We start from the raw sequence: 144,179 nt of genomic DNA on the forward strand, positions 1-144,179 counted from the left end.
AAGCTAAACGTCGTATCTGGCAATGCGCCGAAACAACGTTTAGCTTAAGGCCGGATCCGGATCAATGCCTTTCAATGGGCATTAATTTCGGATCCGGCCTTGCGGCAAGTCTTCAGTTTTTTTGGCCGGAGCAAAAAGCACAGCATGCTGCGGTATTTTCTCCGGCCAAAAAACGTTTCGTTCCGGAACTGAAGACATCCTGATGCATCCTGAACGGATTTCACTCCATTCAGAATGCATTAGGATAATCCTGATCAGGATTCTTCCGGCATAGAGCCCCGACGACGGAACTCTATGCCGGAAGACAATAACGCAGGTGTGAAAGAGCCCTTAATGTTCAGTCTTGCCATAGGTGATCTATATAATTTTTTTTATAATATCTATATATCTGTGTACAAACCCCATCCTACCCAAGACCTTCCACAGGAATTTCCACTCCACCCTGTCCAAGGCCTTAGAGGCATCCAAAGACAGGATGGAGCGAGCAACCTTCCCAAAAGACTGAATATTTATAAACAACCGATGCAGATAATAATGGGTACCTTTATTTGAAATAAACCCGTTCTGATCTGGGTGTATAATTGAGGAAACAACCTTAGAAATCCTTGTAGTCAGAATCCTCAAGAGAAGCTTCATGTCAGTATTTAATAAAGATATAGGTCTATATGAGCCCAAGTCCAAAGGGTCCTTATCTTTTTCCAGTATTAACATTATTATAGCTTCTGTCATTGATTCCGGAAAAGTCCCATCTTTTAGTGAGTCAGTGAATACCCTCAGTAGACTAGGGAAAATAACATCCCTATATCTACGATAGAACTCATATGGAAGTCCATCTGACACAGGGGAAGAATTACCAGAGCATGCTTTAATTGCAGCCTCTACTTCTTGTAGGCAAAAATCTACCTCAAGCAATTCTCTGTGAATGTCTGTAAGAACTGAACAAAAAAATGGCATCCAAATAGGAGTCCATCATTTCATCAGTAATATTACTGTCTGCTTTATACTGTATAACTCTGAGAAATAGTTCAGAAAAATCCCCTTTATACCCTCTTAATCCTTAACTATTCTACCATCTATCAGATGAATATTATTTATCAGTTTTTTTTTATTGATTAGAAATCACCCTCGACAAGAGTTTTCCTGAAAAACCTGATTCAGTAAAGTATTTTTGACCCTTAAAAAATATCCTCTGCTGGGCCTTGTCAAGTAAAAAATCGGAGTATGCTTGACTTGCATTCTGCATGGCTATCCTATTTTCTTCTGTCTTATTCCTAGAAAAATTACCCATAGCTGATGTTGCTGCTTCTTTCAAAGCCTTCTCCTTGATACTGCACCCTTTCCTTAAATTAGAGATGTTACTGACAAAAATGCCCCTCATAAAAGTCTTAAGTGCATTCCAAACTACTTATATAATTAACCTCCCAAAAACAAACAATTTCCTGTTGTATTAATTCATGACTATCCATTATCGATATCCAATAATGTTTTAATCTAAATAGGGGTCTTACAATATCTTTATCATAAGCCAAGCATAGCTCAAGGGAGTGGGGTGCATGGTCTGAGAGAGACCTGTTCTCATATTTCATCCGTTTTACATAGCTCATATATTTTTCATTTATTAAGGCCAGGTCTATCCTGGACATAGATTTTCCAGAATTGCTTACACAAAATAAATTCTTCTCCCTCGCCTTAAGTATCCCCAAATGTCCCCAAAGCTAGATTCCTGACAGAATCGTGCCTAGGGCGATCCCTGGGCCAATGTATGGCAGAGTCCCCCTATTGAAATTCTATTTTTAGTGGGATTAATAACACAATTAAAATCCCCAGTAACCAAGGTGAGACATTCAGGCCACTGGTCCATAAAAGTAAGGAGAGAATTAAGTACATGTAAAGAAAAGGGAGGGGGAATATAGACAAAGACCAGGATACATTATCTTCTGGCAAGTTTACCATATAAGAAAACATATCTCCCCTGCTTGTCAACAGAGGATGCCTCACAGACATAATCAATCGCCCTATGAATGAAGACTGTTACTCCTCTGGATTAGCTAGTAAAGGTAGAGTGATAGGTCTGGGCAGCCCATCCTCTGTTGATATGCTGGGAGATCTCCTCAGTAGGATGAGTCTCGACCAAGCAGAAAATGGCTGGAAGATGTCTCTGTACCAAATCAAAGACCGCTTTAAGGCAGGCACAGCACTATGAAGTGCCTTTTGCGCTGGGGCATTAGAAGAATTTTGGTTTATCTAACTTTTTTAGTCCAACCAGACTGTCTGTTACTCTGTAATTCTTCTAGCGCTGTTCTATAGAAACAGTAGGTTTAAAGAGCACACCAAATGCTTGAAATAACTTCTTTATTGACTTCAACTTTTCTTCATACATAACACTGCCGCCTCCGCAGCAGATAGTCCATGTACAAAACACGTGTTGAATAAAGTATCACTAAATGGCGGTATGCATAAGATGGTGGTTCAACTGTTCAATCTTGTCATTCAACATAAAATGGTGAATATATTTCTCTCTTCAGTATCTGTACTCTCACTTTAAGTTATTTAAGCACTTTATGATCTCTCTGAGAGGTATATCTGAGGTCTAACTAATAGTTATACTTGCTCAACTTGGTTTGCAGTTTGAAGGATGCAATTGCTTATGATCTGGTGAAATTCTATCTGACATTAAGTCAATCAAAAGAGTCCCAGACCATAAAAAAAATTCCAATAGCCCGAACCCCCCTTCCCTAACCTATGAGACGCATCACAAACCCCCCGATACCCTCCCACAAACCCTACCCCCAAACTTCCTGATCCGCCACATCACTGCCGCAGATCTCTTAACAAAGACCACCTCCCTCCATCTCCCCCAACCAGCACCATCACAGAGAAAAAAATAACGAAGCTGACTAGATATTGTGCCGGTCAAGCCATTCTATCACATATTCCAGAGTATCAAAAAAAATAAGAGTTCCACCGTTGAATATTATTTGCAATTTAGCTGGTTAGAGAAAGGAGTAATTGATATCCTATTCTTGCAAACGTTTTTTAGCTGCCAGGAAACTGCATCTTCTTTCCTGGATCTCCTTGGAGAAGTCTGGAAAAAAGGACAATTTACTTCCATTATGTAGAATAGGAGGACGCTCTCTCACTCTTCTCAAAATCATCTCTCTATCTAGGGAGGCAAGTATCTTCACAAGAAGTTATCGTGGCTGCCTACCTGGTATTGGTTTATCCCCTGGAACCTGGTGCGCCCTTTCCACCATAAATAATGGAGAAAAGTGTTCCCCTCAGAACTTATCCTGAATTACAGTCTGTAACATTTCAGAAAGATTTTTTTATTCATTGCCTTCTAGAGATTAGCGAATTTTTCCAAAATTCAAATTGTCCGGTTCGCCAAATTTGTCCTGTTCGCTTCGATCCGAATTGCTTTAAAAAACAGCTATTTCCAGGCTGCAGAGAGCCTTTATAGGGGTGTAGACAGGACTGGTGCAAGGATTTTTGCCACCCTAGACGAAAGCTAATTTTGCCGCCCCCCCTTGACTCAGCCCATTGACCACACCCTTTTATCTGCCCCTTTTTTGTCGGCCACCTATTTAATGATTGTTGCATACAACATTTTACTTGACCAGCTAATTCTAGTTTTCTAGATATTCTTGGTGGTCATCTGGGCCATTTTGGCCTCAAAACATTACATGACCCCCTACACTACATTACATTATTGACAACTGTAAGTTTTTACCTTGACTGGTGGTGGCCTAGGTGTGTTTATCAGCAGGTCTGCTCCAGTCACTGTTATGGGGGACCTGTGGATGGCACTGTTATGGGGGACCTGTGGATGGCACTGTTATGGAGGATCTGTGGATGGCACTGTTATGGGGAATCTGTAGATGGCACTGTTATGAAGGATCTTTGGATGACACTGTTATGAAGGGGGATCTGTGGATGACACTTATGGGGGGGATCTGTGGATGACACATACCGTATATAGCATCTTATGCTAATGTGTCATCCACAGATCCACCCCATGACAGTGTCATCAACAGATCCCCCATAACAGTGCCATCCACAGATCCCCCTCCCTGCCGCTCACAGGAGTATACATTTATAAACTGTAATATGTATCCTGCAGTCACTCACTGACTTCACGCGCCTGCGCCACCTTGTGGGAGGAGCAGGCGCACTCCCTGTTACAGGAGCTGAGTGTAAGGTAGTAAAGAGATGAGCGCTGATTTGAAGTTAAAGTTACTGCAGGGTGTCAGATTACAGTTTATAAATGTATACACCTGTGAGCGGTGGGGCCAGTGTAGAGTAGCGCAGGAGAGTCAGAGCGGAGAGCGCTGTGACTTCCATTGCAGCCAGAGCAGCGCCCCCATCAAGAGTGCGCTTTGTGGTGGTCTACCTTGCTTATGGGTGGCGCCGGCCCTGGGTGTAGAACACTGTGCCTTGCAGTAACACGCATTGTGAGTCTGCTGTGGTAGTGAAACAATACTGTGAGTCAGTATGACAAGCACATGACAGGCATCGCTCTTAGAATCACTGCACACTTCACTTATTTGGGCAGTCACTGGGCTAACACTGACCAAATAACTCAAGTATGAACTTAGCCTTACAGGTCGATGTTAGCGTCAAGAAGAAGAGCACTCCTTTTACACCGTCGCCAGCTGGTTCCACATAGATATCTACAGAACCTGTACTATTTAACACTTATACAAGTAGAGCCCCCTGACAGAGTGGAGAGGGTGTCAGCAGTAAGTTTGTGTCGACATCACTGATTTATTTGCCCTTCCTCTGATTTGTCAGAACAATAACCCACAAAAAATAGATCCTGTGTGTGGAGCATCCGCCTTCACTCTGTCAGCATTTGCTCAATAATCCATCAGTGTTGCTAATGCCAAAAAAAAACTGAAGTGGAACTAAAACAGAGATGACACGTGAATGGAATATTTACATGTCTTCTGTGTTTTGTACCCTCTCCTGCTTTTGGCTACCAATCATAAGCCAATTCTGATGGGACCATACAGGCCTTACAGCTGCTACACAGACAGGATCCGTTGTGCGTCAGATTTTTCCTTCCTTCTGACAGTTCAGAAGAAAGGTCATATAAATCATTATGTCAGCCAGGCCGAAAGGCAAAATAATGGCCCAGTCATGTAGTGGGGAGGGTGGGAACAGCATGAGAAGTCCACAGAGTGGCCCTATGACAAGGTGGTGAGGTGGAAGTAGCATGAAGAGGCCACAGAATGGCACAATGACAGAGTCTGGAGGTGGCGACAGTAACAGCATCAGAAGGATACCACAGAGTGGCCAGGTGACATGGTGTGGAGATGGCAGCAGCATGAGGAGACCACAGAGTGGTAAGGTGACATAGTTTGGATGTGGTGGCAGCATCTGGAGATCAGAGTGGCAAGGTGACATAATGTGGAGATGGCAGAAGCATGAGGAGACCACAAAGGGGCAAGGTGACATAGTGTGGAGATGGCGGCGGCAGCAGCAGCAGCAGCGTGAGACCACAGAGGGGCAAGGTGACATAGTGTAGAGATGGAAGCAGCATAAGGAGACCATAGAGTGGCAAGGTAACATTGTTTGGAGGTGGTGGCAGCATCCGGAGACCACAGAGTGGCAAGGTGACATAGTGTGGAGATGGCAGCAGCAGCAGCATCAGGAGACCAGAGAGTGGCAAGTTGACATGGCGTGGAGATGGCAGCAGCAGCAGCATCAGGAGGATACCACAGAGTGGCAAGGTGACATTCTGAAGAGTTGGCAGCAGCATGAGGAGACCACAGAGTGGCAAGGTGACATAGCTTGGAGATGGTAGCAGCTGCACCAGGAGACCACAAAGTGACCCGGTAACAAAGTGGGGCGGTGGGTGGCAATACCAGTACCCGCTGAAGAAGGTGGGTGAAATAAGGAGCACTTGGCATCAGATGTGTGGCATCAGGCGGGTTGCAGCATCAGAGTAGTAGCTGAGGCAGGTTGCCAGAAGAAACCGGTCTCTTTTATCAAAGTGTTGTTCTGGCACCATGGATGATCTAGTCTGATTGCATCAGGAATTAATGGTTGGAAATCCTGGCTGATCCACGCCTGATTGATCTTGACAAAGGTCAGTCTCTCCACATTTTGGGTGGACAGGCGAATTCTCCTTGGGGTAACTATGGCACTAAAAACCCACTCTGATGCCACACTACTGTCCAGGCAGGACAGCTTTTCCAGGGTAAACTCGGCCAGTTGCGGCCACAAATCCAGTTTGGCTACCAGTAGTCCAGCAGATCTTCAAGGTTGGGTGGCAGGGTGCTGTTCAAGTATGACACCACCTGCTGGTTCAGGTCCTGCTCCAGGTCTACCTGCTGCTTCTGGTGAGTAGTTTCTTCACTATGCGGTTAAAGAAAGCTACTTATCAGTGACTGTAGAATCAGTCTGCTGCTGATGGAGCTGGTACTGCTCCTGCCACCCCACCCTCCCCAGCAGCAATGGCAGTGGAACGTGAGCGCAGAGGGCCCCCCTCCCCCGGTCAGACCTGCGAGAGGATGGACAATGGCGCAGATAGTTAGCGGCCAACTGACTACATAGGATGTCTCTGTAGTAGTTCAGTTTGTCCTCCCTCTCGGTGGGTGTAGAAAAGGCCCCAATTATGGACCGGTAGCGAGGGTCCAACAAGGTGGAGAGCCAGAAGTCATGCCTCTGCTGAATGGTGACAATTCGGCTGTCACTATGCAAGCAAGTGAGCATACATCGTGCCATTTGTGCAAGTGACTCGGACAGACTCCCTCCTCCATCTCCACTGAATACTGCCACGGTGTGTCCGGGGCCTCTGTCTCGTCTTCCTCATCGCCCTGTAGCTCCCCTGGCTGCTCCTGCTCCTCCTCTTCTGTCAGCTGAGTAGAGAAACCACACATTTGGGTACACATTGCCTGTCCTTCTCCCCCTCCTCTTCCAGTTCAGACCCCACAGGACTCATGTGACTGTGAGATCGAGGCACCACGTCTCCTGTCCCCTGACCAGCCATATATACCAGAATCTGTTCCAGTAAATGAAGCAGTGGAATGATGTTCATTTCGTAGTCTTGGCGACTGACAAATAACGTGGCCTCCTCAAAGGGCCTGAGCAAACGGCAGGTGTTACGCATGAGCTGCGACTGGCTTACATCGAAGTTACACAGTGGAGTACTCCTATCCGCTTGCATCATAAAGAAATAATTGATGGCCTTTCTCTGTTTGTATAGTCTGTCCAACATATGGAGGCTGTAATTCCAACGGGTGGAAACTTCGCATATCAGCCTATGTTTGGAGATGCCGTTCTGCCACTGCAGCTCAAGGAGGGTGTGCTTTGCAGTGTACGAGTAGCTAAAGTGCATGCAAAGTTTCCTGTCCATTTTTAGGATTTCTTGCAGATGGGTGGAAGACTTCAGAAACCGCATGACAACCAGATTGAACACGTGTGCCATGCAGGGCGCATGGCTCAGCCTTCCTTGACTCAGCTCCGAAACCATGTTCTTCTCATTGTCAGTCAGCATGGTTCTGATTTTAAGTTGACGCGGAGAAAGCCAGGATTCAATTTCTTGATGCATCACACGGAGCGGTTCCTCCCCTGTGTGACACCGGTGAGGTGGTGGATCCTTGACTGTCTGAAACCGGGTGCGTGCCACTGGGTGTTGCAGTGGTAGCTGCAGCAGGCTGGACCACCACATCAAAGCCACGGTTCTCCCAGGCCACTGCATGGCGACGGTGCATATGTTTAAGCAGGGCCGTAGTGCCAACATTGGCACCCTGGCCACGCTTCAACTTCTGCCCACATATTCTACATGTGGCCACAGGGAAGGGCTGGCAGCCTTAGTCCTGGGGGGCAAATCCAGTCAAGTGGCCCATTTTTAGTCCTGCCCATTATTAAAAGCCCTTCCTACATATAATAGGCCACTCCCAACAAACACTGTACAGCTGAAATTCTATTGTTGAGGCCTGTATCTACACATCATACGGAGAGGGGAGCTCCTCCGCTCTCCTCCCTCCCCAGATCCTGCTCAATGCCAGTTCCCCCCACCATCTGCCACCAGCTCGTGGCCTGCTGCCCCCTTTCGTCATCCTCACCCAACTCTGAATCCTCCTTCTGCAAATAGCAAGGGGAGGAGCCGGAGCATCTCCTCTCCTACATAGCGCCCCATACCTCTTACATCCAGTGATGTCACCTTTGTTGTAGGACGTTCTCTTTCCTCATCTTCTCCATTCAGACCAGACCACCATGATGATTTTTCAGCCATCTCCCGTCTCTGCAGAGATTGACAAACAGACATTAGTTTCCCACATTTCCATCTTCACATCTTCTGAATACCCTTTCTGTAATATGACAGTACATGAAATACCCCCGCTTAGTGCCCACAGTTGAGCTAATGTCCCCATATTGTATGCCAGTATAAAATACCCCTATATAGTGCCCCAGTAAATGCCCTTATAGTGCTCTTCTCCACTTTCCCCATAGTGTCCCCCATAATTCATCATAAAAAAAATGCCCCTTCTTAGTGCCCCCAGCAGGTGCTCCTATAGTGCTCCTCTCCCCCATAATGTGCCAGTAAAAAATGCCCCTTCTTAGTGCCACCAGATGCCCCAATAGTGCTCCTCTCTCCCATGGTGCCCCCCGATAATGTACCAGTAAGAAATGCCCCAATAGTGCCCCCCCAAATGGGCAAGAAATAAATGCCCCCAGAATGCTACCCCCAAAAAAATGGGGCTGTAAGAAATGCCAGCTTCCCTTATAGTGCAAGCTCCCCTCGCAAAGAAAAAAACAAAAAAACACTAATACTTACCTCCATCAGCAGCAATGCGATGCAGGCCTCCTCCGGCCTGTGTACCCCGCTGTGTGCTGCCCGGCTCAGGCGGCGCGATGATAATGACGTCATTGCGCCGCCTGAGCTGGCCTCATTAGTGCCTGCGGCCTATCAGAAGAACAGGGAAGGGAGACGCCTCTCTGCCCTGACGCAGCACAGTCATCTGTATCGCTGTCCTGAGGACGGCGATACAGATAAATATGGAGATGACCGCTTCCACAAATGAAGCGCTCACCTGCTACTGCCCGCTACCACCACTGCCACTGCATCCAGGGCCGCGCCGCCTGTGGTGATCGGCGGTACAGCCCTGAGGAATAAAAAAATACTAATAATTTATTTGTTAAAGACGGCCCAGCGACCGTTTTTATAGGGTGGCCTGGGTGGCAATTGACCAATCAAGAACCGCTGGCTTACTGGTCAAGACACGACCGCTGGATGACAACGGGAGCTCAGGCCTCTCGCTGCGACTCCTGCTGCCATGCCCCCATACTCTGCTGCGACCTCTGCTTGCGCCCGAAACATTCAGGCCTCTGCCACTCCTCTGTGCATGGCCTGGCCCTTCTCTGCCTGACATACTTGTAGCTGAAACACACAAATTAAACGAAAATTAAAACACCCCCACTAAACGAAAAGGAGCAGCGCAATCCGGTGACAAAGCGGCACTGCCCTAGTAGACGGCGGGACCTGCTGTCTGACAATGCCATCCATGGCACTGGGTCCCACCAACCCACCAACACAGCACCACAAAAACAAAGGCCACTGATATTGACCTCGTCCCTTATCTGTCTGAATTACCCCAAGCTGCGTTGAGATATTATGTATTAGTTCACTTTTTTTTTTACCGCAGCCAGGATTTCTTTTAATGGGGTAGATTCCATATTGGATGAATCATTAAGATCTTCCCTCTCCGCCCCTTCCTTCTAGGGGTCATCATCCAATATTTCTTCCCCACGAAGTCCAGTATTTTTTTTAACATTAAGATCAACCATCCCATTTTGTCCTGCACTTAAAATTTTGGCCATATCGAATGGTTTCTGCCCCATTTTCTGAGCTGAATAATCCGTCGAGAGCCTATTTTGCTTGGGAGCCATTTCTTTCTTTTTCTTTTTCTTTTTTTATGATAATTATTTTTTTCTTTTCCTTCATCCCCTCCTTCCCCTTCCTTTTTCTTTTAAAAGGGATCCTTTCTATTTTCCCCCTTTTCTCTCCTGTCTCTTCTGGCCCAAGTTATCAATGTCTTAAGAGCTTTCCACAGCCTAATTAATCGTAATAAAATTTTAAAAAATTCTCCTTTCCTCCTTTCTTCTCCTTTCACGTTCTTCTTTTTTTTTTTTCCCCATTTTCCCCCCTCGATTTTAGTTATATCATGGTTCTCCGTATAATTCAAAGAACAAGTGGGGGAGGGAACGGACTGGGGAGGAAAAAAAAAAAAGAGGCCAAAAACCAAAGGTAAAAAGAAAAAATACGGTAGTCCCGGTATGAACAATTCCCCAAAGTCTTTACACATCGAGCAAACTAAAAACTAAGTTCAGCAAATCAGCAACAGTTCATTCAGTTCAGCCCCAACACAGTTTCAGTAGCAGGATCCGAAATGTCACCAGGGCCATCTTTAACGCGGGGCAAAAGGGGCAGCTGACCTGGGCCCAGTTGCTCCTGGGGAGCCCAAGGCAGCTGCCTCTTTTTCGGCCCACAAGACGGGGCTAATACTAATGAGCAGCTGCCATTATGGAAGCGCTCATTAGTACCGGAGGAACGGGAAGCGGTAAAGGCTTTGTACTCACTGCTTCCTGGTACTCGGCTGTCGGCTGTGCAGGGCTGTGCACAGCGTGAGGTGCTCTGTGACATCACGCTGTGCGCAGCCTTCACAGCACAACCGACAACAAGAGGATGCATATCGCACTAGAGGAAAGTAACAGGGGCGTCCAGGTAAGTGTTTTTATTTTATTTTATATTTATGAGGCTGATGGACACTTCTGGGGGCTGATAAGAAGCTACTGGGGGCTGATAAGAGGCTACTGGGGGCTGCTATAAGGCTACTGGGGGCTGCTATGAGGCTGTGGTGGAGGGTGTGATTGCATGCTAGGGTGTGGGAAGGCAAGATCCAGGGGGCCCAAGTAAATTCTTGCCCAGGGTCCAATCAATATTAAAGACGGCCCTGAATGTCACAATCAGAGTGGACTGTAGAATGATAACGACATATATATATACAGTATCTCATAGCCGGCAACAAGAGCAGGAAGGAAGGCATACAGATCTTATAAAATTTGGCTTAGGCCTCTTGCACGCGAAAGTATGCGTCCCATGGGTGTATTGTGGACCGCATTTGTTGATCCGCGATACACGGGCACCGTTCCGTTTGCATTTCGCATCACAGGTGCGGACCCATTTACTTCAATGGGTCCGCAAATCTGGAGATGCGGAATGGTGCGCAACGGAAGCACCCAACGGAACCCTACGGAAGCACTACGGAGTGATTCCATGGGGTTTCTTCCCGTACTTCCGTTCCGCAAAAAGATAGAACATGTCCTATCTTTTTGCGGACCGGCTGAATCGCGGACCCATTCACTTTAATGCGGCTGCCCCATGGTGGGTGTTTCTGCATTGCGGGCCGCAGCAGGGCCGCGGGGTGCACACGTTCGTGTGCAAGAGGCCTTAATCTTGCAAGCAGGGGGCGGAGAGCAAAAGGCAGGGATAGCGAGGAGGCACAGGGGGGAAGATGCAGCCGATGACAAATAATATCAAACCTTCAGTATTAAGAATTCTTCTCACGAATATTGGCACTTTGAGAATTCCCGAATATTTAGAATATAGTGCTATAATATATATATATATTTTTTTTAAAGTACACATCAGGTGATCATCCCTCCCTTCTTCTAGCTTGTGGGCCAATGAGAAGGCTCTGTTACAGCTTAGCAACATCCCTAGCAACCAATAGGAAAGTTGCCTACCCCTTACTATATAGGAACCTCCCCAGCAGCTATTTTTTAAAGTTTATTGCAGTTATGAAAGAGACAGCAGTGTCATTGGTGTGCTCTGTGCTTGGTTGTAGATTAGACAGTTAACTTATATATATAATTCAGATAGTTAGGGGGAGATAGTCAGTGTAGGTTAGATTGATCTATAGTGTAGCTGATAGGTTCTGCTGTCCATACATACATGCTACAAACATAATGCTGTGATGTCACAAGTTGCACGTATTGCATAAAAATATGCACATAATTAATTGCAGAAAATTCGCAAGGACAAATATATTGGAGCAATCTATCTGCATATCAAGCTATTCTAATGTTCTGCCGAGCCAACCATTTTCTCCAGTCTCAGGAAACTTATACCAGCTTGAAAAATGTAGCATAAGTGACCCACGCCTGTATTTTGCGCGCATTATGCAAATATTACATTGCCGATTTTCGCAATCAAGACTATTATCTCAAATTCGCGAATATATGACGAATATTCTACAAAATATTTGTGAAATATCGCGAATTTGAATATTGCCCCTGCTGCTCATCACTAGTCTGTACTATTGATAGCTTAGGTCTGTATCTGATCGGTGGGGTCTGACATTGGTTACCCCCAACAATCAGTTGTTTGAGAAGGCAGTGGCACCCCTGTGAGTGTGATTGCAGAAACCGGATGAAATCTCGCGCAGGGTGGCATATGACGTCACTACGCTAGTGCGCTGGTCAGTGTGTTCAATCACGGTGGCCGCGACATCCTCTACATGAGTAAATGGATAAGGTGAGTATTTGTTACTTTTTCCTCCCTCATTAACCCCTGAAAGGCCTAAATAGTAGCCTCAATGACGGGGTTAGTGTGATTGCACCCGCTACATACAAAGGAATGCGCTTCGTGACAAAGTAATTAATCACAAATCAAATTTCTTTGTGAAATTCGGCAAAGCAGCTGAATCAATTTTTTTTCATAACTTCGCTCATCTCAAATGCTGGGTGTTGGACCCCCACCGATCCTGATGATAGGTCATCAACATCAAACTCCTGGAGAACGCCTATAACTCATGGTTCAGTTCTACTTATATAAGTCATTTATTTAGATGCAAATGAAGTCTGCATGTGAGGTCCATATGTCCATGTACAATTGTCTCCAGTGGTCTCCAGGTCCATGTTCTGTGCCTCACAGACCTGAATAGTGCATACCCTTTCTCCCCATGGTCTGAGTGGAAAAAAAGAGTTGCACTATTCGCTTCTATGGGTCTGTGTGCAGTGGATTACATACAGGCTTAAAGGGGTTGTCCAAGTTATATTTATTGATGACCTATCCCCAGGATAGGTCATCAATATCAGATCGGCCGGGGTCCGACACCCGGCACCCCCTCCGATCAGCTGTTTGAAGAGGAGACTCGCACGGTGTCAGCGCTGCCTCCTCTTCACTGATTACCTTCTAGCTGTTGCATCTGCAGTGGTGAGCAGGTGTAATTACACCCAAGCCTTCCCATTCATTTCAATAGGAAGGCTTGGGTGTAATTACACCTGCTCACCACTGCAGATGCAACGGCTAGAAGGTAAACAGTGAAGAGGAGGCAGCGCTGACACCGTGCGAGTCTCCTCTTCAAACAGCTGATCGGAGGGGGTGCCGGGTGTCGGACCCCGGCCGATCTGATATTGATGACCTATCCTGGGGATAGGTCATCAATAAATATAACTTGGACAACCCCTTTAAAAGACTTTCGTTTGAAGACACTGCAATTTATATATCTTTTTTTTTTTTCATTTAGAAGATATTTTTAGTCAGTTGGGTAAAGATGACCACCGTTGAACATGCACATTTATACATCACAAGCATGTCAAGAACAGAGTTAATTGTGTGTAGCTGAATTGCTGGCAGATAAACTAGATTGGTATGTTAGATGAGAAAGAGAGATTTTCATCTGTTCCAGCCGAGCACACTAAACACAACATTCTATAGAGTATTCTCAATATACAATTCTAAGCATTCTTCTTACTTAGAAAAGGGAGAAGGGAGGAAAAAAAATTATATATATATATATATATATATATATATATATATAGCTGAGTGTATGTGTGTGTGCATGTACAGTTGTGGCCAAAAGTTTTGAGAATGACACAAATATTAGTTTTCACAAAGTTTGCTGCTAAACTGCTTTTAGATCTTTGTTTCAGTTGTTTCTGTGATGTAGTGAAATATAATTACACGCACTTCATACGTTTTCAAAGGCTTTTATCGACAATTACATGACATTTATGCAGAGTCAGTATTTGCAGTGTTGGCCCTTCTTTTTCAGGACCTCTGCAATTCGACTGGGCATGCTCTCAATCAACTTCTGGGCCAATTCCTGACTGATAGCAACCCATTCTTTCATAATCACTTCTTGGATTTTGTCAGAATTAGTGGGTTTTTGTTTGTCCACCCGCCTCTTGAGGATTGACCACAAGTTCTCAATGGGATTAAGATCTGGAGAGTTTCCAGGCCATGGACCCAAAATGTCAACGCTTTGGTCCCTGAGCCACTTAGTTATCACTTTTGCCTTATGGCACGGTGCTCCATCGTGCTGGAAAATGCATTGTTCTTCACCAAACTGTTGGAAGAAGTTGCTGTTGGAGGGTGTTTTTGTACCATTCTTTATTCATGGCTGTGTTTTTGGGCAAAATTGTGAGTGAGCCCACACATGAATGTTCTCAGGATGCTTTACTGTTGGCATGACACAGGACTGATGGTAGTGCTCACCTTTTCTTCTCCGGACAAGCCTTTTTCCTGATGCCCCAAACAATCGGAAAGAGGCTTCATCTGAGAATATGACTTTGCCCCAGTCCTCAGCAGTCCATTCACCATATTTTCTGTAGAAGATCAATCTGTCCCTGATGTTTTTTTTTGGAGAGATGTGGCTTCTTTGCTGCCCTTCTTGACACCAGGCCATCTTCCAAAAGTCTTCGCCTCACAGGGCGTGCAAATGCGCTCACACCTGCCTGCTGCCATTCCTGAGCAAGCTCTGCACTGGTGGCACTCCGATCCCACAGCTGAATCCTCTTTAGGAGACAATCCTGGCGCTTGCTGGACTTTCTTGGACGCCCTGAAGCCTTCTTAACAAGAATTGAACCTCTTTCATTGAAGTTCTTGATGATCCTATAAATTGTTGATTGAGATGCAATCTTAGTAGCCACAATATCCTTGCCTGTGAAACCATTTTTATGCAACGCAATGATGGCTGCACGCGTTTCTTTGCAGGTCACCATGGCTATCAATGGAAGAACAATGATTTCAAGCATCACCCTCCTTTTAACAGGTCAAGTCTGCCATTTTAACCCAATCAGCCTGACATAATGATCTCCAGCCTTGTGCTCGTCAACATTCTCACCTGAGTTAACAAGACAATTACTGAAATGATCTCAGCAGGTCCTTTAATGACAGCAATGAAATGCAGTGGAAAGTTTTTTTTGGGATTAAGTTAATTTTCATGGCAAAGAAGGACTGTGCAATTCTTCTGATCACTCTTCATAACATTCTGGAGTATATGCAAATTGCTATTATAAAAACTTAAGCAGCAACTTTTCCAATATTTATGTAATTCTCAAAACTTTTAGCCACGACTGTATGTATGTCCGCTAAAGGAATCCACACCGTATCATTTGCAATCACGAAATTTGGCACACAGGTACATCAGGTGTCCGGGAAGGTTTTAGATGTACCGTTCCCGAGATATTCCCAAAAAATGCATTAGCCAATAGAAGCAGGTTTCCATAACAACCCAGACATTTTTCTTCACTGCTGTAGGTCAGCTTTAAAGGGGCAGGGCGCTGTGGATGACACTGTTAAGGGATCGGAGTGCTGTGGATGACTCAAAGGTTGAAAGGCCTTTAAAATAGCTGCCATAAAGCCATCCTGTCCCAGACTCTTACCTCTTTTAAAAGAGGATTCCAGTTGGTTAAAGTTATCTCCTATCCACAGATTGGTGGGGGTCCTACCAGTGGGATCCTCAGCATCCTCCCTGCAGCCCCGTGCAGCTCTGTGGATAGGGGGTAAGGTTAACCAACAGGAATACCCCTTTAAGTGAACAGATTACATTTAAAAGTTCTCCTTTTGTGAAGAGATTCTAAATCCTCCGTGTCTTTTGGAGTTATTTGAGGCAGGGCTGTTTCTTGGTAATCAGTCATCTTAGCATCCAGATCCAAGGTCTGTATATCCTCTTATTGGCCTCTAACGCTATACAGAACTGAATAGTAATCTTGGAAAATGTTAGCAATGTGATGTGGATTATGAACCTCTTGACCCTGTGAATGTGATTAGGTGCTACCAGAGGAAGTTGAAGCCAAGTCATTGCATGCCCACACTTAGAATGTTCGTAAAGGTACCCACAAAAATGCCCCTTTTGCAACATTGATTTATAGGTGATAATGTCTTTTAATTCTTTAAATTCCGCTTGGGCTAATTGGTGCGGGGCTTTATAAGAGTAGATGCAATTTTTTTTTTTGAATTATGGGCTGGATTTTAAGCGGTATTTCCATCTGCGACATTTATAGCATATTGATAGGATATGCCATAAATGTCCAATTAGTGCAGGTGCCAATTCTAAGACCCACTCTTATCTCAATAAAGGGACCCAAGGTGAATGGAGAGCACACCACGAATGCGCAGCTGTAATGACCCGGAGTGCCATTACCACTCCCGCACCCCGCTACTGACTTCTATGGTCTAATGTAATGCCATCTGTGTATTTATTGCAGGTCCGTCACAATGTGCATATCTATTTCTTGTAACTGTTATGTCCAGATGCAATGTACCTGGTTCACCAGAGCTGGCAAACATGGCAGTGCTACTTTTACAGAGAATGTAACCCTCCTCTCCATTCTAAACTCCCTCTCTAAAGAGAGGAGGAGACTAGTTAGTTAGAGTGAGTTGAAAGACACCCCCTGCCAAGGGAGGAAGCAGATCCAGGTCCTTGCTGGATGTGTCCTGCCTAAGCAAGTTAGAGCACCTTCAGCTCTGCTGGATATGGAGGCCACAGCTTGGAGCCTCATCAGCCAGGAGAAAAAGTTCCCTGGATTAATCTAGAGTCAGACTACAGAGAGAGAAGTTGCAGCCTAAAGCAGAAATCCAAGATTCCATTTAAGCCTGTCAGCACAGCAGAGTCAGAGAGCAACAGATGTAGCAAAGTCGAAGTTGTTTGCCTGCCAGAGCTAATGCTAACGCCTGCTGGAACCAAGATAAAGTCTGTAAACCGTTCGGAGAAACATTTATCCAAAGTAAAGCTGCTATTGAACTTTACACAAGGTCTGGACTCAGTTTATTACTTTTCTTTTGCGCCTAACGGGGCTGGCCTCACAAACACCAGGGACCCTGCTGCCAAGGCACCTTAACAAAACCCCATTCCACTCAGGGCACCTGTCACAAGGGTATCGAGAACCACGCCTGACTCCGTTATACCCGGGGTCAGGAAGTCGCAGCGGTTGGCTGCACGCTCTATTTAAGATAGGGCTGTTTTCCTTATGGTAGCTTTCTGGGTTTGCTTTGCAAACCCTTTTGGCTCACTCAGGGATCCGTAGCTCCTTCTCCTCAGCTGTTCCTTGTCCAGCACTCCCAAACCTCCTTATATTCCTCTCTCACACTTCTCTGGTTGCCAGAGATAGAGCTTCCTGCCTGGACATCTACTCTGACCCACTGGAGCTGTGTTGCTGCGTCCTCTGATTGTTGTTTCAGAACGCTACCCTCCGGATCCCTGTTGGACCTTTGTGGACTGCTGTGGTCGCCCACCTGGGTGTATGTGTTTGTCTGTATTTGTCTGTCCTCTCCCTGGTGTTTCCCTCTTAGCACAGTGGTGCGGACTAGCGATCCCACCGGCCCGTTCACTATCTAGGGCTCATTTCAGGGAAAGCCAGGGTTTAGGCACGTGATCGCCGCACGGGTGAGGAACCCGTCTAGGGACGTCAGGGCAGTCAGGTGCCAGCCGCAAAGTGAGTTAGGGGTCACCACCTTTCCCTCTCCCTTGGGCAGGGCTTTCCCTGTGTTCCTCCCTGTGCGTGACGTCGGTCATTACAGCACCTCTGGCGGGATTCCCTGGACAAACAGAGTGCCCCGAAGGAACTGGTGCTGTTCTTCCCATCACTGCACGCAGGCCCAGGGACGCTAACTGTGGGTAAATCAACTACTACTCCCATCGGCCCAGCGTGCCTCACATGTTGCCCCTGCGGACCCGGTCGCTGCACAGCCACCCCTCCATTCTAGTCGATAGAAATAAAAGCTCCGTTTTTTTGTTTGCAAGTTTTGATACATGATCCCATTGTGTCTCTCTCCATTCAATTTGGTACATTTTTTACTGTTATTCCAGGATCATGTACCTTTCAGTCTGACTGTGGATCATGTAAAGCATCTGATGAAGCAACAATGACAAATTCTATATTTTACAAGCTGCTCAACTTTTTCTGTAATGATCACGTTTCATCTAGCCTTGTCTTTTTTTCCCCTTTGGAAAATGTAAACTGACTGAACTGTGGCTGATTTTCTGGATATTCTTAGTTTGCTACTTTTTACCCATTATTCTCTATGCCTTTGAAAAAATATAGTAAAGTATTAGAGTAGTAGACCTTAGGCTACTTTCACAGCGTTAATATTTTCTGGTATTGTGATCCGTCATAGGGTCTCAATACCGGAAAAAAAATGCTTTGTTCCCATTCATTGTCAATGGCGACAAAACATAACTGAACAGAGCGGAATGCTCCAAAATGCATTCCATTCCGTTCTCATACTGGAGAGAAACCGCAGCATGTTGCAGTTTGCTTTCTGTCCTGGGATGCGGAGCAAAACGGATCCGTCATCACTCACAATGCAAGTCAATTGGGACAAGTCAATCCGTTTTATCTGACACAATCGAAAACGGATCTGTCCCCCATTAACTTTCACTGGAGTTCATGACTAGAGTTGAGCGAACACCTGGATGTTCGGGTTCGAGAAGTTCGGCCGAACATCCCGGAAATGTTCGGGTTCGGGATCCGAACCCGATCCGAACTTCGTCCCGAACCCGAACCCCATTGAAGTCAATGGGGACCCGAACTTTTCGGCACTAAAAAGGCTGTAAAACAGCCCAGGAAAGAGCTAGAGGGCTGCAAAAGGCAGCAACATGTAGGTAAATCCCCTGCAAACAAATGTGGATAGGGAAATGAATTAAAATAAAAATTAAATAAATAAAAATTAACCAAAATCAATTGGAGAGAGGTTCCATAGCAGAGAATCTGGCTTCCCGTCACCCACCACTGGAACAGTCCATTCTCAGATATTTAGGCCCCGGCACCCAGGCAGAGGAGAGAGGTCCCGTAACAGAGAATCTGTCTTCATGTCAGCAGAGAATTAGTCTGCATGTCATAGCAGAGAATGAGGCTTCACGTCAGCCACCACTGCAACAGTCCATTGGCATATATTTAGGCCCAGCACACACACAGGCAGAGGAGAGAGGTCCCGTAACAGAGAATCTGGCTTCATGTCAGCAGAGAATCAGTCTGCATGTCATAGCAGAGAATGAGGCTTCACGTCACCCACCACTGCAACAGTCCATTGGCATATATTTAGGCCTAGCACACAGGCAGAGCAGAGAGGTCCCGTAACAGACAATCTGGCTTCATGTCAGCAGAGAATCAGTCTGCATGTCATAGCAGAGAATGAGGCTTCACGTCAGCCACCACTGCAACAGTCCATTGGCATATATTTAGGCCTAGCACACAGGCAGAGCAGAGAGGTCCCGTAACAGACAATCTGGCTTCATGTCAGCAGAGAATCAGTCTGCATGTCATAGCAGAGAATCAGGCTTCACGTCAGCCACCACTGCAACAGTCCATTGTCATAAATTTAGGCCCAGCACCCAGGCAGAGGAGAGAGGTCCCGTAACAGACAATCTGGCTTCATGTCAGCAGAGAATTAGTCTGCATGTCATAGCAGAGAATCAGGCTTCATGTCAGCCACCACTGCAACAGTCCATTGGCATATATTTAGGCCCAGCACCCAGGCAGAGGAGGGAGGTCCCGTAACAGAGAATCTGTCTTCATGTCAGCAGAGAATCAGTCTGCATGTCATAGCAGAGAATGAGGCTTCACGTCACCCACCACTGCAACAGTCCATTGGCATATATTTAGGCCTAGCACACAGGCAGAGCAGAGAGGTCCCGTAACAGACAATCTGGCTTCATGTCAGCAGAGAATCAGTCTGCATGTCATAGCAGAGAATCAGGCTTCACGTCAGCCACCACTGCAACAGTCCATTGGCATATATTTAGGCCTAGCACACAGGCAGAGCAGAGAGGTCCCGTAACAGACAATCTGGCTTCATGTCAGCAGAGAATCAGTCTGCATGTCATAGCAGAGAATGAGGCTTCACGTCAGCCACCACTGCAACAGTCCATTGGCATATATTTAGGCCTAGCACACAGGCAGAGCAGAGAGGTCCCGTAACAGACAATCTGGCTTCATGTCAGCAGAGAATCAGTCTGCATGTCATAGCAGAGAATGAGGCTTCACGTCAGCCACCACTGCAACAGTCCATTGGCATATATTTAGGCCTAGCACACAGGCAGAGCAGAGAGGTCCCGTAACAGACAATCTGGCTTCATGTCAGCAGAGAATCAGTCTGCATGTCATAGCAGAGAATCAGGCTTCACGTCAGCCACCACTGCAACAGTCCATTGTCATAAATTTAGGCCCAGCACCCAGGCAGAGGAGAGAGGTCCCGTAACAGACAATCTGGCTTCATGTCAGCAGAGAATTAGTCTGCATGTCATAGCAGAGAATCAGGCTTCATGTCAGCCACCACTGCAACAGTCCATTGGCATATATTTAGGCCCAGCACCCAGGCAGAGGAGGGAGGTCCCGTAACAGAGAATCTGTCTTCATGTCAGCAGAGAATCAGTCTGCATGTCATAGCAGAGAATGAGGCTTCACGTCACCCACCACTGCAACAGTCCATTGGCATATATTTAGGCCTAGCACACAGGCAGAGCAGAGAGGTCCCGTAACAGACAATCTGGCTTCATGTCAGCAGAGAATCAGTCTGCATGTCATAGCAGAGAATCAGGCTTCACGTCAGCCACCACTGCAACAGTCCATTGGCATATATTTAGGCCTAGCACACAGGCAGAGCAGAGAGGTCCCGTAACAGACAATCTGGCTTCATGTCAGCAGAGAATCAGTCTGCATGTCATAGCAGAGAATGAGGCTTCACGTCAGCCACCACTGCAACAGTCCATTGGCATATATTTAGGCCTAGCACACAGGCAGAGCAGAGAGGTCCCGTAACAGACAATCTGGCTTCATGTCAGCAGAGAATCAGTCTGCATGTCATAGCAGAGAATCAGGCTTCACGTCAGCCACCACTGCAACAGTCCATTGGCATATATTTAGGCCCAGCACACACACAGGCAGAGGAGAGAGGTCCCGTAACAGACAATCTGGCTTCATGTCAGCAGAGAATCAGTCTGCATGTCATAGCAGAGAATCAGGCTTCACGTCAGCCACCACTGCAACAGTCCATTGGCATATATTTAGGCCCAGCACACACCCAGGCAGAGGAGAGAGGTCCCGTAACAGAGAATCTGGCTTCATGTCAGCAGAGAATCAGTCTGCATGTCATAGCAGAGAATGAGGCTTCACGTCACCCACCACTGCAACAGTCCATTGGCATATATTTAGGCCTAGCACACAGGCAGAGCAGAGAGGTCCCGTAACAGACAATCTGGCTTCATGTCAGCAGAGAATCAGTCTGCATGTCATAGCAGAGAATGAGGCTTCACGTCAGCCACCACTGCAACAGTCCATTGGCATATATTTAGGCCTAGCACACAGGCAGAGCAGAGAGGTCCCGTAACAGACAATCTGGCTTCATGTCAGCAGAGAATCAGTCTGCATGTCATAGCAGAGAATCAGGCTTCACGTCAGCCACCACTGCAACAGTCCATTGTCATAAATTTAGGCCCAGCACCCAGGCAGAGGAGAGAGGTCCCGTAACAGACAATCTGGCTTCATGTCAGCAGAGAATTAGTCTGCATGTCATAGCAGAGAATCAGGCTTCATGTCAGCCACCACTGCAACAGTCCATTGGCATATATTTAGGCCTAGCACACAGGCAGAGGAGAGGTTCATTCAACTTTGGGTAGCATCGCAATATAATGGTAAAATGAAAATAAAAATAGGATTGAATGAGGAAGTGCCCTGGAGTCCAATAATATATGGTTATGGGGAGGTAGTTAATGTCTAATCTGGACAAGGGACGGACAGGTCCTGTGGGATCCATGCCTGGTTCATTTTTATGAACGTCAGCTTGTCCACATTGGCTGTAGACAGGCGGCTGCGTTTGTCTGTAATGACGCCCCCTGCCGTGCTGAATACACGTTCAGACAAAACGCTGGCTGCCGGGCAGGCCAGCACCTCCAAGGCATAAAAGGCTAGCTCTGGCCACGTGGACAATTTAGAGACCCAGAAGTTGAATGGGGCCGAACCATCAGTCAGTACGTGGAGGGGTGTGCACACGTACTGTTCCACCATGTTAGTGAAATGTTGCCTCCTGCTAACACGTTGCGTATCAGGTGGTGGTGCAGTTAGCTGTGGCGTGTTGACAAAAGTTTTCCACATCTCTGCCATGCTAACCCTGCCCTCAGAGGAGCTGGCCGTGACACAGCTGCCTTGGCGACCTCTTGCTCCTCCTCTGCCTTGGCCTTGGGCTTCCACTTGTTCCCCTGTGACATTTGGGAATGCTCTCAGTAGCGCGTCTACCAACGTGCGCTTGTACTCGCGCATCTTCCTATCACGCTCCAGTGCAGGAAGTAAGGTGGGCACATTGTCTTTGTAGCGTGGATCCAGCAGGGTGGCAACCCAGTAGTCCGCACAGGTTAAAATGTGGGCAACTCTGCTGTCGTTGCGCAGGCACTGCAGCATGTAGTCGCTCATGTGTGCCAGGCTGCCCAGGGATAAGGACAAGCTGTCCTCTGTGGGAGGCGTATCGTCATCGTCCTGCCTTTCCCCCCAGCCACGCACCAGTGATGGACCCGAGCTGCGTTGGGTGCCACCCCGCTGTGACCATGCTTCATCCTCATCCTCCTCCACCTCCTCCTCATCCTCGTCCTCCTCGTCCTCCAGTAGTGGGCCCTGGCTGGCCACATTTGTACCTGGCCTCTGCTGTTGCCAAAAACCTCCCTCTGAGTCACTTCGAAGAGACTGGCCTGAAAGTGCTAAAAATGACCCCTCTTCCTCCTCCTCCTCCTCCTCCTCCTCCTGGGCCACCTCCTCTTCCATCATCGCCCTAAGTGTTTTCTCAAGGAGACATAGAAGTGGTATTGTAACGCTGATAACGGTGTCATCGCCACTGGCCATGTTGGTGGAGTACTCGAAACAGCGCAACAGGGCACACAGGTCTCGCATGGAGGCCCAGTCATTGGTGGTGAAGTGGTGCTGTTCTGTAGTGCGACTGACCCGTGCGTGCTGCAGCTGAAACTCCACTATGGCCTGCTGCTGCTCGCACAGTCTGTCCAGCATGTGCAAGGTGGAGTTCCACCTGGTGGGCACGTCGCATATGAGGCGGTGAGCGGGAAGGCCGAAGTTACGCTGTAGCGCAGACAGGCGAGCTGCAGCAGGATGTGAACGCCGGAAGCGCGAACAGACGGCCCGCACTTTATGCAGCAGCTCTGACATGTCGGGGTAGTTGTGAATGAACTTCTGCACCACCAAATTCAGCACATGCGCCAAGCAAGGGATGTGCGTCAAATTGGCTAGTCCCAGAGCTGCAACGAGATTTCGCCCATTATCACACACCACCAGGCCGGGCTTGAGGCTCACCGGCAGCAACCACTCGTCGGTCTGTTGTTCTATACCCCGCCACAACTCCTGTGCGGTGTGGGGCCTGTCCCCCAAACATATGAGTTTCAGAATGGCCTGCTGACGTTTACCCCGGGCTGTGCTGAAGTTGGTGGTGAAGGTGTGTGGCTGACTGGATGAGCAGGTGGAAGAAGAGGAGGAGGAAGCCGAGAAGGAGGAGGTGGCAACAGGAGGCAAAGAATGTTGCCCTGCGATCCTTGGCGGCGGAAGGACGTGCGCCAAACAGCTCTCCGCCTGGGGCCCAGCTGCCACTACATTTACCCAGTGTGCAGTTAGGGAGATATAGCGTCCCTGGCCGTGCTTACTGGTCCACGTATCTGTGGTTAGGTGGACCTTGCCACAGATGGCGTTGCGCAGTGCACACTTGATTTTATGGGATACTTGGTTGTGCAGGGAAGGCACGGCTCTCTTGGAGAAGTAGTGCCGGCTGGGAACAACATACTGTGGGACAGCAAGCGACATGAGCTGTTTGAAGCTGTCTGTGTCCACCAGCCTAAATGACAGCATTTCATAGGCCAGTAGTTTAGAAATGCTGGCATTCAGGGCCAGGGATCGAGGGTGGCTAGGTGGGAATTTACGCTTTCTATCAAATGTTTGTGAGATGGAGAGCTGAACGCTGGCGTGTGACATGGTTGAGACGCTTGGTGACGGAGGTGGTGGTGGTGGTGTTGGTGGTACATCCCCTGTTTGCTGGGCGGCAGGTGCCAACGTTCCTCCAGAGGCGGAGGAAGAGGCCGAGGCGGCAGCAGCAGAATAGGCCGAGGCGGCAGCAGCAGAAGAGGTAGCAGGGGGAGCCTGAGTGACTTCCTTGGTTTTAAGGTGTTTACTCCACTGCAGTTCATGCTTTGCATGCAGGTGCCTGGTCATGCAGGTTGTGCTCAGGTTCAGAACGTTAATGCCTCGCTTCAGGCTCTGATGGCACAGCGTGCAAACCACTCGGGTCTTGTCGTCAGCACATTGTTTGAAGAAGTGCCATGCCAGGGAACTCCTTGAAGCTGCCTTTGGGGTGCTCGGTCCCAGATGGCGGCGGTCAGTAGCAGGCGGAGTCTCTTGGCGGCGGGTGTTCTGCTTTTGCCCACTGCTCCCTCTTTTGCTACGCTGTTGGCTCGGTCTCACCACTGCCTCTTCCTCCGAACTGTGAAAGTCAGTGGCACGACCTTCATTCCATGTGGGGTCTAGGACCTCATCGTCCCCTGCATCGTCTTCCACCCAGTCTTGATCCCTGACCTCCTGTTCAGTCTGCACACTGCAGAAAGACGCAGCAGTTGGCACCTGTGTTTCGTCATCATCAGAGACATGCTGAGGTGGTATTCCCATGTCCTCATCATCAGGAAACATAAGTGGTTGTGCGTCAGTGCATTCTATGTCTTTCACCGCTGGGGAAGGGCTAGGTGGATGCCCTTGGGAAACCCTGCCAGCGGAGTCTTCAAACAGCATAAGAGACTGCTGCATAACTTGAGGCTGAGACAGTTTCCCTGGTATGCATGGGGGTGATGTGACAGACTGATGGGGTTGGTTTTCAGGCGCCATCTGTGCGCTTTCTGCAGAAGACTGGGTGGGAGATAATGTGAACATGCTGGATCCACTGTCGGCCACCCAATTGACTAATGCCTGTACCTGCTCAGGCCTTACCATCCTTAGAACGGCATTGGGCCCCACCATATATCGCTGTAAATTCTGGCGGCTACTGGGACCTGAGGTAGTTGGTACACTAGGACGTGTGGATGTGGCAGAACGGCCACGTCCTCTCCCAGCACCAGAGGGTCCACTAACACCACCACGACCATGTCCACGTCCGCGTCCCTTACTAGATGTTTTTCTCATTGTTATGGTTCACCACAACAACAAATATATTATTTGGCCCAATGTATTGTATTCAAATTCAGCGGGATATAAATTTGAGGCCTAGTATTTAGGCGCTGGGTGACCGGTATGGATTTAGTGACAGAATTAGACTTGGAAATGCACAGAAGCGTGTGTGTGAAGTTATTCTGAATGACCCTATGTGCACCTTCAATATGATCTACCCTTTTAGGGATAGATTTCAAATAGCTCTGATATAGCAGAAACGACTAAATTATGAAATTGCTAAATTGGGAATTGTATTTCAACCCAGAACAAGAAATGTGCTTGAACGGACACTAAATAACTCGCCCAGCTACAGCACTAGGGACAGATTTAGCGGGATATAAATTTGAGGCCTAGTATTTAGGCGCTGGGTGACAGGTATGGGTTTAGTGACAGAATTAGATTTGGAAATGCACAGTAGCGGGTGTGTGAAGTTATTCTGAATGACCCTATGTGCACCTTGAATATTATATACCCTTTTAGGGATAGATTTCAAATAGCTCTGATATAGCAGAAACCACTAAATTATGAAATTGCTAAATTGGGAATTGTATTTCAACCCAGAACAAGAAATGTGCTTGAACGGACACTAAATAACTCGCCCAGCTACAGCACTAAGGACAGATTTAGCGGGATATAAATTTGAGGCCTAGTATTTAGGCGCTGGGTGACAGGTATGGGTTTAGTGCCAGAATTAGACTTGGAAATACACAGTAGCGGGTGTGTGTGAAGTTATTCTGAATGACCCAATGTGCACCTTGAATATTATATACCCTTTTAGGGATAGATTTCAAATAGCTCTGATATAGCAGAAACCACTAAATTATGAAATTGCTAAATTGGGAATTGTATTTCAACCCAGAACAAGAAATGTGCTTGAACGGACACTAAATAACTCGCCCAGCTACAGCACTAAGGACAGATTTAGCGGGATATAAATTTGAGGCCTAGTATTTAGGCGCTGGGTGACAGGTATGGGTTTAGTGCCAGAATTAGACTTGGAAATACACAGTAGCGGGTGTGTGTGAAGTTATTCTGAATGACCCAATGTGCACCTTGAATATTATATACCCTTTTAGGGATAGATTTCAAATAGCTCTGATATAGCAGAAACCACTAAATTATGAAATTGCTAAATTGGGAATTGTATTTCAACCCAGAACAAGAAATGTGCTTGAACGGACACTAAATAACTCGCCCAGCTACAGCACTAAGGACAGATTTAGCGGGATATAAATTTGAGGCCTAGTATTTAGGCGCTGGGTGACAGGTATGGGTTTAGTGCCAGAATTAGACTTGGAAATACACAGTAGCGGGTGTGTGTGAAGTTATTCTGAATGACCCAATGTGCACCTTGAATATTATATACCCTTTTAGGGATAGATTTCAAATAGCTCTGATATAGCAGAAACCACTAAATTATGAAATTGCTAAATTGGGAATTGTATTTCAACCCAGAACAAGAAATGTGCTTGAACGGACACTAAATAACTCGCCCAGCTACAGCACTAGGGACAGATTTAGCGGGATATAAATTTGAGGCCTAGTATTTAGGCGCTGGGTGACAGGTATGGGTTTAGTGCCAGAATTAGACTTGGAAATACACAGTAGCGGGTGTGTGTGAAGTTATTCTGAATGACCCAATGTGCACCTTGAATATTATATACCCTTTTAGGGATAGATTTCAAATAGCTCTGATATAGCAGAAACCACTAAATTATGAAATTGCTAAATTGGGAATTGTATTTCAACCCAGAACAAGAAATGTGCTTGAACGGACACTAAATAACTCGCCCAGCTACAGCACTAAGGACAGATTCAGCGGGATATAAATTTGAGGCCTAGTATTTAGGCGCTGGGTGACAGGTATGGGTTTAGTGCCAGAATTAGACTTGGAAATACACAGTAGCGGGTGTGTGTGAAGTTATTCTGAATGACCCAATGTGCACCTTGAATATTATATACCCTTTTAGGGATAGATTTCAAATAGCTCTGATATAGCAGAAACCACTAAATTATGAAATTGCTAAATTGGGAATTGTATTTCAACCCAGAACAAGAAATGTGCTTGAACGGACACTAAATAACTCGCCCAGCTACAGCACTAAGGACAGATTTAGCGGGATATAAATTTGAGGCCTAGTATTTAGGCGCTGGGTGACAGGTATGGGTTTAGTGCCAGAATTAGACTTGGAAATACACAGTAGCGGGTGTGTGTGAAGTTATTCTGAATGACCCAATGTGCTCCTTGAATATTATATACCCTTTTAGGGATAGATTTCAAATAGCTCTGATATAGCAGAAACCACTAAATTATGAAATTGCTAAATTGGGAATTGTATTTCAACCCAGAACAAGAAATGTGCTTGAACGGACACTAAATAACTCGCCCAGCTACAGCACTAAGGACAGATTTAGCGGGATATAAATTTGAGGCCTAGTATTTAGGCGCTGGGTGACAGGTATGGGTTTAGTGCCAGAATTAGACTTGGAAATACACAGTAGCGGGTGTGTGTGAAGTTATTCTGAATGACCCAATGTGCACCTTGAATATTATATACCCTTTTAGGGATAGATTTCAAATAGCTCTGATATAGCAGAAACCACTAAATTATGAAATTGCTAAATTGGGAATTGTATTTCAACCCAGAACAAGAAATGTGCTTGAACGGACACTAAATAACTCGCCCAGCTACAGCACTAAGGACAGATTTAGCGGGATATAAATTTGAGGCCTAGTATTTAGGCGCTGGGTGACAGGTATGGGTTTAGTGCCAGAATTAGACTTGGAAATACACAGTAGCGGGTGTGTGTGAAGTTATTCTGAATGACCCAATGTGCACCTTGAATATTATATACCCTTTTAGGGATAGATTTCAAATAGCTCTGATATAGCAGAAACCACTAAATTATGAAATTGCTAAATTGGGAATTGTATTTCAACCCAGAACAAGAAATGTGCTTGAACGGACACTAAATAACTCGCCCAGCTACAGCACTAAGGACAGATTTAGCGGGATATAAATTTGAGGCCTAGTATTTAGGCGCTGGGTGACAGGTATGGGTTTAGTGCCAGAATTAGACTTGGAAATACACAGTAGCGGGTGTGTGTGAAGTTATTCTGAATGACCCAATGTGCACCTTGAATATTATATACCCTTTTAGGGATAGATTTCAAATAGCTCTGATATAGCAGAAACCACTAAATTATGAAATTGCTAAATTGGGAATTGTATTTCAACCCAGAACAAGAAATGTGCTTGAACGGACACTAAATAACTCGCCCAGCTACAGCACTAAGGACAGATTTAGCGGGATATAAATTTGAGGCCTAGTATTTAGGCGCTGGGTGACAGGTATGGGTTTAGTGCCAGAATTAGACTTGGAAATACACAGTAGCGGGTGTGTGTGAAGTTATTCTGAATGACCCAATGTGCACCTTGAATATTATATACCCTTTTAGGGATAGATTTCAAATAGCTCTGATATAGCAGAAACCACTAAATTATGAAATTGCTAAATTGGGAATTGTATTTCAACCCAGAACAAGAAATGTGCTTGAACGGACACTAAATAACTCGCCCAGCTACAGCACTAGGGACAGATTTAGCTGGATATAAATTTGAGGCCTAGTATTTAGGCGCTGGGTGACAGGTATGGGTTTAGTGCCAGAATTAGACTTGGAAATACACAGTAGCGGGTGTGTGTGAAGTTATTCTGAATGACCCAATGTGCACCTTGAATATTATATACCCTTTTAGGGATAGATTTCAAATAGCTCTGATATAGCAGAAACCACTAAATTATGAAATTGCTAAATTGGGAATTGTATTTCAACCCAGAACAAGAAATGTGCTTGAACGGACACTAAATAACTCGCCCAGCTACAGCACTAAGGACAGATTTAGCGGGATATAAATTTGAGGCCTAGTATTTAGGCGCTGGGTGACCGGTATGGATTTAGTGACAGAATTAGACTGGGATATGGCCAAAAAATAAACAGACTATTGCTGGTTAAATGCACTTGGTGTGACAGCTTCACCCTGATGTAGGCTTTAGCCAAAAAACAACCACACCATTGAGGGTTAAATGCACTTGGTGACAGGCGCAGCTTGCCCCTGATTTAGTATATGGCCAAAAAATGAACAGACTATTGCTGGTTAAATGCACTTGGTGTGACAGCTTCACCCTGATGTAGGCTTTAGCCAAAAAACAACCACACCATTGAGGGTTAAATGCACTTGGTCGCAGCTTGTGCTGGCGCACCACAAGACACAAAATGGCCGCCGATCACCCCAGAAAAATGTGACTGACAAACGGTCTGGGCAGCCTAAAAACAGTGAGCCATTGAGGATCAGCAGCTCAATGATCCACAGCTGCAGATCGATCAGTTAATCAAGTCCTTTGGAGGAGTTAATCTGCCTAATCTCGCCCTACTGTCGCAGCCGCAACCTCTCCCTACGCTAATCAGAGCAGAGTGACGGGCGGCGCTATGTGACTCCAGCTTAAATAGAGGCTGGGTCACATGGTGCTCTGGCCAATCACAGCCATGCCAATAGTAGGCATGGCTGTGATGGCCTCTTGGGGCAAGTAGTATGACGCTTGTTGATTGGCTGCTTTGCAGCCTTTCAAAAAGCGCCAAGAAAGCGTCACAAAAGCGCGAAGAAAGCGACGAACACCGAACCCGAACCCGGACTTTTACGAAAATGTCCGGGTTCGGGTCCGTGTCACGGACACCCCAAAATTCGGTACGAACCCGAACTATACAGTTCGAGTTCGCTCATCCCTATTCATGACGGATCCGTCTTGGCTATGTTAAAGATAATACAACTGGATCCATTCATAACAGATGCAGATGGTTGTATTATCAGTAACGGAAGCGTTTTTGCTGAACCCTGCCGGATCCAGCAAATACGCTAGTGTGAAAGTAGCCTTACCTGTAATTGAATTGCAAGTCCTTGTAGCTTCCTGTAGATTACTGAGCAAATTTCCCAAAATTCATTTAGATTTGGTGAAATCGGGTGTCAGATTTTATTCGGTCTGAATAAATGTGGTGCAAATCAAAGTGCCCCAATTGCCCTGAAAAGTCATGTATGACACTGGGGACTAGGACTAAATCCAACTCCTTTCAAGAGACATATATACAGTATCTCACAAAACAGTGTAAATTTGGTGTGCCCTCAAAATTCAACACACAGCCATTAATGTCTAAATCGCTGGCAACAAAAGTGAGTACACCTCTAAGTGAAAATGGCCAAATTGTCTCCAATATGCCATTTTCCCTCCCAGGTGTCATGTGACACGTTACAAGGTGTCAGGTGTGAATGGGGAGCAGGTGTGTTAACTTTGGTGCTATCGCTCTCATTCTGGTCACTGGAAGTTCAGCATCGCACCTCATGGCAAAGAACTCTCTGAGGATCTGAAAAAAAGAATTGTTGCTCTACATAAAGATTGCCTAGGCCAGTGATGGCTAACCTTGGCACTCCAGCTGTGGTAAAACTACAACTCCCAAGATGCCCCGCTTGCTTGGCTGCCCTCAGAACTCTTTAGAAATAAATGGAGCATGCTGGGAGTCGTAGTTTCACCACAGCTGGACTGCCAAGGTTAGCCATCACTGGCCTAGACTATAAGAAGATTTCCGACACCCTGGAACTGAGCTGCAGCATGGTGGCCAAGACCATACAATGGTTTAACAAGACAGGTTCCACTCAGAACAGGCCTTGCCATGGTGAACCAAAGACGTGCTCAACGTCATATCCAGAGGTTATCTTTTCAAAATAGAGATGTGAGTGCTGCCAGCAATGCTGTGAAGGGTAAAGGGGTCAGCTTGTCAGTGCTCAGACCATATGCAGCACACTGCAACAAATTGGTCTGCATGGCTGTCATCCAAGAAGGATGCCTCTTCTAAAGATGATGCAAAAGAAAGCTTGCAAACCGTTTGTTGAAGACAAGCAAACTAAGGACATGGATTACTGGGACCACATCCTGTGGTCTGATGAGACCAAGATAAACTTTTTGGTTCAGATGGTGTCAAGTGTGTGGGGTGGCAACCAGGTAAGGAGTACAAAGACAAGTGTGTCTTGCCTACAGTCAAGTACTGACTACCTTACATTGTATCAAAGTGTCATATCTTAAGTGTTGTCCCATGAAAAGATATAATAAAATATTTACAGAAATCTGAGGGATGTACTCACTTTTGTGAGATACTGTAGCTATAGGTAAATAGATGACAGGGGCAGTAAAAAATCCAGATTTAAAAAATAAAATAAATGGTCCAAAGACAATCCATTTTGGTGAAAAATGCCTTCTTTTCTCACTTTTGATCTGTCTGTGTAAAGTAACGTTAATTCAAGAGATTTGAGAATGAATAAGCTTACACAGGCTAAGTGCACAAATATATTTACTAAGTGTGATTAAATATATATGATAACACAAACAAATCACATAATGAAAAAGTAAATAAACATCACTAGTCTAAATATGGGGTAGGGCTCCAGTCGATCATGCTATAACACATGGCTGTCTACCAAGTTATAACACATAACCTACAGTCCAGGATGTACAAGAGATAGGGCAAATCAATACTTACATCCTACCTAGGATGAAGTGCATGGTGGAATACCCCTTAATTTTGAGTGCAGACCACAGTTATTTCTATCAGCCCCAACTCCAGCGTGTATCACGTATGTCTCTGAGATCACTTAGGAATGTGTTCTTATCAGCACAATGGGGGATGGGTACTAGCTCTAACACACTACATTACAAGGCACATCATTACACAGAATGGTAATAATAAAAGGGAACAGAATGAAAGGGAAAGAACCAATCAGTACTTAAAAAATACCCTTACATTACAGTATGTTGGGATAAATCACAAAAGTTTCAAATTAGTCGAAATTAGAAATCTTTTTGGAAATTCTTAACTAACTCGATTCATGTAGAATCAATTGGCTCATCTCTCACCACTTTACTTGCCCTATTAATCTCTTTTTGCGGTATACAGCCATTCTTGCAGAAATACAGGCCACTTTCGTCTTCTTGCCGTCTGGGTCAACAGGTGCTGGCCTCTGTGTATCATTCAGTCTACAGATGTAGCACATGGTGTAGTAATGCAGTAGGTGACAGGTGTAACACTCAGAGGGTCGGTGCAGGTTTTTCTCCTGTTCGATGCATCTAGCCATAAGAAGCAAGCAGGAAGAAGTATCCTAGCACTGCCTGAAGCTAGCGTTCAGCATGATAGCGCGTTTTAAAGCTACTCCCGTTAAATTCTCTCATGTCTAACTACTTGACTTTTAAAGGTCACATCTTATATATCACTAGAACCATTCTGCACTTACACAGCATTTATATTCCTCCGATGGGAGTAATACAGCCTATTCTATTTATAATAAATCTCACAGAAGAGAATCTTCCATTAACTTGTCATTGATGCCATGTCTGAAATGTTATCGTTGCTAAAGAGGAAAATATAAAGATGAGCTTAGAATATTTTAAGCAAATCTGTGGGCTTGTCTTGCACCTTGTTTTCTGGGCAATCTGCTCAGGAAGGTATGCTGATGACACATAGCAGAGCATTAGCTGAGAAACCAATTATACTATATGCTCTTCCATAAACTACATTAGTTTACTTTAGGGTATGTTCACACACAGATTCTTTTGCAGCTGATTTTCAGTTTTTTTCTGCCTCTAAATCAGTTGCAAAATTTTCTTGAACTCTGCCTCTCATTAATTTCAAAGGCATTTAGTATAATTTTTGGCTACTCCATGATGAATATAACAACAATGAAAATCAGACATCATATAGTACATGACAATCTCTTTGTAACAAAACTAGAACCAGGATCCTGCCTAATGGCGGTTGAGGTGCCCTTGATGTTGCTGTTTTACGGTGAAAGACAGGGTTCTGGTTGTCGTGACGCCAGCACCTTGCGGTGCAAATGTTGTGTGGTATAATGATGAGACCAGTGTTGGTATAACAAATCCACAGTACTTTAGTGAAGCTGGTCAGCAAGTGATCCACACAAGCACTAATCATATGAAATGCAGGCTTTATAGTCGGTTCAATCAAGTAGTTCTTAAAGGTTGTACAGTCATGTGAAAAAATTAGGACACCCTTTGAAAGCATGTGGTTTTTTGTAACATTTTTAATAAAAGGTTATTTCATCTCCGTTTCAACAATACAGAGAGATTAAAGTAATCCAACTAAACAAAGAAAACTGAAGAAAAGTCTTTTCAAGATCTTCTGTAAATGTCATTCTACAAAAATGCCTATTCTAACTGAGGAAAAAGATAGGACACCCTTGCCCCTAATAGCGAGTGTTACCTCCTTTGGCTGAAATAACTGCAGTGAGACGGTTCTTGTAGCCATCTACCAGTCTTCGACATCGGTCTGAGGAAATTTTACCCCACTCCTCAATGCAGAACTTTTTCAGCTGTGAGATGTTTGAGGGGTTTCTTGCACGTACAGCCCTTTTCAAGTCACCCCACAGCATCTCAATGGGATTCAAATCTGGACTTTGACTTGGCCATTCCAGGACTCTCCATTTCTTCTTTTTCAGCCAATCTTTGGTTGATTTACTAGTATGTTTTGGGTCATTGTCATGTTGCATGGTCCAGTTCCGCTTCAGCTTTAATTTTCTAACTGATGGTCTCACATGTTCTTCAAGCACCTTCTGATACACAGTAGAATTAATCGTGGATTCTATGATGGTGAGCTGACCAGGTCCTGCTGCAGCAAAGCAGCCCCAAACCATGACACTTCCACCTCCATGCTTCACAGTTGGTATGAGGTTCTTTTCTTGGAATGCTGTGTTTGGTTTACGCCAAACATGTCCTCTGCTGTTGTGTCCAAATAATTCAATTTTGGACTCATCTGTCCAAAGAACATTATTCCAGAAGTCCTGGTCTTTGTCAACTTTATCTCTGGCAAATGTCAGTCTGGCCTCGATGTTTCTCTTGGAAAGCAAAGGTTTCCTCCTTGCACACCTCCCATGCAAGTTAAACTTGTACAGTCTCTTTCTGATTGTAGAGGCATGTACTTCTACATCAACAGTAGCCAGAGCCTGCTGTAGTTCTCGAGATGACACTTTAGGGTTTTTGGAGACCTCTTTTAGCATCTTGCGGTCTGCTCTTGGGGTGAACTTGCTGGGGCGACCAGTCCTGGGCATGTTGGCAGTTGTTTTGAAAGCCCTCCACTTGTAGACTATCTTCCGGACAGTGGAATGGCTGATTTCAAAATCTTTTGAGATCTTTTTAAATCCCTTCCCAGACTCATAGGCTGCTACAATCTTTTTTCTGAAGTCCTCTGACAGCTCTTTTGCTCTCACCATGGTGCTCACTCTCACTTCAACAGTCAGGAGCACACCAAACTAAATGTCTGAGGTTTAAATAGGGCAAGCCTCATTCAACATGCAGAGTAACGATCTACTAATTATGTGCACCTGGTGTGATATACCTGTGTGAGATCTGAGCCAATTTAAGAGGGAATACATGTGAGGGTGTCCTATCTTTTTCCTCAGTTAGAATAGGCATTTTTGTAGAATGACATTTACAGAAGATCTTGAAAAGACTTTTCTTCAGTTTTCTTTGTTTAGTTGGATTACTTTAATCTCTCTGTATTGTTGAAACGGAGATGAAATAACCTTTTATTAAAAATGTTACAAAAAACCACATGCTTTCAAAGGGTGTCCTAATTTTTTCACATGACTGTATATGGAGGCTAGCTTCTCCTTCTCTCAGTCAGACTGGTCAATCTCTTCTTTTTCCCATCTTAAAGGGATGTACTTTCTCTTTCATCAGATGTGTGTGTGTGTGTGTGTATATATATATATATATATATATATATAGACATATACAGGTGAAACTCAAAAAATATGAATATCGTGTTCATTTATTTCATTAATTTAATTCAGCAAATTAAAAGGAATTGCATTAATGCAGCTTCAATTTAGAATTTTGTGAAAAGGTTCAATATTCTAGGCTCAAAGTGTCACACTCTAGTCAGCTAATTAATCCATACCCCCCTGAGCAAAGGGGACCTCAAAATTGTGACTTTGGGGTTTCATAAGCTGTAACCCATAATCATCCAAATTATAACAAATAAAGGCTTGAAATATCTTGCTTTCCATGTAATGAGTCTCATATGTTAGTTTCACATTTTAAGTTGCATTACTGAAATAAATAAACTTTGCACGATATTCAATTTTTTTTTGTTTCACCTGTGTGTATATATATATATATATATATATCCAGAAAAAGGACGGCACTCCAGCAGGATGAAAGTGATAAACTTCTTTTAATCGACCATACGGTGCAACGTTTCGGCTCAACTGAGCCTTTCTCAAGCAAAGGTACAAATCAGGTGAAGGCAAATATAAAGACTGAATCAAATCATGTGATCTCACCACACCCAGTGGGCGTGTTACAAAAGTGACAATTGCACAAACAATATAATACACAATACAGGTGTCAGATAAGGCAAATTAAAAAATTACATGCATCAGGTATTAGCACATCTGGCTATAAATACATCAATCCAACATACATGTATAAAATTTGCATATGTGAACGGGCGGATCCACAAGACAGACACATAGGAAGTGTGAACAGTCTGTGGATGCGTCCAGTGAGTATATAAAAAAACCAACCGAGGGAGGAGCGAAGGGATGAACCGGAAGATACATATTATCGGCGAGGGGTCCCAACTATGCGATCAATGAGCACTATGCACATAACACTGGACAGGAGCGGCGTGACTTCAATCAGGGGGCGGTGGCAGCTGGAAGACGCCGAAGCATCATCAGGGACAGCCTCCGCTCTTGCGTCATTGCAGCGTCACACGAATCAGCCTTGGTGCGTTGCGGCGCATGCCCAGTATGTATCCAGTCTCGGGACGCCATCTTGGAGACTGGAATATTGCCATTCCCCTGAATTCCGACACCAGACCTGTTATATTCGGATATCGCGACTCAGACTAGTACAGACAGACCTGGGACCAGATCGTCTACATACTATGTATTGACCACAGCCCACCAACATCATAGAAACCACGATGTGGAGGACTGTGTTGATCAAAGCTGTCTGGTTGCGCTCATATCCAAGAGGGCTCTCCTCCGGCAGGTCCCCAGGTGTCTCAGGGAGCAAATCTGTAACGGGGATAGAAAAAATAGCACCTGCACCATAATGGCCCAAAATAATCCCCCAACGCACACCGCGTCCAATGAAAAAATTATATATGTGAAACAACATAGTTTAAAAAAACCTTTCTCAAAAAGAACCGCATAGTTGTTGGCAGTATCACCCTGCCGTGTAGAACAATGCTTCCGCTTCATCCGTAAATTCCATCCCTCAGAATAATGGGTGCAAGTGAACTGTGAAGAGAAGAAAAAAAAGGAGAAATTAAAATGAGTACCTACTCTCAGTGTGTGCACAGAAGACATCGCAACACAACCTGCTAGACACTGGGGGCAAGCCAGCCCTCACACAACCTCCCCAAAGTTGAATTCTACGTTTAATCCATTTGGTCTGAGGCTATTGAGCCTATGGATCCAACCTAGTTCCCTACGTTTAAGTATCCTAGACCTATCCCCGCCACGTCTGGGCTGCGGCACATGGTCGATGATCCAAACTTTCAGATCACCTTCCCTGTGCCCAGCCTCAGAAAAATGCTTAGAGACCGGTAGATCAAGGCGTTTCTTCCGGATACTCAAGCGATGGTTGTTCAGGCGGGTCTTAAGATCTGTCGTCGTCTCACCCACATAGAGTAGATTGCACGGACAGGAAAGTACATAAATAACGTAGCTGGAGTTGCAAGTCAAGTGAAACAGAATATTATGGGGTTCACCCGTGAGGGGATGAATGAATGTTTTTCCCTTCCGGATATACCTGCAATTGACGCACCCCAGGCAGGGGAAACACCCCAAGCCTGGCTGCGTAAGTGCAGTCTGTCTGGATGGCCCCTTGGAGCCAATGTCGGCCTTGACCAACTGGTCACGGAGATTTCTTGAACGACGGTAAGAAAATAGCGGTGGACATTGAAACTCTGGTATCTCCTTGAAACAAGTCCCAAGGAGACCCCAGTGCTTCCTAATGACCTTATTGATAGATGAGCTAAGTTCATTGTAGATAGATACAAAAGGAATCCTAGCTGTTTTCTGTACGGTCTTACGCTGGGACAGCAGAGTATCTCTATCAAAACCACGTGCCCTGACCATGTGTTGTTCCAATAGTTGTTTCGGGTACCCCCTATCACAAAACCTCTTTGCCATGGACTCCAGGGACACGTTGGACTCCTGTTCATCGGAAACGACACGTTTAACCCTCAAAAACTGTGAGAAAGGAAGCGACCGAACCATGCTCCTCGGGTGAGAGCTGTTATAGCACAGGAAGGTATTGGTATCTGTGGGTTTAGTGTACAGTTGAGTGTACAACACACCTTCATTGAACACAACCCTGGTATCCAAGAACTGAACATCCTTTTTGGAATAGACGAGGGTGAACTGTAAATTGGAGTCATGACTGTTCAAAAAAGCATGAAACTCAACCAGTTCCGCCTCGCTACCTGTCCATATGAGGAAGATGTCGTCGATGTATCTCCACCACCTCAGAACATGACTGAAGTGGTGGGACAAATAGACGACATCCTCCTCATAGCACCGCATGAAGATATTCGCATAAGTAGGGGCCACGTGTGACCCCATGGCCACGCCCCGCTGTTGCAAATAATAGACATCCTTAAAAAGAAAATAATTGTGATAAAGGACAATGTTGAGCAAATCAATAATGAAATCAGAGGCATGTGAGGTATAGGATGACCTCGTGAGCATTCTCCTGACCGCCTGGACACCACTCTCATGTACTATAGACGTGTAGAGTGATGTGACATCGAATGATGCCAGTATCAATGTATCCACTTGAGATACATCAGTGTCCCGTAATTTCACCAGGAAATCTGATGTGTCCTGGATGTAGGAAGACCCACCCGTGGAGAAATCTCGCAGTACTTTGTCCAGAAAGATGGCTATGTTGCTGAAGATAGAATCTGACCCCGAGACGATAGGACTCCCCGGGGGATCAATGAGGGTCTTGTGAATCTTGGGTAGCACATAGATCACCGGAGTGACCGGATGTGCCACCTCAAGAAATTCACAAAGACCCCCATCAATAATACCAGCAGCCATAGCATCCTTCAGACAACTGCGTATCACCCCAGCAATCTTGAACCTGGGATCAGAGTCTAAGACTTTATACACATGTGGGTCACCAAGTTGTCGCATGACCTCCTGGACATATTTGTTCGTGTCCATAACTACAACAGCGCCACCCTTGTCTGCAGGTTTCAGGACAAGGGTGGGGTCAGATCTCAGGGTATCAAGAGCCTCTACCTCAGAGCCTCTACCTCTACCTCGCCGCATTAAACTTAAAGTATGGCATCATAACAGGATTAGTGTTGAGAGACCCCAGACCAGTGAATTCACACTGGGATCTCTCAATTTATTTTTGAAGAGCAACTTTATTCCCAACATTAATGAACCTGCAGTTGAGGCGTACATCAGTGCAGTCAGACGGGGGCTTTCTGAACTCAGGTCTTCCGTACAGGGGGATCCTGTCTTCAGACACCCCAATCTGACTCGCACTGAGGTAGAGGCTCTTGATACCCTGAGATCTGACCCCACCCTTGTCCTGAAACCTGCAGACAAGGGTGGCGCTGTTGTAGTTATGGACACGAACAAATATGTCCAGGAGGTCATGCGACAACTTGGTGACCCACATGTGTATAAAGTCTTAGACTCTGATCCCAGGTTCAAGATTGCTGGGGTGATACGCAGTTGTCTGAAGGATGCTATGGCTGCTGGTATTATTGATGGGGGTCTTTGTGAATTTCTTGAGGTGGCACATCCGGTCACTCCGGTGATCTATGTGCTACCCAAGATTCACAAGACCCTCATTGATCCCCCGGGGCGTCCTATCGTCTCGGGGTCAGATTCTATCTTCAGCAACATAGCCATCTTTCTGGACAAAGTACTGCGAGATTTCTCCACGGGTGGGTCTTCCTACATCCAGGACACATCAGATTTCCTGGTGAAATTACGGGACACTGATGTATCTCAAGTGGATACATTGATACTGGCATCATTCGATGTCACATCACTCTACACGTCTATAGTACATGAGAGTGGTGTCCAGGCGGTCAGGAGAATGCTCACGAGGTCATCCTATACCTCACATGCCTCTGATTTCATTATTGATTTGCTCAACATTGTCCTTTATCACAATTATTTTCTTTTTAAGGATGTCTATTATTTGCAACAGCGGGGCGTGGCCATGGGGTCACACGTGGCCCCTACTTATGCGAATATCTTCATGCGGTGCTATGAGGAGGATGTCGTCTATTTGTCCCACCACTTCAGTCATGTTCTGAGGTGGTGGAGATACATCGACGACATCTTCCTCATATGGACAGGTAGCGAGGCGGAACTGGTTGAGTTTCATGCTTTTTTGAACAGTCATGACTCCAATTTACAGTTCACCCTCGTCTATTCCAAAAAGGATGTTCAGTTCTTGGATACCAGGGTTGTGTTCAATGAAGGTGTGTTGTACACTCAACTGTACACTAAACCCACAGATACCAATACCTTCCTGTGCTATAACAGCTCTCACCCGAGGAGCATGGTTCGGTCGCTTCCTTTCTCACAGTTTTTGAGGGTTAAACGTGTCGTTTCCGATGAACAGGAGTCCAACGTGTCCCTGGAGTCCATGGCAAAGAGGTTTTGTGATAGGGGGTACCCGAAACAACTATTGGAACAACACATGGTCAGGGCACGTGGTTTTGATAGAGATACTCTGCTGTCCCAGCGTAAGACCGTACAGAAAACAGCTAGGATTCCTTTTGTATCTATCTACAATGAACTTAGCTCATCTATCAATAAGGTCATTAGGAAGCACTGGGGTCTCCTTGGGACTTGTTTCAAGGAGATACCAGAGTTTCAATGTCCACCGCTATTTTCTTACCGTCGTTCAAGAAATCTCCGTGACCAGTTGGTCAAGGCCGACATTGGCTCCAAGGGGCCATCCAGACAGACTGCACTTACGCAGCCAGGCTTGGGGTGTTTCCCCTGCCTGGGGTGCGTCAATTGCAGGTATATCCGGAAGGGAAAAACATTCATTCATCCCCTCACGGGTGAACCCCATAATATTCTGTTTCACTTGACTTGCAACTCCAGCTACGTTATTTATGTACTTTCCTGTCCGTGCAATCTACTCTATGTGGGTGAGACGACGACAGATCTTAAGACCCGCCTGAACAACCATCGCTTGAGTATCCGGAAGAAACGCCTTGATCTACCGGTCTCTAAGCATTTTTCTGAGGCTGGGCACAGGGAAGGTGATCTGAAAGTTTGGATCATCGACCATGTGCCGCAGCCCAGACGTGGCGGGGATAGGTCTAGGATACTTAAACGTAGGGAACTAGGTTGGATCCATAGGCTCAATAGCCTCAGACCAAATGGATTAAACGTAGAATTCAACTTTGGGGAGGTTGTGTGAGGGCTGGCTTGCCCCCAGTGTCTAGCAGGTTGTGTTGCGATGTCTTCTGTGCACACACTGAGAGTAGGTACTCATTTTAATTTCTCCTTTTTTTTCTTCTCTTCACAGTTCACTTGCACCCATTATTCTGAGGGATGGAATTTACGGATGAAGCGGAAGCATTGTTCTACACGGCAGGGTGATACTGCCAACAACTATGCGGTTCTTTTTGAGAAAGGTTTTTTTAAACTATGTTGTTTCACATATATAATTTTTTCATTGGACGCGGTGTGCGTTGGGGGATTATTTTGGGCCATTATGGTGCAGGTGCTATTTTTTCTATCCCCGTTACAGATTTGCTCCCTGAGACACCTGGGGACCTGCCGGAGGAGAGCCCTCTTGGATATGAGCGCAACCAGACAGCTTTGATCAACACAGTCCTCCACATCGTGGTTTCTATGATGTTGGTGGGCTGTGGTCAATACATAGTATGTAGACGATCTGGTCCCAGGTCTGTCTGTACTAGTCTGAGTCGCGATATCCGAATATAACAGGTCTGGTGTCGGAATTCAGGGGAATGGCAATATTCCAGTCTCCAAGATGGCGTCCCGAGACTGGATACATACTGGGCATGCGCCGCAACGCACCAAGGCTGATTCGTGTGACGCTGCAATGACGCAAGAGCGGAGGCTGTCCCTGATGATGCTTCGGCGTCTTCCAGCTGCCACCGCCCCCTGATTGAAGTCACGCCGCTCCTGTCCAGTGTTATGTGCATAGTGCTCATTGATCGCATAGTTGGGACCCCTCGCCGATAATATGTATCTTCCGGTTCATCCCTTCGCTCCTCCCTCGGTTGGTTTTTTTATATACTCACTGGACGCATCCACAGACTGTTCACACTTCCTATGTGTCTGTCTTGTGGATCCGCCCGTTCACATATGCAAATTTTATACATGTATGTTGGATTGATGTATTTATAGCCAGATGTGCTAATACCTGATGCATGTAATTTTTTAATTTGCCTTATCTGACACCTGTATTGTGTATTATATTGTTTGTGCAATTGTCACTTTTGTAACACGCCCACTGGGTGTGGTGAGATCACATGATTTGATTCAGTCTTTATATTTGCCTTCACCTGATTTGTACCTTTGCTTGAGAAAGGCTCAGTTGAGCCGAAACGTTGCACCGTATGGTCGATTAAAAGAAGTTTATCACTTTCATCCTGCTGGAGTGCCGTCCTTTTTCTGGATATATTGGTTGGGGTGAGAGGTCGATTCCCCAGGAACGTGCACCCGTTTTTCCTAGTGCAGCCAGTGCCGCCATTTTTCCCTTTATATATATATATATATATATATATATATATATGTATATGTATATGATATCCACAGTATCCTTGGAGAAATACATTCTTTGAATAGGGGTCCTCCTGTTCTTTGGTTATGGTGGGCAGCTTGTAGCTTACAGTGTTTCCACCACATGCAGAGGAGGTTATAGCTAGATTAGAGGCGATTACCTTCTTTGCCAAAGACCACAACCCCTTTCTGTCAGCTAAACCTTCTGTGGCTCTTTTTTCCTTCTGAGAGCTGGCACATAGGTTGCTTGTGGGCTGTAGGGGAATGGAATCTCCCTACAGGGGCTGCTTCTTGTTGCTCTGAGGTATTCACTCCACAGCAGACATCCATTAACTCCAGAATCTCCCTCCTAGAGAGGAAGGGTGGAGCCACCCCTGACTAGCCTCATGGGACCTCATACTCCATATACAAACTTATTGGATTTGTAGTATATGTGCATAATATATGAAATACAATGATATTAACACTTTCAACACTGCAGACCGGAAGATCAGGGCCGCGCTCCGGAAATGCGGATGCGGAGAGCACATAGTGTGCTCTCTCCATCCATTCAGTCCCCATAGAGAATGAATGGGTCTGCACCCGTTCCGCACAATTGCACAACAGATGCGGACAACACTTGCGAACGTGTGAATGGAGCAGGGGCGTAGCTAAAGGCTCACGGGCCCTGGTGCAAGAGTTCAGCTTGGGCCCCTATTCCCTTAGTGCTTGTTGGCAAGGGGCAGGGTAGCACATAGCCTTCCTGCTGCCAGAGGCAAACATTGAAAGGGCACCGCCTCATGCCAAATTCTTGACCTAACCCCTTCCCTCTAGCCAGAGGTGTAAATTGACCAGCACACACTTTCTATAATGCAGGTGTCTTATGTGGCACAAGGGTTTTTGGGCCCCCTTAGGCTCCTGGGCCAGGTAGTGACTGCTACCTCTGCACCCCCTATAGCTACGCCCCTGGAATGGAGCCTTACAGGACCTGTCGACTCTTCCGACATGTCTGTTTTAGTCAATTCTTCTATTCTCTATGAAATGACAATTGTTCCGTTACTCTGCTTTAAATGAGTGAATAAACTGAAAACTGGGTGCTACCGGTCATCTTGTGAAAGAGGAGTGTCTCTACAACTATCTGGAAGTGTCAGCACTGATTGGACAAAATCAGACTGTGTAGAGACACACCCCAAACAGGTACCACCCAGTTGTGAATTTCTAGGTGTAAAGCCTTATTCAAACGTCAGTATTTGGTCAGTGTTTGATCAGTGATTTTTATCAGTGATTGCGAGCCAAAACCAGGATTAGAACCTCCACAGACATAAGGTATAAGGGAAAGATCTGCACCTGTTCTGTGTTTAGACTCACATCTGATTTTGTTTCACTATGGGCTCGTTCACACGACCAATGGTGTCCCGTCCCCTTGCTGTGAACCGCAAATTGCGGTCCGCCATGCACTGGCACCTTCCGCGGGGAAGGTGCATGGGGATCGCAGAAACATTTACTTGAATGGGTCCGCGATCCCTTCGTTCCGCAAAAAGATAGAGCATGTTCTATCTTTTTACAGTGCAGAGGCACGGAACGGAACCCCAGAAAGCACTCCGTAGTGATTCCGTTGTGTTCTGTTCCATGCTTCTATTCCGCATCTCCGGATTTGTGGACCCATTGAAATGAATGGGTCCGCATCCGTGATGCGGAATGACAATGGAACGGTGCCCGTGTATTGCGAATCCGCAAATGCGTTTCGCAATACAGGATCGGGATAGCAACGGTCGTGTGAACGAGCCCTATCACTGATGGAAATCATTGAACGAACACTGACTGTGTGAATTAAGCCTCAGGCCACAAATAGTAGAGTGAGTTCAGTGCGAGAAAATGCAGCATGTGGCAGTGTGAGTTCCCACTCTAAACTCTGCTCCTCTGACAGGATCGCACAGCATTATAATGATTTATAAGGCTTTGTGTCCTTGCAAGAGTTGGAATCTATTGAATTACACTGACCAGGGGTGTAGCTATATGGGATGCAGGAGAAGGGGATCACCCAGGAGGAGGACTAAAAGATTTTATTGTCAGAGCCCCCTCAACAGTATTATACAGTGACATTACGTATAGTGTTGAGAGAATAGAAGTATCCGAAGTGGACTTCAATCCGAATTTCAGAATTTCACCGCAAAACCTATAGATTTTCCCAGAAATGGCAGTAAAAAAATACACACTTACCTCATCCATTTGTGCGTAAAGAGCCCACCATGGCCATCTTGATTGAAGACATCATGCGAAATCTTGCATGCTGACGTATGACGTCACCAAGCCGGTCGCACGGTGTCTACAATCAAGGTGAGTATTTTTGATTTTGCGCCAACTGCATACAAAGAAATGTGCTTTGTGACAAGGCAATTATTAAAAATGCTAATTTCTTTGTGAAATTCCGCAAAGCAGCCAACTCGAATTTTCCAACACTTCTAAATAGCTCTAATTATATACAGTGACATGACATACAGTATATACGTGTAGGAAACAGGCAGACCGGCTGCTGGGCATGGGAGAAGGGAGTTCGGAAGAAGTTATGGGGAAGGGGGGGGGGGGGCAAAAATAAAAAAATTGCTGTGGTGCCTAGTAATTTCTAGTTACGCCACAGACATAATGCTGTTAGTGTAACTCAGTAGATTCCAGGTCTAACAGGGACACACAGCATTATAAATCATTACAATGCTATATGATCCTGTCAGAGGAGTAGAGGACAGGAACTCCCACCATACGCTGAAAATATCTCGCTAGACATGAGCGAAGATTTGAAAAATTAGATTCCGCAGCTTCGTTCCAAATTAATTTGTCATGAACCGCTATAAATCAGGTATACCCAGGACACTCCGCCTGAGCGCTCATGCTACGGGCGGGTTGCGGCCGTGCTGTGGTGAAGAACCTGTGCGGCCAATTAGCTCACAGCTGCATTTTATTTTATAATGAGGACCACACTGTATATGTCCTTATTCATTGTTAATGGCCGCTCCACACCTTTAAACAGGGGATAATGCTGGTATGGGGTTTGGCTGGTTAGGTGTGGGGCACAATATGCTGGTATACCCACTTCTCCAACCCTAGCACTCTCCTGCCCTACAGGTGGAAGCCCTTCTTCTGCCATCTGCTTTACCTCCTTTTCCACGTCATCTAATATCGATGAGAATATGTCATCAGGAACATCCAGCTCCTCCTTTCTCTGCATCTTGCTGACTTTTCTAGGACATGGAGACTTTGAAAGCTGATACGGAAGAAGTAAAGACAACAAAATATGAGGGTGGTCATCATTAAGACCGGGCCCCCTAAGGTGTGCAGACTGCATGGTATTGGTTGGCACGCTGGCAGTAGAATAATTAAGTTTTCCATGTTATTGCTATTTAATTACATATCTTAGTTTACAGCTGATGTAGTAATAAGTAAATATAGGAATAAATAAATGTGATGCAGAATAAGTCTCCCTGCACTGTTCCTTCACTTTCCTTTGCACTGTCCCTGCACTCTCCTTGCACTGTCCCTGCACTCTCCTTGCAGTCTCCCTCTCCAATATTCTTCTATTAATCATTTTAGCAACACCGTCCCTAGCACATGAACACTTGCCATGTCTCTCCCTATGCTCAGCTCACAGTACAATGGTGGCGCCCACATGACTTGAGGGTTTTATAGGGCTGTGACATCACAGGGGATGACTATCTGTGGATTGGCTGGCTGGCTGCCATTATGAGTGATCTTACGTTCCGAGTCTCCTCTACACTTACTTTCGCTTTGTAACACGTACAGCCGCCATTTTAGAAATACCTGATTTATTGGCACGAAGTGTGAGGAAATTTAGGTTTATTGCAAATCAAAGTTTTCCTTAACCTTCGGACCAATTTCTTCTTCGAATGCTTCGCTCAACACTATTTCTCACACTGAACTCGCTTGCCTGTGTCTGGTCTAATAGAGGAATAGTACAACACAGAGGCAAGATATTCCAGAAGTTTTATACTATTGTAAATGACATTTACTAAAAAACATGCCACATTAAGTGCAATGGTTCTCTATAGAAAAAAGTTGCAGGCCATCTTGCGACCATCCAAAAATCCATCTGTTCCAGATAATTTGAGATGGTCACAAGGAAACCGATTGTGGTAATGCCGATCTGCTGATTTAGTGGGAATTGTGGGAGACGTCATGGAGCTTAGTCACTTAAGCAATGACCAGAATTTCCATATTTTCCCAGACATAGATCAAACTATGAAACAAAATACTGCAGCAGTCATGTTATTTCTGTTATTATAACCCAATTTCTAAAAAATTTAATAATGTAGACAGCATCATATTAGGAAAAAAGATATGATGGAATAAAGTGTAGCACAGGACCCTCTGTCTATACCATTGTACCATGACATGAAATCTGCACCTGCCACTCTGATTTTTATGCATAATGTGTGATACTATCTGGCCCTGTTTATACTCATGCTGGCCGTGCTGTTTCTATGTCTTCACATTTACTGCTGGGTAAATGGTTTGTGAAATAGAGGTCACTGATCTTTTTGTAAATACATGTTTTTATGACCACAAATGATGCTTTTAACAGTGACAACAACTTAAAGCAGTTGACCTGTGGTGGCCCTAAAAATGATATACAAGTAGGTACATTTTGATATTGCTTGCTTTTCTGTATACAGTGTATATTTTTTTCACTTTTTAGCTCCAGCAGGACACAGCTATGATGAGTAGCTCCAATTGCAAGGAGTTAGAGTTGGTCTAAAATCGTGTACACACCGTATCACGGATGCAGACCCATTCACTCCCTGAGGATACGGAGTGAAGGCACAGAGCAGAAGGTCACGGAAGTACTACTGGCATGCGGTGGCCCAACGTGGTTTTCTTGAGGTTGGGTCTGTAACCTGGTTTTGCTCGAGCTCTTCCCCATAGTGGTGGCGGTCGTCCTTTGCGTTTTTATTTCGATAATCTGGGAGTGGCTCAGGCGATCAATTAATTGTCAGCATTTTCACCGCAAGTGGTTCAGTTCTTGCAATAATTGGTCCTAGAGTGTTTGCCACTGAATGCTTGGGTGGTACCAGTTCACGTGCTGGGGTTCAGAATTGCATTGCTGACGCGCTTTCTCATTTTCAGTGGGAGCGATTTCGGCTGCTGGTGCCGGGGGCGGAAAATGTTGCCCTGACCTGTCCAACTTTCCTTTGAGATCTGTTATAGGAACAGTAGCGGGGCTGATTTGGTTGTCATTGAACCCGGGCATGTGAGACGCTTATTGTCACGGATGATATTGCAGATAGCTGGAAGTTATGGATAACCATCCGACTGGCTTGATCCCAAACTAAGGAGTATAAAGGTGACCCCTGTAAAACCCTAAGAGCTCACCCTGACTGCTAAGCACATACAAGGGTCTCAGAGGTAGACAATTGCATGCCCTCGTATCTAGACTGTGTGACACCTGAAAACCCTATAATAGTGAGGGGACACGACCACCCTGCACTTAATATGGAGGGAGTCAGGGTCACCTAGAATCAAGCCAGCAAAGAAACACAATACAAGAAAGGACTTATCTGAACAAGCAGTAACAGAAGTCTCCAGCAGTGATCACTTCAATCCAGGAAGTAGTATAAACCTCAAAGTGAGGCAGTATGGGAGGGAATATAAAGGGAGGCAATAAGTGTGAATAGGTGACAGCTGGGAGAAGGAAAAGAGATGACAAAGTGAAACCAAAACAAAGAACATCATGCAAGAGGTACAGAAGAACATCTGCCAGACCTTCTCAGAGAGCTGGCGGTGACAGTACCCCTCCCTCTACGAGTGGACTCCGGACACTGAGAGCCCACCTTCTCAGGATGGGACCTATGGAAAGCCCTGATGAGACGAGTGGCCTTAATGTCCACCACTGGAACCCACATCCTCTCCTCAGGACCATAACCCTCCCAATGAACAAGGTACTGGAGAGAACCGCGGATAATGCGAGAATCCACTATCCTAGAGACCTGAAATTCAAGATTACCGTCAACAACAATCGGAGGAGGAGGCAAAGAGGAGGGTACAGTGGGTTGGACATAAGGTTTTAATAGGGACCTGTTAAAAACATTATGGATCTTCCAAGTCTGAGGAAGATCAAGACGAAAGGCAACGGGATTGATGACGGACAAGATCTTGTAAGGCCCAATAAACTTAGGACCCAACTTCCAGGAGGGAACCTTCAGTTTGATATTCTTTGTAGACAACCACACCAGATTACCCATATTCAGGTCCGGACCAGGCACATGTCTCTTATCCGCCACACGCTTATATCTCTCGCTCATCCTCTTCAGATTACCCTGAATCTTTTGCCAAATAAATGACAAAGATGGGGAAAATCTCTCCTCATCAGGTAAACTAGAAGACCCCTCTCCAGAGAATGTCCCAAACTGCAGATGAAACCCATATGCACCAAAAAATGGTGACTTATCAGAGGACTCCTGGCGACAGTTATTTAAAGCAAACTCAGCAAGGGACAAAAAAGAACACCAATCCTCTTGATTCTCTGCCACAAAACAGAGCAGATATGTCTCCAGATTCTGATTGACGCGTTCGGTCTGACCATTCGACTGCGGGTGAAAAGCAGAAGAGAACGACAACCGAACCCCCAAGCGAGAACAGAAGGCCTTCCAGAATCTGGAAACAAATTGCGTGCCCCTATCAGAAACGATGTCTGAAGGAATGCCATGCAATTTGACAATGTGATCAACAAATGCTTGCGCCAGCGTCTTAGCATTGGGTAACCCAGGAAAGGGAATGAAATGCGCCATTTTGCTAAAACGGTCCACTGCTACCAGAATCACAGTCTTCCCCGAGGAACGAGGCAGGTCCATAATGAAGTCCATGGACAGATGCGTCCAAGGACCGGAAGGAATGGGTAACGGGAGGAGAGAACCCTATGGCCGTGAATGAGGAACCTTGACACGAGCGCAGGTCTCGCAGGCTGCCACAAAACCTTCAACCGTCTTACGAAGAGCCGGCCACCAGAATCTCCGAGCAATGAGATCTACTGTGGCTCTACTCCCCAGGTGCCCAGCAAGGACAGTATTGTGGTGCTCCTTAAAAACCTTGTGTCGTAAAGCGAGAGGCACAATCTCCCAGGAGGACAAAGATCAGGAGCCTCTGCCTCCAAATCAGGATAAAGAGCAGAGACGACCACTCCTTCAGCCAAAATGGGACCCGGGTCTTCAAAGTTCCCCCCTCCCGGAAAACAACGTGATAGGGCATCAGCCTTCACATTTTTAACCCCAGGGTGGAACGTGACAACAAAATTAAACCTAGAAAAGAATAAAGACCATCTGGCCTGTCTCGGGTTCAGACGCTTGACTAATTCCAAGTAGGCCAGATTCTTATGGTCGGTAAACACGGCAATATGGTGTCTGGCTCCCTCTAGCCAATGGCGCCATCCCACAAAAGCTAATTTGATGGCCAACAACTCCCTATCTCCCACATCGTAATTTCTCTCTGCGGAGGAGAGTTTCCTTGAGAAAAAGGCACACAGTCGCCATTTGGTAGGAGAGGGAACCTGAGATAAGACCACACCCACACCCACCTCAGAGGCGTCCACCTCAACAATAAAAGGTGGAGAGACATCAGGTTGTACTAAAATGAGAGCGGAAGCAAAACTCTCTTAGATACTAGAAAAGGCCTTAAGCGCATCTACCGACTAGGAGCAAAATCTACCCCCTTTTTAGTCATATCAGTGAGTGGCTTAACAACAGAGGAATAATTCAAAATGAACTTTCTGTAATAATTGGCAAAACCCAAAACCCAATCAAGCACAGTGCGGACCTTCTCAGGGTCCATGCGAAAACCAGAAGCGGAGAGAAAAAACCAAGAAATGTAATCTCCGGAACCGCAAACATTTTCCCAGTTTAGCGTACAATTTATTCTCCCGCAGAATGAGCAAGACCTGACATAGGTGGTCCCTATGAGTTTTGAAATCAGGAGAAAAAATCCAAATGTCATCTAGATACACCAGTACAAAATTCCCCATTAAATGATAAAAAATGCTGTTCACAAAATGTTGGAAGACGGCCGGAGCATTCATCAAACCAAATGGCATAAACAAATTCTCGAAGTGTCAGGGGTATTGAAGGCCGTCTTCCATTCGTCCCCTTCCCTGACCCCGACCCTGACTCGGTTGTATGCCCCTCTTAAATCCAACTTAGGCTACTTTCACACTAGCGTTCGATCGGATCCGTTCTGAACTGATCCGATCATAATAATGCAGACGGAGGCTCCGTTCAGAACGGATCAGTCTGAATTATATTGGCATATAAAAGCTAAGTGTGAAAATAGCCTCGGACGGATCCGTCCAGACTTTCAATGTAAAGTCAATGGGGGACGGATCCGCTTGAAGATTGAGCCATATTGTGGCATCTTCAAACGGATCCGTCCCCATTGACTTACATTGTAAGTCTGGACGGATCCGCACGCCTCCGCACGGCCAGGCGGACACCCGAACGCTGCAAGCAGCGTTCAGCTGTCCGCCTGTCCGTGCGGAGGCGAGCGGAGCGGAGGCTGAACGCCGCCAGACTGATGCAGTCTGAGCGGATCCGCATCCATTCAGACTGCATCAGGGCTGGACGGAAGCAGTTCGGGTCCGCTCGTGAGCCCCTTCAAACGGAGCTCACGAGCGGACAGCCGAACGCTAGTGTGAAAGTAGCCGAAAAAACTTTAGCCCCAACAATCTGGTTAAACAGGTCCGGGATCAGAGGTAGCGGATAAGGGTCACGAATAAGGTCTTAAAGAACCATCTTTTTTCTTAACAAAAAAAAAACCAGCGGCAACAGGTGACTTCGAGGGTCGGATGTGTCCCTTTCTCAGGCTCTCAGAGATATAAGCGACTCTTTCAGGTTGGGAGAGATTGTATAAACAAGATTTTGGCCGCTTGGTGCCTGGGATGAGATTAATAGGGCAATCGTACTCCCGGTGAGCACCACTCTCGGAAAACACATCCGAAAATTCAGAGAGAAAAGATGGTACAGTCTTGGTAGAAACCTCTGAAAGAGACGCCGTGAGGCAATTCTCTCAGCAAAAGTCACTCCAACCATTTATTTGCCTTGCTTGCCAATCAAAGGTGGGGTTATGTTTAGTGAGCCAGGGTAGCCCCAACACTAGAGGAGTTGGTAATCCGCTTAGGACGAAACATGACATATCCTCAACATGAGCATCACCCACAGTCAAAGGGATATTGTGAACTATGCCCTTTAACGATTTTTGAGAAAGTGGAGCGGAATCGATAGCAAAAAGAGGTATATCCTTTTCCAAAGTGCATACCTGGAAACCATGTGTTATAGCAAATTGATTATCAATGAGATTGACAGCTGCTCCACTAGCTACAAAAATCTCACAAACAATGTTCTTGCTATCTAGCGCCACCCTGGCAGGTAGGACAAAATGTGAACTACAAGCAAACGGCAAACCTTCAATTTCCGCATCAACCTTGCCAATAGAAGCAAATGGAAAGTTTTTAGAGGGTTTTTTTCTTTTTGTTTCTTTATTACCCTCAGAAAACTCCCTGAATCTCCTAGAGGGGCAAACATTAGCCAAATGATTTAGTCCCCCACAAAAGAAACAAACCCTCCTCTGAGAGCTGAATCCTCTACTATCAGAGGCAAGCAAACCCAGCTGCATGGCCTCCTGCTCAGAGGGGATTGAGAGAGACTGAGGCCCCTGCACACTGAATGAGACTGCTCAACTGTCCTTAGACTGACTGAATATGACATGAAGGAATGGTCTTTCCTCTTTCTCTAAGACGCCTGTCAATACGGACAGCTAGAGACATGGCAGGTCTCTCATGAAACGCAAATGCATCTTTCAATCCCCCTGAAAGACCATGGCAAAATTGACTTCGGAGTGCAGCATCGTTCCAACCAGTATCAGCTGCCCATCTCCGAAATTCCAAACAATATATCTTTGCGGACTGTTTACCCTGGCATAAAAGACGCAGTTTAGATTCAGCCAGAGCAATACGATCCAGGACATCATGTATGTGCCCCAGGGCTACAAAAAATTCATCCTCCGATCGGAGGGGCCGTGCCCCCACCGGCAGCGAAAAGCCTCTTGGATTATATGGGCCAATCCTTCTATATTGGGGCAGCCATGAAGGCTGCGAAGTATGGCTTGGGGGGAAGAGGTTGTGGAGTGAATCGGGTTATACGTGCGTCCAGCCTGTCTGTAAGAGGGGAATGGGTGTGTGGCATCTTTTATAATTTTTTTCCAGTAGTTGCAGTTCTAATCTGTGATGTATTGGTGTGTTCCTTTTTTCTTTTTCTTTTCTTTGCAGAAAAGCATGCAGTCCTAATTTGGATCATAGGCCACTCGTATGTTTTTTACGGGGCCTTGCAAGCGGCGGTGCAGCAGGATGGTTGCCAGCTAGGTTTTTCAAGGGACGTACGTACCAGTAATGCGATGGCTAGGAAAGAGAGGTATCGTGTGGAGTAGTTTGTGTGGCTAGATAGGCCCCCATATCTATTAGTCTTGCATGTCGGAGGGAATGATTTGGGGGCATGACCTTTCCGCGAGCTTGGGACCTTCATCAAGTAAAGAAAAATATTATTTGTTATACAATCTCCGCCTGGTTCCTTTCATTATCACCTTTTTCACTGCACTGAACCCCAGGAAGCGACAGCCTGAAATAGGACACCATGACACAACAATATCTCATCAGGGCCCCTACCACTATCATCCTCTGCACCGGCTCCTCAGGAGCTTGATGCACAAGTACAACTATAATACATGCTTTCCTTTAGTTGTCGATAATGTGATGGCAAATCATGTTAACAATTTGGATAAGATAGCAGTATCTCTGTAAAGTTACCTATGATGCTGTAAGTTTGTGGGTTTGCAGCCATAATATGGATGCTAAACTGTAGCCACATTACATCCTTCTGAATGAAGCCTTAAAGGGACCCTGTCATCAACTTTATGCTGACCGTACTGAGGACAGTATAAAGTAGTGACAGAAATACTGATTTCAGCGGTGTGTCACTCATGAGCTAAAAGTACGTGGTTGCCGAGAACCAGCAGCGTAATCATTGCAGCCCAGGCCTTGAAAAGAGTCACATCTACCTGAGAAGAGTCCTGGTTATTATAATCTCCTGCTCTCTCCCCCATCTTCTGATGATTGGCAGTTCTCTCCTAGAGAGAAAGGGAGAAAACTAGGTAGAAGACTGTCAGTCATCAGCAGGTGGGGGGAGAGCAGGAATTCATGAATAACCAGGACTCTTCTCAGGTAGATTTGACTCTTTTCAAGGCCTGAGCTGTAATGATTATATTGCTCGTTCTTGGCAACCTCTTACTTTTAGCTGATGAGTGACACACCGCTGACATCAGCATTTCTGTCACTACTTTATACTGCCCTCAGAACGGTCAGCATAAAGTTGATGACTGGTTCCCTTTAGCAGGTCATGCAGAGGAATGTGTGCCGGCCGGGACCCGTGCTGCGGATCTCAAATTGTGGTCCACAATCCATGGGCACCGACCGTAGGAATGCCGTATGCGAACGCAGGACCCATTCACTTGAATAGGGTCTCCTGATCCGCATTCGATGGTCCGCATGCACTACTTTTTGGAGGTGTGGAGCCATGGACAGAAAACCCACAAAAGCACTCCGTAGGGCTTCCGTGGGGTTCTGTGCCTCGGTTCCAAACTGCATCTTTTGGATTGCGGACCCATTCAAATGAATGCATCCACATCGGTGAGGCGGTGCACAAACAGCCAGGTTTCCGTATTTTGTGGACCCGCTGTTTTCGGGCTGCAATACGGGCACGGCTGGGCAACATTGTAGTATTTCAGTTGTCATTCTACCATGAAACTTTTTTATAACTGGCATCTATCAGCAGATTTGCACCTATGAGACTACCTGTACTGTTTCATGTGCACTTGGCAGCTGAAGGCATTTGTGTTGATCTCAAGTTCATATGTGTCCGCATTGCTGAGGAAAATTATGTTTTATTATATGCAAATGAGCCACCGGGGCGTTACCGTTACTCCTAGAGTTCTACTCTCTCTGTAACTGCTGTACCCACTTCAGTTTAATTGACAGGGACAGGTGTGAAGCCGGGCTGCGCGAGCAAGTGGATTAAGGTGAGTTAAATTTTTTATTTTATTTTTTAACCCCTCCAGCCCTATTGTACTATGCATTCTGTATTAAGAATGCTATTACTTTTCCCTTATAACCATGTTATAAGGAAAAATAACAATGATCGGTTTCCCATCCTTATTGTCTCCTAGCAACCGTGCGTGAAAACCGCACAGCATCGGCACTTGCTTGCGGATGCTTGCGATTTTCACGCAGCCCCATTCAGTTCTATGGGGCCTGCGTTGCGTGGAAAACGCCAAAGAGTAGCATGCTGCGATTTTCACGCAACGCACAAGTGATGCGTGAAAATCACCACTCATGTGCACAGCCCCATAGAAATGAATGGGTCTGGATTCAGTGCGGGTGCAATGTGTTTACCTCACGCATCGCACCCGTGCGGAAATCTCACCCGTGTGAAAGGGGCCTAAGACAGGACTTAGACATTGATCATTGGCTGATCTCTTCCTTGTAGCTCACATTATAATGAAGAAAATGTTGCTATCCTGTAGAAGCCAAATCCATGAGTGAATAAAAAATAAAAATAAAGTATCTGTCCTTTAATAATTTTTCCATGATCCTCTTCCGATTTTGACTTTCAAAACTGCATTCAGAAGCCTGACCGTGTGGCCGTACCCTGTAAGTAGCTCATTAGCACATCAGCTTTCCCATTCTTTGCATCAGCTTGCATGTTTGCAAAATAGGAAATAGATTAATGACTTTCTTTATCTCAATATTTAGCTGTGATATCCCTTGTATCTGACTGCTTACTCACCGCACTATCTGGTTGTGGCATATGGCAGCTGGAGTCATCAGGGGACTCATTGCAGGACTATTATTTTCCATTGTGTGTGTTGTAAAGGCACCGAAGGTCTTGTGACTTTCACACTATAGATACCAATCTCCTGAAATTCTCTGGGTGTATAAGGTAATAAAAAAAAAAAAGTAATTGGACGTAAATTAAGAATCCAGCTTTGATTTCAGTATTGGTTGTGTGCCAGCAAGAATATGATTACAGCTTGGAGTGACAGTTCATAGGTATATAGAAAATTGTTGCCTTATTTGTGATTATTCATTTTCATAACTTAATGGAATTGTCTGGATTCAGAGCTCAACCCGAACATACCCCCATTTTCACCCAGACATGCCCCCTGATATTAGCATCTAAGCATTTCATTCTTGGATGCTCTCCCTTGTACTGCGCTGGACTGTACAGGGCAAGGACTTTTTTGTTTATAATAACACATTGCCAGGTGGTGATGTCACTGGCTCTGGTGAGTGGGTTTTAGAGCTACCCTAGTAATTTTACAGGCTAGGCAGCGCTAAAGCCTGCCAATTAGTGACGGTGACATCACTGGGCTCACTGCTAGGTGGAAGCCTCCAGCTAGCATTCCCTATGGAGAGCCCGGTACATCACCGGATCTCCTAAAAAAGCTGAATTATGCAATTATCCATACACTTGAAAGCAGCTGGGGTCACCACTTTCTCCTACCCACCCTGGACCTACGACAAGGCTCCAGGCTCCAGTGGGTAAACCTCTCCTACATCTAGAAAGCAGGAACCGCTCTTACAAGAGCTAATAGTTATAGCCAGGGGAATATAGCAAATCTTTAGCGTATAGCAATCCCCCAGTGTTGATCAGTTACCCAAACACCAGCCTCAACATGATGAAGGGTAAAAACAGGAACTCTTTATTGAACACACAGCATTGACTTATATACACATGACATACTGAGGACATGACATAGCAGCCAATCCTGTACAGTTTAAACACAAAACTAACCCTATTCAACAAACACAATGGCATTGTCTGTGACGCAATTAACAAACACACTGGCATTGTCTTTGACGCAATCAACAAAATACAATTGCCAACATAATGGGCTAACTTAATCACTTACAGACAGAAACCACAATTTTTTCCCAAAACACAGAAAATACTTCAAAACCCCACATATCCCCATAATGTATACATCCATGGATAGCTCTGATCTGGGTGAACAACATATCCAAAAATCACCCAGATCCAAGCAGGGGTTCCCGAATTCCATGGAAGTCACATTTGGCCGGCCGCAAGCATGGCTTTCCTGCCCAAAACAGTTCCACAGATTTAAGCTGTGCGGCCGGTCTGTCTTCTCCTTCAAAGTTAGTATGGGCCATAATCCTGAGGCAAGAGGATGGTAGCCAGGCTTCTCCAGCACCCAGTGGCGAGGTTAGTTTCGTCACATCACTGGACTAGGAAGGAAGTAATTTGACAGGAGTGCTGAATATTGGACCCATCTGATATTAATGACCGATCCCGAGGATGTCATCAATATCAAATTCTCGGAAAATATCAAAAAATTTAATTGCATCTTTGATCCAAGTACCCTTATGTGCAGTAACTGTGTTTAGACTTTCTCTTGTAAAGTCATCTGTTTTCTCCTGTCCTCAGTTTTCAGTGCCAGGATCATAGAGCTTCCTGAAAGTAACCATTGTCAGCCATATTAATGGTTGTGGGTAGGTGTGAGTTTCCTCCTCTTTCTCTTTGTTAGCTCTCCTGGACTGTCACTCACCTTAAAGGGGTTATCCTATGATAAGTGTAAAAAAAAACCAGAAAATCAAACATGATATAGTACATGATGATCTCTTTCTAACAAAGCTTGATCCCACGCTGTAGCTCAAATGGATCGATAGATCTCCCCATTCCCCATCCATTGTTCCAGTTGCTCTACTAGATTTATTACAAGGTGTGTGGGGGTCAGGATGTCCTTCCTCAGGAAGGTTGTCCTTTCTGCTACAGCTCTGTTCCTATCACAGCTAAGGGGGTGTGTTCTTTCTGCTGCAGCTCTCTTCCTATAACTCTCACACCTTCTGGCAGGAGATAGGATAGAACCGATAATTTGCGACCTTCTCAGCAAGGTGGACAGAAAAATTAGAAAAAGAACAAATAGCACGTGGTGCTATACAGATAGATTTCACTGAATAACTTAGTGATTCTTCTACATTTCTAATTACATGCAAATACAAATGTATTCAGATTCAGGTGCTGATTTGAAAACAATAGAATATTTTTCATGGGACAACCCATTTAAATGGGTCTGTCACCTACATTTCACTTTGAAACTAAGGCAAATGCACCGTAGGAAACGTTACGTACACAACATTGAAAGCATACCTTTATATTCCAGTACTGTGTATATATACCCCAGGGAAAGGAACTTTAATTTATACTGTTGTCCAGGTGGGCGGGTTACAGCTTTCGAAGTGCTCAATACCACTGATTCTGGTCGATTCCTGTTCCTCCCCATGCTCTGTACTGTTTATCTCCTCTCCCTTGACTTAACCGTTATGTGCAACCAAATTTTGTGCGGGCATAATCTATACCCTGCTGGCATCTGCACATTACATTCCATACTGTGGACTATTGCATTGACCCGGTGGTTCACTAAATGGGGTTATATGATTTTACTATGTGTATTATGTCTCAAAGGCTGTATAAAGGAGAAATAGTTAATTTTCTTGCTTTAGATTCAGTTACTAGGTGTGGGCTGTTCCCACCCCTCTGAGCTGGCAGCTGTAGGATAGTGTGGAGAGTGCAGCTAGCAGTCAGTGTAAAGCTAACAGCCGATCTTCCTCAGTACTCCGAGGGAGACCTGCCTTGCAACCCAAAACCAATCAACATCAAGGGCACCCCACCTATCACTAGGCCGGACACCCCTGTCTAGAGTATGTCTGGAGGGGAAGAAAGGGTGTGCCCCTCTCATCAATGAGGACTGCTACCATGATTGATACCACTTCCATCCTCACTGCCATCACCACACCCAGGGGCCTAAAGTAGTTTTTATGCCAGGTCCAAGGACTGCCGGAGATGTGCCGAATTCATGATGAGGCGCCCGCCGTGTCATAAATTAGCCAAATAGTATGGCAGTTAAGGGAGGAATCTGAGACTGGCATAAAAAGCAGGTCTTAGTAAATGAGTTAAATATAAATAAAATTTCCCACTCCTATATTTTTCTATGTTCCAAAAAAACATGTAGTTACATTAAGTGCTTCTATTGCGAATTCCTTAAGATTTGGCAGGAGGAACAGAGCTATTCATTATGTCAAAGCAAGAGACACAGCAACAGAATCTGGACAACACCCATTGTAAGTCACCTGGGTCCATTGTGTATTGGTGATATCCGCGCTATGACTGATCCAAGAGAGGACCTTCTGTCCTTCTGTAACAGTTGACACAGCCAAACACCACCGGATCTCCATTGACTATATTGGGATCCAATGGGACCCAGGCAGTTTCCAGCATTCTGGATTTCTTAAAGAGGACCTTTCACCGATTATGACACTGTGAACTAAGAATACAGACACGGAGACACTGCACTTACTATTATCCCTGGGTGCTGCTTCGTTCTCCCGCTATGCCCTCCAGTATCTTCGGTCACAAAGTTATGGTAGACGGAGTCTGCCCTTGAGACTGGAGATACCGGAGGGCATAGCAGGAGAACGGAGCGGCCCCTAGGGATAATAGTAAGTGCAGTGAGATCCCGGGCGCCGCTCTCCAAGTCTGTATAGTTAGTTCACATTGTCATAATCGGTGAAAGGTCCTCTTTAACCTAGTATGAAAAGAAAATAAGTAGAAAGAGTTCAAACAACATACTAAAGAGGTCAACAAGCCCAATAACAGATGTGTCTGTCCATAGGGTATGGTATTTTTTTAACTCCACCATTCCAGTCCCCATAGCTTCGAGGGAACAGTGGTAGCAGTGCCACTCTTCCCCAATGACCACTCAATAAATGAGGCTGAGCTGCAGTACCAGCTGCAGCCTATGTGTGGTGCTGTTTCTAGGGGGGAAAAAGTTCAGGTTTCTGAGTATTCCCTAGAGGCCATAGGCTATCCTTAGAATAAACTATGTGCAGTCTAGCTAAGAGGAAAACTGGCATGGCAAACTGCAATTCTAAGCAATTAACTTAATGTTATGAAACATGAGAGGAGGAAGGTTGTGCTGAGATGATCTTCTAGTTTCTTACAGTCCTTGGGGATGAAATTTATGAACCCCCATGAGATTAATCAAGTATTCATCCCTGAAATGTTCACTTTGTTTAATTAAGATGTAGTAGAATAGCTTCCCTTCTAGCAAGAGTACTTAATGCATAACCACATTAATGGAACATTTTCCTTCCTCATTTGCTTTGGGGAACTTCAGCAAACTTATTTTATTTTGGTAAATGTTAGTGGACTAATGCGATCAACTCAGTGCTTTCTCTCAAATGGTACATTTACTTTTGCCCACGGCTTCTTGTACATTTTATATTTAAAAGTATTCTTTTTTTGTAGTTTTAATAAAACTCATTATATCTGTATGGAAAATGGTTTTGATTGTGTTTTTAGCAATACTCGTTTATATCTCTGTTTGCCACTGCTGACAAATATGCTAAGTTTAAAAGTTTTGAGGCCCTCAAAATATTATGTCTTCCTTTTATTGCCCCTGGCTAACCCTACTATGCTGTTTTTGTGCATGCATTAAAGAAATACACTGGGTAAAACTGATACTATGTCATGTCTCCGGCCTGAGAAACTTTAGTCTAGCACAAGAATTCTAGACTAAACAGTTTAGGCCAGGTTTCAAAATACTGTCTTAACGTAAGACAGTGCACACTTAGATTAGATAGTCCTAAACTGTGCCAGATGTATCATAGTGGCTGATGCTGAATGATGAATCTGGTGCACCTTAGCAACCTCCATACACATTAATGTATTGTAAGCTGCACCCACTGAGAACGTCAGGTTGGGCCAAAAACCTAATCTTTATGGGGACCTCCCTGACTCTCCACAGAGAGATGATTTGGGGAGAGAAGGATTAGGTAAACTGATTTTTTTTGCCCAATCGTTTTGTCCTCCCAGGACATAAGTCCCAGTGATGTCTGGAAGTGTCCTTCTCCTCTCTCCCCTCTAACAACACATACACACACAGGTGTGTGTATGTAAAGGTGTATGTATATGTGGAGCTGGGAGAGATAGCTTTCGGATGTATGATAGTTTGGCCGACAGCCAAATGAATGTGTATGGCCAGCTTTGGACTGTCCAAACTTTACACCACCTATTTGTTGTCTTAGGGTACAGCCACACAGTCAAATTGCCTGATGCAGTTTTGGAAGCCAAAATCATGAGTGAGTTCAAATCTTGTCTGTCCTTTACATGTTCTCTTTGGTCTGCCATAACCAAAATCATAGGACCCTTGCATTCCAGTAAATATTTACTATATTCCCTTATATAGCGTTGACACACTCTGCAGCACTTTACAGACATTAGCATCAAGCTGTCCCCAATGGGGCTCACAATTTAAGTTCCCAATCAGTATGTCTTTGGAGTGTGGGAGGACACTGTAGGAAACTCATGCAAACAAGGGGAGAACATGCAAACTCCATGAAGATGTTGTCCTTGGTTGGATTTAAACCTAGGACCCCAGCGCTGCAAGGCACCAGTGCTAACCACTAAGCCACCGTGCTGCCCGGATATGACCATTGGGAGTAACCATAAACAGCCAAACAACTCCATCCCTCCATAAAGAACAGACCACGCACAATCCTTGTTGGGAGAAGGTCGGTCACAGCCTTATTCAAATAAACGTTTCTAGTAACTAGAGATGTTTCTGCATGCAGTTTTGGAAGCCCAAATCAGGAGTGGCTCATAAAATGAGAGATAGTATGAAGGACAGACAAGACATGAACTCACTCATGATTTTGGCTTCCAAAAGTACCTGACCTTGTGGTTGTACCCAAACTCTTACTCCAAAAATGCTCTAAATTACATTATTACACCGTCTTGAAGCCAAGCTGCATTTTCTGATGAGTTCTAAATAATGTCTAACACAATAAGGGCGGGTTCAGCACTTGCGGTAGGGTATTCAGTTATAGGTTCCATTTATAATGGAATACGTAAGATGGAGTGCAAAATGGAAGCCTTTAAGAGGCATTCAAAATGATCACTCATAATAGAAGTCTATTAGAAAAACATTAGTTCACTTGACCTCTAATTCAGCGTACTAAATACGTTATGTATAAGTGGCTTTACTATGCGATGGAAGCAAGATATCTGTACTTTCTTCATAATTCTAATGTAGCATAATTATAGACCCTTTCATGGATTACAGTTAAGAACAGTTTTTTTTTATTTTCTCATTTAACATCTTCTGTAGTATAATGATTCTTCCCTAATTCACATAACTGTGGCAGCGTTGTAAATTATTAATATTCAGATAAATGCTTACTTCTGTATATAACTGTAATTTAAAAACGTATCAGAATGAGTCTGATAGAAGATGAGAACGGAAACAATTAATTATCATAATCGCAATATACAATCTAATATTCATAGAACTTTTCTTAATATATACAGGGAGTGCAGAATTATTAGGCAAATGAGTATTTTGACCACATCATCCTCTTTATGCATGTTGTCTTACTCCAAGCTGTATAGGCTCGAAAGCCTACTACCAATTAAGCATATTAGGTGATGTGCATCTCTGTAATGAGAAGGGGTGTGGTCTAATGACATCAACACCCTATATCAGGTGTGCATAATTATTAGGCAACTTCCTTTCCTTTGGCAAAATGGGTCAAAAGAAGGACTTGACAGGCTCAGAAAAGTCAAAAATAGTGAGATATCTTGCAGAGGGATGCAGCACTCTTAAAATTGCAAAGCTTCTGAAGCGTGATCATCGAACAATCAAGCGTTTCATTCAAAATAGTCAACAGGGTCGCAAGAAGCGTGTGGAAAAACCAAGGCGCAAAATAACTGCCCATGAACTGAGAAAAGTCAAGCGTGCAGCTGCCAAGATGCCACTTGCCACCAGTTTGGCCATATTTCAGAGCTGCAACATCACTGGAGTGCCCAAAAGCACAAGGTGTGCAATACTCAGAGACATGGCCAAGGTAAGAAAGGCTGAAAGACGACCACCACTGAACAAGACACACAAGCTGAAACGTCAAGACTGGGCCAAGAAATATCTCAAGACTGATTTTTCTAAGGTTTTATGGACTGATGAAATGAGAGTGAGTCTTGATGGGCCAGATGGATGGGCCCGTGGCTGGATTGGTAAAGGGCAGAGAGCTCCAGTCCGACTCAGACGCCAGCAAGGTGGAGGTGGAGTACTGGTTTGGGCTGGTATCATCAAAGATGAGCTTGTGGGGCCTTTTCGGGTTGAGGATGGAGTCAAGCTCAACTCCCAGTCCTACTGCCAGTTTCTGGAAGACACCTTCTTCAAGCAGTGGTACAGGAAGAAGTCCTGCATCCTTCAAGAAAAACATGATTTTCATGCAGGACAATGCTGCCATCACACGCGTCCAAGTACTCCACAGCGTGGCTGGCAAGAAAGGGTATAAAAGAAGAAAATCTAATGACATGGCCTCCTTGTTCACCTGATCTGAACCCCATTGAGAACCTGTGGTCCATCATCAAATGTGAGATTTACAAGGAGCGAAAACAGTACACCTCTCTGAACAGTGTCTGGGAGGCTGTGGTTGCTGCTGCACTGCAATGTTGATGGTGAACAGATCAAAACACTGACAGAATCCATGGATGGCAGGCTTTTGAGTGTCCTTGCAAAGAAAGGTGGCTATATTGGTCACTGATTTGTTTTTGTTTTGTTTTTGAATGTCAGAAATGTATATTTGTGAATGTTGAGATGTTATATTGGTTTCACTGGTAAAAATAAATAATTGAAATGGGTATATATTTGTTTTTGTTAAGTTGCCTAATAATTATGCACAGTAATAGTCACCTGCACACACAGATATCCCCCTAAAATAGCTAAAACTAAAAACAAACTAAAAACTACTTCCAAAAATATTCAGCTTTGATATTAATGAGTTTTTTGGGTTCATTGAGAACATGGTTGTTGTTCAATAATAAAATTAATCCTCAAAAATACAACTTGCCTAATAATTCTGCACTCCCTGTATGTTGGGGAAGGGGAGGACCATTCCATCCTGTCTTTGGATGCTGAGAAGGCCTTCGACAGGGTGGAGTGGCCCTTCCTGTGGGGAACTTTGGACAGAATGAACCTGGGGGAACACTTTATTAAATGGATACAATTACTTTACTGTGATTCTACCGCCAGGGTTAAGATAAACGGGTCTGACTCTGAACAGATCCCCTTACAGCGAGGCACCCGGCAGGGGTGTCCCCTCTCACCTTTGATATTTGCCCTGGCTTTGGAACCCCTTGCATGCAAAATCCGACAATCTAATGAGATCATTGCCTTTGGAGGGAGTGGAGAGGCGGACAAGATCAGTCTATACGCGGACGCTATCTGAGGCAGGGGTGGAAAACGGTTACACCGGTTATGAATATCTTGAAAGAATATGGTTCATTATCAGGGTATAAAGTGAACTGGGACAAGTCTGAACTTCTTCCCCTAGATCGAGTACCCCCTGGTGGCCCTTTGGGTATCAGGCTACTTGGATTAACTGACTCTATTCGTTATCTGGGTATTAGAATTAGTGCGGATCTGTCTAGATATAATCTTCTAAATACTATCCCTATGATTAATAAGGTTAGCGAGAACATCCGAACTTGACAGAAGCTGCCTTTGTCACAGGTGGAAAGGATTGCACTGATAAGGATGGTGGTCCTCCCTATTGCTCTATACCCCCTGACATTGTGTCCGATATTGATCGATGATTCATTATTTGGGCTGCTGGACAAACTGCTGAATGAGTTGATCTGGGGGAGGGGAAGGGTTAGGATCAAGCAAAAATATCTCTGTCTCTCTGAGAAAAATGCTGGTCTTTCCCTTCCTTTCCTTCAAGGATATTATATTGCAGCCCAGATAAAGTGGTGTGTGGGTGTGGGTGGGGCAAAAGAAAAAAACTATGTTTAATCAGTGATACACTAGATATACTGGGTGTAAAATGCCCCACTCACTTTACTCCATTTTGGCATAATCAAAATTAAGCAGAATTCATGTCAATTGTAGATCACCAATATTGGAACTCACGCGGTATTAACAGCTTAAATCACATAATATCACATGGTAATATTATCCCATTAGATGTATTAATAAAAGGCACACCTGTAACCTTTTTGGATAGATACAGATACGCACAAATTAGTCACGCATATAGGAACACTGAGGATAAAAGCCTTATGACCGTTAGGGCAAACTCCTGTCTAGGGGAAATAATAACATTCAAAAGTTAGGGAGGCTGAACTGGGCGATGGGAGCATCTCGGAATGGGATATAATTAGGGATGAGCGAACTCGAACTGTATAGTTCGGGTTCGTACCGAATTTTGGGGTGTCCGTGACACGGACCCGAACCCGGACATTTTCGTAAAAGTCCGGGTTCGGGTTCGGTGTTCGTCGCTTTCTTGGCGCTTTTGTGACGCTTTCTTGGTGCTTTTTGAAAGGCTGCAAAGCAGCCAATCAACAAGCGTCATACTACTTGCCCCAAGAGGCCATCACAGCCATGCCTACTATTGGCATGGCTGTGATTGGCCAGAGCACCATGTGACCCAGCCTTTATTTAAGCTGGAGTCACATAGCGCCGCCCGTCACTCTGCTCTGATTAGCATAGGGAGAGGTTGCGGCTGCGACAGTAGGGCGAGATTAGGCAGATTAACTCCTCCAAAGGACTTGATTAACTGATCGATCTGCAGCTGTGGATCATTGAGCTGCTGATCCTCAATTGCTCACTGTTTTTAGGCTGCCCAGACCGTTTGTCAGTCACATTTTTCTGGGGTGATCGGCGGCCATTTTGTGTCTTGTGGTGCGCCAGCACAAGCTGCGACCAAGTGCATTTAACCCTCAATGGTGTGGTTGTTTTTTGGCTAAAGCCTACATCAGGGTGAAGCTGTCACACCAAGTGCATTTAACCAGCAATAGTCTGTTTATTTTTTGGCCATATACTACATCAGGGGCAAGCTGCGCCTGTCACCAAGTGCATTTAACCCTCAATGGTGCGTTTGTTTTTTGGCTAAAGCCTACATCAGGGTGAAGCTGTCACACCAAGTGCATTTAACCAGCAATAGTCTGTTTATTTTTTGGCCATATACTACATCAGGGGCAAGCTGCGCCCGTCACCAAGTACATTTAACCCTCAGTAGTGTGGTTGGTCAAGCTATCACACCAAGTGCATTTAACCAGCAATAGTCTGTTCATTTTTTGGCCATATACTACATCAGGGGCAAGCTGCGCCCGTCACCAAGTGCATTTAACCCTCAGTAGTGTGGTTGGTCAAGCTGTGACACCAAGTGCATTTAACCAGCAATAGTCTGTTCATTTTTTGGCCATATACTACATCAGGGGCAAGCTGCGCCCGTCACCAAGTGCATTTAACCAGCAATAGTGTGGTTATTTTTTGGCCATATCCCAGTCGAATTCTGTCACTAAATCCATACCGGTCACCCAGCGCCTAAATACTAGGCCTCAAATTTATATCCCGCTAAATCTGTCGTTACCGCTGTAATGTTGTTGCTGGGCAAGTTATTTAGTGTCCGTCAAAGCACATTTTTTGTTCTGGGTTGAAATACAATTCCCAATTTAGCAATTTCATAATTTAGTGGTTTCTGCTATATCAGAGCTATTTGAAATCTATCCCTAAAAGGGTATATAATATTCAAAGTGCACATAGGGTCATTCAGAATAACTTCACACATACACGCTACTGTGCATATCCCAGTCTAATTCTGTCACTAAATCCATACCGGTCACCCAGCGCCTAAATACTAGGCCTCAAATTTATATCCCGCTGAATTTGAATACAATACATTGGGCCAAATAATATTTTTGTTGTTGTGGTGAACCATAACAATGAGGAAAACATCTAGTAAGGGACGCGGACGTGGACATGGTCGTGGTGGTGTTAGTGGACCCTCTGGTGCTGGGAGAGGACGTGGCCGTTCTGCCACATCCACACGTCCTAGTGTACCAACTACCTCAGGTCCCAGTAGCCGCCAGAATTTACAGCGATATTTGGTGGGGCCCAATGCCGTTCTAAGGATGGTAAGGCCTGAGCAGGTACAGGCATTAGTCAATTGGGTGGCCGACAGTGGATCCAGCACGTTCACATTATCTCCCACCCAGTCTTCTGCAGAAAGCGCACAGATGGCGCCTGAAAACCAACCCCATCAGTCTGTCACATCACCCCCATGCATACCAGGGAAACTGTCTCAGCCTCAAGTTATGCAGCAGTCTCTTATGCTGTTTGAAGACTCCGCTGGCAGGGTTTCCCAAGGGCATCCACCTAGCCCTTCCCCAGCGGTGAAAGACATAGAATGCACTGACGCACAACCACTTATGTTTCCTGATGATGAGGACATGGGAATACCACCTCAGCATGTCTCTGATGATGACGAAACACAGGTGCCAACTGCTGCGTCTTTCTGCAGTGTGCAGACTGAACAGGAGGTCAGGGATCAAGATTGGGTGGAAGACGATGCAGGGGACGATGAGGTCCTAGACCCCACATGGAATGAAGGTCGTGCCACTGACTTTCACAGTTCGGAGGAAGAGGCAGTGGTGAGACCGAGCCAACAGCGTAGCAAAAGAGGGAGCAGTGGGCAAAAGCAGAACACACGCCGCCAAGAGACTCCGCCTGCTACTGACCGCCGCCATCTGGGACCGAGCACCCCAAAGGCAGCTTCAAGGAGTTCCCTGGCATGGCACTTCTTCAAACAATGTGCTGACGACAAGACCCGAGTGGTTTGCACGCTGTGCCATCAGAGCCTGAAGCGAGGCATTAACGTTCTGAACCTGAGCACAACCTGCATGACCAGGCACCTGCATGCAAAGCATGAACTGCAGTGGAGTAAACACCTTAAAACCAAGGAAGTCACTCAGGCTCCCCCTGCTACCTCTTCTGCTGCTGCCGCCTCGGCCTCTTCTGCTGCTGCTGCCGCCTCGGCCTCTTCCTTCGCCTCTGGAGGAACGTTGGCACCTGCCGCCCAGCAAACAGGGGATGTACCACCACCTCCGTCACCAAGCGTCTCAACCATGTCACACGGCAGCGTTCAGCTCTCCATCTCACAAACATTTGAGAGAAAGCGTAAATTCCCACCTAGCCACCCTCGATCCCTGGCCCTGAATGCCAGCATTTCTAAACTACTGGCCTATGAAATGCTGTCATTTAGGCTGGTGGACACAGACAGCTTCAAACAGCTCATGTCGCTTGCTGTCCCACAGTATGTTGTTCCCAGCCGCCACTACTTCTCCAAGAGAGCCGTGCCTTCCCTGCACAACCAAGTATCCGATAAAATCAAGTGTGCACTGCGCAACGCCATCTGTAGCAAGGTCCACCTAACCACAGATACGTGGACCAGTAAGCACGGCCAGGGACGCTATATCTCCCTAACTGCACACTAGGTAAATGTAGTGGCAGCTGGGCCCCAGGCGGAGAGCTGTTTGGCGCACGTCCTTCCGCCGCCAAGGATCGCAGGGCAACATTCTTTGCCTCCTGTTGCCACCTCCTCCTTCTCGGCTTCCTCCTCCTCTTCTTCCACCTGCTCATCCAGTCAGCCACACACCTTCACCACCAACTTCAGCACAGCCCGGGGTAAACGTGAGCAGGCCATTCTGAAACTCATATGTTTGGGGGACAGGCCCCACACCGCACAGGAGTTGTGGCGGGGTATAGAACAACAGACCGACGAGTGGTTGCTGCCGGTGAGCCTCAAGCCCGGCCTGGTGGTGTGTGATAATGGGCGAAATCTCGTTGCAGCTCTGGGACTAGCCAATTTGACGCACATCCCTTGCTTGGCGCATGTGCTGAATTTGGTGGTGCAGAAGTTCATACACAACTACCCCGACATGTCAGAGCTGCTGCATAAAGTGCGGGCCGTCTGTTCGCGCTTCCGGCGTTCACATCCTGCTGCTGCTCGCCTGTCTGCGCTACAGCGTAACTTCGGCCTTCCCGCTCACCGCCTCATATGCGACGTGCCCACCAGGTGGAACTCCACCTTGCACATGCTGGACAGACTGTGCGAGCAGCAGCAGGCCATAGTGGAGTTTCAGCTGCAGCACGCACGGGTCAGTCGCACTACAGAACAGCACCACTTCACCACCAATGACTGGGCCTCCATGCGAGACCTGTGTGCCCTGTTGCGCTGTTTCGAGTACTCCACCAACATGGCCAGTGGCGATGACGCAGTTATCAGCGTTACAATACCACTTCTATGTCTCCTTGAGAAAACACTTAGGGCGATGATGCAAGAGGAGGTGGCCCAGGAGGAGGAGGAGGAGGAGGAAGAGGGGTCATTTTTAGCACTTTCAGGCCAGTCTCTTCGAAGTGACTCAGAGGGAGGTTTTTGGCAACAGCAGAGGCCAGGTACAAATGTGGCCAGACAGGGCCCACTACTGGAGGACGAGGAGGACGAGGATGAGGAGGAGGTGGAGGAGGATGAGGATGAAGCATGGTCACAGCGGGGTGGCACCTAACGCAGCTCGGGTCCATCACTGGTGCGTGGCTGGGGGGAAAGGCAGGACGATGACGATACACCTCCCACAGAGGACAGCTTGTCCTTACCCCTGGGCAGCCTGGCACACATGAGCGACTACATGCTGCAGTGCCTGCGCAACGACAGCAGAGTTGCCCACATTTTAACCTGTGCGGACTACTGGGTTGCCACCCTGCTGGATCCACGCTACAAAGACAATGTGCCCACCTTACTTCCTGCACTGGAGCGTGATAGGAAGATGCGCGAGTACAAGCGCACGTTTGTAGACGCGCTACTGAGAGCATTCCCAAATGTCACAGGGGAACAAGTGGAAGCCCAAGGCCAAGGCAGAGGAGGAGCAAGAGGTCGCCAAGGCAGCTGTGTCAATGCCAGCTCCTTTGAGGGCAGGGTTAGCATGGCAGAGATGTGGAAAACTTTTGTCAACACGCCACAGCTAACTGCACCACCACCTGATACGCAACGTGTTAGCAGGAGGCAACATTTCACTAACATGGTGGAACAGTACATGTGCACACCCCTCCACGTACTGACTGATGGTTCGGCCCCATTCAACTTCTGGGTCTCTAAATTGTCCACGTGGCCAGAGCTAGCCTTTTATGCCTTGGAGGTGCTGGCCTGCCCGTCGGCCAGCGTTTTGTCTGAACGTGTATTCAGCACGGCAGGGGGTGTCATTACAGACAAACGCAGCCGCCTGTCTACAGCCAATGTGGACAAGCTGACGTTCATAAAAATGAACCAGGCATGGATCCCACAGGATCTGTCCGTCCCTTGTCCAGATTAGACATTAACTCCCTCCCCTTAACCATATATTATTGGACTCCAGGGCACTTCCTCATTCAATCCTATTTTTATTTTCATTTTACCATTATATTGCGAGGCTACCCAAAGTTGAATGAACCTCTCCTCTGTCTGGGTGCCGGGGCCTAAATATATGCCAATGGACTGTTCCAATGTTGGGTGACGTGTAGCCTGATTCTCTGCTATGACATGCAGACTGATTCTCTGCTGACATGAAGCCAGATTCTCTGTTACGGGACCTCTCTCCTCTGCCTGTGTGCTGGGCCTAAATATATGCCAATGGACTGTTGCAGTGGTGGCTGACGTGAAGCCTGATTCTCTGCTATGATATGCAGACTGATTCTCTGCTGACATGAAGACAGATTCTCTGTTACGGGACCTCCCTCCTCTGCCTGGGTGCTGGGCCTAAATATATGCCAATGGACTGTTGCAGTGGTGGCTGACGTGAAGCCTGATTCTCTGCTATGACATGCATACTGATTCTCTGCTGACATGAAGACAGATTCTCAGTTACGGGACCTCCCTCCTCTGCCTGTGTGCTGGGCCTAAATATCTGACAATGGACTGTTGCAGTGGTGGCTGACGTGAAGCCTGATTCTCTACTATGACATGCAGACTGATTCTCTGCTGACATGAAGCCAGATTCTCTGTTACGGGATCTCTCTCCTCTGCCTGTGTGTGTGCTGGGCCTAAATATATGCCAATGGACTGTTGCAGTGGTGGCTGACGTGAAGCCTGATTCTCTGCTATGACATGCAGACTGATTCTCAGCTGACATGAAGACAGATTCTCTGTTACGGGACCTCCCTCCTCTGCCTGGGTGCTGGGCCTAAATATATGCCAATGGACTGTTGCAGTGGTGGCTGACGTGAAGCCTGATTCTCTGCTATGACATGCACACTGATTCTCTGCTGACATGAAGACAGATTCTCAGTTACGGGACCTCTCTCCTCTGCCTGTGTGTGTGCTGGGCCTAAATATATGCCAATGGACTGTTGCAGTGGTGGCTGACGTGAAGCCTGATTCTCTACTATGACATGTAGACTGATTCTCTGCTGACATGAAGCCAGATTGTCTGTTACGGGACCTCTCTCCTCTGCCTGGGTGCCCGGGCCTAAATATCTGAGAATGGACTGTTCCAGTGGTGGGTGACGGGAAGCCAGATTCTCTGCTATGGGACCTCTCTCCAATTGATTTTGGTTAATTTTTATTTATTAAATTTTTATTTTTATTCATTTCCCTATCCACATTTGTTTGCGGGGGATTTACCTACATGTTGCTGCCTTTTGCAGCCCTCTAGCCCTTTCCTGGGCTGTCTTACAGCCGTTTTAGTGCCGAAAAGTTCGGGTCCCCATTGACGAAGTTCGGATCGGGTTCGGATCCCGAACCCGAACATTTCCGGGAAGTTCGGCCGAACTTCTCAAACCCGAACATCCAGGTGTTCGCTCAACTCTAGATATAATATATCAAAACATAAAAAAAAGTATCGATTTGTCATAAATATAGACTTACTCAGTTCAAGATTGTACATCGCCTATACTACTACCCTGCCTTCCTCGCCAAAATATATAAGGGATAAAAAGGACTTGTGCTGGAAATGCTCAGCAGAAAATGCTGACCTAGGTCACTTACTCTGGAACTGCTCAGAAGTGAGTGGTTTTTGGACCAATATCTATGAGGAATTATCTAGAAGAAATAAGATTAAATTGAATCGATCTTTTACGCAGACAATATTGTGCAACTTCTCTCCCTCTGACTTGACGCCCTACCAGATACGAGTATGTCTGGAGGGCTTCGTAGTAGCGAAGGCCCTGATTGTTAAATATTGGGGTACAAAAAATAGCCCTAGCTTTATTGAATGGAGGGCTCGGATAGACAATATTGATGCCTATAGAAGAATAGCAAGGAAACTGGAGTGATGCTAGAAAGGGTAGACTTTTCGCTCCAAAAAGCCCGGCCATAGGTGGCTCCGGAAACGGATTAACTGGCCTATGAGAAGTACAGACTTGTAAAAGTTTAATGGAAAATAGCTGAAAGGGGTTCTCCGGGCTACAGATATTGATGACCTATCCTGCAGATCATCAATATCAGATCAGTGGGGTTCAACACATGCCCATTGATCAGCTGCTTCAGATAGCTGCGCTGCTGGAAACTATAGAGCAGGGTTGCATGACCTTTTTTTGGTCTGGGGCTGCATTATGAAATCATTCTATTTCAAGGGGCCATTAGCCTATTACACAGCCCGATGCCAAGTGAATGGGGAGGAAGGATTGCTGCTGCAGTCATTCTTCCGTCATTCAGTTCTATTGATTATCAGCAGCACATCCCTCATTACACAATAAAATGTGCTGCAGATCATTGGACATTGTTTATCCTGAAGAAAGATACAAATCAGCTGACAAACAAGTGATCGGCGGCACGGTAATACAGGAAAGAGCCTCCCTATGAACATTTGCTCAGAGTAATTGGCCTGAAAATCATGTAATAAGGGGTTTATTGGCGACATTTTCTTTAAATCCTGCCCCCTGTTCATTAATGAGTGCTACCTTCAATGTGAGGACGGCGCTCATTGGTTATAACCGCCTCCTGTCCCCCAGTTATTGGTTATATCTGTGTGACAGATGCCACTTTACATTATTAGCAAGGAAAGTGCCCATTGGTTAACCCTTTAATGATCAGGCCCGAAAAGGCCTTAGTGATCACTCTTTCGTAAGCGCATGTGGTGGTTTGTAATATTTTTGTATTTGTGGGACTACCCAAAAAATTGTTAAGATTTTTTTTACGTGACACTTAGGACTTTTTAGTATATTTTTTACATTTTGGGAAAATCATGCAAAATATTTTTAAAAAGTAATTTTTTTCAAACTATAGTTTCTTATTCTTTAAATATAGAAACTAAGGCTTCTTTCACACTAGCGTTAGGCTTGTCCGGCAGGCTGTTCCAGCAGGGGAACAGCCTGCCGGATCTATACAAACGCTTGCACACGTGTGCTGCCGGAAGTCCGGCTCGGCCCCATTCACCATAATAGGGACGGGACGGAGATTCTGCCGCAGCACGACAAACATGTTCTCTATCAATTTGTCTTTGGAGTGTGAGAGGAAACCCATGTAAACCATACAAACTCCATGCAGATGTTGTCCTTGGTCAAATTTAAACCTAGGACCCCAGCGCCACAAAGCACCAGTGCTAACCACTAAGCCACAGTGCTGCCCAGATATAACTGATGGGAGTAATCATAAACAGCCCAACAACTCCCTTCCTTCATAAAGAACAGACTACACACAATCCTTGTTGGGAGAAGGTCGGTCACAGACTTATTCAAATAAACATCTCTAGTAACTTGTCATATTTAACTAGAGATGAGCCAAGTATTGGAAAATTCGATTTGGCTGCTCACCGAATTTTACAAAAATATTTACTTTGTGATGAATTACTTGGTCACTAGTGTTGGGCGAGCATGCTCGGCTCGAGCATCGCTATGCTCGTCCAAATATCGTGTGTGCTCAAGCGTGATGCTCGAGTCAATGTATTTAAAACAAATTTATCATCTCTTTCTGAAAAGTTTCTGGTGGGATTCGAACTCACAACCTTCTACATTAAAGCCCAGAATGTTAAATAAAATATGAGACTTCTGCTGTATAGGAATACTTATACAGCAAGTATTCCTATACAGCAGAAGTCTCATATATATACAGTACAGACCAAAAGTTTGGACACACCTTCTCATTGAAAGAGTTTTCTTTATTTTCATGACTATGAAAATTGTAGATTCACACTGAAGGCATCAAAACTATGAATTAACACATGTGGAATTATATACATAACAAAAAAAGTGTGAAACAACTGAAAATGTCATATTCTAGGTTCTTCAAAGTAGCCACCTTTTTATTTGATTACTGCTTTGCACACTCTTGGCATTCTCTTGATGAGCTTCAAGAGGTAGTCACCTGAAATGGTCTTCCAACAGTCTTGAAGGAGTTCCCAGAGATGCTTAGCACTTGTTGGCCCTTTTGCCTTCAGTCTGCTCGATTGGGTTCAGGTCCGGTGACTGTGGAGGCCAGGTCATCTGGCGCAGCACCCCATCACTCTCCTTCATTGTCAAATAGCCCTTACACAGCCTGGAAGTGTGTTTGGGGTCATTGTCCTGTTGAAAAATAAATGATGGTCCAACTAAACGCAAACCGGATGGAATAGCATGCCGCTGCAAGATGCTGTGGTAGCCATGCTGGTTCAGTATGCCTTCAATTTTGAATAAATCCCCAACAGTGTCACCAGCAAAGCACCCCCACACCATCACACCTCCTCCTCCATGCTTCACGGTGGGAACCAGGCATGTAGAGTCCATCCGTTCACCTTTGCTGCATTGCAAAAAGACACGGTGGTTGGAACCAAAGATCTCAAATTTGGACTCATCAGACCAAAGCACACATTTCCACTGGTCTAATGTCCATTCCTTGTGTTCTTTAGCCCAAACAAGTCTCTTCTGCTTGTTGCCTGTCCTTAGCAGTGGTTTCCTAGCAGATATTCTACCATGAAGGCCTGATTCACACTGATTCTCTTAACAGTTGTTCTAGAGATGTGTCTGCTGCTAGAACTGTGTGGCATTGACCTGGTCTCTAATCTGAGCTGCTGTTAACCTGCGATTTCTGAGGCTGGTGACTCGGATGAACTTATTCTCCGCAGCAGAGGTGACTCTTGGTCTTCCTTTCCTGGGGCGGTCCGCATGTGAGCCAGTTTCTTTGTAGTGCTTGATGGTTTTTGGGACTGCACTTGGGGACAGTTTTAAAGTTTTCCCAATTTTTCGAACTGACTGACCTTTATTTCTTAAAGTAATGATGGCCACTCGTTTTTCTTTACTTAGCTGCTTTTTTCTTGCCATAATACAAATTCTAACAGTCTATTCAGTAGGACTATCAGCTGTGTATCCACCCGACTTCTCCACAACGCAACTGATGGTCCCAACCCCATTTATAAGGCAAGAAATCCCACTTATTAAACCTGACAGGGCACACCTGTGAAGTGAAAACCATTTCAGGTGACTACCTCTTGAAGCTCATCAAGAGAACGCCAAGAGTGTGCAAAGCAGTAATCAAAGCAAAAGATGGCTACTTTGAAGAACCTAGAATATGACATATTTTCAGTTGTTTCACACTTTTTTGTTATGTATATAATTCCACATGTGTTAATTCATAGTTTTGATGCCTTCAGTGTGAATCTACAATTTTCATAGTCATGAAAATAAAGAAAACTCTTTGAATGAGAAGGTGTGTCCAAACTTTTGGTCTGTATTGTATGTATATATATATATATGTAGTGGTTAAGATTCTTGGCTGTAATGTAGAAGGTTGTGAGTTTGAATCCTGACTGGAAAATTTCCAGAAATAGAGGCTGAATTAGATTTAAATACACTAGGTGACCCCAAGCACTGATTCCATATATGGACATAGCCATATATGGAATCAGAGCATGGACTCCTAAGCCGAACTAGAGTCCTGACATCCTCCCCTCTTCAGTGCTGGGGGTGCCTGGTTTAATGCTCAGGGACTTCCATTGTGCTCTGTCGAGCACTCGAGCATCTGGAAGTGTTCTACACAAGTACTTTGGTGCTCGAGCAACACTATTGGTCACTAATCGTATTTCTTTGTAAGTAGTGCGTGCAATGACAGGGAGCATACATCTGATAGTAAAAACACAGTGTAAAATTAACAGAACAATAAATAAAATCATACTTGCCTCCATTTGCTTGCAATAGGCCGGCCGCCTCCATCTTGATTGAAGATATGGCGCAAAATCTTGCGCCACCCGAGATGATGTTATCACACCAGCTGGTGTTGTGATGTCATAAATAACCGCACACAGGGGTTTGTGCGAAATCTTTAATCAAGATGGCGGCAGCCAGCCCGTCGCAAGAAAATGGAGGAGGTAAGTATGACTGTTGTTTACACTATTTCAGGTGAAATTGATTCACTACCATGAGGAAATTCAGATTTGCGGTGAATCAAATTTATCCCGAAATTTTGATCGAATTCCACTTCGTCGGGTTTCACTCAACACTACAGTATATATAATCGTTTGCATATCTGAAGTGTCATGCCAACCACCGAAACTCCAGGTGGGCAAGTCCACTTTCAGTTCCAGTAAGTCATCTCCATGAAAGCCGACTGCCATGGAGGAACCCATTTACACCTAAACGGCGTTCTGAACCCTCCTCCAACAAAAATAGTGCCTTCGCAACTTGTCCTGTAACCCTGATAACATGATGTCGCCCTCTAACTGATGGTGTCTTACCACCACGCTACAAAGTTACCCGAAGGATAATCTCGGACCACACCAGCACCATATCTGGGAAAAACCCAGAGATGTGCTCCAAATCACAGGGGAACAAACAGTTCTACTAATATCTACCACCTCAGGGAGCACTTGTGTCCAATGCAGTCTTCGATTGCCGCGCCACAGAACCTTGATGTCCTGGAACCCCAAGCTGCGACCTTCGGGTTGAGACTCTGCCCTCTGAGTTGCTAAAAGATGCAGGAGTGACCTACAAAGTATATCACTGGAGGGCGAATATCTAGAACAAAACAAATCAGGTTAATAGATCCAGACGAACATACCCTTGAAAACATGAAGAATGCCAACCTTCTATGCATTAAACCTCAGCATTGGAAAGACCCGCCAGAGAGGCCTCAGTGGCAGCACCTATATGGAATGAGTGGGTACCATAAGATAAAGGGTCAAACCACTATGGAAAATGGAAGCTGAAACTGAAAACGGGTCAAGGGAAGGCCATCTTTGTGGGACAAAAAACGACGATGTCCAAAAAAACAGACAGGAAGGTCCGCTGAAAACCAGATACAGGAATCCAGCAACCTCTGCCAAAACAATTGGTCTTAGACTAACTTAACCTGATAGGTAGGAGACCATTCACAGTCATAACATCATCCACTGTTAACCCACCAAGTTTTAAACGCGAACGTAGAACAAAGGCAGAACGAGTTAGCTGATATGAAGGTCCCCGAAAAAGGCAAGACAAAAAGCTATTTTAAATAAGGTAGACTCAAAAAGGGAAGAGGAAACCAAATCCAAGGCATCCAGGAGGGTAAATAATAGCTTGTGTGAGACCAGGCGCTGACACTCGCAACGGGAATACTTGCATATCCAACCTTTTAATGCTTGCCTGATAATAAAATGATTGGCGATAACAGGCCAACCATAGAGCTGTAAATAGAAACTAATACCTATTATTCTACAGTGGCCGGCTACAGCTGAGACACCACGAGAACACAGAAGGGTCAAGTAGGATACTGTGACCTCGAGCCGCGCTTGGTCGCTGGACGAGACTGGGGAATCACCGACTAACTCATACCACTCAACCCACACCTTACTAGGTCTCTAGTAGGTCTCTAAGAATTAGCATGTCTAAGGAATCACATTTCTGAAAACGATTTGGACAAAATATATTGTGTGATGTGTAATAGAATGGCTGAGGAGTGGAGAATGATGCAGGGATCAATGAGAAGGTCTCTGTTTAATGGGCCACCCTCAGGCTCTGTCATAGCCACAACACAGTGTAACCCTTCTATCAATTTTTTTTAACAGATATTAAACTTTTTTTTTTACCAAAATGGGTGGATGATTTTTGAGATATAATTTTTTGGAAGTCACTCCATGTATTTGACTTCATGTCCTGGCTTTTTATCTTTATCCTTTCTTTGGACTTTTATAATGACAAACAGCCTTGCTTAACACTCTCAGTCAGACCATTCACTCCGAACAGAAAGACCCGTTCCCCTCGTAGTGACTTAACTAGAACATCACACATTTTAGTAATCAATACAATGCTCTTCTGTGGGCATCGTTATCTAGGTCTATCAAGAGAACAATAGAGCTGTCATACTGTCACCCTAATTCTACTAATCTACTATTAAACTAGCATACTCGCAGATAACATCCCCCTCTCACAGCAGCAGTAAACTGACAATGGATTAGCTTTCTATAGGCATGTTATCTCTCTCTGCCGAGTGACACAGAAAGACAATATTTTGCATGTGTATTTTAATTGTATAGTACTAACGAACTGAAAAAGAAAAACAATGAAAACTTCTAACAAAAACATTTATATTAATACTGAGTTTTTAAAATTAGCCCTTTCTAACAGAACTGTTCCTTTAAGTCCACATTCAGATTTTGTGTATTTGTTGCAGATTTATCACAATTTTCACCTAAAACTAAAACAGAGACCTTTGTTCTAGGTTGTCCTGGCATCACGAATTATATAAAGTGGGAATATTTAGTATTGGTTTACTTAAACGTGGTAAGTTCTATTGGTCCTTAAAGGGGTTTTCGTAGATTTTTATATTAAAGGCCTATCCTCATCCATCAGAACTGCACAGCTCTGTCTACTGTGTAATGATGGAGCTGTTCTCCCATTCACTACAGAACGAGGATTGACCATCAATAGCAAAAACCTGCAAAACCCCCTTAACTTACCTCTATTCTTTGTACTATAAAAATCCTTCTGAAAATTAAACCTTTAGAAAGGAATCAATGTCCCTTTAGGCTACTTTCACACTAGCGTTCGGGTTTCCGCTCGTGAGCTCCGTTTGAAGGGGCTCACGAGCGGACCCGAACGCAGCCGTCCAGCCCTGATGCAGTCTGAATGGAGCGGATCCGCTCAGACTGCATCAGTCTGGCGGCGTTCAGCCTCCGCTCCGCTCGCCTCCGCACGGACAGGCGGACAGCTGAACGCTGCTTGCAGCGTTCGGGTGTCCGCCTGGCCGTGCGGAGGCGTGCGGATCCGTCCAGACTTACAATGTAAGTCAATGGGGACGGATCCGTTTGAAGATGCCACAATATGGCTCAATCTTCAGGCGGATCCGTCCCCCATTGACTTTACATTGAAAGTCTGGACGGATCCGTACGAGGCTATTTTCACACTTAGCTGTTATATGCTAAAATAATGCAGACGGATCCGTTCTGAACGGAGCCTCCGTCTGCATTAATATGATCGGATCCGTTCAGAACGGATCCGATCGAACGCTAGTGTGAAAGTAGCCTTAGACATGAAAGTGTTATGTGGAGATCAATGTCTGTCTTTTAATTTTTTTATTCTTTGGTTTTCTGACTTGGCTTGTATTACCACATGGCGTGGATAATTAATACCAATATAGAAGGCCTGGAATTTAATTACCATGTTCTTAGCTGCAAGGTAGATGACTATGAAATTTTATACAAATATTTGAATACACTGGGCCAAGTTCCGCCTAGTGATGATTAGCTGCACATAATATCTAATCAGAGGATAGGGCCGACTCCGCCAGCAGTGAAAGAGTTACCCCTTGCCAATAAGGTTAATGCTTCTGCTTTGCTGACACCATTGGAGATTTAGGATTTGAGTGAAGTTCTTTTTGCTTCTGTAAATTATGCAGAAAGAAGCCGTCTTTTTCATTTAGAATAAGTTAGAGCTGGATTGTTTTCATACATTGATTACATTGCTGTAAAAGATGTCGATCAATACGTTAAGCTCCTTTATCATGGATCGCACTTTGACATTAATGAGATCAGTAGTGGAGCACACTGGATGGGGCTTTGATTAACCCCGTAGGAGAATCCCCACAGTCTGTGAGCGGCCCCCTATCTGGAGACAGAGGGGAAGGGTTCTGGGTTCTGGGTGGGCAGAATATATATTCGGTACTTTGTAGGCTACTTATTCTGATCAAAGCCATGCGTCTTATTATTCTGTTATCAGTGACCTTGATATAATAATTACTTTCTCCAAACAGCTTTTCAATGTAATGGCTTAAGTAAGGATCCTTTGAGGATAACCGTAATTCCTTCTCTATATTTGTGGGGCAACCAAATGACTCTCCATTTAAGAAAACAACATTTACAGGGATATGGAGTTTCAGACTTGGAGAAATTCAGGGATGTAACTATAATACATAGGGTCCCATAACAAAATAACATGAGGTCTACACCACCTAACGTAAGAAAATTAAAACAGCAACATAAGCAGCTATAATTAAAGTTATGTTTAATAGCACAATACAGTGTATCAGAAAACCCACATTGCAACATATTGTTACCCCCCCATCCCCCCAAAAGGTCCAATGTTCTTGCACTTGACTGGGCCCTCCTCCTCTGGGCCCCATAGCAAGTGCTATGGCTGCTGTGGCTATAGTTACGCCTTTGGAGAAATTAAAATATTGGTAATCCTTCCCCATCCTCAAGGCTGAGAAATACAGGCAGATACTTATCCATCATGTAGTACCATCAGGGAGGTGTCTGATAGGCTCCAAATTTATTCTGCAGCAGGACGACGACCCCAAGTATACAGCCAATGTCATTAAGACCTATCTTCAGCATAAAGAAGAATAAGGAGTCCTGGAAGTGATGATATGGACTGCACACAGCCCTATGTATTTTCATACCAACCTCTAACACTAACATATGTGTAAGTTCGGACACTTACCTGTCTGCTGTTTCAATTATGCCTGGTACCACGCCTGCCTTGTCTCTGCCTTGTGTGACTTTTACACTCATACCGTATATATAATTATCAGATGTGTAGTAATTATTATACGTGTAATATTCAGGATTTGCACTACGTGTAATGTTCATGACTTATGGTGGTGACATTTCATAGTTATTCTATGATATGATGGTTTTACATACATTTACCTCCTCAGTTATGTGTAACACTTGGGTCTTGCATTTTGTACTCTGATGTATTTATTATAATAATTTATTATATTCATGATGATATGATTTCATGTATCTTTCCCTTATACACAAAGTCAGTGTTTGGTCCATAGGGGTGCGCAGCCTATTGCATTAGGGTGTGCACCCTAAAGCACAAACACACACCGCGCGCGTGTATGTATATATATATATATATATATATATATATAGCCTTTATGCCATTAGCCCCCATTATCAGCCCTTATGCCTCATTAGCCCCCATTATGCCTCATTAGCCCCCATCATCAGCCCTTATGCCTCATTAACCCCCATTATCAGACCTTATGCCTCTCATTAGCCCCCATTATGCCTCTCATTAGCCCCCATTATGCCTCATTAGCCCCATTATGCCTCATTAGCCCCATTATGCCTCATTAGCCCCTATTATGCCTCATTAGCCCCCATTATGCCTCATTAGCCCCCATATGCCTCATTAGCCCCCATTATGCCCCCAGCAGCCTTATTTTTAATAAAATAAAAAACAACTTACCTCTCTGCTCCTGGACGCCGCCGCTCCTCGCTGCCTGTGATCCTCTTCCTCCTGCTGTTGGCTGTGCGCTGAATGGCACGCACAGCGTGACATCACAAAGCACTTCACACTGTGCGCAGCCCGGCACAGCCGACAGCCGAGGACCAGGAAGCGGTGAGTACATAGCGTTCACCGCTTCCTGGTCCTTCGGTACTGATGAGTGCTTCCAAAATGGAAGCTCCTCATTAGTATTCTCCGGCCAGCAGGCTTGATTAGTGTGTGCCCAGGCACACCCGGCACACCCTATGCACACGCCTATGGTTTGGTCAGTGATTTTGATCAGTTATTGTGAGCCAAAACTAGGTGCAGATCTTTCCCTTATACCTTATATCTGTGGAGGCTCCAATCCTGGTTTTGGCTCACAATCACTGATAGAAATCACTTATCAAAACACTGATGTGTGAATGAGGCTTTATTTAATTGATCAGTTCAGGGACCGACTCATGCGTAGCGCTGTGCAGAGCTCCCTTCACTTCACTACAGTGATTCATTGCTTCACCTAAAGCACATGTGACGATCTCCTTAGCTTGGAGTTGCCAGGAATCCCAAAACCAGTCCTCTCTGCTCAAGCGCCACTCAGCCTGTATTGCTGACTAAGTAGCAATTAGTGATGAGCGGCATAGGCAATATTCGAATTTGCAATCTTTTGCAAATTTTTGGGCCGAATATTCTCCATAAATTCTCAAATTCGATAATTCGTGATCTCCAGTCATTATCAGTGATAAGCGGCAGGGGCAATATTCGAATTAGCGATATTTCACGAATATTTGTCTGAATATTTGTCATATATTCGCAAATTCAATAATTTGGGATCTCCAGTCATTTTCTTGATTGCGTAAATCAGCAATTGGAAAATTCGAGATAAAAATTTACCATAAAAAATTCGCAATACGAAAATTTACGATCAACACTACTCCTAAAGTCAAAGATATTGCAGCTTTCTTATTGGCCCACAAGCAAGAAGCAGTGGGGGATAATGGGTACTGATGAAAAAAAAAAATGTTGAATATTCGCGATTACGAAGATATAGCTCTGTATTCTAGATATTCTCGAAGCGCCAATATTCGCGATTAGAATATTCGCGATCAACACTAAAAACAAAAAAAAGGATCTGCCCCCCAAAAAACGGATGCCATACGGACGGCATCCGTTTTTTCTTTTTTGCGGATCTGCAATTTACGGACCACAAAACACATACCGGTACGTTCGTGTGCATGTAGTCTAAAAGAGAGAATTTTGTATTTGACAATGACACATCACAACAGGTGTTGACAAAATACTCTAGCATTAAAATGACCCTCCAGTCAGGGGCTCAAAAATGATATGTAATTCAGTAACTAAAGGGGATGATTATTTGACATTTATTTTCCTCCGATCTTACTTCTTGGCTGATTTCAGATCCATTATGGCAGAACTGTTATCTGTGACTATGGCTTAGCTAAAGTGCCTACAGGAAGTGTGAGGTACACATAGTCTGAGATACACCCCCTGTTTCATCATTGGTTCCATCTGCTGCTCTGTTGCAGGAGGTTTGCCTGAGGTTACTTCAGACTCTCTGTAGGTGCAGTACCTCAGTACAACAGTGCTGTTTGTGTTGCTTGTAATGTTAATGTAAAGCACCTTGTACTCAGTATGTTCCAGCAAGAGCTAGGCATGGCCAGAGTTAACTACCCTGGCCCAGCCTCTCTGGAGCTTAGGGTGGGGGCTGGACCCTCCCCCTGGTTTTAGAAGTTTCCAGTTAGAAAGCAGACATGATGTGCTCCTCTCCCTTAGACTCCAACTTCAAGCCCTGGAGCTTTTTAAATCACCAAGAGCTCCAGGAGATGAAAAAGAGGAAGTTTTGAAGGAGGATCTGCATTGCCATAGCATGTTATGCATGATAGCAAGGTAACCAAGCTTGATGTGTTCCAGACCCTCCTGCTGCAAAGGGAATCAATTGGTAAGACACCCTATGCATCTAAAAATAGTGAACATTACAACCACGTTTGCCAAATTGTCATTGCTACCTAGAGATCCCAGCCACAGAGACTTTAACCAGAGAAGAAGTATATAGAGGGCTATTGCTACAAACTGCTTGCTCAGCTTATGCTTGGAAATATGGGAGGAATTTGCACTGTGTATAGACAATTGCTGGATGTACTACAACTATTTGGTAAAGTGAGACTTTATCTGGCCTGCTTAATGACTATCCTAACACCGCACACCACCCATTTCATAATTTTCAAGTCCCGCCTTGCACCACATGGACATTTAACATAAAGGGAATCTTCAAACTACCATCAGGCTGGAGCCCTAGCAACATGGTATGCCTGGGGGAATATAGGGTGCCCCTCCTTAACTGCACCGACCCCAGGGAGCAATGGCCTGAGGGAGCACATTGTGACACATCACCATCAGGTCCACTGCCACTTCTATCCTCTGCTCTGGCTTTCCCAGGGGCTTGCTGCATAGGCACTGTTGATAATTTGCAGTTACAGGTTATTGATCTGCCCTAATGGAACTGATCTAAAAAGCTGCGAAGGAGCAAGATCTGTGTGTACTGACTTACATATAATTTTCGAGCTCCTGAATGAAGGGTCACTTTACAGTTAAAACCTTCTAGTTGCCAATTTGACTTCATGGGCCAGCCATAAGTGTTTTTATAGACCTCAGCATAGAACCCAAAAAGGTGCTGGCAGCAAATTTATGTTTGCACTGGCTACCCGGCTGCTTGGATTTGCCGCTTTCCTCTGGTTGAGTAGAGAAGTCAGGGGCAATCCAGTCCTTGTTCATTTTTATAAGAGTCAACTAGTCAGCATTTTCAGTTGACAGGCGGATGCACTTATCAGTTATTATGCCTCGAGCCGCACTAAATACACGCTCTGACAAAACGCCGGCGGCAGGGCAGGCCAGCACCTCAAAGGCGCAGAGCGCCAGTTCCTGCCACGTATCCAGCTTGGACATCTAATAGTTGTAAGGCACACAGGGATCACTGAGGACGCTGACACGGTCTGCTACATACTCCTTCATCATCTTCCAAAAATGTTCCTTCCTTGTGACACTAGGCTGCGCATCAGGTTGAAGTGGGGTGTCATGAAACTGTCCAAGGTCTTGGAGAGTGTTGCCCTGCTTCTGTTGGAACTGCTGTGTGTTTGCCTCGTCTCCCCTTCTCGATTGGCCAAGGAACTACGCACTCTCCAGCCAGCGTTGTCAGGTTGAAATGTTTGGAGCAATTTTTCCACAAGGACCTTCTGGTATTGCACCATTTTGCTCGTCATCTCCACTACAGGAATGAGAGATGAGAAATTCTTTGTAGCGGGGGTCGAGAAGGGTGAACAACCAGTAATCGGTGTTTGCCAAAATGCGTACAACACGAGAGTCACGGAAAAGGCAGCCTAACATAAAGTCAGCCATGTGTGTCAGAGTCCCAACAGACAAGACTTCGCAGTCCTCATCAGGAAGATGACTTTCGAGCTCCTCATGCTCTTCTTCTACCCATCCACGCTGAACAAATGGAATATAACTTAGATGGGTACTACCCTCTGTAGCGGAGGCAACAGTCTCCTGCTCCTCCTGCTCATCATCCAATTTGCGCTGAGAAGACGAACTGAGGGTGGTCTGGCTAGTAATGTAAAGCATCTGCCTTAATTGTGAGTAGAAAGCGGTTCAGGAGACATAAAAGTGGAATGGTTACGCTGATAATAGCGTTATGGCCGCTCACCATCTGTGTGAATTCCTCAAAGTTGCGTAAAACCTCACAGAGGTCAGAAATCAATGCCCACTCGTCGTTTGTGAAAAGCGGAAGCTGACTGGAAAGGCGACGACCATGTTGCAGCTGGTATTACACTACTGCATTCTGCTGCTCACAAAACATGTGGAACATGGAGTTCCAGCGTGTGCTCACGTTGCACAACAGTCGTGAGCTAGCAATTGCAAGCACTGCGGCAGCAGCTGTAGATGACTTTCAGAAATGGGCACACACGCATCTATCCTTCACTACTAGCTTAGGCAAATTGGGGTAGGTTTTGAGAAACCGCTGAACCACTAGGTTGAATATATGGGCTAGGCATTGTATGTGTGTGAGCTTGCCGAGCTCCAAAGTCACTACCAAGTTACAGCCATTAATAGACACAACTATGCCTGGTTGTAGGTTAAGTTGCGAGAGCCACAGCTCAGTCTGGTTCAGTGGTGTACCGCCAATATAGGCAGGGTATGCCAATACTATGGGGCCCACGGCACAGGGGTGCCCGGAGCGCATGGAAGGCCCTGCTCCCTACTTCTACTCTACACAACTATTCCTACTATGAATGAATGGGCTCCCCACCCCCCTGTTTGTTTACTTTTGTCAAGACTCAGAGTGCAGACTCAAGAGGACCGCAGGGCAGCAGCATTACATGTCATCAGGCACGCTGAGCCAATGAGGAGCGGGCTCTGCACACGTGCCTGCTGACAGTGATTGATGCTACCAGGTTCGCGCTCAGAAGGAAGCATGCAGAGGTCAGGGAGAAAAAACCTCTCTGCATGCTATCAGCTGTGCTCCTCTCCTGCAGCCTCCAAGTAGAAAGGTAAGTGATCAATCTGTGTTTGTTGTCTGTGTGTACATATACAGTATATCTATGTCTATATATCTCTAGGTATGTATATGTGTCCATATTTATCTATGCATGCATGTGTTTATATGTGCTGTATATATATGTGTGTGTGTGTGTGTGTGTGTGTGTATATATATATATTGTGGGGATGTGCTCGTGGTAGGCTACGGTAGCGGCGGCAGTATTGAGGCAATCACAGACAGTCTTTGTGATACACTGTGACTTTATTCACACCAACGGCATAACAGGCAATGTGCAGACCACACAGGTGCATATCCACATAGTGCATAGAACAAAAGTCCTTCCATAGAAAATAAACAGCAGGTTTGAGTCACCTTGTTTTGGACAGACCACAGCAGTTCTGCAGGCTTCTAGGCTATCTGCCTTTGTCTCCCTCAGGCCAGCGCCCCTTCGGCTTGTAGCACCACAGGTCCCAGGGCTATCCTTCAATGTGTGCTGCGCCCAGACTCTCCTTCATCAGCACTCACTCTGTCTGTGGAAATCTCCAGCACAGCAAGACACACCCCACCCCCATCATCAGCAGGCTGTGTTCTTTAAAGGCCCAGCTCCACCAAAAACCTGGGCTGGCCGTCGGGAACAGGCACCCCCCCACTCTTTACCTGATCCCAGTAAGAACCGGCCCGGACACGCTGCGCCAGCAGCATTCGCCGCTGTAACCGCAATGATCCGGTTCTTACTCCACCGAGGCCAGGACCTCTGGTGGCACGTATCGTCCGTCCATTATTATTCCGGGGACTCTCCTACATATCCCCCCCCTTTGTTCACCCCTGAGGGCTTGAACATACTGTTCAAGCCTGAGGGGGTGAACACACGCACAGCAGTGTACCCGGGACAGGGCATCTGCGTTCCCCTGTAAGCGGCCGGCCCTGTGCTCAACAGTGAACTTAAAGTTCTGGAGGGACAAGAACCACCTGGTAACCCGAGCGCTCCCCTCCTTAGCCCGACTCATCCACTGGAGAGGGGAGTGGTCGGTCACCAGACGGAATCTTCTCCCCAGAAGGTAATATCTGAGAGACTCGAGTGCCCACTTGATGGCGAGGCACTCTCTCTCCACAATGCTATACCGGGTTTCTGCTGGGGTAAGCTTGCGGCTTAGAAAAACCACGGGGTGCTCTTCCCCGTTGAGCTCTTGGGAAAGCACAGCCCCTAGTCCTACTCCCGAGGCATCTGTTTGAACTACAAACTCCCGCTTGAAGTCGGGCGTCACCAGAACTGGGGACTCACATAGGGCCGACTTCAAACGGGAGAACGCCTCCTCCTCCTTCTCCCCCCAGCGAACCATCACCGACTTTCTACCCTTCAAGAGGCCGGTTAACGGGGCTGCCAAGGTGGCAAAATGGGGAATGAACCTCATGTAGTACCCAATCAGGCCCAAAAATGACCGTACTTGCTTGGACGTACGAGGCCTGGGCCAATTCCGGATTGCTTCAACTTTATTTACTTGGGGCCTAATGACTCCGCGTCCAATCACATACCCCAAATAGCGAGCTTCCTCTAGTCCCACCGAGCATTTTTTTGGGTTGGCAGTTAACCCCGCCTTCCTTAGAGAATCTATCACTGCCTGAAGTTTTGACAAATGACCCTCCCAGTCTGGGCTAAACACGACTATATCATCCAGATACGCGGAGGTATACTGGTGATGGGGCTTGAGGACGACATCCATCAGACGCTGGAACGTAGCCGGAGCGCCATGCAACCCAAAAGGCAACACCCTATACTGAAAAAGCCCCTCCGGGGTGACAAAGGCCGTCTTCTCCTTTGCCGCCTCCGTCAGAGGTACCTGCCAGTAGCCCTTCGTGAGATCTAGGATCGAAAAATACCGGGCTTTTCCCAGCCGCTCTATCAACTCGTCTACCCGAGGCATGGGATAGGCGTCAAATTTTGATACCTCATTCAATTTCCTAAAATCATTACAGAACCGTAATGAACCATCCGGTTTGGGAATAAGGACAATCGGGCTAGCCCACTCGCTCTTTGACTCTTCTATGACCCCTAGACGTAGCATCGATCTTACCTCCTGCGAAATGGCCTGTCGCCGAGCCTCCGGTACTCGGTATGGTCTTAGGCGGACTTTCACCCGGGGCTCGGTGACAATGTCATGCTCGATCAAGGTGGTACGTCCAGGAAGGTCAGAGTAATACGTCCCTATTCCGACTAACAAATTCTTTCACCTCTTGTGCTTGTTTGGTCGACAGTCCGTCCCCTATCGTCACCCCAGCGGCGTTCTCCGGAACACCTGGTGACCCCGGGTCACTCCCTGACGTCCCGACAGAGGGCGGGCTGTCTGCAAACAAATTCTCTCTGTCTCTCCAAGGTTTTAGTAGATTCACATGATATACCTGTTCGGGCTTCCGCCTCCCTGGCTGGTATATCCTGTAATCAACTGGGCCCACCTTCTCCTTAACTTCATAGGGTCCTTGCCACCGGGCCAAGAATTTACTCTCGACCGTGGGCACGAGTACAAGAACTCGGTCCCCCGGGTGAAATGTCCTTACCCGGGCGGTTCGGTTATATACCCGACTCTGGGCCAGTTGTGCCGCTTCCATGTGCTCACGGACGATCGGCAACACGACCCCTATTCGGTCCTGCATTTTTCCTATGTGCTCTATCACACTTTTATGAGGCGTAGGCTGTTGCTCCCATGCTTCCTTAGCGATATCCAGTAGCCCACGGGGATGTCGCCCATATAACAACTCAAAGGGCGAGAACCCCGTGGACGCCTGGGGCACCTCCCGTACCGCAAACAAAACATAGGGCAACAGTAAGTCCCAATCCCTCCCGTCCTTAGCCACGACTCTTTTTAGCATGGACTTCAGGGTCTTATTAAACCGTTCTACTAACCCATCGGTTTGGGGATGGTAGACGGACGTGTGCAGGTGTTTAATATTTAATAGCTTACACAATTCCTTTGTTATTTTGGACATAAAGGGTGTCCCCTGGTCCGTCAGAATCTCCTTTGGTATCCCCACCCGGGCAAACATACTCATGAGCTCTTTAGCTATTACCTTGGCCGACGTATGGCGCAATGGGACCGCCTCCGGATAGCGAGTGGCATAGTCTAACACTACCAGGATGTGTTGGTGACCTCGGGCTGACTTAATAATGGGGCCTACCAGATCCATGGCGATCCTTTCGAAGGGCACCTCTATAATGGGCATAGGTACCAGTGGACTGCGATAGTGAGGTTGGGGGCTAGTCAGCTGACACACTGGACAGGACTGACAGAACCTCCGGACTTCCTCATATATCCCAGGCCAATAGAACCGTTGTAGAATTCGCTCCAGCGTTTTCTTAACCCCCAGATGACCACCCAACACATGCGCATGCGCTAAATCCAAGACCATTCGCCGGTAAGGCTGGGGCACCACCAGTTGTTCCACCACCTCCTGCCTCACCTTGTCTACCCTATATAACAGGTCCTGGTTATAGGCCAGGTGAGGAAATACGGTATCGGCGCCGGGACGCTGGGCAACACCATTAACCACCGACACACCTTCTCTAGCCCGCAATAACGTCGAATCCTGGAGCTGTGCGGTCCCGAAGGTTTCTCGGGGTACCTCCAGATCCAGGATGGACGAACTTTCTACTGTCTCACCCGCCAATACTTCTAGGGGAAACCGGTCAGGGTTACACTCTACCTCCTCTACGGTGACCCCTACAGCTGGGGTCCCTGCCTCGGGGTCCTCGGGCTCGGGACCTGGACATTTTCCTTCCCCATAGGTAGGCAACCCGTTCCTCCACAAAGTCCAGAACAGGGGAAAGTCCCTCCCCAATATTGCGGCATAAGGGAGCCGTCTCCCCACCCCGACGACATGTGGTACCTCCTTTCCACACACTGCCAGGGTAACCTTAGTGGTGGGATACTCCCTGCGATCCCCATGTATACAGACAATGGTAAGGGTTCGCCTTTCTGGGAGTTTTTCCGTTACCAGCGACTCATGGACCAGAGTTACCAGGCTCCCAGAGTCCAGCAGGGCCTGCACGGAGTGTCCATTAACAACGACATCACACACCGGAGGGTTGTCCGCCGCCAGCAGGGGGTCAGCTATATACACCGGTTGGGCATAAAAAGAGGACCGGCGAGCGAACCCGCAGTCCATGGGTTCGGATGCCCTAGGGCAGTTGGATGCCACATGTCCCCAGTCCTGACAATGCCAACATCTGATCCTCGCAGCCTCCCTCCTCCCCAGGGTATTCCTCCCACGGACTGGAGATCCACTCCCCTCCTTATGTGGTGGGATCCCTTTTTCAGGATCCCGGGTCGGCAGCGGGGGCTGACGTGACTTCGGTAGTACCGCTGAGTCCCGCCCCAAATCCTGAGTGGCCATATACCTCTCCACCAGGCTAACCAGTTGTTCCAGGTTGCCTGGATCGCCTTGTCCCACCCAGCGCTGTATGGCTCTCGGGAGGGTACGCACGAACCTGTCGACCACGACCCTTTCAACCATCTGAGAAGGGCTCAATATCTCAGGCTGAAGCCATTTTTTTACTAGGTGAAGTAAGTCATAGGCTTGTGACCGGGCGGGTCGGGACTCGGCAAACACCCACTGATACACCCTGTGCGCTCGCACATAGGTGTTTACCCCCAACCTGGCCAACACCTCAGCTTTTAGCCTCTCATAGTCCTTGGCCTCATCGCAGCTGAGGTCAAAATAGGCCTTTTGTGCGTCCCCCACCAGAAAAGGCGCCACCACCTCGGCCCACTGCTCCAACGGCAGCCTCTCTTGCTCCGCGGTTCTTTCGAATACCATCAGGAATGCCTCTATATCATCTCCCGGACCCATTTTCCTCAGGGCGGATCGGACTTTGTCCCTGGCGGTAGACACAGTCGGGGTTGTCGCAGTTAAAACTCCTTGCAGGGATGTTCGCACCGACTCTTGCATGGCTACCAGCTGCTGCATTAGGAGAGTGTTTGTTTGCTGCTGTGCACACATAGCCTCCTCATGTCTTTTTTGCTGTAGCTCATTACTTTCCCTCTGAGCCTGCAATGCCTGTTGCTGCTGTACATTACTCTGAATCAGGTGCTTAATGGCCTCCTCCATCTTGTCAGGAACCATAAAACTTGCAGGCCTGATATATGACATGCAGTCCAACACAACTCTTGCCTCAGGCCTGCCTCACTGCAGGAATGCCCGCTCCAAGCCACCAATTGTGGGGATGTGCTCGTGGTAGGCTACGGTAGCGGCGGCAGTATTGAGGCAATCACAGACAGTCTTTGTGATACACTGTGACTTTATTCACACCAACGGCATAACAGGCAATGTGCAGACCACACAGGTGCATATCCACATAGTGCATAGAACAAAAGTCCTTCCATAGAAAATAAACAGCAGGTTTGAGTCACCTTGTTTTGGACAGACCACAGCAGTTCTGCAGGCTTCTAGGCTATCTGCCTTTGTCTCCCTCAGGCCAGAGCCCCTTCGGCTTGTAGCACCACAGGTCCCAGGGCTATCCTTCAATGTGTGCTGCGCCCAGACTCTCCTTCATCAGCACTCACTCTGTCTGTGGAAATCTCCAGCACAGCAAGACACACCCCACCCCCATCATCAGCAGGCTGGGTTCTTTAAAGGCCCAGCTCCACCAAAAACCTGGGCTGGCCGTCGGGAACAGGCACCCCCCACTCTTTACCTGATCCCAGTAAGAACCGGCCCGGACACGCTGCGCCAGCAGCATTCGCCGCTGTAACCGCAATGATCCGGTTCTTACTCCACCGAGGCCAGGACCTCTGGTGGCACGTATCGTCCGTCCATTATTATTCCGGGGACTCTCCTACAATATATAATGTTAATGATCATATTTATTGTATGTATGTATCTCCCTCTGTGTGTATGTCGCCATCACCATGCTGACAGTGTTCCTATGTCTTGACGCAGCTGCATCAGGACATTCTGTGCGGGGAAAGAAGAAGAAGAAAGCGGAGGCAGCGCCAGAAGCATGAAGTCCGTGGGAGAGACACAGGGAGGCACACTAAGTACATAGGTAACGCTACCTCATGTTCTACACTAGTGTTATCTGTGGTTTTACATAGGCCTGCAGATAACACTAGCACATTGTCAGCACTATTGTTATCTGTGGTTTTACATTGGACTGCTGGAAACACTACCACATTATCAGCAATAGTGTTATCTGTGGTTTTACATTGGACTGCTGGAAACACTACCACATTATCAGCAATAGTGTTATCTGTGGTTTTACATAGAACTGCAGGTAACACTACTACATTTTAGGCAATCAGAGAGCCATCACTGTGTTGTTTGTGGTGTTACGTAGGACTGCAGGTGACATCTACTATATTATCTGTACTCAGAGAGTTATCACTGTGTTATTGGTAGTGTTACAAAGGACTGCAGATTTATACTTTTATGTAATATCCACAGGAGTCCCATAGATTCAGATACCACAGGGCTTTTTTTTTCCTACGGAATTCCCTTTGCCGCAAAACTGACCTGTGCCCTTCATTCTCTGGGTCAGTAAAAATACAAACGAACGTATGTATACATTTCTTTATTGGCGTGTGGGGGTGTGGCAGGGGAGGGGCCAGGACAGGAGGTGGCATGGGCCAGGGTTGGGTAGTGGGCAGGGTTAGGGGACCCAATTTAGATTCTTGCTATGGGGCCCAGTGATTTCTATGTACGCCCCTTGTCTGGTCCCTTTTCCCCTGCCACAGCTCTGCGGCTGTGTGCTGTTTATCACCTAAGCAGATTTGTTTAAGCACGGCCTGTTGCCGCTTCCCCACTGCAGTGCTAAACTGCTTCCAGCTACAGACTGATGTCTGACTGGTGCTGCAAGATGATAATTCAGAGGTGGAAGTGGAGGAGGAGGCGGAGGAGGAGAAGGGGGGGTTGCAGCCACTAACCGACTCCGGACCGCCTAACACAGATCTGCGGTCCGGAGGCGGCAGCTGTGCACTCAACGACGCATATACGCGTCATCTCGCGATAGCCGAGATTTCCTGTGAACGCGCGCACACAGGCGCGCGCGTTCACAGGATCGAAAGGTAAGCGAGTGGATCTCCAGCCTGCCAGCGGCAATCGTTAGCTCGTACCCCTAACAGGTATATTAGACGCTGTTTTGATAACAGCGTCTAATATACCTGCTACCTGGTCCTCTGGTGGTCCCTTTTGTTTGGATCGACCACCAGAGGACACAGGTAGCTGTGTAAAGTAGCACCAAACACCACCTACACTACACTACACCCCCCCTGTCACTTATTAACCCCTTATGAACCCCTGATCACTTCATATAGACTCCCTGATCACCCCCCCCGTCATTGATCACCCCCCCGTCATTGATCACCCCCCTGTCATTGATCGCCCCCCTGTCATTGATCACCCCCCTGTAAGATTCCATTCAGACGTCCGTATGATTTTTACGGATCCATGGATACATGGATCGGATCCGCAAAACACATACGGACGTCTGAATGAAGCCTTACAGGGGGGTGATCAATGACAAGGGGGTGATCACGCATATAGACTTCCTGATCACTTCCCTGTCATTGATCACCCCCCTTTCATTGATCACCCACTGTAAGGCTCCATTCAGACGTCCGTATTATTTTTACGGATCCACGGATACATGGATCGGATCCGCAAAACACATACGGACGTCTGAATGAAGCCTTACAGGGGGGTGATCAATGACAGGGGGGTGATCACCCATATAGACTCCCTTATCACCCCCCTGTCATTGATCACCCCCCTGTAAGGCTCCATTCAGACGTCTGTATGCGTTTTGCGGATCCGATCCATGTATCCGTGGATCCGTAAAAATCATACAGATGTCTGAATGGAGCCTTACAGGGGGGTGATCAAAGACAGGGGGGTGATCACCCCATATAGACTCCCTGATCACCCCCCTGTCATTGATCCCCCCCTGTAAGGCTCCATTCAGACATTTTTTTTGGCCCAAGTTAGCGGAAATTGTTTTTTTTTTGTTTTTGTTTTTTCTTCCTAAGTCTTATATTCTACTAACTTGTGTCAAAAAATAAAATCTCACATGAACTCACCATACCCCTCACGGAATCCAAATGCGTAAAATTTTTTAGACATTTATATTCCAGACTTCTTCTCACGCTTTAGGGCCCCTAAAATGCCAGGGCAGTATAACTACCCCACAAGTGACCCCATTTTGGAAAGAAGACACCCCAAGGTATTTAGTGATGGGCATAGTGAGTTCCTAGAATTTTTTATTTTTTGTCACAAGTTAGTGGAATATGAGACTTTGTAAGAAAAAAAAAAAAAATCATCATTTTCCGCTAACTTGTGACAAAAAATAAAAAGTTCTATGAATTCACTATGCCCATCAGTGAATACCTGCGGAAATTCACATTTTTGTACCATAGTTTGTAAACGCTATAACTTTTACCCAAACGATTTTTTTTTTTTACCCAAACATTTTTTTTTTTTTATCAAAGACATGTAGAACAATACATTTTGTGAAAAATGTATACATGGATGTCGTTTTTTTTGCAAAATTTTACAACTGAAAGTGAAAAATGTAATTTTTTTGCAAAAAAATCGTTAAATTTCGATTAATAACAAAAAAAGTAAAAATGTCAGCAGCAATGAAATACCACCAAATGAAAGCTCTATTAGTGAGAAGAAAAGGAGGTAAAATTCATTTGGGTGGTAAGTTGCATGACCGAGCAATAAACGGTGAAAGTAGTGTAGTGCAGAAGTGTAAAAAGTGGCCTGGTCATTAAGGGGGTTTCAGCTAGCGGGGTTGAAGTGGCTAATGTAGGTGATGGCAGAAACCCTGATGGAAGTAGGGCCCGCATTCCTTGGCATCGGTAGCACCTGTGCCATCCCAGGGTATGACTCGCTCCCGGCTTCCACAATGTTCACCCAGTGTGCCGTCAGGAAAATGTAGCGACCCTAGCCAAAAGCACCTGTCCATGTGTCAGTCGTTAAGTGGACCTTCCCAATAAATGTGTTGGTCAGGGCATGGGTGATATTACGGGACACATGCTAGTATAAGGCTGGGACTGCACACTGTGAAAAATATTGTCGGCTAGGGACAGAGTACCGCGGGACAGCTGCCGCCATCAGGCTGCGGAAAGACTCAGTGTCCTCAAGCCTAAATGGAAACATTTCCAGGGACAGCAATTTGGAAGGGTGCGCATTTAGTGCTATGGCCTGTGGGTGAGTGGCTGGGTGTTTGCGCTTTCGTTCAAAGGCCTTGGGTATAGACATCTGTAAACGGCACTGGGACACAGAAGTGTATGTGCTAGCTGATGGTGCTTGCGAAGGTTCAGGTGCATGGCGGGAAGCATCCGGGCCTGCGTTTCGGACAGGGGATTGGCCAGCACGAGGAAGAGTAGGCAGTGGTGTGACCGCAGACACTGGTTGTGGACCTAGGCGTTCGGCCCACCTATTAGGGTGCTTTGATGCCATGTGGTGGATCATGCTTGTGGTGGTGAGGTTGCTAGTGTTCACACCCCTGCCCATTTTGGTACAGCGCAGGTTGAAATGACAATTCTTTTATCGTCCGCACTTTCCTAAAAAAGTGCCAGACTGCGGAACACCTGCCACTTGGCAAGGGAGATTTCCGCAAGGGGGTGCTCCGGGGAACAGTTACAGGCCTTTTTTGTGTGGCCCGCCTTCTCCCTTTTGCCACTGCATCTTCCAGCCTGTTGCGGTGCTGCGGATTCCTCCCCCTCTGTACTGCTGTCCTCGCTCGGCTTGCCACCTTCACAGGTTGGGTCAGTGACTTCATCGTCCAGCACCTCCTCTTCCACTACCTCACTCTGGTCATCCTTCTGACTTGTTTACCTAACAACAACCTCAGCTATTGACAACTGTGTCTCATCCTCATCATGAACCTCTTGAGACACTAATTGCGGTTGACTTATTGGCAACTGTGTTTCATCATCATCATCTACCTTGTGATACACTAATTGCCGTTCCCCACTGTCATCTTCTTCTGACTGTTCATGCTCCAGAGTTTGTAGAAGTGTTTGAACTAGGGACTGGGGGGAGGGTAGTGCAGATAGAGACCATGGGCAAGGTAGTGGGACTGGGGGAGGAATGGAAGGAGGGACTAGAACAGTTCAGAAGGAAAGGTGTAGGGTAAAAAAAATACATAAACCTCTTAAGTATACTAATGCCAGAAGCCTGACTAATAAAACTAGTGAGCTGGAATTAGTGATGTGTGAGGAGAACTATGACATAGTGGAAATAACTGAGACATGGCTGGATGATAGCTATGACTGGGCAGTTAATGCACAAGGTTACAGTCTGTTTAGAAAGGATCATCAAAACCGGAGAGGGGGAGGGGTCTGCCTTTATGTAAAGTCCTGTCTAAAGCCCACAGTCCGAGAAGATATAAGTGAGGGACATGAACATGTGGAGTCACTGTGAGTAGAAATACATGGAGGCAAAAATAATAATAAATTACTAAAAGGAGTTTATTATAAACCACCTAATATACCAGAGTCCACAGAAAATCTACTACTAAACGAGATAGACGAGGCAACAAATCATAATGAGGTCGTTATTATGGGGGACTGCAACTACCCAGATATAGACTGGGAAAATGAAAACTGTACATCTCATAAAGGAAACAGGTTCTTGGCAATAACCAAAGACAATTACCTTTCCCAACTGGTTCAGGACCCGACTAGAGGGACGGCCATAGTGGATTTTAGTATTAACTAAAAGACCTGACAGAACAACAGATGTGCAGGTTGGGAAACAGCTGGGAAATAGTGACCATAAAGTAATAACCTTCCAATTATCCTTCAAATGAGCCTTTCTACAGGGAGGAACAAAAATGCGAAACTTCAAAAAGCAAACTTTAGCCAACTAAGAGAGGCCATAGGCGTGACTAACTGGGACAAAGTCCTCAAAAATAAAAATGCCGCCACAAAATGGGATATTTTTAAAAGCATCCTAAAATCTAATTGTGAGAGGTACAAACCTTATAGGAATAAAGGGTTAAGGAACAAGAAGAAACCAATGTGGATAAATAGAACTGTAAAGAAAGCAATAAATGACAAAAAGAAAGCATTTAAATCATTAAAACAGGAGGGTAGTGAGGAAGCACTGAAAAACTATAAGTAAAAATTTCAATATGTAAAAAAAAAAAAAAAGCCGCCAAACTAGAGACCGAGAGATTATTTGCCAAAGAGAGCAAAACTAACCCTAAAATGTTCTTCAATTATATAAATGGTAAAAAGTATAAATCAAAAGGTGACACTGTTATAGGGAGGGGGGTCTGTGGATGACACTGTTATAGGGAGGGGGGATCTGTGGATGACACTGTTATAGGGAGGGGGATCTGTGGATGACACTGTTATAGGGAGGGGGATCTGTGGCTGACACTGTTATGGAGGGGATCTGTGGATGACACATATCACATAAGATGCTATATACGGTATGTGTCATCCACAAGTCCCCCTCCATAGCAGTGTCATCCACAGATCCCCCTCCATAGCAGTGTCATCCACAGATCCCCCCCATAGCAGTGTCATCCACAGATCCCCCTCCCTATAACAGTGTCATCCCACAGGCAACTAGAACATGTTGAAATCTGAGTGATTGTTATTGTTTTTTAAACCACAGACAGCAGGACTTTTCTTCCCTGTTGCGGTTTTAGGTATTGGGTAAAGTATCGCAGCATTTCTAAGCATACTTTGTGTAAATGTATCAGTTGTTATAACTGCACCCCCCTAACTAACCCTAAAATGTTCTTCAATTATATAAATGGTAAAAAGTATAAATCAAAAGGTGTCGTCGACCCTCTACAGAGCAATGAGGGGGAGTTGCAGAGAGCGACGAGGAGAAAGCAAAGCTATTAAATATTTTTTCTCTACTGTATTCACTGAGGAAAATAAACTGTCAGATGAAATGCAGAATGTAAAAGTAAATTCCCCATTAAAAGTGCCCTGTCTGACCCAGTAAGAAGTACAACAGCGACTTAAAAAGATAAAAATAGACATATCGCCAGGACCGGATGGCATACAGTGGCGTCGCCAAGTGGGGGCCAGGGGGCCACGCCCCCATACATCTCACTGTGCCCCCCATGTGCCCCCCCAACTGAAATGCCCCCCCCCAAACTGAGCGGCTCGGGGGGAGGGGGGCGGCGGCCGCAGGGCACAGGGAGAAGAGCGCTTTAATTGTGCTCATCTCCATAGTTATCTGTATCGACATCCTCAGGACAGCGATACAGATGGCTGTGCGGAGGAGCAGGGGAGAGGTGTGTCCCTTCCCTGTTCCTCTGATAGGCTGCCGGCCTAGTGTCGGCAGACTATCAGAGGCCAGTGCAGGCGGCGCGATGATGTAATCGCGCCACTTGAGACATACAGCGCGGGACACAGGCCGGAAGAGGCCTGCATCGCATTCCTGACATGGAGGTAAGTATAATTGTTTTTTTTTTATCTTTGATATGGACAATAGTTTTACAGGCACATTAGGGGGGCTCTTATTACTGGCACATGATGGGGGGCTGTTGTTACTGGCATGTGATTGGGGGGCTTATTACTGCCACATGTTGAGGGGGCTCTTGTTACTGGCACGTGATTGGGTGGGCTCTTGTTACTGGCACGTGATTGGGGGGGCTCTTGTTACTGGCACATGATTGGGGGGGCTCTTGTTACTGGCACGTGATTGGGGGGGCTCTTGTTACTGGCACGTGATTGGGGGCACTTATTGGGGGCACTTATTACTGGCACATTATAGGGGGCACTTATTACAGGCACATTATTGGTGGGCACTATAGGGGCATCTACTGAGCCCACAAAGAAGGGGTATTTTATATGGGGGGCTCTGTACAGTAGACACATTATGGTGGGTACTATGGGGAAGAGGGGAGAGGAGCACTATGGGGGCATTTACTGGGGGCACTATATAGGGGTATTTTATACTGGCACATTATGGGGGCACTATGTGGACATTAGCTCAACTGGGGGCATTACAAGGGGGTATTTTTTGCACTGCCACATTATAAGGAGAATTATTTCTACTCGGGGGGCATTATGGTGGGCTTTATTACTCCCCTATGGTATAACCCCCCTAGTAGCAGCACCAGCCTCTCCCTACTCTGCGACCCCACTGCCCCTTCTCCAAATCCTTATTATGAAATCTTTCTCATTAGGAAAAAACACAACATCAGCTCCACCAAGCCCCCGGCCAAAGTGCTGAAGTGGCGTCTGAGATCCCCAAGGGCCAAGCCAAGTTATTGTAAGTTTTCATGTGAAATATGTTTGTTATACACATATAGCCACACAATATACAGTATACCTCTACACTGTGTAGTCTGTTCTATAAGCACCATTGTTTTGTGGCGGTGGACAGAAAATAATCTGGAAGTGCCCCTCCCGAGACCAGGCTCTGGATCCGCCACTGGTCTGGACCACTCACAGGAGTGTACGTTTCTTCTAAACTGTAATCCGTATCGTCTGACCTGCAGTAATCAGCGCTCGCTCAGTAACAACTAACAGGCAGTGCCTGTAGGCTGCAGTCTGGCCCTGTTACTAAAGCTAGCTGAGAGGTGTAAGGTAAGGTACTAGTAGAGATGAGCGGCCGCGTATCCTGATTTAAAGTTAAAGTTACTGCAGGATATGGATTACAGTTTCGAAATGTCAAATGTACACTCCTGTGAGTAGCGGGGAGGGAGATCTGTGGATATAGGGAGGGTGCTCTGTGGATGACACTGTTATAGGGAGGGGGATCTGTGGATGACACTGTTATAGGGAGGGGGATCTGTGGATGACAGACCCTCACCCCTAATGTTTTAGATATTCATCTCAGCAGAAGACCTTCACCCCTAATGTTTTAGAATGTCAGATCAGCAGCAGACCCTCACCCCTAATTTTTTAGATGGTCAGCTCAGCAGCAGACCCTCACCCATATTTTTTTCCATGGTCAGATCAACAGCAGGCACTCACCCATAATGTTTTAGAGAGTCAGCTAGGCAGCAGACCCTCACCCCTAATGTTTTAGATGGTCAGCTCAGCAGCAGGCCCTCACCCATAATTTTTTCCATGGGCAGATCAGCAGCAGACCCTCTCCCCTAATGTTTTAGAGTCAGCTCACTAGCAGACCCTCAAGCATAATTTTTTTTGATGGTAAGCTCAGCAGCAGGCCTTCAACCATAATTTTTTCGATGGTCAGCTCAGCAGCAGGCACTCGCCCTTAATGTTTTAGATGGTAAGCTCAGCAGCAGACCCTCGCCCATAATTTTTTCCATGTTCAGATCAGCAGCAGACCTTCACCCCTAATGTTTTAGAATGTCAGATCAACTGCAGACCCTCACCCCTAATGTTTTATACAGTCAGATCAGCAGCAGACCCTCACCCCTAATTTTTTAGATGGTCAGGTCAGCAGCAGACCCTCACCCCTAATTTTTTAGATGGTCAGATCAGCAGCAGGCCCTCGCCCATAATTTTTTCCATGGTCAGATCAGCAGCCGGCCCTCGCCCCTAATGTTTTAGAGTCAGCTCACCAGCAGACCCTCAACCATAATTTTTTTTGATGGTCAGCTCAGCAGCAGGCACTCGCCCCTAATGTTTTAGAGTCAGCTCAGCAGCAGACCCTCACCACTAATGTTTTAGATGGTCAGCTCAGCAGCAGGCCCTCGCCCATAATTTTTTCCATGGTCTGATCAGCAGCAGGAACTCGCCCCTAATGTTTTAGAAAGTCATATCAGCAGCAGAACCTCACCCCCAACGTTTTAGAAGGTCAAATCAGCAGCAGACCCTCACCCCTAATGTTTTAGAAAGTCAGATCAGCAGCAGACCCTCACCCCCAATGTTTTAGAAGGTCAAATCAGCAGCAGACCCTCACCCCTAATGTTTTATAAGCTCAGATCAGCAGCAGACCCTCACCCCTAATGTTTTAGAAGGTCAGATCAGCAGCAGACCCTCACCCCTAATGTTTTAGAAGGTCAGATCAGCAGCAGACCCTCACCCCCAATGTTTTAGAAGGTCAAATCAGCAGCAGACCCTCACCCCTAATGTTTTAGAAGCTCAGATCAGCAGCAGACCCTCACCCCTAATGTTTTAGAAGGTCAGATCAGCAGCAGACCCTCACCCCAAATTTTTTAGATGGTCAGCTCAGCAGCAGACCCTCACCCCTAATGTTTTAGAAGGTCAGATCAGCAGCAGACCTTCACCCCGATTTTTTTTTTAGATGGTCAGCTCAGCAGCAGGCACTCGCCAAAAATGTTTTAGAGGGTCAGCTTAGCAGGCCCCTGCTCCAATAGATTTTGAGGGTTACCAGCAGGCAATCAATCATAATTTATCAAGGGTGTGTAGGATGCCCTCCTTTATGTTTAAAAATGGGTGTATTGGAATGCCGGTTTCTTGTAATTTTTGGCAGCCCTTTTAGTTAGTGCATAGGCTTTATGAATGTAGGAGTCCCACTACCTGAACAATTGTACCACAATGTGAATGAGGTCCTACTTTATGCGATACACAGGTTGTATCGGAGTGCCTCTTCCTTGCAATTTTTGGCAGCACTTTATTTACAAGTAACTATACAGAAAATAATGTTTCCTAACAATTTTTTCTCTAAAATTGATTTTATCTTTGGTTTTGTGCGTATTATTATCAGTCTGTAAAAGTGGCGTACTACTCGGACAACATCGCTTCCAGCAGCTGACCTGGGAGTCCAAGATGCATCCACACATCCTCCCCATGCTGTTCCCACATCATTTTAGTGGTGTTCCATCAATTTCTGATATTTTCATGTGAATCACACACCCTCCCCTCCTCAAGAGCAGGAGGTACCTGGTTTAATATTCGGGTTCTCCCCATTGACTATAATGGGGACGGGGGCTGAGCTCCGGCGCAGCATGGCGGTGCACGGCGAAAGCCGCCGGAATAAAAAGTCCTGCATGTCCGACTTTTTAGTCCGGCGGCTTTCGCCGTGCACCGCCGTGCTGCGCCGGAGCTCAGCCCCCGTCCCCATTATAGTCAATGGGGACGGAGCGGCGGTCTGGCGGCTCGGCGAAACAGCGGAAGGACAGATCCGACAGGGAGACCAGCCTGCCGGATCCGTCCTGCCGCAAGTGTGAAGAAGCCCTAACTCGAGCACCAGAGCACTATGGTGCTCGATCAACACTAGTCAAAACCCCTCTAAATACAGTGTATAATGTGATGTAAAATGAATGAAGCCACCAAAGTAGTCAATATGGACAATCACAATACATTAGTAAGTGCTTTGTGTTAACTTTTTCTACATGATAAATGCAATTTGCTGAAGTGAGACAACCCCCGGCAATTTGTGTCCTGCAGCCTCCAACATTTGTGACAAATGCCGAGTGAAAGCGCGTTCGCAATTATTGGGAGCAAAGCATGGAGGAGAGCATTTTGGATATGGAACGATCTGAAACCTGTTCTTGTCATACAGTGGGTCACGTGCGGTTGCAGAGTAATTTAGCTTATGATTGGCAGTTCTAGATATAGAAGCAAATACCTGCGGATGTCACTGATGTCTGTCAGGGGAAGTCGCTTCTCTGAACGGAGCCGTACTATTATGCTAAGTATAATTAGCTTCAAATTCTCCTGGCAGATAAAATGATGCTACGTGGCATCAAAACCTGTTGAAGGGAAAGAAAAAGTCATTAAATCTTAAAGCAGTAAAGACTGTTTTGTGTACAACACTCTCCTCAGCAAGGCGTGAAGGAATTTTTGTGAAATCGCCTACTGCTAATGTCAAATCACATTAATGTTGTGTTTCCAAATACAGGGAAAAACTAATTTCTCCTTTCCAAGTTCTGTCTGAGCAGGAAGGGCACAGAACAGTATAACAAATCTTGCTAGCACCACAAGGATGAACATTTAAAGCAAAAAAATTTCATATCAATGAGTGCTTTTATTATGTTCTCATTTATACAAGATTTTACTAGAGGTGAGACGACGAATCCACTAATCCCTTGAAGTTTGCTGGATTTGTGGACTCGAATCCAGACGTAATTTCCGAAATTCGAATCCGACGAATCCCGCCACGACGTCACGTCCCCGCGCCTCCCGAGATGCCTGCTATTTCCCCAGTGGCGTCGCCAAGGGGGGCCCAGAGGGGGCCACGGCCCCCCTACATCACGCTGTGCCCCCCCCAACTTAAATGTGCCCCCACTAATTTTGACCGCTCACAGCAGTGTACATTTCTAAACTGTAATCAGTATCCTCTGACCTGGTCCTGCAGTAACTTCAACGCTCGCTCAGTAACAACTAACAAGCAGTGCAGGCGCAGGCGCGGCACATGACGTCACTGTGAGCGCCGCCCGCGCACTGCCTGTAGGCTGTAGCCTGGCCCTGTTACCGAAGCTAGCTGAAGAGTGGTGAAAGGTACTAGTAGAGAGGAGCAGCCACTTATTTAAAGTTAAAGTTACTGCAGGATATGGATTACAGTTTAGAAATGTGACTGTCAAATGTACACTCCTGTGAGCAGCAGGGAGGGGGATCTGTGGATGACACTGTTATAAGGAGGGGGATCTGTGGATGACACTGTTATAAGGAGGGGGATCTGTGGATGACACTGTTATGGGGTGGGATCTGTGGATGACACTGTTATAAGGAGGGGGATCTGTGGATGACACTGTTATGGTGGGGGGGATCTGTGCATGACACTGTAATGGTGGGGGGATCTGTGGATGACACTGTTATAGGGAGGGGGATCTGTGGATGACACTGTTATGGGGTGGGATCTGTGGATGACACTGTTATAAGGAGGGGGATCTGTGGATGACACTATTATGGTGGGGGGGAATCTGTGGATGAAACTGTCATGGGGTGGATCTGTGGGTGACACATATAGCATAAGATGCTATATACGGTATGTGTCATTCACAGATCCCCCTCCATAACAGTGTCATCCACAGATCCCCCCATAGCAGTGTCATCCACAGATCCCTCCCATAGCAGTGACCAAACACTGACTGTGTGAAAGTGGCAGCTGTTTTACTTCTTTTACATAGTATGTTTTACTACTTAAATAGTTTATAAAGCTGAAAAAAGACATTTGTCCATCCAGTTCGGCCTGTTATCCTGCAATTTGATCCAGAGGAAGGCAAAAAAAAAAACTGTGAGGTAGAAGCCAATTTTCCTTACTTTAGGGGGCACGGCGAAACAGCAGAAGGACGGATCCGACAGGGTGAACAGCCTGTCGGATCCGTCCTGCCGCAAGTGTGAAAGTAGCCTAATATTATTACACTTCAGAAATAATACATTCCTTTAGTGAACTCACCATCACCACCTCCTCAGGCAGAGAGTTCCATAGTCTCACTGCTCTTACCATAAAGAATCCTCTTCTATGTTTGTGTACAAACCTTCTTTCCTCTAGACACAGAGGATGTCCCCTCGTCACAGTCACAGTCCTGGGGATAAATAGATGATGGGAGAGATCTCTGTACTGACCCCTGATATATTTATACATACCATAGTTATTTAATCTCTCATTAGTCTTCTTTTTTCTAAAATGAATAACCCTAATTTTGATAATCTTTCAGGGTACTGTAGTCCACCCATTCCAGTTATTACTTTAGTTGCCCTCCTCTGGACCCTCTCCAGCTCTGCTATGTCTGCCTTGTTCACAGGAGCCCAGAACTGTACACAGTACTCCATGTGTGGTCTGACTAGTGATTTGTAAAGTGGCAGGACTATGTTCTCATCAAGGGCATCTATGCCCCTTTTGATGCAACCCATTATCTTATTGGTCTTGGCAGCAGCTGCCTGACACTGGTTTCTACAGCTTAGTTTGCTAAAATTCCTAAGTCCTTTTCCATGTCAGTGTTACCCAGTGTTTTACCATTTACAGGGTGGCCCACGAAAAAATAGCTCGCCTCCAGCGATAGTATGGCAAGATGAAGGAGCAAGTGGATTTTTTTTTAATTACCCACAAAAAATGCTGAAAGTGATCCCTGTTCACGTCTATGCTTCTTTGGGCAGGTTGGATTGTGTTGGCTGATACTGCTTGAGATGCTGCAGATTGTGTTTGTGATGTTCTCCTTGAGTTCATCCAGGGGATGAGGATTGTTAGCGGACACTTTCTGTTTTAAATTCCCCCCACAGATATAAATCGCATGTGGACAAGTCTGAGTAACGTGGTGGCCATAACCCCTCGCTCACAGTTCGCTCCTCCGTAAACAGTTCATGAACCCGTGCCAGTGAGTTCTGTGAGGTTCGGCATATTGCCCCATCTTGTTGGAAAAAGCAGGATATTTTTTCTTCTCTAGCATAACTGTTGAAGAATCAGCCAACATAATCCGACATGCCCAAAGAAGCATAGATGTGAACGGGGACCACTTTCAGCATCTTTTGTGACTTGTGAGTAATTATAAAAGAAACAACCCACTTACTCGTTCTTCTTTCATACTATCACTGGAGCGGGCTACTTTTTCGTGGGCCTCCCTGTAGTATGTACGGGTGACTTGAATTATTCCTTCCCATGTGCATAACCTTACATTTGTCAGTGTTAAACCTCATCTGCCACTGGCACAACTTTAAGGGGTTGTGCAGCGATTTATATTAATGACCCATACTCAGGATAGACCATCAGTATCTGATCGGCGGGGGTACAACACCTGGCACCCCTGCTGATGAGCTATTTTAAAAAGAGACGCGCGCTCCATGTGAGCACTGCTTCCTGTTCATTACACTGCGCATAGTCTCCTCTAAAGCAGCGGTGTAGTGTAATTACAAGTACTTACTGCATGCAAGTGAATAGAGTGAATACTTGTCATTACAATGCACCACTGAAACTTCCAGGACGACGGGCAGTGTAATGAAGAGGAAGTGGCTCAAGAATAGAGTGCATCCTCCTCTTCAAACTGCTGGTTGGTGGGGTTGCCTGGTGTCGACCCCCACCAGTCAGATACTGATGACCTATCCAAGGATAGGCCATCAATATATATTGCTGCACAACCCTTTTAATATTGCAAACCATGTAGTAGGAAGCAGGAAAGAATTCTAAATGGGGTGGAATTGCACCAAATGCCAGAAAGGGGTTAATACTTGTGGTGCATCATGTACCAGCATGGGATAGATTAAGACCAGCATATAAAACCCTGGTATTATTAAATGTCTCCTTTGTGTCTCATATAGTAGAGGTCACCTAATAACCAATAAATGTGTGCGGAGGTACTGGCACTCACTGTAATGCCGTAGCCATGTTGGTTACTGGCATTACGGTTATTGGCTGGCCAGAACGCGTAATCGGGTGCTATATAGCACCTGATGACATGTGGTTTGGCTCAATCTTAGTCAGGGCGAGCTGCAGCAGAAGGGAAAGATAGTGTAGGGACAGGAATTGGTTTGTTTGTTAGGAAGGTTTTACTGGTAAAAGGTGTTAGAGACCCAAAAAGTCCTTTTAAGGACTATTATTTTATCTGGCTGCTATATACAGGTGAAACTCGAAAAATTTGAATATTGTGCAAAGTTAATTTATTTCAGTAATGCAACTTAAAATGTGAAACTAACATATGAGACTCATTACATGCAGAGCGAGATATCTCAAGCCTTTATTTGTTATAATTTGGATGATTATGGTTTACAGTTTATGAAAACCCAAAGTCACAATTTTGAGGCCCTCTTTGCTCAGGGGATATGGATTAATTAGCTGACTAGAGTGTGACACTTTGAGCCTAGAATATTGAACCTTTTCACAAAATTCCATTTTTAAGCTGCATTAATGCAATTCCTTTTAATTTGCATGACTAATTTTTCGAGTTTCACCTGTATATTATTAGTGCAACCTGTGCTAAATTGTGTGCAATTGTTTGGCCGCTGCTGACAGTGACACACCATCCTTTACAATTGTTGTGTTACATTTGCGCTGTTAAATTCAGCGCAATTGTTTGGCCGCTGGTGACAGCGACATTACCTGCGCTACATCTCCTGTATAACTTTTGCGCATCCTAAATATCTGTGACATTCAGTTTAATTTATTTGCGCATACACTTACAAAACCTGCGCTACTGTACGTGTGACATACTTGCAAGCATATATACCATTTAATATGCTCAAGGCGAGCAGTAAGGGACGGGGAAGTAGCCATGCTGCTGATGGTGCACGCAGAGGCCGTGGCCATGGGCGCGGTGAACTTGTGCCTGCTGCCAGAGCTCAAGAAACACACTCATCCACGATACCTAGCTTCATGTCCCAGTTTGCAGGGCAATATATACAAATCCACAGCACTCGTCAGTTAGATGAAAAAATCTAGTTACTTTATTTGTACCAGCAGCATTTAGACAGCGACGTTTCGACCATCTCTGGTCTTTCATACCATGCCTTAAAAAGTAAATTAGTGGGTGTGTATATACCTCCCCCTTCTTTAGGGGGTGTGAACATAAAAAAAACACATCACATATCACTTATATATAGGAAGTTGATGTCCCTTGTGTGGAGATACAGTTAATCCAGTGACACCATACTAATGTCTCCTATTTATTTATATAATATAAAGTAGTGCACTTACTGGTAGGAGTCCATGTTAAATCCCACGCTGTACTCGTGTATCGGGTACACGCCGAAAACGATTCCCCCGCTCCCAGAGGGGAGGGATCCTACGGCAGCCAATGAAACAAGAGAGCGCTAGTGACGTCCGTTGTTGCCGAGTGGAGGAGACAGATCCCAGAAGATGGGGAAGCCTCCTGCGTGCGGCACCAATCCGGGGTACAGGCGCCCGATGACATCTATTGTTGCTGAGGAGGAGGGGCAATCCCAAAAGAACTTGGACCACGTCCCCTCCACAGAAACTAAAAAATGATAAAATGAATCCAGCAGCTAAAACCGAGTGTGGAGTTTAACTCCCCTGCTTCTCGCTCAGAGCCTGGTTGTTGTTTTTTTTTTGTGTGTCTGAGTGCTTGTCCACCTTGACATTATAACCCGCCAAACTTTGACTGTCATTACTCAGCGGTTTTGTGATGGCGTCAATTGAAGCGTTAGTTGACCGCATGCAGGGGCTATCCCTAGAGGTTGCGGAGCTACGTGGTTCGGTCACACGGTGTCAGAATGCTCTGGCATCAGGTGCAGGTCAAATTTGTGTGGAGCCTAAAGTGCTTCTTCCTGATCGATTTTCAGGGGGGTACGGATGACTTTATCCGTTTTAGAGAGTCCTGCAAATTGCATTTTCGGCTGCGTCCATCGTCGTCAGGTGATGAGAGTCAGAGGATAGGAATAATCATTTCTCTGCTTAAAGGGGACGCGCAATCCTAGGCCTTTTCTCTGCCACCCGGTTCTCGGGTCCTCCGGTCGGTGGAGGAATTTTTTAAGGCTCTGGGATTAATCTACGATGACCCAGATCGGTGGCAGAATCGAGGTTACGTAATTTATTTCAGGGTGAACATACTGCAGAGGCTTACTGTGTTGAGTTTAGGAGATGGGCTACGGAATCAGAGTGGAATGATCCTGCGTTACATAGTCAGTTTTGTCAAGGGTTATCTGAGAGATTGAAGGATGCCCTTGCTTTTCATGAATACCCAGACTCTTTGGAGAATGCCATGTCTTTAGCAGTACAGTTAGATAGACGTATCAGAGAAAGGTGTAGGGCTCCCTCCGTGCAAGGGATCCCTTCTGCGAGTGGTTTTGTCTCTACTGCCTCCCCGGGTGATGTTACAGGTAACTCTGGGGTAGCGGAGGAACCCATGCAGCTGGGTCAGGTTTCTTGCCATTCTAATAGTAGAGACTTTAGGAAATTGCACAAACTGTGTTACTATTGTGGAAAGAGTGGTCATTTTATTTTTGCTTGTCTTTATGTTAAACCGCAGGTGGAAGTGAAAAAGAAAGAAAAAAAAACTTCCCTGTCACTTGGTAGCGTGAATGGTGTGGTGGAGCTGGCAGATATGCAAGCTCCCTGCAGTTCCAGTTTTCTCCTTCCATTTTTTTTGTTGAAGTATTCCTTGATTGTGGTTCTGGGGTAAACCTAATTGACTCTCTTTTTCTTCAAAATCTAGGACTAAGCACTTGCACTTTAGAGAATGAGATTCGAGTTTTTGCAATTGATTCTTCCCCTCTTTCTCAAAGGAGTCTTACTCACATGGTTCATGGTATTCACTTAAGGGTGGGTGATGCACATGTTGAAATTATTTCTTGTTTTGTCATGAAGGATTTGCCAGCTCCTATAGTTTTGGGGTTGCCATGGTTGATTAAACATAACCCAATTATAGATTGGCAAGCGAGACAAATCATTGGTTGGAGTGAGTTTTGTTCGGATAATTGTCTTGGCACATCTATCTCTGGGGTGTCCACTACGATTTTACCTCAGTATCTCTCAGATTTTGCGGATGTCTTTTCGGAGGGTGGGGCTCAGGAATTACCCCATCATCGAGACTGATTGTCTAGTTAATCTCATCCCTGGGGCTAAATTGCCAAAATCTTGGCTTTACAACCTTTCTCAACCCGAAAGAGAGGTCATGCGAAAGTATATCGCCAAAAGTTTGGCAAAAGGTCATATTAGGCCATCTAAGTCTCCGTGGCATTAGGCTTGTTCTTTGTAAAGAAAAAGGATGGATCGCTGAGACCGTGTTTGGATTTCCGGGAATTGAACCATATTATCCCCTGCCTTTGATTTCTGACCTTTTTGATCAGATTGTGGGAGCCAAGGTGTTCTCCAAGTTGGATTTGAGGGGGGCCTACAACCTGATCAGGATCAAGGAGGGGGATGAGTGGAAAACGGCCTTCAATACACACGAGGGTAATTTTGAGAATATGGTTATGCCTTTTGGGTTGACGAATGTGCCAGCAGTATTTCAGCGATTCGTCAATGAGATTTTTCATCACCTGGTGGGGAGGTTCGTGGTGGTTTATTTGGATGACATTTTAATTTATTCCCCTGATCTGAAGACCCATCAGGATCATGTGAGACAGGTTTTGACGATCCTTCGGGAGAATAAATTATATGCTAAATTGGAGAAATGTTTATTTTCGGTGCAGGAGCTTCCGTTCTTGGGATATCTGCTTTCTGACTCTGGTTTTCGTATGGACCCCGAAAAGGTCCGGGCGGTTCTGGAATGGGACCGACCAGAGAATCGGAAAGCTTTAATGCGGTTCTTGGGGTTTACTAATTATTATAGGAAATTTATTTTAAACTATTCCACCATTGTAAAACCTCTCACGGATATGACTAAGAAGGGCGCTGACGTCTCCGTCTGGTCGGATGAGGCATTGCAGGCCTTTTCGGCTATTAAGGAGCGTTTTGCGTCTGCTCCCATTCTGGTGCAGCCCGATGTGTCTCAGCCATTCATCGTGGAGGTTGATGCATCTGAAGTGGGGGTTGGAGCGGTACTGTCACAGATTTCATCTCCTGGCAAATGAGTTCTCCAAGAAGCTCTCGATCGCCGAGAGGAATTATGATGTTGGAGATAGAGAGTTGCTGGCTATCAAGTTGGCCTTTGAGGAATGGCGTCACTGGTTGGAGGGGGCGTCTCACCCCGTTACGGTATATACAGATCATAAGAATTTGGCTTACTTGCAGTCTGCCAAGCGTCTGAACCCTAGACAGGTCAGATGGTCACTGTTTTTTACCAGGTTCAATTTTGTGGTTACCTTTCGCCCAGGGGTTAAGAACGTCAAGGCAGATGCCTTGTCTCGCAGCTTTCCTGGGGGAGGTGATTCAGAGGATCCTGCTCCGATTTTGGTGGATGGGGTGGTTGTCTCCGCCCTGTACCCCGAATTGGAGATGGAGCTGTTGGGAGCCCAGGAGGGGGATCCTGGTTCTTGTCCCACAGGGAGGTTGTTTGTTCCTGAGGGCCTGCGATACAAGGTATTTAAGGAACATCATGATACTGTCCTTGCTGGGCATCCTGGTGGTAAGTCGACCTTTGATCTTGTGTCCCAGAGGTTCTGGTGGCCCGGGTTACGTAAGAGCATTGAGGATTACGTGGCAGCTTGTGAAACCTGTGCTCGGTCAAAGGTTGCTCATACTAGACCGGCTGGTTCACTTCTTCCATTGTCTATTCAGTCTCATCCCTGGACGCACTTGTCTATGGACTTTATTACGGATCTACCGAGTTCCTCCGGGAGAACAGTAATTTTGGTGGTAGTTGACCATTTCAGTAAAATGGGTCACTTTATATCTTTATCTAGTCTGCCTAACGCCAAGACCCTTGCCCAGATTTTTGTGGATAATATTGTGAAATTGCATGGTATTCCTTCGGATGTGGTCTCCGGGGGCACGCAGTTTGTCTCCAGGTTTTGGAGGGCGTTCTGCTCTCAGCTTGGCATTCAACTTTCATTCTCTTTTCATCCGCAGTCGAATGGACAGACAGAGTGTACTAATCAAAACCTGGAGACCTACTTGAGGTGCTTTGTGGCTGAGAATCAGGAGGACTGGTCCTCATTCTTGTCTCTAGCAGAATTTGCTTTGAATAACCGTAGGCAGGAGTCCACGGGTAAGTCGCCGTTTTTCGGCGCATACGGCGTTCATCCTCAGTTTGGTACCTTTTCTGGGACTGGTTCCTCTGGGATGCCAGAGGAGGAGAGATTTTCTTCTGCCTTGTCTTCCATCTGGCGGAAGATCCAAGAGAATTTGGAGAAGATGGGTGAGAGGTATAAGCAAATGGCTGACAGGAGACGTGTGACTGGTCTGGACCTGTGTGTGGGTGATCTGGTACGGTTGTCCACTAAAAATATTAAGTTGAGAGTGCCATCTTGGAAACTGGGTTCAAGATTTATCGGTCCGTACAAAATATCTGCAGTGATTAACCCAGTAGCGTTTTGGCTGGATCTTCCGCAAACTTGGAGGATTCATGACGTGTTCCACAGGTCTTTACTGAAAAAATATGTGAAACCAGTGGAACCATCGCCATTGCCTCCTCCTCCTGTTCTGGTCGATGGAAATTTGGATTTCGAGATCTCCAGGGTTCTCGACTCTAGAGTTTTTCGGGGTTCCCTTCAGTATCTGGTACACTGCAGGGGATACGGCCCTGAGGAGAGGATTTGGGTTCCTGCACGGGATGTCAGTGCCAGCCGACTGGTGAGGGCTTTTCATAGATCCCATCTTGATAAGGTTGGTCTGGGGTGTCCGGAGGTCACCTGTAGAAAGGGGGGGTACTGTCATGCCCGGCTCTGACTATGTGCGGAGGTCGGCCAGAATAGCAGCATGTATTTAGTGTTTGTTTTGGAGTTGTGCTGGATCCGCCTCCCATCAGGTGCACTGGATGGGGTCATTAGTTTAAATGGCTCTCATTTCCAGTGCTCTGAGCGGGTTATAGAAATCAGTCTGGCCTAGAAAGCAAGCAAGCAAGCAAGGAAGGTTTTCTGTCCCAGCTCTGTTAAGATAAGTGTGGTTTCTGTTCTTGTTGTTTGCTGTTTTAGTTGTGTTGATATCTTCTCTCCCATCCAGGTTCTGTGTGAGCAGGCTGCTCCTATTTCCCCTTTTCACCATCTCAGGGAAGTTAGGGTGTATTAGCCTAGGCACGATGACACAGCATTCCTACCACCAAGGTCTGCCTGTGGACTGAGCAGTGCAGGGAGAAAGGTCAGGGATTAGCAAGGAGGTGACCAGCATGATCCACCACATGGCATCAAAGCACCCTAATAGGTGGGTCTTTCCAGTCAGCTTCGGCTGTTCACAAGTAGTGAAGGACGAACATCGTCCGGGACGTTTCGCGAACGTGCATTCGTGATCAAATGTTTGCGAACCACGCATTGGCAGCATGTCCCATTCACTTTAATGGCAGGCGAACCTGGAAAAACCTTCAGGTCATATTTACAGCCACCAAATACTTACTAGAAGTGCACAAATAGTCCCACAACATGGACAGTGAAATACCAGAGGTGGGTCAATGGCAAAAATTCCCACCCGAAATATGGTATGTATTTTAACCACCTCAGCCCCCCTTAATAACCAGACCACTTTTTACAATTCTGCACTACACTACTTTCACGGTTTATTGCTCGGTCATAAAACTTACCACCCAAATGAATTTTACCTCCTTTTCTTCTCACTAATAGAGCTTTCATTTGGTAGTATTTCATTGCTGCTGACATTTTTACTTTTTTTATATCAAAAATGACCCAATTTTTTTTTTTTTTTTATGAAATTTTTCACTTTCTGTTGCAAAATTTTTCAAATAAAACTACATTTCTATATATTTTTTTCTCTAAATGTTTTGTTCTACACATCTTTGATAAAAAAATGCAATAAGTGTATATTTATTGGTTTGGGTAAAAGTTATAGCGTTAAAAATCTACGGTGCAAAAAAATTAATTTACGCACTTTGACTTTCTGAGCACCTGTCATGTTTCCTGAGGTTCTACAATGCAGACAGACAGTAGAAACACCCCACAAATGACCCCATTTCGGAAATTAGACACCCTAAGGTATTCGCTGATGGGCATAGGGAGTTCATATAACTTTTTATTTTTTGGCACAAGTTAGCGGAAATTGATATTTTTTTTCTTACAAAGTCTCATATTCCACTAACTTGTGACAAAAAATAAAATTTTACATGAACTCACCATACCCCTCACGGAATACCTTGGGGTGTCTTCTTTCTAAAATGGGGTCACTTGTGGGGTTTTTATACTGCCCTGGCATTTTAGGGGCCCTAAAGCGTGAGAAGTAGTTTGGAATCCAAATGCGTAAAAAATGCCCTGTGAAATCCTAAAAGTACTCATTAGAATTTGGGCCCCTTTGCGCACCTAGGCTGCAAAAAAGTGTCACACATGTGGTATCGCCGTACTCAGAAGAAGTAGGGCAATGTGTTTTGGGGTGTATTTTTACATATACCCATACTGTGTGTGAGAAATATCTCTGCAAATTACAACTTTTTACACTTTTTTTTATACAAAGTTGTCAACTTACAGAGATATTTCTCTCACCCAGCATGGGTAAATGTAAAAATACACCCCAAACCACATTGCCCTACTTCTGCTGAGTATGGCGATACCACATGTGTGACACTTTTTTGCAGCCTAGGTGCGCAAAAGGGCCCAAATTCCAATGAGTACCTTTTAGGAGGGCATTTTTAGGCATTTGGATTCCAGACTTCTTCTCACGCTTTAGGGCCCCTAAAATTCCAGGGCAGTATAAATACCCCACATGTGACCCCATTTTGGAAAGAAGACACCCCAAGGTATTCCGTGAGGGGCATAGCGAGTTCATAGAAGTAATTTTTTTTTTTTGGCACAAGTTAGCGGAAATTTTTTATTTTTTTTTCTCTCACAAAGTCTCCTTTTCCGCTAACTTGTGACAAAAAGTTCAATCTTTCATGGACTCAATATGCCCCTCAGCAAATACCTTGGGGTGTCTTCTTTCCAAAATGGGGTCATTTGTGGGGTGTTTGTACTGCCCTGGCATTTGAGGGTCTCCGCAATCATTACGGCATGTATGGCCAGCATTGGGAGTTTCTGCTATTCTCCTTATATTGAGCATACGGGTAATGAGATTGTAGTGATTGTGCAGTGATAAAAAATATATATATATTTTGTCACTGCGGCGGGGTGGGCGTGGGTGAGTGCACGTATGGGCGACCGATCAGGCCTGATTGGGCAAACACTGCGTTTTGGGTGGAGGGCGAGCTAAGGTGATACTAATACTATTATAGATCTGACTGTGATCAGTTCTGATCACTTACATATACTATAAAGTACCAATGCTGATTAGCGATATGCTAATCAGCAAATCAGTGACTGCGGTGCGGTGGGCTGGGCGCTACCTACACTGATCACTTTTTTTCCCTTTCACTAGTGATTGACAGGGGTGCTCAAGGGGTTAATTTGAGCGATGGGAGGGTGATCTGGGGCTAAATAAGTTGTGGTGTACTCACTGTGATCTGTGCTTTCTGCTGGGACCAACCGATGAAAAGGACCCAGCAGAGAGCACAGAAGCCATTTAACACATTATATTTATAAATATAATGTGTTATATGGCTGGTGGTACGTTATTTTAAAAGTCACCAACCTGCCAACGCTGATCATTGGCTGGCAGGCTGGTGACCAACTCCTTGTGCGCCTTTTGCCGACCCGCACTGTGCATGTGTGGGCCGGATATGCGCGTCATCTCGCGTCTCGCGAAGATGACGCGTAGATGCGTGAAGGAGGAATAACCGGGCCACCCGCAGGAAGCATCCCTGCGTTCGGCGGTCGGGAGGTGGTTAAAGGGAACCTGTCGCCTCAAAAACACGTATAAAACTGCCAGCATTACCTTAAAGTAGCCCCCAGTCTGTTCATATTCATATGTTTGATCTGGTAGTCTGATGCTCAATAGCTTAAAAAAAAACTATATTTTAAGCTCCATCAGCGCTATCTTGCCGGTCAGCTTCAAGTTAAGGTAAGCACGCCTCATAACCGTCCCCTCTCTTGTTTGATTGACTGCCTGAAGTGTGTCCGGGATCACAGGAGTCTTACGCATGCTACTGCGCGGCCGCACTTCAGGCAGTCAATTAAACAAGAGAGGGGACGGTTAGGGGGCACGCTTACCTTGACTTGAAGCAAGGAAGCTGCTGCCTCCTTGACTTGAAGCTGACCGGCAAGATAGCGCTGGAGGCGCTTAAAATATAGTTTTTTTTAAGCTATTGAGCATTATACTACCGGTTCAAACATATGATTATGAACAGACTGGGGGCTACTATAAGGTAATGGTGGCAGTTTTATATGCGTTTTTGAGGTGACAGTTCCCTTTAATCAGGGCCATTTTTATGCATCTAAAATGGAAACTCTCAAAAATGTGCCCTGCTGGAGCCTAGAAATTTTTTATTTTAGGCCACGGGAGTACGGGCCCCAAAAAGTAGGCATTCGTCTGACAGAAAAGAACAAGTGATTATGTGGCTCGAGGTATATTAGACGGTCAGTCGATAACAATTGTACTGTAGGCCAGTGGAGTACAGGCTCCAACAATTATGCATTCACCTGACAGAAAATAACAAGTGATTATGTGGCTGGAGGTATATTAGATGGTCAGTGGATAACAATTGTACTGTATGCCAGTAGGAGTACAGGCCCCCAAAATTATGCATTCACCTGACAGAAAAGAACAAGTGATTATGTGGCTGGAGGTATATTAGATGGTCAGTGCATAACAATTTTACTGTAGGCCAGTGGAGTACAGGCCCCAAACATTAGGCATTCACCGGACAGAAAATAACAAGTGATTTTGTGGCTGGAGGTATATTAAGCAGGTCAGTGGATAACTATTTTACTGCAGGCCTGTGGAGAACAGGCCACAAACATTAGGTATTTACTGGACAGAAAAGAACAAGTGATTATGTGGATGGAGGTACATTAGGCATTCACTGAATAACAATTTTACTGAAGGCCAGTGGAGTACAGGCCCCAAAAATGATGCATTCACCTGACAGAAAAGAACAAGTGATTATGTGGCTGGAGGTATATTAGGCGGTCAGTGGATAACAATTTTACTGTAAGCCAGTGGAGTACAGGCCCCAACAATTAGGCATTCACCTGACAGAAAAGAACAAGTGATTATGTGGCTGGAGGTATATTAGATAGTCAGTGTATAACAATTTTACTGCAGGCCAATGGAGTATAGGCCCCAAACATTAGGCATTCACCGGACAGAAAGAACAAGCGATTATGTGTCTGGAGGTACATTAGGCAGTCACCGGATTAAAATTTTACTGTAGGCCACTGGAGTAGAGGCCCCAAAAACATTCACCTGACAGAAAAAAAGGCATTTTATTCCGCTGCATATACATAAGAAGTGAGAGGACGCTGGACCATCAAGGCTGAGCCGGTGGACAACAGAGGACGCACTTGACAACCGGTTGGTAAACAATATGGAATTTATTGCATGACGACGCATTTCGGAGTACAACTGTCCACTTTATCAAGTCTGAATAGACGTCCGCTGCAGGGCTGACATGGCCGCTGGCTGTCTGGCACATGGAGGACTCTGACTGTAGGCACGTGGAGACACAGTTAGCGTCCTCCACGTGCCAGACAGCCAGCGGCCGTGTCAGCTCTGCAGCTGACTTCTATTCAGACTTGATAAAGGGGGCAGTTGTACCCCGAAACGTGTCGTCATGCAATAAACTCCATATTGTTTACCAACCAGTTGTCAAGTGTGCCCTCTGTTGTCCACCCGCTCGGCCTTGATGGTCCGGCGTCCTCTCACTTCTACTGTTTACCCGATCAGCGGTGTGGCTCCCGCCTTTGGCTCCTGGACAAGTTCAGGCTGCACCAACCGTTTACTACCTCTTATTTGCCCTCATTGTGGTTGCACCCAATTTGGTGCAACCCCCAAAGGTGAGCAAACCATTTTTTATCAATTGTGGCTTTCATGGTCATTTGACATACTATCCTATGAGGGCCTCTCTCTCCTTATTGCCATTATTTGCTGTATATACATAAAACAAGGACCATTCTTTGTTCTGGGTGGTGGCGGATATGTGTGGGCTGGCATGAGAAAATTCAATTACACGTGGTCGTCACAGGTGTTGAATTCCTCCGAGATCCATGCCTCATTCATTTTTAGAAATGTGAGGTAGTCCACACTTCTACACAGTCGTGAGCTAGGTGAGTGCGCTTATCGGTGACGATTCCCCCTGCTGCGCTGAACGCCCTTTCGGACAGGACACTCGATGAGGGTCAAGCCAAAAGTTCCATGGCAAATTGAGCCTGCTCTGGCCACAGGTAAACCGTTAACCCGATGTAGTCGGACACCTGTCGGTCTAGGCATTCCCTGAGGCTGGAGCCGGAGGGTGGCTCTCAATGGGTTGGTTGCAAGAATGATCTCATATATGAAGTGACCAACACATCTTCAAACCGCCCTCCTCTTGCAGGCGCGGTAGGATTGGTACCCGCACCTATTTCACTGTGGGTGGAAATTCCTCTGCCAGCGCCCGCAACAGCAGAATGCAGCATCTCTCGCAGCAAGGCCTGGAAATGCTGCATTCTGACCACCATCCTCCTCTGACTCCTCTTCAGAATCCTGCTGACTTGTCTCAGATGGAGTAGCCCCCCTGGGAATTCATTCAAAATTGCGACTTCCTCATCTTTCAGCTCCTGCTCCTCGATGGCTTGATCAATGACATGATGCAATGCACGCTCCAGAAGGAAGGTGTAAGGTACGATGTCACTGATGGTGCACTGGCTGTGACTGATCAGTTTGGTGATCTCATCAAATGGCCACAGAAGTCTGCATGCGTCGCGCATGAGCAGCCACTGCCGCAGGTGAAAAGAAACCAAACTCCCCAGATCCTGTCCTGCTGCAGAGTTCGTACAGGTAGTCGTTAACAGCACTTTGCTGCTGGAGCAGCCTATCAAGCATATACAAGGAGGAGTTCGAGTGCGTCGGGCAGTCACAAATCAGACATCTGACGGGCAGTTGATGTCGGCGCTGAACGTCAGCAAGGCGAGCCATGGCCGTGTAAGATCTTGTAAAATATGCAGATATTTTCCTGCCCTGCCGCAAGATGTCCTGGACTCAGGGGTATTTGGCAACGAATCGCTGCACGACTAAGTTCAGGACGTGTGCCATGCACGGCACGTGTGTCATTTTGCCCTGTTTCAGCGCACTCAGCAAATTGGTACCGTTGTCGCACACTACTTTACCAACTGTTCAAATTGAGTGAGGTAAGCCACTTATCGGCCTGTGACCGCAGAGCTGAAAGCAGTGCAGGACCGGTGTGGTTCTTGGCTTCCAGGCACAATAGCTACAGCACAGCATGGCAACGTGTCACTTGGGACGTTGAATATGTTCTGGGGAGCTTGGGGGACGCAGCAGAAGAGGCGGTACTAGTGGAAAAGGAGGAGTCAGCCGAGCAGAAGACAAAGGATAGAGTAGGAGGAGGAGAAGAAGAGGCAGGCCTGCATGCAATCTTTGGCAGTAATACCAAATCCACACAGGAGCCACGGGTTGCATGCTTGACGGCCGTCAGAAGGTTCAATCCAGTGGGCAGTAAAAGTTATGTATCTTCCCTGCCCGTGTTTGCTAGACCACGTGTGTGTAGTCAGATGTATCTTGGCACCGACACTGTGTGCCAGAGATATATTCAATTGCCGCTGAACATGGCCATACAGCTCTGGGATGCCCTTGTGGGAGAAATATTTCCTTCCAGGGACCTTCCATTGCGATGTGCCAATGGCCACAATTTTTGCAAAAGGCCTCCGAGTCCACCAGTTTATATGGTAGTAGTTAGCGCGATAGCAGTTCCGACAAGCCAGTGGTCAGCCGTTGGGCAAGAGGGTTATCCGGCGTCATCATCTTTTTTCACTCGAACATTTGGGGCAAGGAAGCTTGCCTTTTTGCCAGATGAAAGCGACAACGGCACGGTGGAAGTTGGAGTGAAGGACAAATGGGAGGAGAGAGGAGAAGGAGAAGTGGCAGGACGTGGAGTGCCAGGAGTGTGGCTTTGTGGGTTCTGACGGCGTTGCCCCCACAGTGCTCGGAGATGGGACGCCAGGTGCCTTCTTAGGTGAGTGTTGGGCTTACCGCGACTTATGCGTTGACAGCACAGGCTGCAGATGGCAACACTATTGTCAGCAGCGTTAAAAAAAGCCGACACTGCGGAGTCATGTGCCGGCGGTCCTGGGAGTGCAAGATGTGACTGTGCATGGTGGATGGCTCACTCCAGATACATTTGCAGTCTGCTTTTTGCATCCTCTGCACTGTGAGTTCTGCCTGCTTCTCCTCCTTCTCCGCCCTCTCTGCTGCTCTGTCTCTCCATCTGATCTCCACTCTTCTTCCTCTCTTGTGGGCACCCACGTGACCATCGACACGTCATCATCGTCACCTTCACCACCACTGACATTAGAGATCTCGAAGTAGGCAGCAACAGCGGAGACCACCCTACTTTGGCTGATCTGGGTACTGTCGTCAGTCCGCTGGGTGGCGGCTATTGCTACCTCCTCTTCCTCATCCGATGCCAAGAATAATTCCTCGAGTGGAGGGGCTATGGTGGTGGTGTCTTTGGGGGTGTACACAGCAGAGAGTGAGGAGGGTGCAGATACAGAGGATGAGGAGGGTGCATAAATGAAAGGCTGAGTGAGACACTCAATCAACTCAGTTGCGTCCTTTGACCTAATTGCACACACATTACATTTTCCAACTTCCCACTTAGGCTCTGGCCTGGTGCACCTGCCCAACCCCTAGCACCCCTGCGGAACAGCCTGGCTCTTCCTCTGCCTGTCATGCCTAGAGAAGAGCAGTATTTGTAGAAGTAGGTATAACGCACCCCTTAATCAATATTTTGCAGGTATATCAAACCCCATAATCAGTATTTTGTTAAAGCAGGTATATCACACCCCTCAATCAGTATTTTGTGGAAGATATCAAACCCCTTAATAAGTATTTTGTTAAAGCAGGTATATCGCACCCCTCAATCAGTATTTTGAGGAAGCAGGTATATCACACCCCTCAATCAGTATTTTGCGGAAACAGGTATATAGAAAGCCTGAATCAATTTTTGGTGGAAGCAGGTATATCGCACCCCTCAATTAGTATTTTGTAGAAGCAGGTATATAGAATCCCTTAATCAGTATTTTGTAGAAGCAGGTATATTGCACCCCTCAATCAGTATTTTGTGGAAACAGGTACCATATATAGAACCTCTGAATCAATATTTGGTGGAAGCAGGTATATCGCACCCCTGAATCAGTAGTTTGTGGAAACATGTATATAGAACCCCTGAATCAATATTTGGTGGAAGCTGGTATATCGCACCCCTCAATCAGTATTTTGTGGAAGCCGGTGTATCGCAGGCCACAATCAATATTTGGTGGAAGCAGGTATATCGCACCCCTCAATTAGTATTTTGTGGAAGCAGGTATATAGAATCCCTTAATCAGTATTTTGTAGAAGCAGGTATATCCCACCCCTCAATCAGTATTTTATGGAAACAGGTATATAGAACACCAGAATCAATATTTGGTGGAAGCAGGTATATCACACCCCTCTATCAGTATTTTGTGGAAGCAGGTATATAAAACCCCTTAATCAATATTTTGTGGAAGCAGGTATATCACACCCCTCAATCTGTATTTTGTGGAAGCAGGTATATCAAACCCCTTAATCAGTATTTTGTAGAAGCTGGTATATCGCACCTCTTAATCAGTATTTTGTGGAAGCAGGTATATACAACACCTGAATCAATATTTGGTGGCAGCAGGTATATCGCACCCCTCAATCAGTATTTTGTGGAAGCAGGTATATCAAAATCCTTAATAAGTATTTTGTAGAAGCAGGTATATCGCACCCCTCAATCAGTATTTTGTGGAAACAGGTATGTAGAACCCCTGAATCAATATTTGGTGGAAGCAAGTATATCGCACCCCTCAAACAGTATTTTGTGAAAGCAGGTATATCAAACCCCTTAATCTGTATTTTGTGGAAGCAGGTATATCGCACCCCTTCGGCGAATCACGACCGCGCAAAGTCTGCCGCGAAACGACCGCTGGGCGAACCGCAACGCCATCTCTAGTCAGCATCCATCTGCTTGCCAGAAGCCATTTATACTTACTTTCCTTTTCCTTTAAAGGCTATGTGGCGGTGCAGTATGCACAGCGTGTGATTGTATCTCTTCATAATGCTTACACTTATCTGACTTTCCTTTCTGCATATTGATAGAAAAAGTCTTTTCAAAGACCAGACTTGAAATTGGATGTTACGGAGTGCGCTGTGTTTTCTTCAGATTTGATCCTATTGCAAATTGCTTTATCTCGTCTCAGAAAATTGTGTCTTATTTGGTTGTTGTTTTTACACATTTACTGTACCTTGTGTAAACACCTCTTTCTGCAGAGGATGAAAACGCATCCATGAAATACTGCATGAAGACAGTTTATTAAAGCAGTTAAGAGCATTTCTATTTTCAGATGAAAGCCTGTATTACACCAGGCGATTGTCAGTATGATTATTGCTAACGAGCATTCATAGGAACTCTCATTAGCGATGATCTGCCTGTATAAGGCCTCTTTCACACGAACGCGTGATGACTGTGCCCGTGCTGCGGACTGCAAAATGCAGTACGCAATGCACGGGCACCGGCCGTGGTCCAGCCGCATGCAGATTGCAACTCCATTCACTTGAATGGCGTCCGCAATCTGTCCGTTCCGCAAAGATTGGACAAGTTCCATCTTTTTGCGGAACAGAAGCACGGAACGGAATCCCACTGAAAGCACTCCGTAGTGCTTCCGTTTCATGGTTCCGTTCCGCACCGCACTGCATCTCTGGATTTACGGACCCATTCAAGTGAATGGGTCCTGCATCCGTGATGTCAAATGCATTGGACGGTGTCCCATGTATTGCGAACCCACCGTATGGGGGGGACACACGGTCATGTGCATGTGCCCTAATAGTGCTGCCCATTACCCGATGGACGAGCAAACGCTCATCCATCGGACAATTGCAATCTTTCAGCAGGTTTAAAAATCATTGCTTGCTGGCTGCAGATCGTGCAGTCTAATCACCCTCTGCGGCCGGCAAACAATGATTCATTATGGAGATGAGCTATGGCATAAGTGATCACTCCTCCCCTTATTCTGGAGGAGATCGCTGCATGTAATAGCAGCGGTCTCCACCGCTGACGAGCTGTAGGGAACGCTTCCTTCCTGACAATTGTCTGCCTGATTGCGCAATGTAATACAGACCTAAGGCTGTGTTTACATCACATTTTTGTCTCACATATCACATATATGTTGGGGAAAAAGGATGTGAAGGCATATTACAGTATGCTTTTCCATCCCGTAGAGTCCAGCAAGAAATGTATACATAAATGGATGCAGTTTTTTTTTTATTTTTTTCACAATGGAATCCTATGCTGACAGATGCCATTGTATGGTATCCGTCAGAGGCAGTTGTTTAACGTATACGTCATGGCTACATGCTAGCAACGGATAAAAACATGATGTGAACATAGCCTAAAATGAATACATTTAGACATGCATTGTGGACTATGCTGAACTTTATTAATTTTGTCCTAAGTTTAGACAGGGTAAAACTAGTTCAGACATGCAGAAACTACAACACATTAATCACTGGGGAACATGTTGCATGATCATTTTGGTGCAAATGGACTTGTTCCTATACAGGCTCGAACTGGTCCACAGGCAAACAGGTGAATCCGGTGGGTCCCTGAGCAAAGGTGGGTCCCATTGCCCCACCCCTAGTGGTTAAGGATTCCCTGTCAAAGGATGGTGATCTCAGTGCGACAAGAAAAGGAAGAGCCAGCCCAGGAGCGTTAGACACTGAACCCGCTGGTGGGGACCAGGTAAGTGTGATCTCCATTGTGGGTCAACCGTACTTGGAGGTCTGTCTTACTCTTGGATAACCCATTTAAAAAATCTACCCGGATTAGTACAGAAGCATGGGGTGGCTGAGAAGACTTCTAAGTTCAGAGGCAGGTCAGCCAGAATCTTACTTACCCAGGGGCCCATATTATCAAAGTAACTGTGGGGATCCCCATAATCAATCATCTTGTAGCATCTTGCTGCTGCCTACTGCAGTGTGAGCAAGTATCCCTGGCTCCCATAGCTAAAAGATCCCTAGTCCAAGGCAGGATCCATTCAACTGGTTACTGAAGGGGGTCTCTAGGACATAACAGTCTAAGGCACTGGCTAGGCAGTGGGCTACTACTGAAAATGAATTTGGTTGGTACAGTTTTAGGGATTTTTAAAAGGGGGTCAGGTAATATTTGTATGTGCATGTATCTTAGACACAATGTAGTGGACATTCACAGAGTTCTCCCTAAAGGCACAGAGTTTCCTTGGTGTTGTGCTTAGGGTATTTGTCTAGCTGGAAGCCTTTTTTTTCAGCCCAGTCTGAGGTCTAGAGCACTCTGGATACATTATTTTTATTAAGAATATCTCTATGCTTAGCTCCATTCAGGTTGCCCTCAGCCTGACCAGTCTCCATGTCCCAGCCATTGAAAAACACTCCAACATCATGATGCTGCCACCACCATGATTCACTATAGGGATGGTATTGGGCAGTGTCTGGTTTCCTTCAAACATGTCGCTTAGAATTGAAGCCAAAAAGTTCAATCTTGGTTTCATCAGACCAGAGAATCTGGTTTCTCTCAGTCTGCGAGTCCTTTTTGTTGTACCCTTCTCCAGATCTGTCCTTCCGCACGATCCTGTCTCTGAGCTTTACAAGCAGTTCTTTTCTCCTCATGATTTGGGTTTTGCTCTAATATGAATTGTCAGCTGTGAGGCCTCATATAGAGTCATGTCCAATCAACTGAATTTCCCACAGGTGTACTCCAATCAATGTGTATAAACATCTCAAATATGGTCAAGAGAAATGGGAGTTTTCCAGAGCAGAGTTACGGCGGCACTACAGCAGCGTACACTGAGAGACGGACAGGACTCGAGATAATCTAGTACTGCATTTGCAGCTTCAGACTTTGTTCATCTCTAAAAAGTGAATATGTTTCCTTGAAATTGTATGGCAGGAATGCACACCAGACTTATCAGTTATTCTCAGTTTATTCCATTTAGAACACAGTGAATGATCTGCTACATGGAAGTCATTTGTGGGTCCAAAAATATTCACTTTCACTTCAGTATTTTAATAGGGGTCATGCTCTGTTTTTCATATATTGAGGTACATATCTTCCGTTTTGCATAAATAACCATAGAGTTAAACGGGTGGTTTTGATTTAGAAAAACATGGCTGCTTTCTTCTACCTATTCACATGCTAAGTGTGGCTTTGCGGCTTAGTGCCCTTCACTTCAATTAAAGGGAGTCTGTCAACAGAAAATTCATTGTTAAACCAGGAACACTGCACCTTTCTGTGCACCCTTGCTTCTCCTGATTCCTCTGCCAGCCACTTCCTCTCCTTGTTGATTGATAGAGCCAGGTTCATTAGTCATCTCGTCTGGCCCGCCAATCAAGAAGGAAAGGAAGGGTCAGACATTGGAAGCAGGAGGAGAAAGGATGCGCAGAGTTGATTGGCCCCGCCCTTAGTGCTTTAACTGCTAATTTGCATATGGATTAAAAGTACTTTTTGTACAGAATGAAGCAACAGATCACTGAGTGAAAGGTATCATTACATTCAGCAGATCCAGCCCTACAAGGCAGCGCATCTGGTATAACAGTGACTTTCCTGTTGACAGACACCCTTTAAGCTGAGCCATAATTCCAGATACAACCTATGGACAGGTGTTGTGCTATTTCTGCAATAAAGCAGACATGTTTTCTAACCTTGCACGAACCCTTTAAAATCTATGTAGATCTTTAAAATCCATGTAGATATTGTGAATGTTCACTATTATGCCTTGACCCACTTTCAATGTCTTCTCTGTTTCCAGCACTGCCCACCACAATGTTCATGGTGCAATTTAGCTCCATCGCCGACTTCTTGTGACGGAACTACACAGAACAGCACATTGGTTAGGGTGCAGAGTGTCGGCCCCTGCAAGCCAGCTGTTGATGACCTATACAGAGGATAGATGTTCAAATAGTAGTTGACGGCAGAATTTTCGCCCAAAGGTTTTTTATTAGTAGTTAATCCAGTGAAAACATGTACAAAAAGGTGCATAAAAAGCAGCAATGTTTCGACTAACACCATAGTCTTTGTCAAGCCTAGTATGTAGTATTATCCCAAAGTATTTATAGGGCCTCTAATACCACCCACAATACCATTATACCAATCACATCAAGTGATTATCAATAACCCAACCCAGTGTCACGGCTGAGGATGGGGGAAACCCTCAGCCGTGTGATGCCCGATGATGTTATGGCTGCTCGGCCAGGAGAACAGGATAGGGAGCAGGTCACCTCCTCACGCATCCCTAACCTGACCCTAACTCCTACCTGCATGGGCCGACCTTGATGGTAGGAGGACCCATGCACAGGAACCTCGGAGCCCTGACTTACCCTCCGCAGATCCCTGAGCTAGGAGCTGGGTAAGACGACCTACTTCTCCTAGGAACAGAGGAGCAGGAGTCTCAATGGCCAAGCTGTTGGGAAAAGGGGAACTCATACAGCCTTACGGGTATGGCAGGCAAACTAATAGTTCCACCAACCTGCCACAGCCTTGCTGACTGGATCCCTGTGCAAACAGGAATCCAGAACCTTAAGCTGCACCAAAACACATAGGAAGGTCCCAACAGAACATAACATACAACATCACACACATAAAGACATCAACATAAAGACAATATCTTTATGACCACAGGGGTGGCTCTCACTGGCAGGTAATATGCACAGGAGGCTGCTCCAGCCAAGCATGACTGAAGCAACCTACTGAGCCATGCCAAACACCAAGGCTATATAGGCCAAGAAGCCACACCCCACAGTCGGACACACCCAGTGACATCACACACACACTGGGAAGGGTGTTAACCCTTCCAGCACCACAGAAGGGAAACACACATAAATGGGAAGTGACCAAACAAAGATCACACTGTGGCTGTTGCCGCTCTTGCCTGTTGGTACTCTGGCACACATGGCTGACTTCATGTTATGCTGCCTTTCCAGCAACCCGCGTGTTATACTCATTTTAGACAACATGGATGTCACGCTGGACAGGCTCTCAGACATACAGATAAACCAGCAAACCAGACTCTAGGCGAGAAGCAGGGGAAAGGTCACCTCCTCCTTGCAAATCCCTGACTTCTCTCCCTGCTCTGCTCAGCCCACATTCAAACCTTGATGGTAGGAATGATGTGTCCTCGTGCCTGGGCTAAAACACCCTAGATTCCCTGAGATGGTTAAAAGGGGAATAGGAGCAGCCCTGCTCGCACAGAACCTGGATGGGCGAAATGACACCAACACAACCAAGATAGCAAGCAACAAAAAACTGAAACCACACTTATCTTTTCTGAGCTAGAACAGACAACCTTCCTTCCTTGCTTCCAAGGCCAGAATGATTTCTATAACCCGCTCAGAGCACTGGGATAGAGTGCTATTTAAACTAATGACCCCACCCAGTGCACCTGATGGGAGGCGGATCCAGCACGGCTCCAAAACAAAACACTAAACACGTGCTGCTATTCTGGCCGACCTCCGCACATAGTCAGAGCAGGGAATGACAGTACCCCCCCTTCTACGGGTGACCTCCGGACACCCCGGACCAACCTTATCCGGATGGGATCTATGAAAAGCCCTCACCAGTCGGCTGGCGTTGACATCCAGCGCCGGAACCCACATCCTCTCCTCAGGGCCGTATCCCCTCCAGTGTACCAGGTACTGAAGGGAACCCCGAAGAATTCTAGAGTCGAGAATCCTGGAGATCTCGAACTCCAAGTTTCCATCGACCAGAACAGGAGGAGGAGGCAATAGCGATGGTTCCACCGGTTTCACATATTTTTTCAGTAAAGACCTGTGGAACACATCATGGATCCTCCAAGTCTGCGGAAGATCCAGCCGAAATGCTACAGGATTGATCACCTGCAGATATTTTGTACGGACCAATAAATCTTGGACACAGTTTCCAAGATGGCACTCTCAATTTGATATTTTAAGTGGACACCCACACCAGATCACCCACACACAGGTCCGGACCAGTCACACGTCTCTTGTCAGCCAGTTGATAGGGCAGACATCCAAATAGATTGTCACCGTCACGGGGATGTGCGATCGCTTAGAAGTTATGGGGAGGATGTCTCGATGCATCTTGGACTCCCAGGTCGCTGCTGGGAACCATGTTGTGTGAGTAGTACGCCACTTTTAGAGACTGACAATAATACGCACAAAACTTGTATATAAAGAGCATGTGCTAGTCAAAAATTACAAGGAAGAGGCACTCCGATACAACCTGTATATCACATAATGAAGTCAATCTAGAGTCAACAAAGTGGCAGCAGGCCCTCACCTACAAGTCCAGTCTCAGTAGCCAAGAGTCTGGTCAACACAATCCTCAGCATGATGGCACACTGGGTGAACTGCTGTGGAGGCCGGGAGCAAGTTGGCTGCTGGCACCAGACTTGCCCTCCAATAGATCCTCGTTAACAAAAAGCATACTCATTCCAATAACAGGGCCTCTTAAGAGTGCTGTATTGTTATTTATCGTCACTAACTCCCCGAGTCGGGAGTGGGTAATTGCCGCACTCCTGCTGCCTTCCTTGGATGCTTGTGCTTTAATAACTTGTCCCACCCTCTCTGGGTGGTTCACAATTTGGAAAAAAAGGGGCAAGGCAACAACAGCCAATCAGAGTTCAACCATTGACCTACCTTGGATGTGGATAGCCCTTGAGTACTGAGCGCTTTTGCACATGGGCAATGAACATCATAAGACGCCAAGCAGAAGGAAAGTGCATTAGGTGAGGAGTCCACAGCTGAACGCTCTGCATATTATAATTGATTTTATGTAAATCACTATGAGTAATGCAATTTGGTGATGTGATATTGGTGGTTTTTCAAGCCTGGGTTGGGTTATTGATAATCACTTGATGCGATTGGTATAATGATTGTGGGTGGTATTAGAGGCCCTATAAATACTTTGGGATAATACTTCCTATTAGGCTTGACAAAGACTACGGTGTTAGTCGAAGTGTTGCTGCTTTTTATGCACCTTTCTGTACATGTTTTTATGGATTAACTACTAATAAAGAACCTTTGGAAGAAAATGCTTCTGTCAACTACTATTTGAACATTTATCTATGGATTGCCGTGGATCCGGCGTCATGGATGGGCTGTTGCATGTCTAGAGGAGTCTGGAAGGTACACAAGTGCTGCTCTATACGCTATTTGTCTGACTATATTGAGGATAGGATATCGCATAAAAAGGCTGGACAACCCCTTTAATATTCTTGCCCCCTCCAATCCATCCTCTACTCAACTGCCTAGTTAACCCACCTTTCCTCTTGCTTCTCCTCTGCATCTCTGCTCTATTAACCCCTCCACTGACTCCACATTGCCAAAAGAAAGCAGAACCAAATATTAACAATAACCTTCTGGGCTGTCCAAACCTGTCCAACTCCATATATTTCTGACCTAATCTCCTAATACCTCCTCATATGCAGTCTCTGATACTCTCAAAACCTCCTTTTTTTTGCTTTGCTCTTGTCTGCATCCCCCATACTCTGATTTGTGTGCATCCCCCCATACTCAGGAACTTGCCTAACACATTAGATTCTCCCCCACCTTTGGAGCCTTCAAAATTACCCTGAAAACCAACCTTCTCAGAAAAGCCTACAAACTGCAATAACTCTGCTGCCACCATACTACAATCTGAGCTAACCCTTTTACTGTCCCTTTCCCTTGTAGATTGCAAGCCCTACGTACCAGTTCGTTTCTGCTTGTATTGTACTTTTTGTTTTATATTATATATGTACAACACAATGGAATTATTTTTGCAATAAGCAATAATGACAATGTTCCATTTAGACTGATGACATATGTATCCTTAGCGGCTTGTCTATCTGGTGCACCTATGCTGCTCATGTTACACATTTTAAGAAGGCAAAGGGTTTAAAGGGTTTTTCCGAGATTCAAATATTGATGAATCATCCTCAGGGTAGTTCATCAATATCAGATCAGTAGGGGTCCGACACCTGGCACCCCTGCCGATTAGCTATCTGAGGAGGCCGTGGCACTTCAGAGACCACCGTGTCCTCCTTGCAGCTTACTCAGCACAGCACCATCCATTGGACAGCGGCTGTGCTTGGTATCGCAGCTGAGCCCCATTCATTTAAATACAAAACTGAGCTGTGCCTAGGTCATGTGACCGATAAATGTGCCTAGGAAGAGGCCACGGCGCTCACAGCTGATCAGCATGGTACTGGGTGTTAGACCCAGACGATCAGATATTGATGAATCTCAAAACCTCCTTAATGTTTCTATTGGTCTATGGCTAGCTCTAATGCTGGTCATGCACATTAGGTCTATATTGTCAGAATTTGACTCTACCCTGAAGGCTAATGTCGAGATAATGATCATGCAAATTGGATTTTAACTGCCTGATCCTTTTGTTCTTAGGAGATAAGCCACTTCCAGACGTGTCTGGCAGCAAATTTCTCGCCACTTCCCATTTACTGCACATGCATACTTGTCCACCATGCATGTGTACAAGATGATTGGGAGACATAGCTGTTGGCCATATGAGTGATTGGCCAACAGTTATCTCTTGTGTATGGTAGCTCTTGGCAAGCCATCCCCAAGTCAACTGCTTGCATATTCCACCTCCCTTCTCTCTATCTCCCATCTTCCAGTGCGCTACATATGCATGCTTGGATGAACATGTATGGGGGGAATAGGTGAGATACCTGTCAGCTAAATGTCGTCTGTCAGTTATCTTATATGTATGCCCAGCTTTATGATTTATTATTTGTCTGCAGCAGTGACTTTCAAATCCTGCAAACCTGTGAGTTAAATATTGTCTGAGCCTCCTGAATATTTTCACATTTGATAGCCTTAAAATGATCCTGTGATTGACGATTTCTGGAAGGGAGCGTTTGTCATTAATCCACCAGCCAGTGTATTATTGCTGTGGCCTTGTATTTCTAGGGGCTTTAAAAAGCAATTCAGCACTGTGCTGCTCACACACAAATATCCCTGTAACTTCCCTGTCTGCTTTCCTTCTAGGCAAAGGGGCTTTATTATCTGGCACGACAGCGGCTGCCTCTCACTACTCCATGGCATGCATTTATTGAATTGTGAATCATTTCTCCGAGTTTACTGATTATACCTCCTTGCCTTTATTTTTTAACTCTTTTAGAAAAAGGCCTATTCTAGTAATAGTTTGCAAAAACCTGCAAAATCAAATAATACATATTGTAATGGGAATGAATGCTCCCACAAAGCACACACAATCATATTTACATGTGAAATATGCAGGGAAAAAGCAAGCTTCTTTTTCCTCAGTCTGAATAGATGCATACAATATAAAGACAAATTCTATGGCCTCCAAATAATATGGTGCCAATATAACTCTTCTTACCATAGATCACTGGGAATAACTGATGGGCGAAGATTCCCATATACACATATCGCTCAACTTTTTAAAAGTTCAATGAGGGACAATATCAGCAGTGCATTGGGGCAATTTCATTTCACACTAAACCACCATCTCTATACACACTGAATTCAGCCCAATTGCCCGTATGTGCCCCCACACAGAGGTTATTCCCTCTTAGTGCCTCCTTCACAATAGAATGCCCCCTTATTGTATCGACACAGTAGAATGCTCCCTTAGTGCCCCCTTTACAGTAATGATGATCTCCTTAGTGTCCCTGCATAGTAGTTATGTCCTCTTACTGTCCCACATAGTAGTTATGTCTCCTTATTGCCCCACATAGTAGTTATTAGTGTTGAGCGAGCATCGCTATGCTCGGTACATCGCAGTGTTCAGCCGAATACTGTGTATGCTCGAGCACAATTGAACACAATGAAAATTTATGGGAGACCCGAGCATTAAAGCAGGCACCTCCTGCTCTGAAGAAGAGAGGGTGTCTGGTTCACAGAAAAAGGTTAGAAATTGATGGAAACACCACTGAAATGGTTGGAAAACAGCATGTCTGGATGCATCTTGGACTCCCATTACTTATGACATACAATAGACAACCACACAAAGGCTATATGCTAAAAGCCGGGTATGTGCAAGCCAACAATCTATCCATGAGACAGATACAGTCAGCATACCTTACAATGGCAGCCTTGTGCACTATGAGGCATTCAAAACCAGCTCTCATCTGACTGAGAGCCAGTAAGCCTCAAAGTTGCTTCATAACTGTTGAATGGCTTGTGTGGACCTGTGCATCTAGATCATTATCATTAGGGTGACAAAAAGTTTTCTGATTGTCCTAATATAATATTCAATAACCTTTCTATACAGTATTATCATGTAAACTCATTTGCATAATCGTGGGCATATGCAAATTAGCAGAATCTGCTTGTTTTTCAGATAAAACACCATTTGCATGGAAAATTCGGTATTAGAATATTCGCGATCAACACTACTCATGAACAGCACCATTTATTGGATTCATAGTCTTATGACAAGACTATGAATCCAATAGATGGCGCTGTTCATGACTCATGAACAGCGGCATCTATTGGTTTCATAGTCTTTTTTTATACATTTTATTAGGTTTTGATATAATTTGCACATTTAGATTCAAAGGTACATATTGGATCAAATTACAGGTCATATTCCTTTTTTTTTACAGATATGTGCAGTGAAAACAAAGATAAAACACATATAAAAAGTGCAATAATCCTTTCCCCTAAACATTTCCCTCCCCCCTTCTATACAGGTGATGTGGTTAAAAGTTTTCTTTTTATTATAGGTATTCCTGGAGGTGTACAGTGTCTCATTTTGGAGTTTATGTGGATTTATTGTCTTGTAGTCTCATGGTAGTGCGTCTTTATGTAAGGATTGATGATGCTTTATATGTCTTATGACAAAACTATGAATCCAATAGATGGCACTGTTCATGAGTAGTGTAAACATAGAAACATAGAATGTGTCGGCAGATAAGAACCATTTGGCCCATCTAGTCTGCCCAATATACTGAATACTATGAATAGCCCCTGGCCCTATCTTATATGAAGGATGGCCTTATGCCTATCCCATGCATGCTTAAACTCCTTCACTGTATTTGCAGCTACCACTTCTGCAGAAAGGCTATTCCATGCATCCACTACTCTCTCAGTAAAGTAATACTTCCTGATATTACTTTTAAACCTTTGCCCCTCTAATTTAAAACTATGTCCTCTTGTAGCAGTTTTTCTTCTTTTAAATATTCTCTCCTTTTTTACCTTGTTGATTCCCTTTATGTATTTAAAAGTTTCTATCATATCCCCTCTATCTCGTCTTTCTTCCAAGCTATACATGTTAAGGTCCTTTAATCTTTCCTGGTAAGTTGTATCCTGCAATCCATGGACTAGTTTAGTAGCTCTTCTCTGAACTCTCTCCAAAGTATCAATATCCTTCTGGAGATATGGTCTCCAGTACTGAGCACAATACTCCAAATGAGGTCTCACTAGTGCTCTGTAGAGCGGCATGAAGCACCTCCCTCTTTCTACTGGTAATACTGCTCCATATACACCCAAGCATTCTGCTAGCATTTCCTGCTGCTCTATGAGATTGTCTGCATACCTTTAAGTCTTCTGAAATAATGACCCCTAAATCCCTTTCCTCAGATACTGAGATTAGGACTTTATCACTGATTTTATATTCTGCTCTTGGGTTTTTACGCCCTAGGTGCATTATCTTGCACTTATCAACATTAAATTTTACTAGCCAGATTTTTGACCATTCCTCTAGTTTTCCTAAATCCTTTTCCATTCGGTGTATCCCTCCAGGAACATCAACCCTATTACAAATCTTTGTGTCATCAGCAAAAAGACACACCTTACCATCGAGGCCTTCTGCAATTTCGCTGATAAAGATATTAAACAATATGGGTCCCAGAACAGATCCCTGAGGTACCCCACTGGTAACAAGACCTTGGTCTAAATATACTCCATTGACTACAACCCTCTGTTGTCTGTCCCTCAGCCACTGCCTAATCCATTCAACAATATGGGAGTCCAAGCCCAAAGACTGCAATTTATTGATAAGCCTTCTATGTGGGACAGTATCAAAAGCCTTACTAAAGTCTAGATAAGCGATGTCTACTGCACCTCCACCATCTATTATTTTAGTCACCTAATCAAAAAAAATCTATAAGATTAGTTTGACATGATCTCCCTGAAGTAAACCCATGCTGTTTTTCATCTTTCAATCCATGGGATTTTAGATGTTCCACAATCCTCTCCTTAAGTATGGTTTCCATTAATTTCCCCACTATTGATGTCAGGCTAACTGGCCTATAGTTGCCCAATTCCTCCCTACTACCTTTCTTGTGAATGGGCACAACATTTGCTAATTTCCAATCTTCTGGGACGTCTCCTATTACCAGTGATTGGTTAAATAAATCTGTTCATGGTTTTGCTAGTTCACCGCTGAGCTCTTTTAATAGCTTTAGGTGTATCCCATCAGGCCCCTGTGACTTATTTGTATTAATTTTAGACAACTGACTTAGAACCTCTTCCCCTGTAAAGACACATGCATCAAAAGATTCATTAGTCTTCTTTCCTAACTGAGGTCCTTTTCCTTCATTTTCCTTTGTAAAAACTGAACAGAAGTATTCATTGAGGCAGTCAGCTAGTTCTTTATCTTCTTCCATATACCTTCCTTCTTTTGTTTTTAATTTGGTAATATATATATATATTAATCCACACAGTGTTATCAACTGGCGCTTATCCACACTAAATGCCGCTGCAGTGTTTTAGCAGTCCCGTTTTCTGCTATGTCAGACTTTATACAGCCCAGCCGTACAAAACACAATTGATTATAAACAATGTAACACTGCGCGCTCTACTCTACAATAGTTAGCCAACTTGTCACCACCTTCCTACTCTCACACAGATGTATACCACAGCACTGAATATTCGCCCATATATTCGTGATATATTGTGAAATCAAATATTTCCTCTGCCACTCATCACTACTGCTGAGAGCTCTGTATTCTCACCCTTCCTGCTCTTGCTCGTCTGCCCGTTTGTCTTCTGCTTCGCTTCACTTCATTATTGCTTTATTCAACCTTTGTAACAATTGTATATACAATAACATTATTTAATTTTACTATAGGTGAGTGAATTCCTACATAACTGCTAAATACGGTATGAAAGAACCTGCCCTTTACTTAGTGATGGTATGTACATTTGTATTGGTTATATGTACTTTATACATAGAGCAACACCAATATAGGATGCACACTGCATCCATTACTGTAAAAATTAAATACTTTATTGTAACTGCAGGATTAAAATACAATTACAAGGTATTGACATTTACACCACAGATGAGGCACCAAAAGTGGTCACAGATACAGTGATAAGATCAAAATGCAGTCAAATAAAACAGGACATACAGGTCCTTCTAAAAAAAATTAGCATATTGTGATAAAGTTCATTATTTTCTGTAATGTACTGATAAACATTAGACTTTCATATATTTTAGATTCATTACACACCAACTGAAGTAGTTAAAGCCTTTTATTGTTTTAAAATTGATGATTTTGGCATACAGCTCATGAAAACCCCAAATTCCTATCTCAAAAAATTAGCATATCATGAAAAGGTTCTCTAAACGAGCTATTAACCTAATCATCTGAATCAACTAATTAACTCTAAACACCTGCAAAAGATTCCTGAGGCTTTTAAAAACTCCCAGCCTGGTTCATTACTCAAAACCGCAATCATGGGTAAGACTGCCGACCTGACTGCTGTCCAGAAGGCCGACATTGACACCCTCAAGCAAGAGGGTAAGACACAGAAAGAAATTTCTGAACGAATAGGCTGTTCCCAGAGTGCTGTATCAAGGCACCTCAGTGGGAAGTCTGTGGGAAGGAAAAAGTGTGGCAGAAAACGCTGCACAACGAGAAGAGGTGACCGGACCCTGAGGAAGATTGTGGAGAAGGACAGATTCCAGACCTTGGGGGACCTGCGGAAGCAGTGGACTGAGTCTGGAGTAGAAACATCCAGAGCCACCGTGTACAGGCGTATGCAGGAAATGGGCTACAGGTGCCGCATTCCCCAGGTCAAGCCACTTTTGAACCAGAAACAGCGGCAGAAGCGCCTGACCTGGGCTACAGAGAAGCAGCACTGGACTGTTGCTCAGTGGTCCAAAGTACTTTTTTCGGATGAAAGCAAATTTTGCATGTCATTCGGAAATCAAGGTGCCAGAGTCTGGAGGAAGACTGGGGAGAGAAAAATGCCAAAATGCCTGCAGTCCAGTGTCAAGTACCCACAGTCAGTGATGGTCTGGGGTGCCATGTCAGCTGCTGGTGTTGGTCCACTGTGTTTTATCAAGGGCAGGGTCAATGCAGCTAGCTATCAGGAGATTTTGGAGCACTTCATGCTTCCATCTGCTGAAAAGCTTTATGGAGATGAAGATTTAATTTTTCAGCACGACCTGGCACCTGCTCACAGTGCCAAAACCCCTGGTAAATGGTTTACTGACCATGGTATTACTGTGCTCAATTGGTCTGCCAACTCTCCTGACCTGAACCCCATAGAGAATCTGTGGGATATTGGGAAGAGAAAGTTGAGAGACGCAAGACCCAACACTCTGGATGAGCTTAAGGCCGCTATCGAAGCATCCTGGGCCTCCATAACACCTCAGCAGTGCCACAGGCTGATTGCCTCCATGCCACGCCGCATTGAAGCAGTCATTTCTGCAAAAGGATTGCCGACCAAGTATTGAGTGCATAACTGAACATAATTATTTGAAGGTTGACTTTTTTTGTATTAAAAACACTTTTCTTTTATTGGTCGGATGAAATATGCTAATTTTATGAGATAGGAAATTTGGGTTTTCATGAGCTGTATGCCAAAATCATCAATATTAAAACAATAAAAGGCTTGAACTACTTCAGTTGGTGTGTAATGAATCTAAAATATATGAAAGTCTAATGTTTATCAGTACATTACAGAAAATAATGAACTTTATCACAATATGCTAATTTTTTGAGAAGGACCTGTATATCCAAATTAGTGTACAAGACCATACATGTAGGATAATACAGACCCAGAATTGGGCCACAAACCAACCCCAACACATGTTTTTTGTTGCTTCCTCAGGGGACAGAGTTTACCACTTGAGGAAGCAACGCAAAACACATGTTGGGGTTGGTTTGCGGCAACATTCTGGGTGTTTCTAGTTTGGCATCTGCACCTGCAATATTATCAATGGGCCCTAGGTTTATTGGTCTTTATGTACACAGAGTTGACAATTATTATTTTTTTAAACATTTAAAGTGGTTGTATCACCTATCTGTAGGTATTATCTGACCGATGGAGGTCTAACTGCTGGGACCCCCCCCCCCCATTCTGATCACAAGAAAGAGGATACAGGGTCCCCTGAGTGATAGAAATAAGTCATGCACTAGCGCCTTCAATCCATTCATTGGCGTAGTGCAGTGCCCAGCTATCTCCAGTAGTCCCATAAAGAATAAATTGACAGACCTCCATCCATCAGATACTTGTCTCCTATCCTGTAAATAGGTGATACATCTGTATAAACGAGCATCCTCAATGATGTATTAGTTGACAGATCATTCCTGTAATGCCTAAATCATTGTTCTCTGTCTTATCCATTGAACCTCATTCATCGAAGCTAACAGAAAAACTGGCTGTGCTGCCAGTTTCCATCAGAGCTCAGATTTTATTTTTGTAAACTGTCTTTGAACACTGGAAAAAGGAAAGCGCTTCTCCCCGAAAATTGCCTGCTCGTCAGTGAAGGAGACCACTGCTAGAACATGCCCACCACAGTATAGGGAGGAGTGATCGCTAATGCCATCGCTAATCCCCATACAGAATCATTGTTTGCTGGCAGCAGAGGCAGTTTAGAAAGTACAATCTGCTGCCAGCGAAGATGAATTATATGCTTGCATAAACTATCCAATTACCTGATGAATGAGCGTTTTGTGGTAACCGGCAGCACCTTTACACTGACAGATTATTTGTTAATGAGCCTCCATGCAAACTCTTGCTAGCAATAAAATCCCGGAACATGTGGACTTCTCAGAAATCTCCTGCTAATGTAATCTAACTTCTGCAATGTCTATTTTTTAAATGAAATCCCCCCTATCCAATGACAACCTATTACGTAAGCATCGTATATAGCAGTGATTCTCAAACGTTTTAGGAACCCTTGGAAAAAAAATTGTATGTCAGTGAATTCCTGCCAATTAGGGTATGGCTACATGGTTGTTGCGCAACATTTCATGTAATATATTTCAAGGGTGTCACAATGCGACATGCAACATGATGTGACTGCAATGCGACAGTCACAAAATAAGCTGTCGTCCTACCCTTCATTTTAGGGTTACTAGGGTAATTTACACTGATGAGGACAGTATACTACTACAGAGGGATCTGGATAGATTGGAGTCTTGGGCAGATAAGTGGCACATGAGGTTTAACACTGACAAATGTAAAGTTATGCACATGGGAAGGAATAATGCAAGTCACTCGTACATACTAAATGGTAAAACACTCGGTAACACTGACATGGAAAAGGACCTAGGAATTTTAATAAACAGCAAACTAAGCTGCAAAAACCAGTGTCAGGCAGCTGCTGCCAAGGACAATAAGATAATGGGTTGCATCAGAAGGGGCATAGATGCCCGTGATAAGAACATAGTCCTACCACTTTACAAATCACTAGTCAGACCACACATGGAGTACTGTGTACAGTTCTGGGATCCTGTAAACAAGGCAGACATAGCAGAGCTGGAGAAGGTTCAGAGGAGGGCAACTAAAGTAATAACTAGAATGGGGCAACTACAGTACCCTGAAAGATTATCAAAATTAGGGTTATTCACTTTAGAAAAAAGACGACTGAGAGGAGATCTAATAACTATGTATAAATATATCAGGGGTCAGTACAGAGATCTCTCCCATCATTTATTTATCCCCAGGACTGTGACTGTGACGAGGGGACATCCTCTGCGTCTGGAGGAAAGAAGGTTTGTACACAAACATAGAAGAGGATTCTTTACGGTAAGAGCAGTGAGACTATGGAACTCTCTGCCTTATGCAGGTGGTGATGGTGAGTACAATAAAGGAATTCAAGAGGGGCCTGGATGTATTTATGGAGCGTAATAATATTATACAGGCTATAGCTTCTAGAGAGGGGTCGGGGATCCAGGGAGTTATTCTGATTGCCTGATTGGAGTCTGGAAGGAATTTTTGGCTTCTACTTCACAGTTGTTGTTTGTTTGCCTTCCTCTGGATCAACTTGCAGGATAACAGGCCAAACTGGATGGACAAATGTCTTTTTTCGGCCTTATGTACTATGTTACATATGGAAAAGTTTCAAGAGTTAAAAGGGTTTTTCAAATTTGCATCAACATCTTTGGAAATAGCCAATTAAGAAGGTAGCTGTAATTTTGTAAAGTATTTTGTTCATTATTATTGTTCCTATCTTTCATTCTGAAAGTCAGGGCAAGCATTCTGAAAGTCAGGGCAGACAGCAAAGAGTTAATACGGTAGTCAGGCAGAGGTCAGGTCAGGCAGTGGAGAATAAGAGTCAGGAATCAGGCAGAGATCGGTACACAAATATTGCTTAGGCACCCTCCCATGGGGTAAGGTGCCTTAAGTACCACAGCTGTAATTTTGTAATGTATTTTGTTCATCATTATTGTTCCTATCTTTCATTCTGGGCTGTGGTCACATGACCATCTCCATGCATCTCTTTCTTATTTCCTGTGAGGTTATGTCCATACACAGGCAGTAATAGGGACATACCTATGTAACTATCTGGGTGGGAGGGGTTATAAACTAACTGTGCATTGTTAGGGGCAGTGCTGGAGCTGTGGCAGAAAAAGGAGATGTGCAACATGGGTTTGGTTGGATACAGCAACAAGAAGTGCTCCCTACAGGATGGAAACTAACTAGGGGGATTTCTTTACATAGTGAAAATGGGTTTGGAGAGTCCAAATTGAAAAAGAAAAAGCATGGAGAAGATGTTTGTGTTGTAAGGGTATTTTACATACATAATTAAGTGCTGATTGGTTCTGTCCACCTTTTTTATTCTGTGTAATAATATACCTTGTAATGTAGTGAGTTAATAGTTAGATAACATACACAAACCCCTAACCCCCATTTTGCTGAGAAATTTCTGAGTGCCTATCTCAGAGTCATGTGTGCCGCACACTGGACTGGACATCTTTGGGAACAAGGGCTGAAAGGTTATAAACTTGGCTGCACACAGACAGTTAATGGGCACTCCATTGAGGAACTTCATCCAGGTAGGATGTTGAAACACTATTTCTTTCTTGTAACACCCTGGGGTGTCACCCATGCACTGTGATGATTGTAGGCCAGTGATGATTATTTACTTTTTACTACTCACACTTAGTAAATATATTCAATTAACCTGTGTAAGCTTATTAATTCTCAACTATTTTGAATTCATGTTTTAAAACAATGGGTGTGGAACCACTGTGTCAACCAACAGGTTTGACTTTCGGCTAATCCTAAGGAAGTTATCCTGGCAGTCCCCTCATATTCACGTTTTAATCCCTGTACAGAGATCTGGGCTTTGCTGCAGGATAGCCACCAGGCAGTTTCCTCTTGGAGTAGTCCCTGTGTGATTTACAGTTGACTCAGAAGGGTCATAGACACCACTGTGGGGCATCGAAGGATCAGACAAAGCTCTAGTCAGAAACAGGCTGAGGTCAGGACAGGCAGAGTACATGTGAATCCATAAAGCATTCTGAAAGTCAAGGCAGGCAGCAAAGAGTTAATACTGTAGTCAGGCAGAGGTCAGGTCAGGCAGTGGAGAATAAGAGTCAAGAATCAGGCAGAGATCGGTACACAAGCAGACAAACAGAACTGCACACATTCACAGTAACTAGCAAGCTAAATAAAGCTATTGCTTAGGCACCCTTCCCTGGGGGAAGGTGCCTTAAGTACCCCAGAGTTATCAGCCATTGGCTGGAGAAGATTAGGGAGCACACTGGCCATTGTAAAGTAAAAAAGCCAACGAATGACAAATGGGTATAATAGAGACATTGAATTTGTTGTTATTTATTTCCTCTTCAATTCGGTTCAGTGTCTGTGTACCCCTATTAAATCACTTAAAGTCCACAAAGTCTGACCCTGCCTTTATACTTGTGCAGCCTCTCTGTCCTGCTGTCAGAGGAAGATAAAGTCTTCTGTGCATTTTACATTCTAATTTCTGAATACTGCTTGTAAGGGATTGCTTTACATGGGGGGGTCATTCTCACAAGAATCGTCGTCCACCGCAGCTTTTGCATTTATTGGGACATTTTTCATACACGGAACAGTGCAGTTAATAATCACTGGGGTGGTGAGGTTCCCACATACATAAAAAAAATTAAAAAAAAAATACCTGCCCAGCTGGGCTCTCACTACACCTGTTAACGTCGCCCTGACTCAGCTACAGAACCCTATTCACACACGGAACCCATATGCGGCTTTTTCTCAGCCCGTAGTTCCCCAGCCTCTCCGGCTGTAATCAGTCCCGTACCTGTATGGGGAAGTGTGGCCCAACAGTCCTCCCGACTTCGACTTCGCCTGGTGAGCTGAGACCAAGCGCAGAGCCTCTGCTTTGGGTCTCTGTATCTCTCCACAGACTGACCTACTCTGAGGCGCTTTATGTCAGCCTGATTACAGCAGGCCTCACCTGCGATCACCTCAGGTAGAAAGGAAAACCCGTACTGGAAGGGTGTGGACTGGCAACTCCCTCTACCAAGCCTAGCCGCCAGTCCAAGTAAAATCCAGCCTAGAAAATGTATACAAAAATGTCTCAGCAAACTATGCTTTGCTGAGACTACTGCCACTCTCTGGATTTTGTCTGTATCACCCATCTGAGGTGCCTGAAGTGGGACAACACACCATCCAGCACTGTTCACATTACCACATGCTATAGACCAGCATGATGTTCATTGCACTACTCTGTATCACTATTCAGGGGATGGTATACAGCATTCTGGGTATTAGAAACACCACTTACTGGAACTATGCAACACAAAGTTTTCCCATAAGGGCTCATGCACATGATTGTATTTTTGGTCCATGTCTGATCCCCTTTTTTCGAGGATCGCACATGGACCCATTCATTTCTATGGGTCCGCAAAAAAAAATTTAACTACAGCACACAGATGCCGTCCGTGTGCTGTCCTCATCCATGTGGCCAGGCCGCAAATGATAGAACCTGTCCTATTCTTGTTTTGTGGAAAAGAATGCTTTTTACAGTCAGCCCCTTGAAAATTGTGGTATGCACATGGATCACATCCATACTTTGTGGACCTACGATTTGCGGACTGCAAAATGGATAGGGTGATGTGCAGGAGGCCAAAGACTCTACTTTTCATAATTTTACTCTCTCTTCTTTTATGGCCTGATCGCTGCAGAACCTTGGCTGGGAAATAGTGGGCTGAGGTCTTAAGGCTGATTTGCACTTGGGCATTTTCATTATTTCCATGTGCATTATTGTCTTGCAATTAGAGTATGCTATAAATTTGCATGAATGTTAGGTTCCAAGCACCCTCCCATGGGTGCCTTTACTAGAATATACCTTCATGAAGCGTTGCAGTCAATTATGCCTAGGATTTACTGGGCCATTATATTTTTATTGCATCAGTTGTAACAAAGATGGCCATGACTTTTGTCTCCAGTTAGGTCGAATTTCCTTGTCCCATTCGCCATTTATAATCCTCCAATGGCATTTTTAGCATTTTGTACAATGGATGTTCTCCAGGAGATTATTAGAGGACCATCTCTCCCAGAAGTGTGTATAGAGGGACATCTTCAAATGAGTTTAGATGAAGTCATCTCATTTTATGAACACATAAATCAGGCTTTACAACCCTAATGACTATTATGAGTCCTGCTATAAAATCTGATGCATAGTGCAATTAATACCGACCACTTGATTGAAACCATTCCAGTTCATTGAGCATGTAACCTGTTTGTAATTTGGAGCTCCTTAGAACATTTAATGACTGGGAAGCTGGATGGTCGGGGGGAAATTTTTCATTTCAATAAAAACTTCTGTGCCTCATGACATATTTAGGACAACCCCAATGACTTCCTGAGAATAACAAATTATGTGCAAATTAATTAGGTTGGATTCCTTCTTCCTGTAGGGAAACAGTTATTTTTTTTATGAGATGTTGTATTGATTGCTTCCAGAACCCCAGCTACTGCTGTGATGAGCACATAAGGATTTATCTGCAAATACACAATGTACGGCTCCTTTTTTTTTACTAGGATATTGTCTTCTACTTAACTGTTTTCCAGCACATAGGAAAATAAAGCCTGCTGGTGAAGATGAATTTAGTTATTGGGAAGAGTCAATCTCATCCCTGCTCTGCTGATTTCATACAAGATCCAAGTTGCATCCAGAATCCATGTGACAAGTGTAGGAAGAGCCTTTGACTTATTGATCTATTGATCAATATTTTCACAGACTATTAAACCAGTGCTCACTTCTGATGGTTCGTCATGAATGGCCATGCAGCTATTATACTACACAACGTCGTTTATCACACTCTATGGAAGATTTCACCGCTTTGTTAATGAAGTGCCCTAGGGTATTTTATTCCGACTCAATCACAAGTCCCAGATGTCTGGCAGTAGCATCTGGATAGGCCAGGTCTATGTTCAGTGCATGTCTTCTACCCTGCTTATACACTACTTTCTCTATTTTGTTAATAGGATAATGGATAGAGGAGAGTGATATATAAAGATTAAAGGGGTTCTCCGGGCTTTTAATATGGATGACCTATCCTCAGGATAGATCATTAATGTCAGATCGGCGGGGGTGCTGGTTGTCGGACCATAGACATGGTACGTGCACACTGCGCAAACCTTCCCTTCATACAGCTGATAGGGGGGGGGGGTGTCACACCCCCGCCGATCTGATATTGATGACCTATTCTGAGGATAGGTCATTAATATTAAAAGCCTGAGTCCCTTTAATGGAGAGAGTATCATGTGTAAAAGCCCTTTTAGGTTTCTTGCATACAGGTGCGAGCTGCCTTGCAGAAGTTTCCATACCAAATCTGCACCCAATATCACATTTATTGCTTGCAGTTTTTTCTGCAGATTTGATGCGGATTTTCCGCAGATGTCACCCTTGCATTGAAAAGTAAAAATCTGTACAAAGGAACCACACAAAGAACTGACATGCTGCATATTTAAAATTCTGCATGGCGGGTCAATTTCTGCATGTAAGAAAAAGCTACGTGTACATGAGATTTGTCTAATCAGATGGCTGTGTGTTATACTGTGGTTTTTCCATATGAGAAAGGCACTGGGGGGAACATTATATACAGGCACTAAGGGGAAGGGAGAACATTATATAATGGCACTAAGGGGGAGAGCATTACATACTTGCTCTAAGGGGAGGGGAGAGCATTATATAATGGCATTAAGGGGAGGGGAGAGCATTATATAATGGCACTAAGGGGGAGCATTATATACTGGCACTAGGAGGGGCACCTTTATATACTGACACGGGGGGGCAGCATTATATACTGGCACTGGGGGGGGGCAAGTATTATATACTAGCACTAAGGGGGGCAGCATTATATACTGACACTAAGGGGGTAGGATTAGCAGCACAAATGCAGGGGCTCAGCAGCCGATAATGAACACTTCTGGGTAGCGGCAGTGATACCGACTATTCTTGTAATATACTTTAATTACTGCAATTGTACATTTTTAGTAGAAACATAGCTCTATATTGGCCCATTTTGAGCCTTAGCAACGCTCCTCTGTCTTCTGTTTACATAACACGATCAGTGTTAGCAAGTCTCCAGTTATGTAAACAGAAGACAGAGGCTCAAAATGGTACACTTTGGAGCTATTTTTCCTAATTGAAATGTACGATTTCACTAATTAAAGTCTATTACAAAAATTGTCAGTATCACTGCCCCTATACATTACAAAAATTAAAAAAAGAATGCCAGTTACACTTTAAGATCTTGTGGATTTGAAGGATATGTCCACCGCTTATCTACAGATCTAATCTTTATAAAAAGTTGAATAACCTTGTAAACACATTACTTATCCTGTACTGATCTAGAGGCCAGTCATCTACAGCTGCATTTACAGTTCTACTGGTTGTAAATCGAAACAAGCTTGGCGTCAGTCATGGCCCTAAAGGTACAACGACATGGTTGTGTCGGAGTTGCAACGGCGCTGTGGTCAAGAACCGCTTGGCCGTACAGGCCGCAGCTGTCTTTTGTTAATTAATAAAGAACATACTTTTTAGTTGGTCTGCATGGTAATAGCCAGTTGGGTATAAGGCAAGAGCTACACGGCGAAATTTGTTGCGGCCA

The sequence above is a fragment of the Bufo gargarizans genome, chromosome 2, assembly GCF_014858855.1.
Source record: "Bufo gargarizans isolate SCDJY-AF-19 chromosome 2, ASM1485885v1, whole genome shotgun sequence".
NCBI lineage: Eukaryota > Metazoa > Chordata > Amphibia > Anura > Bufonidae > Bufo > Bufo gargarizans.